The 112,708-nt window shown below is 38.3% G+C and overlaps 1 protein-coding gene across 3 annotated transcripts; it reads right to left on the bottom strand.

Moving 5' to 3' along the window:
• Positions 1-17,376: 17,376 nt before the first annotated feature.
• On the bottom strand, positions 17,377-112,046 carry NCK2 (NCK adaptor protein 2). Of its 3 annotated transcripts, XM_068925450.1 has the most exons (5): positions 111,684-112,046; positions 78,221-78,292; positions 54,115-54,356; positions 28,916-29,637; positions 17,377-18,749 (listed from the first exon to the last, which is right to left on the bottom strand). In XM_068925450.1, exons 3-5 carry the CDS (start codon positions 54,338-54,340, stop codon positions 18,555-18,557), a joined length of 1,143 nt encoding a protein of 380 aa, XP_068781551.1. In that variant the 5' UTR covers positions 54,341-54,356; positions 78,221-78,292; positions 111,684-112,046; the 3' UTR covers positions 17,377-18,554. The 3 variants fall into 3 exon arrangements, with proteins under 3 accessions (XP_068781551.1, XP_068781562.1, XP_068781571.1); XM_068925461.1 differs by lacking the exon at positions 78,221-78,292 and having other exon boundaries at positions 111,684-112,000; XM_068925470.1 differs by lacking the exons at positions 54,115-54,356; positions 78,221-78,292; positions 111,684-112,046 and adding an exon at positions 32,444-32,690.
• Positions 112,047-112,708: the final 662 nt, after the last annotated feature.

Here is a 112,708-nt window from a genome sequence, read left to right as displayed (position 1 = left end):
CTGCTAAGCATTTCTGGTTGAGTTATAACAACTTCTGCACGATGGGCTAGGTAGGAGTAGAGAGGGCTTCATGCCAAAAAGGTTTAAACCTCTTCTACATTAAAATAAAATAAAAGATTTGTGTTATTTAGTTTAGGTTATTAGCAAGACTTTGGATCACTTCCTAACTTGACCAGGCTGATTTATCCAGCCCCCTAAAGCTATGTTGGCAGTGATTATTGCAAGACCAGGGTAACACTCAGCTTCGTACACATCACGAATAATGACAGAAAACAGCCAGTGGCCTTACATGTACTGGCAGCTGCGAAACTTGCAGGGGTTCGACAGCCCGGCAGGGAAAAAGCTGGGACCTTGACACTGTTCAGACTAATAAGCACATGCTTGACTAAGATTTGAAAAGTTTTTGTGATCGCCAGCTGCATTATTTGCCTCTGTCACGTACAAATAGCAGCAGGCCCACATTTCGGGAATCTTAAAGGAGGACATTCAAAACCTTTGTAAGCCTCTCTGCCCTCACAGGCTAAGATTCAGGGTACACGATGAGTTACTCTCTTTTTTGAAATCCTGCTCTACTGGATTACTTCTGACTATATAAAACTGCAGCTTGATCTTGTGTGAAGGTCTGAGCAAGCTGTAGAAACGTATCATATAACATAATACATAATACATAAGAGGAACATAATACATTCTGTTAGTATTCCAGTAATATCTAAGCCATCCTAATTTCCTGTTGTTTCTTTCAGCATTCTTCACAACGTCAGAATGGCCGTGGCAACAAATATGTCCTTTAGCAAGTTTTAGAGGCTGCGCTTACTGCTCCTGCGCTCGCCTCACAGTGCCGCGGAGTGGCTGTGGAATGGCTCATATCAGATGCCTGCAAGAATTCATTGTTGATTACTTCAGCTTACTGAAGCTACTTGACAAACAAGAATGATAGTTTTTTTTTTTTTTTAGAAAGAATGACTTGAGTAAAAAGCGTAGTTCTGCGTAGGGAAAAGTGTGCCTCACCAAAGACGCTGCTCTTCGTCCCTTCCCGTGAAACACCATCCTGCCATAATGCTTTAAAATCCATCGCAGGCTTTAGTGGAACCACTTCCAATGACAGATACCACCCCTGCCAGTACAAAAGATTTCTGAAGCTGCAATCTAAGAAAGAATGAATGCTCACTTTTGTGCAAAAACGCCATCCCAGAAAGTTACAAAAACGTTTTGAAACAACAGCCCTTTTATTTAGCCGTAATACTGCCTTCGTGTTCAATCCAGTTAACCAAAGAAGCCAATCCTATATCGTTAAGGATGATCTCATGGAAAAGCAGCTCTTCTTGCATAGACAACTTTAAACGTAAGCCCACATAGAGTCTGACTACAAGTTATGTTTGCTCAGCACAGTTGAGTGGTTTCTGAGCTGAAGCCAGCATTCCCCAGACTCACGATAACCAAGCAGATGAAGTCATGCACTCAGATGCTCTAGGAAGAAAAATGGACGGTGTATGCGTGTGTGTGTGTGGGGGGGGGGGGGAACATGTTTAGTATTACACCACATAAAAGAGGAGGAGAAAAAATGTCTTCCCTTTTAATGATTCCATACACAAACAACACAGCTGGAGTTACCAGTGAAATAGCATTTGAAGGGATAAGCCATTCAGACACAAGGAGCACTCAGGCTCACAGGTAGTCCATCTAAACAAATGCACTAAAACAAAGCATTTAGGCCTATGTGGTCTTTTTGGAGAATGGACAAAGACCTGCGGTGGCTACAGAGGGAGCCTGAAGCAAGTAGGTTCCTGTTTTAGGGACCTCACTTAAGTATTAGTTGTAATGAAAGCAAGGCTCAGAGCCTCCCCCAGCCATTTCTCTCTCTGAGCAAATTCAGGCACACCGCGGCAGCTAGGGGATGGCCTCAGCGGGTACCGATGACCAGCAAACACATCACCGACATGGAGCAGAGGAGCCCGAAGAGCAGCGGGTGCTCCTGTGAGTTGAATGAACCGCTCCCAGAGTCCCAGGGACCACCCAGTCGAGGCCATTCGAAAGAAGGACTGACACCTTGTTACCACCACCGCCTCTTTTGAGGAGGGTACCGTCAATACCAGCAGACAACACGGAGAAATGAAAGGTGAATCACATAGATGCAAGCATTTTAATTTTGGAGCCTGTTTAGGGAACAGGCAAGGGGTAGAGGAGAGGCACAAAGGAGCTCTCAGCAGCAGTACGTCACAGGCAGCCCAAGCCTGCTAAGCAGGCTCAGATCAGATACTGATAGCTACAAAAAGAACTACAAAAGCACCCCAGTTTTCCGGTTCCCTCAGATTTTGGAATTCAATAGCTTAAAGGAAATGGATTTTCAGCCCCTTCTAAAAAATCTTGCACTAGTCACTTAAACTGAAATCATTGCATTGACCTACTCCTGAACTCCTGTACCTCCTCTTGTACTCATCTCTGCCTGCAAGCTCCCCAGGGAAGGATCTGGCCTCACAGAGTAGCACATACTTCTGGGGCTTATATTGCAAATATAATAATGGACAGCTTGCTTTCTAGATTGGGGGAGAGTTTGGTGAAAATCCTTTCCATTTGCATGTGTTTTCAATCTTTTTCTCTCCTTTTTACACATGCATTTCTTTCCAATTCAAAAATACATCATTTTCCTGCAGATAGCATAGCTGGATGGGTACTTTCTTATAAGCTTCTTTCCTTCCAAGTTTCTTATTTTCACTTTAACTCTTGCTTTGCGCTTTCTTTCATTGGGCTACGCATTACGGGTGTGGTTTGTGCTGCTGGATGAAAGTGGCAGAGACGTGAACTATGTTCTGGTTATCCTCTGCGTATTAGACACGGCCTCCTCTGGATAAACTGGAAAATTCCAGAGGGAGCATTTTTGGAAAGAAAGTCTGTACCAAGTGCCATTGCAGAATTTCTCTCTGTACAAGGCAAACATCTGCTGTGGTGCTTATACACTCGTATTTTTGCTGTTCTCAGGCATCAGAGGAAAAACTAGCATGAAACTTTAACAGCAAAAGTAGTTCACGCTTTGGCATTCCAGCCACAGATAAAACATACCTAGCATCTCTGTTGTCAAACATCCCGCTGCCTCCCGCAGCATTGATTTCATTTCATGCTGAGTCTACTGGCAAAACCCCAGCCCTAAGGACGCTAATGGGAGTTTTACCATGGGATGTAATGGGGTTGGGGTTTTGCTCAGACTCTTCAGTCATGAAATTACTTCGGCTCACCCCTGAGCTTACGGACTGCCTCCATTACACCCAGCATGGTGGGTGATCTGGCTGGGGCTGATCCAAACCCTTTTAAGTTAATGGAAAGGCTCCCACTATATTTAATGAGGACTGAGATGGAGCATTAGCGGACGAGAACATTTTATTTGATAGAGGAAGATGCTGTTCTACAGCCACCTACACTGTCTTTGTAACCCCTCATTGACTTTTGTTTGTTTGTTTTTTGTTCTTATTCCCTATTCTGATCTCAGTTGTTTCCAATAATGTTTTTCAAGAGTCGGGAAGAACAGCCTCCCATCATAATAATTCAGGTCTTTACATTTTCCTATGATAATTAGCATTTAATGTGAGCAGTAACTATGGAAGAAATCTGACTATCAATAGAAGCCTTCAGGAGAGAAAATATAAATATGTAAAAAAAAAAAAAACTAGAAAAAAAATCTGCTTACTGTAGTTGAGAGTATGGCATAGCTTCAATTACACATGCACTAGAACAACCTCTTTGCATGAAGGTAACTTCCTTGCTAGGAGATACTCGTAATCAGGTATCTGTGACAGCAGACTTGCACTTAATGGAGTAGTATTACTGCAATCCATAGATGTGATTTAATACTCTTCCCTTTCAACCTGAATGTCATTTGAGACTCATTCTTCCTCATGATTTTTCTTGTCACCTCCCTATCCATGCTGCATCAAACACACTTGGACATCTCGGCTTTTTTTTATTCTATTCCTACACTTGGTTTTCTTTCAAATACCATTCTATAGCGCATCTCCTTAAAAGGGGCTTATTGTTTTTACTGCTGCCCATGGCAGTAAAGCCATGGAGACTTTTTCATTCCAGGTAAGGCAAGACATGAGGGAAAAAAAGGTTGTGCCAGTAATTCACGCGAGGTTGATCTGATTCATCTCTCAAAGCCCACAGGACGACTCTGGAGTTCTGTGAGAGCTGGATGACACCTCAGCCCACGTGAACATCTTGCAGACCATCATGTTTGATCATTCAATTACCTGAATGAAATGGGAGCTTTTCTTAATATTTGACACCTGTTATTCTTACGGCTTTCTTTAAGCCTTGTCCTCTGTATGCTATACTTGAAAATGGACCATACCGTACCTGATGGGCTCTGTCCGCCCTGAGCACAGGGCTGAAATGATGGTCACTATCTGAAGTATCAGCCAAGGATTTCTAAATGCAAGCCACTCAAGGGAAAAGCAATTCAGCCCTGGCCTTTTTGCCTTCAAGGCTTATCTCACCCCCCAACTCTTTTTTTTTTTTTTTTTTAAATTCTGAGTGTATTTTCAGAGTAATATATTCAAATGGAAATGAATAATCACCAGCTTAACAAAAGTCAATAATCCTCCATAAGTACACTTCTGCATAAATCTATTAATTCTCATGTCAAAGTTTTCAGAGTTAAAATAAGCAGTTGATGTAGTATGTACTACCTTTTTTCTTTAATTAAACAACCTCCCACTTCTGAAGTGGGTAAAAAATTTCATCAGCCCACAGCACACACTGTCCTCACAGAAAAAGTTTCTGGATTTGTCTGACACACCCTAACACACTGAACCTCAGCTGAAGTTGCTCAGCTCACATTAAACCCCATTTGTAGCAGAGGCAGCAGGGGAATGCATTCTCTTCCATCTTTAAGATATATACCTGAAGACAGAATTGCACAGTTCAGATTTATATTGAATATCCCCTGAATCCTCCTTCACAAAATAAAACGTAGCCCAGATCAACAACAAAAATAAGCGGTTAATAACACTGTTAATCATCTGAGTGACAGCAGATCAGTGACCTAACATGAAACAAGTTTGCAGCATCAGGGCAATTTCCAACTGAATAAACATCCATTCACTATTGCTGTTTGCACAATTGGAAGGCAACTCTTGCAAGAAATTTGAGTAGCAGAGGGATACACTGGCTATACAGTGGTGAAGAAAGACAGACATTAGACACATTTATACTTCTTGAGCGCTGCGAAGAACATGGAATAAATGGGAGTTCTAACAAGCAGGTGGCAAAAAAGTATATAGTACCACTTTTCTAATTCCCTAATTCTGTTTTTCTAATCCCTTTATCTTTGCGGGTGTGGGTTTTTTTTTTATTTTTAAAGCCTACAAAGAGTCTGTACTGTGAACAGAAATGTTCTCCTTATATTTTTATTTGCTATCATTCATTTCATTCATTTTCATTAAGAGTGAATGAAAGCACGCTACTCTTGTCAAAAAGGTGAATCTTCAAATATCTGATGCAAGCAAAAGTACCTAGAGGCTTTTTATGGTGTCCATAAACCGGCCCCTAAAGTTGTCCTTTTAGTTCTATGCATGATCTAGAGATCTCATATGCTGAACACACAGATACAATAGAAAGACAACAGTAACAGTATCAGGGGAAGTACAGGTATTTGAGGGCACTTGCCCCCTGACCAGCATACATGGGGGAATCATGACCCTGCTTGAAAGCAGGGAGCTTCGAACCAGTGAGCAGGTAAGCAGGACAGCTGAGCACCAAGCAGGGTGACTTGCCCAGAACAGCTCAGGCACATAACAGCGGTGCTTCGATGACTCAGGATTTTGGACCCAGAACTGAAAACTTATGATTGCTTTGGGACTTTTAAGCTTTTAGGTCATTTTGAACAAGCTTCTCTTCCCTAAGCATGTGCAATTCAAGCCATTCCCCAAAGACCCAGAAGCTTGACATCATCCCTTTTGCTGGGATCAAGTTACAAGGAAAACTTGGGTCATCTAAGAAACATCATCTAATAACAAAGTCATCTCTGGCAGTCCCAGTGGACCTCAGTGTAGGAGGCTGTGAATCACTAAGACATGGGAAAATGGCAGAAAAAGAAAGCAGGAAAAAAAAAAAGATCAGTTTGCACAAGATAAACAGGTGTAATGTAGCTAAATCCTTCTGCAAGCAGTTGTCAGAATCCAACCCCTCTTTTCTTCAAGTAGCCAAGCTCTGATACTAAATAACCCGTAATGAATTCTAGAGTAATTACTGCAGTATTAAGAGTTTGTGAAACCAGTCAGCTCCAACCAGCAGAGAAGAAAGGAGTGTCTCTGAGCAGCAAGAACTGAGAAGCTGAAACAAAGAATGAGAACAATCCTGAAACAGCTGAACTTTCGCTAAGTTTTCTGCTATATTACTGTACCATAACAACAATGAAATCAAAGTCCATTCACATATTGATAAAGTCTTCACTGTAATGATGAAGCTAGTGACAATCTTGAAAAAAAGTCAATGCTGACAACCGAGAACATACCAAAAGGACTGCCTGCTCTGCAATCCCTGAAGACTGGTGGAAAGTATGATTCTATACGCAGAATTTATTTGTTAATGTTTGCTTATTATAGATGAACAACATGTGCAAAATCCCTACGGGATGGTAACGTAAGGTCCAAGAGCACAGACACAGTAATACTGTAGCATTCCTTGGAGAGCTGGAACTTCTTCTGAGAGATGAAATAAACCAAAGAAAACAGGCAAACAAGAAAATGAGAGCAGCTTTTTCTTCCCCAATCTGAAGTCGTGTAAGTCCAGAAGAGCTCTAATATTCTTTGAATTCTTCATAATAAGACGGTTTTTTCCATTCAGAATATAGCTACCATTTAAAACACTTCCCTCCAGGTATGACAAATAACATCGGAAAAGGGAGCTCTGGAGAAAGAAGGATGAATTTTAATAACTAGAAAATCTTGCAAAGACCATAATGATTCTATAGCAGAAAACCTAGAAAGTCAGGTTCAGTTAAAGAACAGTGCAAAATTTAATTCCAAAGCAAGCATGAAATCCTCTTTCATATGACATTTTCTTTGCAGATTTGGCACCATCTCCAATTTTTATCCTTTTTGCAAGAATGGTGAAGTGAATATGCTTCACCTCTGGTAAAGAAGAAAACACAGATACGTAATTCAGCCAGCTTCCCTGCAACAGATGTTTACATTTTTGATCCCGTTCTCTAAAATTAGACCTCTTAAAATTGTAAGGGTAAGTGCCTTAATACTTTCTGACGTCCAATAGAAGAAAGAAAGAAATGAATTGTATTAGGGTTTGATCCAAAGCCAAACCTAGTTGCTTTGATCTTTCCATTAAATTTCAACTTGTCTTGGTATAAGCCCTTAGAAAACATGCAAAGTAAATGTTGATGCTCTTTGTGGTTACTGCATGTTGTGAAGCTCTTTGCAAATTACCTTCTCTTTCTGTGTCTCAGCTCAAGTTCACTCTCCAATAAAAACTGAAGCATTATCAAACTAACAATCAAGGTGTGAGATAAAGGATATGAATCTGCATGTAGTATCTAGATATGGAAATCAGACAGGAATACAAAAGTTTGGGTAGAAGTCTAGAAGGACTTTTCAAAAATATTAAGTACATGCTATCATGTTCTAACACAAAAAAAACAATTCAAAATTATATCCAGAGGTACTTATGTGCTTACTAATGTAGTCAGTGCTGCTGTGGGTTAGCAATTTTGTGCCTATGCCTGAATAATTATGCAAGAATCTTGCTGATGTTCACAAGCTTACATATTCATAGTCAGTGCAACAAATGTGAACTATAAGCATTTATCAGAAGACAGTATTAGGACTAGCCAGTTTCCTGAACTGTGGGACAAGTAATAAGGAAGCAATGATAAACTCCTCTATGGACTCAAAAGGCCAAAGCCTAGACTTATTAGAACAATGTTCAGAAATAAAGCTGTATCTTCATTAACTGTTCTCATTTTTACAGTACCAGGTTATGTATCAACTTAGATCAGCATGAAAATCGACTGGATCAAATTTTAATCATAGGTTAACTTCAAAATACTGTTTTTCCTGATTTCTGCTGAAACAGACCCAAAATTATGAGAAAATATACTCACTCTTATTGCTGGTCAATACATGAGGAATGGGGTTACCGTTACTGGGAAGCATAATGGCCCACAACCCTGGGAAGGATTAATTTGGAGCACCACACTCAAAGTTCAGAACTCAGTTCTGTCCATCCTGTGTGGGCAGATTTAGGCCGCATCTGGAAGTGAGGAGGCCCCACGAGAACTGAGGGGCAACCAGCAAAGAGACAAAGTAGGTCAGTATCACTGATGAGAGGTGTATTTTAGTTCAGAAGTGAATGGATTAAAAAAAAAAAAAAAAACCCACACATGAAGAGGAAAACTGCAGGTAAGGAAGAGATTCACTGCTTCGGCAACAATTATGTTCTCATGCTTTAGAAACAGAAGCACCACAGTGAATTTTAATACTTTTCATGTCTTATACTGCTGTAATGTATGTATGCTCAAAAGTGCACTATTACAGTTGTATGATTAAAGAGGGCCAGAAAGGCCATCAAAACCTCTGCATTGAAGAGAGTCAACTCATAAATGACATGCTCTGTATTTTACTTCTCATCAAGTTTTATAAATCATCAGCTTCCAATTCAACACACCTGCATGGGGATGCAGAATGACAACAATACTGCTCTAACAGAGCCCCATATCATTGTTCCAGCAACACTGGCATTGGGCATCCTGTATTTTTTGGCTGCTGATGGCAGACAACATGCTCACCTGGGAAAAGGGAGTGGAAAACCAGGTTCTCTAGTTGCTATGTGTATGAACACACAAGTGCATGCATTTTTCATATTTAACAGGAAAGGCAGGAGAAATAGGAGAGAGGAACAGGAATAAGGAGAAACAGGGTCAAATTCTTTCCAAGTATCTGATTTCCAACTTGGAGTAAATTTGGACAAGTATCAGGGCTACAAAAACAGATTACAGAAGACAAAAAGGATATGCTTCCTCAAGCAATTGGACTGGTGGGAAAGGTAGAAGAGTGGTGTACTTCTAATGCAATTAAGGGTCCAACTGCAATAGTTCAAACCCTGGCTCCCACTTCAGAGAGCATCAAGTACCTCAAGGGTTAGTCACCCATATGCAGTCTAGGGAAGGTCTGCACATATGTTCAAATGTAACTGGACCTTTCCCCAGGGATCACACTGCTGTGGAACAGGTGGCGTGCGTAAGGAGTCTGGAAGGATAAGCAAGTGATTCTCGGGAAATTCGAATCTGAAGAAATCTTTTAAATGGAGAGAGAGCATGGGCGCGCACACACGCCTATTGAGAACGAAGGAGATTTCTTGGGTGTCTTCATTTCCTGTTGCAAAAGCAGAGCCTGATTGCTTATTCAAGCCCAATGTTGTTTATATCCAGTCTCTGCATCTCAAGAGAAAGAGCTAGAACTGCTTCAGAGCAAAACCGAAGTTCCTCCTGCGTGGGCCTGCGGAGTCAGTTCTCCTAACAATCGCCTTGTGCAATCGTTTTCAACTTCCCTCCTGCTCATCAGTGCCAACATATGTATCATCACATTTGTGTGGGCTAGCACACTCCTAATAGCACGATCTGTCACCGGTCCTTTTATGATACTTCATTTCAACGGCTCCTTTGTCTGCTTTCCACCGCTATTGTATGGTAAGCAGCAATTATTTTGGCTGCTCTCTTCAGTTTGAGCTGTTCCTTACTTCTGTATGTGGGCTGGGGGTTGTATTTTTTCTTTTTTAATTAAAGGGTTTTGTTTACAGTATCAGATTCCTGAATGAAGGTTTATAGCAGACCCCATAATTACAATAGTCCCAATAAACTTTACAGTCATTTACAGCAACAATACAATGTTAAAGTTACTTATATGCCAGCACAACGCCTCCAGTATGTCAGACTAACTATGCATCAATGCACTTCCAGACTTCAAGTCTCCTTGCAAAACCAGCTACTGCTGAATCACAACTTTCCTGGAGGACTCCTTTGTATTTTCTCTCTTTGTCACTGGTGAACACCATCCAGCAGGTTAAGGAGAAGAAACTTCGGCAAGCAGGAAGGGTGTGGTGGTGGTGAAATAAAGATGAAAAGCATTAGAGCAAGGGAGATAAAACAGAGTAGAGAAGGAAAGGCAAAAAGGTGGAGTAGGAGACAAAGTGCAAACTGGGCAGGAAGTCAGTACAGAAGAACAAAGCCTGGGCTAAGCAAGATTCCTGGAAACTCAACCAGCTCAAACGGAAGCAATGCCAGACCACATGGAACTGCCTTAGAAAACACAGAAAATTCACTCATCTGAGTCATCAGAAAATTAAAATCCCCGCAGTAACAGAAAAATAAGAAAAACTCAAGTTTTGATGACTGCATGTTGCACCACCCTTCAGTTCAGAATTGTATTTATTATGCACAGCTTGTTTTTAGATAGTTTTCTGAAGGTTTTTGGTTTTGTTTTTTTCAAAAAAATCTTACTAATTCCGTAGAATTAACATTCTGCTAAAGCTGAAGAAAGTAGCCTCCTCCTTCTATCAGCAGTTAAAGCAGTCCCTGACTTTGCAGCATATAACAAGCTTCTCAGTTCTTACAGTTTTAAAGTGATTCACATGTATTTAAAAAATTAACTTGTTCCCTTTTTTTATTGCTCTCAAAGAGTGCCCAGAGTTCACTCCATTAGCATGACACTCTTCAAAAGGTCTACCAAAAACTAGGAAAGCGTCTTCAGTTCCTATTCTCCCACCATGAGTTCATGCCAATCGTCAGGAATGGCACTATTTCCCATTAAGCCAGTATTCAATGAAAATTCCATCATTCCAGGCAGCCCACAATATTTCAGAAGAGCCAAGCAGGCTTTCAAGGAAGTAACAGGAATGCCAAAGGCAGCTGCATGTGTATTTTCTGGGGAAAGGAAAGAAAAACAAACAAGTTTTTAGGGACATAAGAGTCTCAAGAATATTTCAAAGATCATAATTAAAAAAAAAAAAAAGAAAAAGATATTCAGGACCAAAATTGCAAGACAATCCGACTCGCATTTACCATACAGCAAAGCGTTAACCTCTGAAGCATATTCAGACTTCTCCCTTTTGCAGAAGGGGCAACACCAAAGAGCATTAGTAGGCTGAAAACACACAAGCATTATATACTGTGTCAGAAACACCAGTTAAAAAGAAAGGATGCAGTTTCTGTTCAACTGTTCTAAATTTAATGACATAATGATTTCATAGAGACAAGCCAGAGATGTGGCACATCTGATGAAAGTTACCTATTAGCATAAGAAACAACTCTGCCTTACCAACAAAGAACAGTCAAACACCAACAATGTTGGCATGTGCTGCTGAATCAGTAACAGCAAAGGACTTGAAAAATAACTAGATTAAAAGACTTTTCTATAGCACCCATCCGTTACTGGGAACGGTCATTCAGCAACTTGCCCCTCACCTTTAACGCTTTGCTTAGCCCAAACCACTTGTACAAGGGCCTTGTCTACATTATGGAAATCTGTTCTGACATAATCACAGTTACTCTGTCCTCAGTGGAGACAAGTTACCACAGCACAAAGCCAGGCTGACTCTGGTGCAAGATCCAGTAAACATCAGAATATCCCACTTTTTACTGGCACATAAGCCTTAAAGAATTTTCAGTAGGAAAAAATGCCACGTATGCCAGCACACTTCACTTCTCTTAATGCCTCAACATCCACTTTCTCTCCTGCAATTCTTATTCCTGGAATGTTCTTCTGAATAAACAGACCGTACACAGAAAGAAAAGGGTTACATTTCATTTTTACAAATTAGCTGTGTATATTCCAATGAAAATCAACATTCTAATTCTCCAAAGAGAAACCATCAGATACTGCTTCATGATCCCTGGAGCCTCTCATACTGCCTGCCTGCTGGTGCCCTTACTCTTAACTTTCTCTTGCAGTATTATCATCATTTATGGACTTAGGATTCCAATCATACCAGCAGCCCACAACTGAAGGACTTCTTTGCATTACAAATTGTAATTGTACTGAATGCACAACTGGGTCTGTGACATAAAAATGAACCCCCTCCCTCCCCCCCACCAAAATTCATCAAGCTTCAAGCTTATATTAACTTGATAGAGTTGAACCCAGGTGAAAAGCTAAAGTCAGTGACCCATGGTACCCACTAATTAACTACCATACAGATGTATGTATCCTATCTGATGGAAATCAAAATTAAGAAAAAAAAAAAAAGTAACACATCATTCACCATCATAGTTTCAATTACAGTAACGAGACTAATTCCATTTAATATATTCTGTGTGGACCAGCTCACACCCAAAGAGATACTTCAAGAAGCTCAGAAGCAAAATTTAGCTTGAAAACTCAAGCTAGACACTGCTTTTTAAGCCTTCCCTCTTCAAAAAAAAAAAAAAAAGCTCAATTTTTCCTCTTTTGAGGATTGCCACTATTCTCCAGAGTATAATATTGAGATGTGCAATCTTACCTGTATCATATTTTTAGACCTAGAATGATTAGAGTCGTGGAACACAGCTATCAGGGTCACTATCAGGGTAAAAGAACACCTTTCAAGGAACTAGGCCTAATCCAAGAATCACACAAAGTTTAGTTTCTTCAGTAACAGATGCTTGAGAAGTAATAACAGGTTTAACACAAGACGTTAATTTGCTAACCTTTCTAACACTTCACAGACTAGTGCCATATGATGCCAAGCTGAATTCCACACTCAATTCACTTAAGGAAATATAAGAGAGCATTTCTTACCTGTAACTTTTTTCTTACTAACTGTAGACTCCCACTGTTGAAGATAATCTGTCAATTTAAAGATGATTTTTTTTGCCTCCTACTCTTAAAACACTTAATATTACCATACATGAAAGAAAATGCAAGGAAAAACTTGTCTAATCTGTGAACAGTTACATGCAACTTGTCTTAGTCAGCTTCCTTACAAGCTTGGGTAAACATTTCAAACAGCAACAGGGGAAACAAAAAAATATTCTATAACACAGAAAAACATGTACTTTAAAATATAAAAAGTAGCATAGGGTTCCAGAGGCATGCAAAAGACCAGAAAATATTACGATTTTAAACATATTATAGAGAGGTTATATTTCACATTAAGTTGATTTATGTCCAAAAGCATACTGTTGGATTTTCAGTTGAACACAGCTATAGACACGAATAGCCAATTAAACCAGAGAGAAAGACAGTTACCTATTGCTTTTGCAAGACACCATCACAAGAACATACAAATATTAGGCATTGTTCATATAGTATAGTTGGTGAATATTTTGGTTATGTTTGCAATATACTTGCTAGAATAGTATTGCACAACTGATTTACTTGTTACTTAAAAGCCTATCCCACCTAGGAGCAACATTCAAACAGAATAGCAGCATTTACCTTTCACTCTGAAATCTTTCCAAGTGGTCCACGTCATCTATAATACTAACTAGGACTGCACACTTGGCACTTTTCCTGTGCCTTTTAAAAAGGCATTCAATTTTGTAAGGACTGAGAGGAAAGGAACAGAGAAGCTTCACAGCTCCTAGCACATTTTAGGAGCTGTAAGTTATTTTAGTAAGACACCTTTCAGAAATCATCAGTAGAAACATGCTAACAAATTTCCCGTTTGAAATGAGTAATCCTGTTCCATCAGAGTAAGGAAAGAAGAACTCTTCAGATTCAGCTACTGAAGGTAACAATTTTCCTTTACCTCTAAGCTACTGAATTAGTTTAAGAGCAAGAATGAACAAAAGGCATTATAGTTATTTAGTAGCCTTTGCCAAGGCAGTGGCCAGACCTTATCCAAAATAAGTGTGATCCCTTTTCTAGTTTTTGTTGCATCATTTAGGCAAAATTCAGCTAATTTTTTAGGCAAAATTATATATTGCTGTTTTAAAAATGTTTTTTGCTTTGTTATAATAAAAGTTATCATTCTAAATCCTTCTTTGCATGGGCTGCACAAGATGTGGAAGATCTCTATATCCCCTTATTGCCCAGTTTAATGGTATTACTAAGTTTTACAATATAGGAAGGCTACAACAAAGGCTTGGAAGAACAGCAGTAAACTTTAAGGATTTCACATAAATTAATGAGCAAAAATATCTGAATAGAGAACATTAAACAGAATCTCATGAAAGTAAGAGTGTCTCTTTATAGTCCATTGACCATATTCATGCTAATAACCCAACTGCATATCTTTAATCCCTCTTCTCTCCTCTCCCGTCCCCAAAAGTAACGGTTAATCAAATCCTTTGCATTTACCATACAGTAGGATCATGCGAGTTTACCTGGCATGCTCTCAGTTCACTCCTTAGCTCAGTTCTTTAATATCTTCTGTCTCCTTATCAGGCATAATAATACATAACAAACTGAATATAATTACATTTAATCTCCTGACTGGGAAATGAACATTGAGTAAACAACCTAAAGGAATAAAGAAGGACAAAAAACAAACAAAAAATAAGGTCTGATCTATTTATGTACATAGTGCCCAACTGTTACACGTTAACACTAGGAAAAAAACCTGCTTCTCTTCAAAAAAAAAAAAAAAAAAAAAAAAAAGTTTCCTGGAACAGATCTAGAGCAATTACCGCACATGCCTTCTCAGCTCCAGGTACACAGAAATGTCAATAGGGAGGAACCTCTGCACATAGTCCAGTTCCCCACCATGATACGTGACTACCCTTGAAACTAGAGCACGTCAGTCATAGCTGCCTTACTGCGTCGTATCTTGCAAAAGCTCTTTTTGCACTCCAAATCAGCTGAAATCTGCATAGCTGCATTAACGTGTTCTGCTGTACCTCTCCGCAAGCCTTTCAGGTTCAGATTCAACCCTATATTACAGGCTCATACTTCTTCCAGTTTGGATCCAGCTGGCAACTGCCCGGCTTGGGACCCGAGGTTTGCATGCATTCATCCACAAAACTGTGTAAACCCAGAGGCTCTCCAACATTTTTGCCAACTATCCCCCTCAGCAGCTGTAGCATGGCAGTTTAGGCACTTGCTCAAAAGCAACAGCTCCTGGCTGGGTGTGGGGCTATGCACCACTTTGAGGTGGTTTGCATAGCCCCAGTAACAGACAGGCCCACTTCCCCACCTCTTTAGAAACTTTTGTTACAGACACACTTTGAAGACTAAACAGCTTATAAGCTGAGACCAAGGACTAAACTGTAGGTATTTATGAAGAATAGCAACCACAGCATCCTTTAAGCTTAACATCCTTAGGAAAGGAGTGCTACAGAACAGAAAAGCGTGACGGGTTTTGACCGTATTTTTGTTCTGTGCGTACAGTACCTACTCAATGGTAGGGCTATTTGTTGCTACCACAAATGGTCAAAATAATTGGAAGAGGGAGCTCATAAAAAAAACTCCTGGAATTAAAAGTAAACCATGGATCTCAAATTCCTACCTTTGCATGGACACTACAGTAACTGCTACTGAATCAGATCTCCCCCTCACATTCCTTCATAAACATTGTCAAGGCAAGAAAACATTATACAGCTGCACAGTGTAGTGATACTTAAAAGTAGAATTAGTGCACCTGCAGGAATCAGATATGATGAGGAAAGGCAACCTAAACGCCTTAAAGAAAAATCATCACTTCTACTCCATCAGAAATTATTTGAGCCTTTAACGAAAACTGCAGTTAGGTAGCTACAATTCCTCTAACCTTAAAACACAATAGCCCCCTCTCCTACACACCTCAATCCCAGGTTTTGACAAAGCAGCTGTAAGCAGTCAAAAAATAAGGGCACAGCTTTACCAAAAGACAGAAAAAGTAGGCATAAAACAGGAAAATAAGAATAAAATTCATATTATATTGCCCCTTTATTAAGCAGTTAGCACTGAAGATTGCTAATGCTTAGACCCAATTCAGAAAATGAGGTCAAAAAGGCAGCAAAACTTATGGATGTGCATCTTAATTAGCAAAGACTACAAATAACTGAAGAACTAATAATAAGCCTGTTGAATGGGCAGCTTATTGATTAAATATAGCACGGGCAAAAACAAGATGAAGCTTGTTTCAAAAAAATAATTTGAGCTAGTCATTCACATTGATAGGTCATAAATTATCTAACTGCTCCCAAAATAAAACACTGTAAGAATTCATACTTCAATGCACAACAGCCATTTGAAAAGCATGAGACTTTAAGAAGTGTGAGATTATAATCCTGTAAAAGTAAAAACTTGTGGAAAAAATTTTTAGTTTATTTGATTTGGTTCTAAGCAATCAACACTAGAAAGGAGTTAGGAACTAACAGCTTGTCAAAAGAATTTAGGAAAAAAAAGGGAGGAAAAGGTGACGAGACATGTGTAGACTTTTGGGATAGGAAATAGGGCAAATCTTTCAAAAAAATGAACAAAAGGGGAGGAGACTTATAGTAATCAGTTTACTGAAAAGGAAGAACGTTCCTTTATACCATTCTTCAAAATACTAAAAACAGTCAATTCATTCAAAGCTGAAAATACTTCCCATACAAGGTATAGTTGATTTAGCATCATTGCCACACTCAAGGTAAATACTTAGATTCACCTAAAGAACTGGAGGTGAGATGGGATAAAACTACATTCTCTGCAGAATTCACTTATGAAGGCTAAGAAGAAACCACTCCCATGTGGGGTTCTCCTATAAATGCCTGCTATGGGGTCCTTTAGTAGGTAGATTTCAAACAACTGGTACTTCTCATCCATTCTCTAGGGAAAGTTTCTATATTCTTAATATACTGAAATTAAAATATCACTATCTCAAAATACCAAGCTATAAGTAGGTGCAGCTTTCCTTCATTAAGGTGGACCCAGCAGAAGCTTCAGTGCCCTACTTTTGATTGTTAATTCAGACACAGAAAAATTTTCAGCGCACTGAAGTAAGTCTTCAAGAGCTGTGGAAAAATAGTAGGTTTGTAGAATTTCAAAAGCTGTACTTGCCTCTCAGGTAAGGACTGTAAGGACTGAGAAAGACTGTACCAGTACAGTCTCCTGGCTAAGGTATGATTTACACCAAAACAAATCAGCCTGTGCTGGTGTCTGCTTTGTATACACTGGGGATATGAATAAAGGCAGTTCTACTACCACTGTCTGAAATACAAAATAGGCAAGCAACATGTTTTAATAGCCAAAAGCATCAAGGTATCAGAAAACAGCTCCACCTTGCAGTTTCCATTAAAGCAAAGAATGGACTTATCATAGACACAATTCAGAGATCATTAGTCACTGCCTCATATCAAACTATACTCTGCAGTTCAAAAATTTTTCTATTTTGGCAACACAAACTGCAAGATAAACAAATTCATTATTTACTCTATTTCACCTTGCTAAAGCAACTGCAGGACTACCACCCAAGGATAAATCCAGTACTCCATCATGACATAATACCTTTTTTATTACAATATCCAAAAAACTGAGTATGCAAGATTTTGAGATCTCAAGATCCCTTCTTCAATCGCAGGAATGTGCCATCTAAAGACTGTATATTTAAACCATAAAGGAGTTTAAATGTAAAGAAAAGAGAAAAACGCATTTTCTTCATAAACATTCTGTGTGTCTCTTACTACCAATCACACCATCCTCTGTAAAACCTGAAGATTTCTCTCTGTAAAGCAAATATATATATAGTGTTGGTAGCCCATCCCACCCTATCCCAAGATCAGTTTTTATTAATCTTCTGTATTAGTGTCAACAATCAGCTACAGATACATATTACTTTGAGAATTAAATACATAATTGTTTAATTCAAACAAGCAGAAGGGCAAGAGGAAAAAGCATTATGTGGATGGCACATTTGGTTGTAGATTACCAAAACATTCAGCCTTTACAATTCAATGATTCTTTCTCTAGTAATCAACTTTCAAATAAAATTTCTCTTTGTTGCAATTACAGACCAAAATACACTAGATATTTTTTTACTACAATCTTACCATAGTAGTTTAAGAAGTACTATTACAAAATGCTTTAATTAGTGTACTCTTTACAAAGAGTCAAAGAGGCAATGTAATAGCAGAGTACAGTGTAAAGAGTGCTTCTAGGAACTAGGAATTTTTGTAATATACTACTTGGTAAGCAAAATAGCTACAGAACTCACAGCCACAACTGTATGTCTACTATATCTCACTTAATTAGCTGCAGCTTCAGTGCATTCAAACTGTGCCCGATGTCTCTTAATGAAGAGTTCTGTAAGCATGAGCAATTTGAACAGATTAACACTGTTTTGAATTGAAAACACCCCTCTTTTATCTGAACTAACTATGTAAACGTACACAGAAGAGGGGCGTTTAGAACTCAGTCATGGAAGTGAGTGCTTACAATGGCCACCTAAGTGAAATTCTCAATCTGAAGGGAGGTGATCTGAGATTAACAGAATCGAAACACAAAATAGGCAAACAAAAAAGGACAATAACAACCAACAGAGCAAACACTTTAGAAAGAGCCTATTCTTTAAGCCTGCTTCAGATAGTAGATTGCTCTGCTCTAAAAAAGTGAATTTAGGACCTAAGGCTTGGAAGTTATAAGAGGCCTAGGAGACCAAGTCCATCTTCAATGTCACTGAAGTGCTTTCACAAGATATAGCTTTTCCCCGTGTTCACTGGTGAAGATGGGAGCCTTTTTGTAGTGTTCCACCAACTCATCCATAGTATTAAAGCGACGCTGCCCAATACAATAGACACTGTCCACGAGCTGCACCTTGAAATGTTTGTTCTTCCCCGATGCCTTTAGAGATACCGAGAAGTCACTGGGCTGTTGAGAAGAATTCAAAAGGAAAAAAGGATTACATAAAAGTGAATAAAATGAAGACATAATTTTGTGGTTTCAGGAACAAACTGTGCAATATAGATGATCATAATTTATGCTAGTCTTTGTTCCACAGTTCAGTGCTTTAGCTACTTAAGAAACCCAATAGTCTATTATTCAATAAATAATTGCCATCATTATTAACATGCACAGTTAAGTCAGTTAAGTGAAAGCTCCCCAGATACACAGAGTGAAGTTGCCAATTACATGACTAAATTGCAAATAGCTTCTTAGTAACTCAATCTAGAAGCATAAGAATGTCAAGGAGAAGAGAAAAAAAACTTTCATCATTTATGGTTCCTTTGATAGAGAGAGCCCTGGAGAAAGCAATTATTCCAGTATTGCTTGGGTGAGATGAAGAAAATTCCCCACACCACGTTTTTTTAAAGCCATGACCACTAGAGGGCCTTTCTTGCTTTGTATTGCAAAAGAAAACACATTCACCTTTTATCTTCATTACCACACGCATGGGAAAATTTATCTTACTGAATACTTGTTTTACTTAAAAAGATAAAGCTATAGAATAAAAATACAATACAAATCTCACCATCAAACCATCATCCACAAAAGACAAAATTTAAACACTACTTAAGTGATTCAAAATGGAACAATTTCACCGGATAAATCTCTCAAAGACTTAGCAACTGGTTGCTTTAAAGAAGAGAAGGCTCAGTGTTATCCGAACAGCCTGCCCCAGCCCATTTGTGCAACAGCGCACGATGCAGAAGGGGAAGGAAAGAAAGGAGCACCCATTACCCCTCGCTGCCAGCTGAACTCCATCTTCACATTGACTGCCACTGGCTGCCCACAAAGACTGGAGTACAGACTTTGCAGTGAAACACAGTTAACTCCACCCGACTGGGAAACCAGAAAGCAAGAGATAGCAGCAGGCAGGCACAACCAGCCAGCAGAAAAACTGAATAATAAAAAATAAAAATGAGAAACACATCCCAGAGCTTGTAGCTAAGTTGTGGCACTTAATGGAGATAAATAGTACTGCCACAGGCTCTCTGCCCACCGAAGTCACAGCTTCAGACAAAACTCTGAAGGCAAACGCTGTTTTCAGGTATTTTGTTTCTTGGGTTGCTTGTTCCACCCCCATACCATGTTGCTGCTTCAGCTCTGTCAGCACAGCGAACCAGATCAAGGACTCATTCAGGTTAAACAAAAAACACAACAGACTATCTGGTTCACGCGTAACCCTACAAACAGTCCTGTGAGCACAGCTGTGGCACAGCAGGGGAAAGAGCAGCAGGGGGGTGGGAACCCTCGAGAGTCAGTATTGCCACTAGACTTCGTTTCACAAAGTCACACATGGACGTGTGACACGCAGAATGCCTCCACACTGTATCTCGGGGTCAGGTACACACTTGAATGTGTACTCAAGCTTAAGGACAGTATTTCTCAGGTGTCCTGGTTTTTTCCTGCAGTGATTTGGGTCTCTGCCACAGACATCCCCTATGTTCTGCCTATCCCAAAGTCCTGTACTTCAGATCTTGCCCTCACCTGTTTTGTAACTGATACCTTCTATTCTCTTCCCTTCCAACTCCCCATCCACCCTTCCAAAAAACAAACAAACCAAAAACGCTGCAGGGTCTGGCTGAGCTGGCTTTGGCCTTGTCTAGCACCCCAGTTTCATGCAGCAGCTCTTCACCTCTCACATTGCTTAAGCCAACAGCCAACTCCTACAGCCTTAATCCAGAGTCTTCCTCTCTTCTTCCTCAAGCCTCCACATTTCAAATCCACAAGCATCTCCCCCCCCCAACCTATTTTACATAACATCCACAAGAGAATTACTTCTTCAATGTAAAAGCCAACGTTAGAGTGCTTTTGCCTTGTCTACGAGTCTGGAGAAGGCTCCACAAACCTGCTTCTGCAGCTAGTGCAACCAGCTAGTGTATGTCCACGCAGGCCCGGTTCAGCTCTGCTTGTCACTGGGCAGAGAGGAGAGACAGGAAGCAGCAAAAAGAGAGCGTTCCCCAAAGCCTGGCCATCACACAGACACACACAGAGCACGCACCAGTGTGAAGGCAGCCTCAGGCGGCCTTAATCAACTGCAAGTCCATTGGCTCAAAATAAATGCAGCATTCCTCCTGTGACTGTCGAGGGGGGAGAATGAAGGAGTGGGCAGAAAGGAAGGACAAGAAACATCTAATAGAATATCCTTGGGGTTTCTAATGCTCCACCCAGGATGCATTTCATACTCCGTCATCTACCCTTGGCTCCAAGTTTGAAAACTGCTATTTTAAGCCCGCTAGTGCTGATACTAAAAACCCTACCCCAGAAACGGCCAAAATAAGCCTGCCTGGAGTTCCTGCCAAGCCTAACCTGTTTTCAATACCTACCCTATTAGTTCAAAGCTAACCCAGTGGTAACAACACTGCATCATGATCAATATGACTGTAGCATAGACAAACCCTCTGGCAGTCATAACCACGTAGGACTGGAATCTGCTCATGTTTCAAGGGACATCTTCATAGCCCTAAGGAACACTCATTAAATCATCATAAAATAAAGCGGGAACCAAAGCACAGCTCTGCACCAGTGAGAAGTTTGGCAGCCAATTCTGGGAGTCTGGAATCACCGACGAGTGATTCGGGGCACTGGCTCTGAACAGCATGCCAGTTGCTCTGCTTGAAACATGAACTACTACATAGGTCTATGGAGAGTATTTTCAAAAAGGACAACACAGAAGGGAGTACTGAAGGACTAGCTGATGGGGATTTGAACAAGATCAAGTCTTGTCAGCTAAATTCTGATGCTTCTATGGGTAATGTTTATGCCAGAATAAAAAAGAGTAATTGAAAGGCCCCATTTAAAATAGAACTTATAAATGGCAAGGTCATAATCTGAACCAAAAGCATTTTTTGTTTTAGAAATAGGAAAAGATCTTATGAAAAAGGTTTAAAAAACAGCAGAAACAAACACTTTGTGCTTAATAAGGTTTTAATGTTTTCCAATAAAGCACAGTTGTTTTCACCATGTCAAAGTAACCAGTTCTCAGAGCTCTTTGTGTTTGCTAAGCATCACTATCTTTGGATCAGAAAGGATGCATTAATGACACACAAACAGGTGCTCAAATAGACCTTAGATCTCTGATCCCGCTGTGCTTGTCCCAGACACTGGCTGTACTTAGACCTCTTTGAGGCTATGCCTCTTTGAGGCATAATATATTATATATTTTTCCTGCCATTTTAATTACAGCCTTAATGAACGACCGTTCTCTTGAACCACTGACCATTCTTCCCTGCCTCAGAGCTGTTAATTAGATCGTTGCATAAACTGAAGACATTATTATTGTTCATTTTCTCCAGCATATATGTTACAAAATTTATTCTTCTGGTGATCTAATTTAATTAAAAAGAAAAAAATGGAAAGGCTGATCTAACTCTTTTGAGAGCCATTATCCGGTGCAAAGAGATGGAAGAGCTTGAACAGCTGTTGCAAAAATTCTGAAACCCTTTATTGGCCTCAGATTAGCAGAGTCTACAGGACACAGGAACAAATAGCAAAAGCAACTGGACTTGCATTTATTTTTTATTTTGGTTCTTTCCCGCTGCAACAAACAAGTAAAATGCTTAAAGACTATTGAACAAAAATCTCTAGATAAACTACTGCTCTCCAAACATTACCGTTACCATTTTGAAGTGTGTTGGTTCAATGCAGCTTGAATTGGTTCCCCGCTGTCCTCCTTGGATTTGTTCCAAGTCTGTTTATTTTATTTATTTACTGCTTAAACTATTTTGTTTCAACTGCTTGCCAATTTTTCTCCCTTTTCCCTCTTAAATTAATTGCTACATTTGGATGTTTGCACACTAACTTTTCTAGGAATAAAAGCCTCTCGTACACCCTATAAAGGTACACTAAAAGTAAACTCTAATCCCTAGAAAGTGATTGATGATTCTGCAGCAGAATTACAGAGCATAGCTTCATGGCAGGGAGCCTATGAATATTTCTGTACCGTCATAATTGGGAAGACTTAAATCTGAAGCTAACTCAATTCCTAAAACAGAAAACTGAACATTATCTGTTACGCATTTCCAGCTCTTCAGTCCAGCTGTACTGTATCTTAAAACTGGTTCAGATTCCTCTATTTTAACTCTTGCTTATGACTAGGATGGCCATAGGCTAACGGGTGCCTACTGTATGTGGGAGACAATAGGCAGAATCATGCTCCCTTAACTTTGCTACTTTGGTCATGAACTTGATCATGTTTTCAAAAAAGATGGAAAAGATTATCATGAAGATAAGGTATAAAGCAACATAAGGGAAAACAAGGGAAACTGGAAAAAAAAGCTCCCTCTCTACAACCTCCATTTGAGAATGACACAAGACAGTTTCATAATCAATGGCAATGCTGGGAAAAAATAACCCTCTCTGACACCCTTTTACTGATCTTGTAACTCAGTTCTTTTCCTTTCAATCCAATTTCACTTCCTCCACAAAAAATTTTCTCATGCACTCATTCTTCAGCTTATCCCAGTCCCCTGGAGTTCAGATCTGCTAGCCTGCCCTGGAGACCCCCAGCTCCTACAAGCTCAGGCGGGCTCAGGAAACAACAACAAAAGGCACTCAAGTCACCCAGTCAAAAAAACAAACTGTAGTTCAAAAGACTGGAGTCAGGCTGGAAAGAACCATATGGGAGGGTTAACAATTTCTTTACCTACTCCCCCTCACACACACATATGCAATATACTCTATTCAGGTATATTAAAAGTTCTCCCTCTCTATGTAACACTCATATTTTAAAAGCAATGTTAGAAACACGAATTAGCTTCATGGATCTTCATATGCAGCTCTAGAGATTTCGACTCCTCCACTTAAAATAAACTACTAGGATATATCCTTAAACCTGTCCTTAAAGTTTCTCCTTCTCTCCACTGTAGTCAATCACGGCATGTCACAGAACATGACAAATGCTTCGCTTTTTGAAGAGTTGCCATTGCTTCTATCAGGTGCTTAGAGGTTTAAAATAGCAGAAATATGGGACACCCTAAACGCTACACAATTTTCCCCTCAAAAGCATATAAGTCCCCAAACCTCTGCCTCCTTTCCCTGCTGTCATTATTGCCAGGCAAAGAACATAGACACTAAATGGAGCCTTAATGAATTGACACAAATCCAGCCACACCTGCAATCCTCAGTATCATCTGCATACAATACACTGCCACCTTGGTCAAGGATCTGCTACTATAACTTAATAGCTGTGACACTTAGCAGAATTTAGCCCTTACCTCCTAATAAATAATTGCTCCTAGAATGCCCCCCTCACCAACTCCTCCTTCTCCCTTCCCTCTCCCTCCCCTCCCCCCAAAAAACCCTAAGCAGAAATGGTTTAGGAAAAACAGCTTCTTCCCCAATTCAAGAGAAGACATCTTAAGGCTATAAAGCACTGTTGTTTGTCTCATCGCAAGTTTCACAACCACTAGCAGTTGACTGCAAGGGGACTGCAGGGCCTGACAGAAGCTCCCTTTGAAGCCTCATGGTGCTGGCAGCAGCCAAAGCTCCTCGGGAGCTGGAGGTGTGTCACCCTCCCACATCACAAGTCACTGAGTACTGCTGCTTCCTGTTAGCTACAGCAGGGAACTAGCAAACAGACCTGTTCTCAGAGGTGAACCTGAGCAAGAACAGTCTTCCCTCCAAATTTGCTGCTGTTCCCATCACCTGGACTAGCGGAATCAAAGTCTGGGATCAGGACCTTGAAGACAATCTACCCAACACAGTCTGACAGCCTCAGCCAAGACCTGTTTGCCTTGTGTTAGGGACATAAAAAACAAACAAAAATCTCTAAAAAAAACCCTGCAGCTCACAAAGCATAAGAGATAAGAAGTGGCTATAAAGAGACTATATCGTTTAAATCCACATTATTTGCTCAGGAGTGCTATTTAAAAGAAACTAACTTGGCTTTTTTTTTTTTTTTTTTTTTAAATCAATTGAGCAGTCTGCAACAGAACGAATAAAGTTAGTACTAACTTGGGATATTCCACTTCAGTCTCCTCCTTTACATCTCCAAGAACTCAGGTGACAGTAGGGAGTTGGCAAAAACTTTACCAGTAGGTAGTAGTGCATCCTGCATAAATGATGGACTTAAATGGATCAGACAGACAAGCTTATGATTCTAGAGTGTCACAGCTCATAATTAGGATAACCAGACTTCTAGCATCATGACAGAGTTTATCTCAATGTATTCATCACAGTATGACCCCTTAGGTCTAAGTATAACTGAGGAGAGTATTTTTGGCTAAAGGAATCTAACTGTGGGGTAAGTCTTTTAAATTAAATCTTACAGAAACACTGAGAAATCTTGCACCCTAGTAAAGTTCTAAAGAATGACACTCTCATCATTAGTCAAGTGAATACAGCGTATCACAACCTCATCTCTCCAAGCAGAGCTTTTCATTGCTCAGTAAGACAGACAAGTGCAAAATTCAACGAAATCTAGGGAAAACTATTTTATACAAAAGAGTTTCAGGAACTATGGTGATGGAGGGCTACAGAAAACCCTAAAATAGGTCAAAAATCAGGCACAAGATTATCAGGATAACTCACAGTTTTATCCTTGGAGTCTTTTTGGAAAGTAACAACCCCTATATTTACAGTTTCGATAGATGGATTCATAGAACAACGTAATAGGAAGTGTTGCTCTTGTGAAGAAATGAGAAGAACTGGATGGCTTCACCCTCCTCAGCCTGGTCCCTCTAATCAAGATCTTTGGTTCTGATCCTGCAGACATTTCTGATGACTTCTAGCCTCAGTGTGCACAGTCACTGTAGTTACGCATGTGAAGTGTGACAACAGTCAAGATTTTGAGAGTTATTTCTAAAATCTTCTTTGTTTCATAATAAGCTTGAAATAAATCTTTTATTAGCCGTCTCTTTTTCCTGATGCTATCATGTATGCCCATTAGCTTATTGCATCATTACTTGAGGAACAAAAGAAGAAAAACTAGCAGTCTCAAATGTTTTTATAATGCACTTAGATAAACCATGTGATAATGTGACACAAAAAAATTAAGGCAGATAAGTTTGGGATGTAGTAAAATCTCTTTAAACCTAACAAAAATTAAAATTAAGTGATACAAATTCTTAAGTGAAACAAAGAAGGCATTTACATGCATAACTACAAAGTATTTCTCATTGCGTATAAAAAGCAAAGGCAGAATCTGCAAGACCAGATCAAGATTAAAGAAAAAAGAACAACTTCCTCAATTCAGAAGACAGTCACTCTAATTTTTTTGTCCAAGAAAAATTGCTGTAACATGGAGTGCAATAAATTTTTATGAGATTCCAATAAATGTTGTACGCTGGAAAGAACTTAAAGACAGCATTCTGAATGAACCTTTTGTGCTCTGCAAGCAACAGCTCCCCCAGCAACAACGAAGAGAGCCGATTTGAAACTGCTTTGAAAACAAGTGCATTTAGCATTATGCTGTCATATTAAATTAAAAAGTTAATGTGTTCTTTCCAGGAAATTCGTTTACTCAAGCTGCAGACTCTTTTAAGGGCAAGGAAATGAGCTGCAACACAGCGGTCATTATGGCATGGCACTCAGCAATGGCTGCATGCTTTTGTATTTTAAGTGCTACATTAATTTTCAAACTACTCTTCTGGCACTGTCCTCCAGGATAGAAGACAAGTGGTAACTACTTATCAGGATAACCCAAAACGCAACATCCAGATCTAAAAGTAAATCTCTCTCTGCTGGACAGCTGTATCAAGGGTACATCGTTTTCCATACTCTTGCCAGGGTCACAGGCAGGATGCTAGGTTTGATGGACAGCTGGACTACCGTAGAGTAATTTAACGATTAACATAATCCTCTAGTAACTTTCTGCATTTTGGAAGGCTGTGTGCCCCATTGCAGTTGTCTTTTCTATTGACGACATAAACTTAAGTCTGTCAGACTCTGTTCATAAATCACGTTTCTAAATCTCCATTTTTCTTCTTGTTCTCCTCTGGTTTATTTGCATATGTCTCCATTTTGTGGTTACAGTAACTGAGAGCAGAAATAGGAACTCACTGACACACACAAGTAAAGCTCTGAAGAAACAGTAGTTTGACAGATATCATGTCTTCTGCAGAGAAAAATCAATGGGGGAAAGATGCCTGAAATCTACTCAGACAGTATTACATAAAGAAAAAAATATTCTGGGAAATTACAGAATTGCATGTTATCAATAATATTACATGAGATGTTAAAATTTTAGGGAATAGAGAGACATCAGCCCTGACTCATTCTAACTTCAATAATAATAATATACCAACACTGTGTTTCAAAAATTAAAATGCAATATATTTATTTGGATTTGGAAAACTCTACATAATTAACAATTTTTCCTTGCCTTTGAAATATTGTTCTGTTGTCACTAGCAGCCACTGTTCATCTCTTTGCCAAGATGAAGCATGCAAGCCAGCCCCAAACTTCAGCATCGTTAAATCAAAAAAGCAAGCCTCGGCTAATTCAGAAGGTGGCTTTCTAGACTAGCAGAATCTACCTTTTAGAGTTTAGGAAGGAGCTTTATTACTAAAGAAGTTTTATTCTAAAGGGATCTGTCTCCTACCTAACCTACTACTTCTATACTACTTCACAGATTTTGACTTCATTCTGAGACTTCTCTGAGTGGCAGAAATTATGGCTTACGAAGAACAAAATCAGCGAAAGAAAATGTGAAATACACTTCCAGAAACGCATCAGGAACTAAAATAGCCTTCATTTCCAGAGTTGAGCTTAAACTGGATTCTCCACACTAAAGTAAATTCACTGCTTGCCAGCATACAGTGATACCAACACGTGCTGTTGAGTAGTTAATGAAATGATTTACACAGCATGGGAACAGTTCTTCCTCAGTCAGGAGGCGATGATGAAGACTATCACAAGTTCTAATCGAGAAACATGTGCAATCAATACAGCCTTTTGAAAATGTGTTAGAGCCAAGAAATCTTTAAAAAGAAATCATATTATGGTTCAAACTATAGGCAGTTGACACTGCTTTAACTTTTATTTGCAATCAACACTGTAAACCAGTAGAACTCCCAGATGGACATAGTGAAGTTCATATAAATATGGTATGGTGGAGATAGATGTCTGTAGCTGTATATGGTGTCTTTACATTAGTAGTACTGTACGCCCACATTAAGAGACTGACCTGATTTAACTAATTTTGAATTTTATATATGGAACAACAGAATACATATAGACATGTACTAAACAGCAAACTGTCTTGATAGAACGACAACTGAAAAAATGATTGCAAAGAAGTTCTGATCATAAATTAGGTTCAATTCATCTTCAAATATTTTTATTTTGTTGTGTTTTAAAGACATATGAGGCAATTACTAAAATCTGTCATCTCTTAAAAATCATAGTCAAGGAATAATTAAATTTAGCATAGTTCAGCTATTCATTCGCATGCCTCAACATACATGAAAAGCCTTTCAGTGTAATTTTAAATTTGAACTTTCCAAATTATAATGATCCCTAATCAGCATTACTCATATCCCTATGTTATCAAGTCTTTATTTACAAGTTATATGAGTTGCTGACATGACCTTCTTTGTAATGTATCATGATTTTAACAATTAGATACAATCACAATTTTACCTTATTACAACCTAAATAATTTAAGCAGAGCAGAAAAAGATTTAAAAAATAGTATTTCAATGAATAGTTTAAAGAACTTCTGTTATTATTCAATTGAAAGAAAAAGAAATATCTAAGATACCGTTTTACATTAGTCTTAAATTCAAAATAAGGACTAAATTTTCAATTCACAAGAACTATTTTAACTTGTAGCGCTATAAATTTGAGGAGGATTGCATATGAGGAATATACGAAAGGTCAAACTGAAGCTTAAAATATTTGATTACTTGTCTACTGACTGATTAAAAAAACGGCTAGGCAATTCAGTCCACAACTGTTAAGTTTTCACTGCAAAGGTGACTGCATTCTGTAAAAGACTAATTCTCACATGCAGTAAATGTATCAATTTGCAATGCTGAAACATTGCCTGTTTCTTTAAGGATGAAAGGCCCTGTATTACACTATCATAACAATCACACTTGCTAAACCAAAAATAACATACTATACAAACTGAAGCATTGAATACTACTTACCGAAGATTCACTATCTCTAACAAGGAAGTCTCCTTCCACTCCCCTTTCATTTAGGGCACATTCTGCTTGATGTCGGGTAACATTCCCATAATACCACTCTCTTCCAGCAAACCGTCCTGTAGAAGATGGCCCTGTGTAGCTTATCTGAGGTGGATGGGAAGTGTTAATGGTAGGACCATCACTTATGATTACTACATAGTTTTTAGGAACAAGACCAATTTGCCCTCTGGAATTTTTACATTTCCACCATTCTGGGTCATTTTCCGGCTTTTCAATGACTTCCATTGTTTCCCCTTTTTCAAAATTGAGCTCTTCTTCTGTGACGGAGCTGAATGGATACAGTGTCTGAACAACGTGAAGTACTTTGGTGCCCTGGCCATTACTCATGGAAGCGCCTTTCCTTAAACTTAGAAAGCTTGGGGAATCTGCAGTTGCTTCCTCAACTTCCTCTACCACATAGTTCGAAGGAAACCAGCCAATTTGTCCATTGTAGCTACCTCTCCACCAGCCATCGCTGCACTTCTCCATGACAATGACCCGGGATCCTTTAACCAGGGACAGTTCATCCTCTCTCTCTGCGACATAGGCAAACTTCACGTAGGCTGGAATGTTAAGATCATAAATCCGATCTGCGCTGCTACCATTGGATGGGTATTCGGCATCTGTGCTAGGAGTAGGTGAGGCGTCTCGTGCGCTCGTCTTTCTTTTTGTTTTTCCCAAGCCTGTTAAATAAAGACAGAAACATGAAATGGTCAGTCAGAACGTTTTGCTTCCTCCATATCGCAAATGTTGAATTTCGTGACATGCTCTTGTGCTGCGTTAAAAAAAATGTTAGGTGGAGATTACATCCACTACACTACAGACAGCCAGGAAATACCAATACTTTTAAGAGATTTATCTTTTAACATTTAGTACAGGGACCAGTAGGTAAGTTTTAATTTGCATTGTAATGCCTCTCTCGCTTCCCAAAAGTGCTAGAATTTTAACACTCAGTTAAAAAATAGTGGTTTCTACACGATGAAAACAACTAATCACTCCAAGAATTGCACAGCTGGGTATCATGCCCCCTAAAAATCCAGTTAACTGATATTCCATCTAATTTCAGTGATGACTTTAACTGGATTCGAGCAAAAAGCAAAAATAAGGGGGAAAAAAAAACTCTGCAAATTGTAAAGAAGTTAGCACAGCAAGGAAAGCTCAGCTTCCCTATAGATTACATTCTGCTCTCCATTTTATATCTCAGTTCCCAGGCAGCTACCACTGCAACCAGTTGCAACTGACAGGCCTCCTTCCGAAATCTGCATGTCCTTTGCACAAATTTAGTCGTGTACTGTAAAAGCATAAACTTCACAATGAGGAAGACTCTGAATGCATTCCCTATAACCTGTAAATTCTGCAGTGTTGTTACGGCCTCAGTTATAGCATGAAATACAATACACAGAAGAAACAAATACCACTAATTGTATGCAACCTTTCTTTTCAGACACGCATTTACACGGTTCCTCTAAGCGTGGAAGAAAACCCACAATTCTTTTGATGTACTTTTCAGACTTCTGCAGCAAGGAGTGCTTAAGCATATATACAAATAGACAGATAAAGTGAACAAGTAGCCTTGTCTTTTGAAATTCATTAATAAAGTTTTGAAGATATTAAAAAAAGATGAAAATTCAGTACTGCACAAATTAAACACTATCTCAAAACAAAATGCAATGGACAGAAAGCAAAAAACAACAACAACAACAAATCAGAGCTTTTGTACTTTTCTCCATGCTCTAGGATCCTTGGTAACAGGAGACAAATTAACTCGAGATAAAATGAGTAAATAATGAGTATGGCAAATAGAACTAAAAAAAAATTTTTGCTTTTGTTTCTTTAAATAGCCTCATCAAAAGGAGACAAAAGCAATTTCATTTTAACTACTTACAACCACTTAACCTGGCCACTTCACTGCTGAAATGTGTGTGCAATTTTTTACATATATACGCATGCTTATATAACGAATATATTCGGTAAAAGTATTTATTTAGTGCAGTTGAAACTATGTGCATCTTTCATAGGTTTAGTTGAATAGCATATAGGAACGGTGCATATCTGACCATAAACTGATAGCCAGAAGAGTTAAATACTTAATACAGTCTTAACACCTCAAAGACCGCAAAAAATTCCAATGATCCTAAAATGTTTTCCGACCTTCCCAAGTAGTTACCTGCTTCCTGTCGGAGCTTGCTGCCATCCAGCTAATCTAGCCCTAACCACATCATTTGAGCTGAGAACCAGTGGCTGCGCCTTCAGACGAAATGACAGAGACCAGCTTATTGTACTAGCAGAGACAATCACAGGAAAACAGTACTTTTACTCTAAGCAAGCTCCCACAGGAAGTTGTCTGGGGTCTGTTCTCTGCCAAGATTGGAATTTTTCATCAATTTAGAAAACATTTCCAAAAGACTAGCAGGGATAACAGCAGAACTAAGGAACACCAAATTAGGATAATATAAACAAAAACGATTTAAGGGTCTTTTTGTTAGAAAAGGTGGGGAATTGCTTGCTATTACTTCATGTAAAACCCGAAACAATCATATCTCAATGGACAGATTCATTCTACATAAAGCCCCACACTAATGTTAAATCTTTCGAATTAAAAGCTTAGGTTTTGACATCCTTTGTAAAGGAGATATGCAGCTCCACTTCTTGAAATTCCTGCTGTACAGCAGAAAAACTAATAAACCCAAAGAATCGGCAGATGATGATGTAGTAGCTGGCCAGAAGACAAGCAGTTAAAAAAACAGGGCACAGAGATAACTATGAAGTACAGGGATGAACTGTGAGAAGAGAATGCCATAAACAAAAGTATCTACGGAAAAGTTTGTTGACAGAACAGTTGAAACAAAAATTCTGAAAAAATGTCTAGAGTCTGATAGAGGTGACTAAACATTTAGCCCAAGTTTATCATCTAAGAACTCTTTTTTTTCTCTCCCTGGGAGACTAACAAGCTGCACCTTTTCCCACAAACTTTCCAGCACCATATCTGGCATGTTTTAAAGACTCCTTTCCATCCCCCTCGTTCAAAGTATAAACCATAACAAAGTTGGAAAAATCCAGAAACCTCACTATTCTTCTTTGCAGGTAAGGGCAAACAATTGCAGATCTTTTTCAGTCTGAGCTTAAACACTTCATGTGACCAGACTTCAAGCATGATAGCAAACTAGTGATTAGACTTTTGAAATAGCAGTGACACGCATCAGAGATTTTGTTTCTAACCAGTTTGACGAAGGTAACTAACAATTCAGAGACCCATTTGCAGCCACACACAGTGAAGGGCACAGGCATCATCCTCTAACACTCATTTTTCTGCGAGGTTACAGCATTCATAAGCAGTTCTATGACAGAACAGGAAACAAATTGTTCTGCGAGCAGAAGTAAGGAAATCTGCTCCTGTTTTGCTCCTTCTGGCTCACGTCTCCTGGAGCCGTCTTCCTCCTCTGCCTCCCCGCCACCCCCTGCAATATCCTCAGTTACAGCCCCCCTTACCGTATGACTGCATTGGGACCCTCAGGTTTCTCTCATACCTTCGGCTCCCCACTACAATCACCGAAGTGCCTTCAAAGGAGACCGAGGCTGCCCTCGCATTGCCTTCCCTCCCGCAGTTTGCCCAGCGGGCAAGCAGGCTCTGGCTCGCTGCCGCCTGTCAGCACTGTGACCCCAGACCAGGTAAGAGCTGGGGCAGGCTGCCCTGCCTTGCCCTTGAGCAGGGAGGCCAGCAATGACCCTCCTAGACACCAAGTTGGAGAAAAGTAGTTAATTTATCTCCACCAGTCCATCAAATTTAGTTAAAACTGGCCAAGTTATCAAGGGTAGACAGATGGATGGAAAACGACAGCTGACAGAGACAGCATGACTGTATAAGCCTCATTTCCGTAGGAAACTAGTCTAAAAATATAATTTAGTAGGATGGCTGGTCACGGCCAAGCAAGAATAAAGTTAGGACAACTATAATTGTTGTGTGCTTCTATGACAAAATCAGAACTCCCTAAAGGGTGAAAAATATAGAGTACAAGCTACAATAGTGACCCCTGGAAAAGTAAACATTGCAGTTACTTGCTACTAATAAAAATTACTTGCTACTAATAAAAACATTTATTATTACGTATTTGTTAGGGTATCCCTATTCTTATGTCTCAACAGAGTGAAACCCACATAAGAACTTCCTAGAAAGCAAAACATGTAAGTACTTCGGGAGTCACACTTGGAAGAGTCAAACATACTTGTAATTGCAGTCATAAATTTGGCATTTTTATTGTCCTCCTTTCATTGTGAGATCTGTTTTCATTAAAATACAACCGTATTTTCTCGTATTCCAGACACTCTCCTTGGTTAAAGCTCACCTGAGGCCATAATCCTTTGTAATGCAACTAATCGTTGTGAACAGAAACCCAAAGCAGTGGATTAGCTTTCAAGTGAAGGGAAAAAAGAGCGGGAGCAGATAAATTATGAAGCAGAAGAAAACCTATTTCACCTTATGGTGTCTTGTAAGAAATAACATTGTACATAATCTACAACTGACCCATACTAAACTAGTTAATTTTATTTCCTACAAACAAGTTGCCATGCAATCTGAGTAGGTTTAACTTATAGTTACATACATTGTCAAGATAAAAAATTTGGTTAGCATCATTTTAGGAGAATCAGACACAGAAGACATCTTTCTTTTCAAATCTATCTTTTCTCTGCAGCCAAACAAATCCTCTGGCCCTGAGTTTATTTCTAGGGAGACTGAGAAACGTGCTTCCCACACTGCTTAGTACCTTCCTCCTTTCTTCTTAATTGCAGCTTTAAAGAATAGATTGTTATTTTGAGCAGCACAACTAAGGAAGATCTGTTTCCTATAAATTTGCTTCCTGTCTTCTAGGTCCCCATTGTGAAAAAGCCCAGCTCTGCACCCTTTCATGCCCTGTTAGTTCTGGTGACTAGGCAGGGATACCCGCAGGTCCCGCAGTGCCCAGAGATCTTCCAGCTCACCTCCACCACCCTCTCCCCCCAACACTTCCCACCTTCCCTCATGTTCCTTAAGCTCCTACAGAAAATTTCTTCAGCTCCCTCCCCTACACCGACAGGCCACACAGTACAGGTGCACCGACTATCCAGCTTTCTGCTGCTCAACACAGAAGAAGGATTCCTCCTTCTGCTTTCAGTGAAGGCACTCAAAAAAGGTCACTTAACTGATTTTTATGAATAGTTCTGGCTACGGTAGAAACATTTAGTTATCCTTAAAACTTTTTCCCCCTCTGTCAAATTTGGTTAAAATTAGCCAACTAATTCAAAAGCTATTGAAGGGATGAAAAAAGACAAGCTCGAGAACACTCAGCATGCTTTCATTATGAAATATATTGCGCTATGTGCCAGAAAATCTTTTTAAAACATATGTTCTGAATAAAAGCCTTTAATGCAACACCCTTTAAGGTCCCTCAGAAAAGAAGAGCTGTTTTTTCTTTTTTTTTTTTTTCCTTGCCCATCTTTTTAGCGGGGCTGCACATGAAAAATGAATTTATGTGATCACGTTGCCTATTTGTCTTGAATTTCTGAGCCTCTTGATCAACTCTGCAAGAGCCCCTTCAACACAGAGAACTGCAGAGGGAGTTCACGTCACAGAACCCACACAGGAAATGCACCTTAAACGTTTCAGCAGGGGAGAAGTTTTTGCTGGAACGGCGACTTTCCTACACACCACCGTGTCAATCAACCACTGGACACAAAGCCACGAGGTATCAGACGGCAGTTCTGATATTCACAGACTTCTCGCTCAGTTCAAAAAACACTTGCAGAAGGCAATCTTTTTCAAAAGTATGATCTTTTACCAACACTTGGCCACGTGACATAAGGATTTAAACAGAGCAGATGTTCGTCTTAAAGCTTAGTTTTATTTTGTGTTGGACTGTCCTAACCACTAGATTTAGAACATCTCCTCCATTCATGGAGAGTACAAATAAACAAACAAACAAACCACACCTCACCATAATTCAGGTTAACTGTAAACTGCTACACAGTCTATATACGTTCACAAGCATGATGTATCTCACTACTGTACTGCACTGAAGGAAAGCTGGAGATTGTTGCATCTGTCAACAGAAAAATGTTGACAGTACCATTGTGAGGGACTATTTACACTATCAAGCCTCAAAAGGATACAAAAGAAAGCACGTATGTCCAAAAAGGCAACTTCAGAAAGTGCATGTTCACCCACTTTACTTGCAGCAGTGCTAAGGAGACAGCAACAAGAAAGAGAATGTGCATTCAAATGCATACATAACACTTGTGTACTAGTAGTAAATATATCCCTTTCTACAGATTTATATTCCGTTTTCTAATTATGGTTTATATTCCGTAGTATCTCTGCCAGACAAAAGCCCATTTACAAAGCAGATATATTTCCTTAATTTTAGTGAGGCTGACTAAGTCTTTTCATGTTCCGGCAAACTAGTATTCCTCCCTGGCACTTATGAGTTATCACATTTTGTATTTTAACTGCTTTTGCTCCTCCACTGAGGTGAAAGAACAGAATCACTGATGTGGCTGTATAATGCATATCCTCAGGCTAATCAATACATTTATTTTATTAACTCCTATTCAAGAATAACATGTATTAAACACTGAAAATTTTTGCAGTCAAATTGTCTAGCCTGCTCAAGACCGGTGCCTAAATGTTATTATATCTTTTATCTGGATGCATCTTTAAATATCTTTATAGACTTTAAACAGACTTTTACAGATCTTTAAATGGACTTAATACAGCTGCATTTTTTTTCTGAAGGAACTGTTAGTCTGATACCACAAATAGTGTCTTTTCCATGCTTCGATCTTATCAGGAGAGTCAGCCAGTCAATACCCAAAGTCAAACCTTGAAAAACATTTGGTAAGTAAAACTAGAGTCATCTAAATTCTCGTAATCTGTTATTTTTAGGTCTGACTTGTCTGATCTTAATACCAAAATCAAGGGCAAAAATATTTTCTAGGCTTACTTGTGCATCAAATAAACTTCACAGAAAAAAAAATCTAAACAAGAGTCTTTCATAAAAAGCTACAATACAGGAAAACTATCTGACAGACTAAAGATTAGGCTTTGAGAAATCATTATGACCACGCTAAACAATTTAAATTCTGAAACAGAAATTCCTCAATTCAGAAGTCACTGAAAATCCCAGAAATGATTACTTAGGGAACCTCCAACAACTTATCATAAAAATATGAGAACAGTTAAAGATGGACTATTTTCTATTTTTTGCTCCAAGTAAACCAACCTTCAAACTACAAAAAAGTTAAAAAAAAAAAAAAAACACCACCACCTGGCTCTTCTGAGCCAGGAGAAGTGGCTCAAAACAACCAAGTTCTTAGAAACTTAGAAACTACTTCCTCTGTAAAGTGACTATATTTCTCCTAGATAGCGTCCCTCTCAAATATCCCGTACTGCTTTTGGGGTAACTAATGTCACTAAGCCTACATAAACAACAATAACAATGCTGTTGAGGAATGCTGCTACCTTTCCTCTCCCCACAGCAATTAGAAAAATCAGCCTTCTATGTATATAAATATATCTATAAAAGAAAATATCTCAATATTTACGCTCCGAAGTCAGAATTGATTTTCATATCATGTGTGTATCCCTTTATGGCTGAAATTAGTCTTCCACCAGTCATGCGATTATACAGCTGTAAACCAAACTGAAGTATGAAAAGGGTCATCAAAAAGATATCCAGAATTAACAGTGCATCAAATGCTGCCAGCTATTTTCTTTCATCGCCTATTTAGAAGTACAGCAAGCTTCTTCTCAACTAAGAAATTAAATTATGCTGTACTACCTAGTCAAAACACAGAAATGACTATTAGATGTGAATTAAAAGCATTGCTTATACATACAATCAGAAACAAACGGGGATTGAAAACAGTGCGTTTCATTTGTATTTCTCTAAATTTTGTGGATGATTTTATGTTTTAAAGTTCTCCTGAAACAGAAATACCACCTTGAAAGGAAGACCAGGTTACTGAGGATCCCTGGCTCTCCAGCTCTTGGTTCCCGCTCAGCCCCGAAGTGGCCAAGGCAACTGGCCTGCCTTCTTTCGAGACTCATTTTCTACTCAGGTCAGTATCCCAAATCAACCTGTTAAGCAAAGTCCTGTCAAAAGCTCCTTATTAACTGGCATAATTTCAGTGAAGTCAGTGCAGTCCCATCAGGCAGCCTAAATTTGATTCATGAGCAAAACTACATAAATTTTCCCTGGTTCCCCAGTTACCATTATTGGTCTTGAGCTGTACCTGGTACCCTGGTTTGCACAACTGAGTGACTGGGTGATTTCAAGCGATTGCAACTGTTTCCCAGCTTCACAATTTCAACTTGATAACAAGGTCTTTCAGGAAGCTGTTTAACCAAGATTTTAGATCACAGCTATTCAATATCAAACTGATCTAATATACAAAAGGGAAAATATGAAGACAGGAGGAAAAGAACGGAGAAAATTTAAGACTTCTGCCTTAAATCTTATCCACTCAGCCACAACTCTCATGCAGCATATCAAATTAAAGATTTTAAATATGTTATGAATATAAATATATTTATATTCACAATTCACTTATTTTATATGTGTATATACACACACACACACACATTATACACACACACACACACACACACAATTTCAATATATTATGAATGACAATTTGGAAAGATTTACAGGGGGAAAAAACATAACTAAATAAAGGATATCTCTTGGCCTTAAAAATACCCCCAAAACTGAAATTTCTTTAAATAAGTCACCATTCTCCTCTAAATAATAACAAAAAACATTATTTAAGTTCCTTGTAAAATTTCTCACACAACTTTTGACACTTCTCAACTCTTGTCTTTACTTTTAGACTAAAACGCTTTAAGTAAAAAATCTGGTCATAGTAGTCACCACAAATAAATATAAATATAAATGTATGAAAATCACTTTTTAAAAATAAACTCTGTTTTTCTTCTATAAAAAACACATTAAAATTCAAATTGAAATTAGGCAGTCTAAAGTTAAAGATGTAACATCACTATAACTGTATTAAAATAACTTGCATTAAACAGAAGAAAGATTCACATAAAACACGTTTACGGCTGAAAAATTTAAGAAAATCAAATGAATGAACTAGTGGAACTCCTCATATAAATACCTAGAGTAACAGCATGTTAAAATACTGAATAACAACAGTCATCTCTTTAAGAGTAGCTTTTTTTTTCTTTTTTTTTTTTTTAAATCATTTCACTAAGGTTCAGTGACTTATATAAGAAACTTATTTCAGCTGGATGAAAAATTAGGTTTTCTTTCCCCAAAATATAAACCCAAATATTGTAGACAAGATCTAGTAGTTCTAAAATCTTCAAAGACAAGGTATCTGGGAATCCTCATTTGATTCACTGCTTTGTGTTAGATGCAGCAGAAACAAGCAAGTTTATCAAAATACATTTGTATTGAAAGCTAACAGATTCATTCAATGTTTTAGCCAGTTTTTGTATAAAGTACTTAAAACCATGATTTTTGTGCATTTTGATAAAACTGAAATTCCATTCAGCTTCACACATATGTAGTTAAAAAAATTAACGATTTGGTAAACAAAAAAAGTATAAGTTATTCAATCCCTAATTTGAATAAGTCCATATTAATATAGACAGCTAATAGTAAGTAGGCAGAACGTACAGTATATTTTTGACATATACGTGAATTGTGTTAAAAAAGGAATAACTAACTTCTTTCAGGAAAATTCTTAAGAGAAAGCACAAAATAGTTTAATTATATTAACCTCCCCAGTATAGAGGTAAATGTATAACTTCTTGACAGCTGAGATGTAGAGATCACACATTAATTTAGCTTTACATTATTTACTATTACGTAATTTTATATTAACTTGTCTTGGCTGCTTGATTAAAAAAGAATTTAGGAGAAGGTAAAGTTTCTTACATAGAGGAAGAAAATCACAAACATTTTTGCACATTGTCAGTCTGGAACCTCCCACTCCTTCCTCAACCCCAACGACCTACACGTACTACTTCCCAACGAGTGTTCAGCTGCGAAGCATCCATCTGAGAATTTCAACATTTTGGAAGCAACATCATCAGTAACACTTTTTAGAGTACTCTGCTGTAAATTTCAGAAATTTTCACCCGAACTTCTGATACAGAAATGAAGCCTTGCAGCCCTAATAATGATTTTTTGTGTATGTTCTTTAAGAAGCTCACTGTCAAGAAAAGACACACCAGAATAAATCAGAAAGCTCTTCTTTAATGTCACAGTGGAATTTTGACACTTCTACAACCAGGCTGCTTTATCACTATGTTCAGATACAGCAAAAAGTACTGCGAAAGTCTCCTACAGGTCAAACGCTATCCTGTATCGAGGCTTCTGTAAGAAATCAACCCAACAACCACATTAAAAACAACTACTGCATTACATCCGGTAATTTAAACTGTGTTAAAACATGCCCATTTGCTAAGAGGAAAAGTATATTCAAATTCCAGTATTAGATAATGAATTTCCTGTACCCAGAGCATTTTAGAGCAAGAGGTTTAACTAAAACATGCACTAATGGGAATTATACAAACACAGTTTTCCAAAGGTGTCAAACACAATCCTAAGGCTTCTGTCAATGGTCTCGCACGTATATATTCTTACCCTAATGCAAAAGGGAAGCAGATTAAAGAACGTAGAGTGCATTTAGAATGACCTTGGAGCTGTAAATCCCCTAAGAAACAGGAAAAATGCTATCACAGTTTCAAATAACAGCTATATAAAATTAATAGGGTTTTTCAAGTTACCAAGATCTGTGGTTCCAAATTCTGTCTACGAACTTAAAGTGAAGAAACCTTTCTTTCAATATATAAACTTTGCCTTCAAATAAAGAGAACACTTAAAAATATTTCCACTCACTTTGTAAACTTGCTAATGATGTTCAGCTGGATTTTATAGGATAGCCTGATAAGAATAACCAGGTCAAGTTATAGAAGTTTGATTAACAACATCCCACAGGTTTAATTCAGTATTGTAATTTTTTTTTTTTGTAACATAGAAAATAAAATTCTTCAGTAATAAACAGATTAACAACATTAAGTGTCCGGGGAGCTCTTGTTACTCCAGTTTAGGTAGTTATTAATGCCTTAACAAGTAATCAAAATCTGTATTTTCTCTTCCTTCTTCCTGCTAGTGTATGATTTTTCTGCTTTTCAGTATATGGTCCTTTTTATTTATAGCTTATGCCAATCTGTGTTAGGTTAGCTACTGTTTCTAATCAGATCCAAGACTACTTTAAATCTAAGGTACCCCTATCATTTGAGCAATAGGTTCAGGAAAAAAAGATTTGTAACGTATGTGGAGAAGGGACAGTAGCTGTATAGCATATCCCAGTGCCTTGTTTCCCTTGATGTAGAGAAGAAAAGCCAGAGAGTTTCACCTCTCCTTTGAAAACATGGTCAGAATACTGACCCCCCCCCCCAAAAAAAAAAAAGAAAAAAAAAATCAACAAAACAACCCACACAACATGCACATGAGGTGCTCCAAAGTGCCTGCCCCAGTACATGCTCTTATGCCTCAGGAATTACAGAACACCTTACCTTTCCTCTGTCTTCCCCCTGCATTTAATGGAAAAATAAATAATATTTTTTTCATATACATGTGAGACATCTAAAAAAGAGGTGCACAGGACAGGTTTGGATGCAAATCCAACTCTCTAACATGAGCCATTTGATCACTCATTACAGAATATACAAAGTAGACTACTGTGAATGGAAGATGGCGACCATTCAATTTATAAACCCTTGAAGAAAAGTGAAAAGAGTAATTCTGTTTTGGATTTGGAGAATACAATAGTAGCTTGATATTTTCACTTATTGTTTGTTCAAATATCCTCTCAAATCCCTAAGTAGAGAGGTGAAAGACTTAGTAGTTATTACCAATACAGATTAAAGTTCAGATCATCAAGCCCAAACCTAATCAAGTAAGTTATAACGCATGAATTATATAGTCCCTCAGTTCCAAGAAAAGAAGTCAATGATACAGACATTGACTACAGAAGGGGAATTTCTTAGCATCAAAAAGTACACTTAAAACAGGGAAGATAGTGAATCATGAATCTAACATGGTCAGCTTGTCTTTAAATCTCATTTGGCCTATACCAAAACATGGAGACATAACCAAAACGAAGCATGATGTAAAGTCATTAGCAATTTTACAGGAAGGTTAGAACAGCAAAGCTATTCTAATATTTTCAAGTGCTAACTACAAGAAAATTCAAGGTGTTTATTACTTTTTTTCTTAGGTAGATATCAGAGCACTTAGAAATATCTCATAGACTGTGCATTTTTATTGAAGCCCACTTTAAGGAAAGAAAAGCAAAGTAAATGCTATGCTTTTTTTTTTTTCTTTCTTCTCCTTTCCCCCTGCCACCACTAACTTCCTCTCCAAGTTGCAATGTCCCTAGCTTCATTTATCAAGGGCTGCTAGTGTTTTTTTTTTTTTTTTTTTTTAAACAACTATATATGCAGAAATAGACCTTTCCATCACTGACAGGAAGCTGATAGCAAGTGACAGGGAAAACTTTCGTTTAACAAGACTCAACTGTGGGGTTCGGCCCTCACAAGCAAAACACGAAACCTAAAAATCCTAACCCACAAACCCAAACAACTTCTTCTGTAGATTAAAATTTGATAAGAAAATTATTTATAATACAGTAATAAACTTAGTTGCTATTCTGGAGAACAGGTTCATGAATGAGTAGTAAATAATAAAAAAGTACCTTGCATGTTTCTAAAAGAGTAGACCTCATATATAACAGGAATAGCATTTTCACTGTTTCAAAATGTTTTCCTTTTTTCTTTCATTTAAACCTGCAAAAGATTGCTAAATAGGATTGATGGCAATAATTGTGTATCATTTAAACAGTCTGTAGCCAAAGTCCTAAATCAATTTTCTGGGTCAGAATACAGCTAGAAGTACTCATTGAGTAGAAAGAGCACCCCTGAATACCCAGCTAGTCCAACCGACCGCTCATTTACATTAAGAGTGGTGCCTGTCCTAATCTCTTTGCTGAGACCACAAAGCTAGTTATGAGTAAACATTCCTGCTTGCTACTGAAGAGAATATACTCAATTTTTTTGGAATAAATGCCAGTTCAGTTTGCTTGTGGGGTATGAAAACATGTCACAGAATGGCCCTGTTGTTCTGGTTTTCAGAAGAACTCAGAAAGAGAAAACAAGGGAACCTGAGTAGGCCCACGCAGAGAAAAAGGAAACAAATTAAGACTCTGAGACACCCTAGGAAACGCAGTGTTAGCCAGCTTGAGGTCCTAACAGAAAGTAATCCAGTAATATCGAAAGAATCCTTTAGGAATGCAGACTGGAGATTGCTTATCTGCAGATTTCGTATCTGGATGAGAGGAAATCCTCTCACGACAAGATGGGAGAAAGAACAGCCACTATCTATCAGCGAAGTGCCTCCTCTCCCGCCTTGGGTGACTGGTTCTGTGAGAAGTGGTGGCCCAGACTGCACTCTCCTTGTATTTCAATACACAGGCCACAGACTTTTGCCAGCAATGTTCGTTTGGTCCCTATAGAGTCATACAGTTCCACACACCAAACGGAAGGTATGCATAGTGCAAAAGCAGTTACTAGTGCAGGTTTCTTCTCTGCTACCAACTTAATATGCCAGGATGTGAATCTAAAGCAGAGGAAGAAAGCAAGCAGAACAGAGAAAAACTTCCCGAGGAACTCCTGTGACTAAGTATTTTGGTGCCTTCAATACAGGCACATAACAGTACATGCTTACGGAAAGTATCCATATCAGGCAATAGTTTGCAGTGCTGCAGCCTACACTGCAGCCCAAGTTAGGTTTCTTCTGTGGGCTATTAATACTCTCAGGGACCTGAGAGAAATCAGGGCAGAAGCAAACCCAACTCAAAATCCACTGCAAGACACCACTTGGAGAAATGTACTATTTCCGCTCTCTCAGTAGAGGAGACATAATTAGCAGATTGCTTAACGGATTTTATTCTATGAAAAATGAAACATCAAAAGAGTTGAGGGAACACACATAGTCTTCTAACACTAAAAGAGCTAACGGCTCAGTCTCTATGACTGCAATAGGGTTTTAGGAGAGCTATGGGCAACAAGATGACTTTTTAATAGGGATCTACAGAACTACTTTGGTATCTGATTTTGGGCTTACTCTAAGGCCAAACATTAATCCATGTTGAAATTTAGTTGGCTGGCAGAGGTAAAAAGATCCGCAGATGGCAACAGCTTCGGGCTGCAATGCTAAAGAAACCAGTCCATGCGACCCCAATGAGTTAAGGCAATTGCTTTATCTTTTCAAAACATGCCTAAAATAAAGGGTTGTTCTATAAGCTTTAAATGTGAGATTGTACCGCCATGCGCACACACATTCATTGCGGGGGGGGGGGGGGGGGAATGACGACAGGGAAGGAAAAGAAAGAAGTACCTACTACAAAGGTTTCTAATGCAATATAAAGGACAAATTCATTCATTCATAAACATGACTGTTCAGCCTCGCAACATTTGATTGTAGCTGTCATATAACCTGCTGAAAGGCATTGTACATCATGGTTTACATTATACATTTGTTTCAAACTCTTAAAACAGCAAATCCTTTAAGTAATCATCCCAACTAATAGTTCACCAAAAAAAGGAAAAAACCTTTCAATAGAGAGAATATAACATATGCAATTGCAAACTGGGAGGAAAAAGAGAACAAGAACAGCAAAGCTCTGTTCCAGTGATCAGCTAGCTCTGAAGTTCAAGAGTGCTGCACCAAGCAGCAAGTTCTCCTTTCAGTACTGCTTTTGGCTTTTCACCTATAATCAGATAAAAGAGTTGTCCTATATCTGGCATTGCAAGCATTAGAAGTATTGCTCTGTATCATAAATTCTTCAGAATATTTACAGATTTTTTTCTGCTTTCAAGACTTGGTAATGCAGGTAATCAAAAAAAGTTTGAGACTTTTTTGCATTAACTTGCTCTGCAATTTCAGATTTCTTCTTAAGCACGAGTTCCTTTAGAAATCATAACATTTTTGGGAAAGGCTGATTTTTGTTGCACAAAGCAGGGGCTTCAATACCTTTCATGCTACTTTTATTGGACATAGTTTATTTGTATAGAAGTTATTTAAATTTGTATAGGCATGTATTAGGTCCATAACCATAAATTTGTCCGTTTGGCTTTTATTCTCAGTATTTATTTTTATTATTTACATGCATAATATTATAACAACACTCATTCAAAATATGTAAGTTCTTCTGCCAGTATCTACACCTCAAAGTGACAGTAAGATAAGGTAGACCCTACCATGTCAACAATATTTTCCTGTACCATTTTCCACAGAGACAGCTACTGCTACTAAATATATATCTCCAGATCTTCAAATGATCATAAATTATCTGAAAATAGCTGCTAAAACAAATCTTGGTAAGATGATGAACATGAGGCAGATATATTTCCAAGAACAGTGAAACAGTTGAGTTCCTTCTTATACAAATCACCTACTGTGCCAGCGGTAACAGTACTGGTCCCACCTAACTCTGCATGTTCCAGAGAGAAATGAAAGGAACATAATCTCCCGTTGAGATGTGAGAATCTCCCAATGTGAGAATCTCCCATTTCTCCTTTCCAAGAATCTCATGACAGCAATCCAGGCAGACTGATTTATTATTACTGTGACAGTAGAAGAAACACAATTGTTCCAGTTTCCCTTTTTAAAACCACAAAAGACGTTTGCACCACACCTAAACACATCCCCCATCAGCTTCTACCATTACCACAAAGCCTTGCTCCTCAGTTTCATCATCCGTGAACAGGCAATGCCTTTGTCCTCACCCTCTGCAAATAAGTATGCTTATTTTGATCAGCACAACTAAAAAGCAGCATGAGGCATAACTGTAAAAGTGCTTTTGTTGAACAAACTTCACTATGGAATAGTCTACTTTTAACATACAGATTCTAGGAAAATTAACAATAATTTGTACTGCATATGAATACACAGCATATGGAAAAAAAATTCCACTGCCTTCTCTCCATAAATATGAGCCAACAACCAAAATTCTTGTATATTTACTGTTTACAAGTGCCAATACAGACAGATTTATCCTCATCCAGGGTTCCAAGAGACATGACAGACATTCCACTACAGTCACGCCCCCATTTTATGACACGATATGAAGCACAAAAGCAACAGAAAGTGACACAGGAGAAATACTTTTGTTGTGCCAATGCTTTATGTTGAACTCCTCCAGGCGGATTTTACTGCTAATTTCAACTAGAGATGTTTGGCTACAACAGAACATACAATTACTTCTTTTCAGCCTTCACAGATGATAAATAACTTGACAAGTAGCCACATACTGTAGACAGTTCAAGGAGTAATGCGGTTTTCCTAACATTCAAATTTATTGAATGTCTGCCTTTGAGTGGAAAGAATATCATTTATTATAGGTCTGCTTCGAAGAGTCATAGAACAACATTTGGAACTCAAAGCTCTAAAGAGATTAAAAAAACTTATGCTGTCTCATAAGGTATGTCTATTTTCACTAAAATGAGCTCTATGAGGTTTAGGGGCTCATGATATATAACAATGCATCACACAATGATGCCATATTTGCTCTCATTTCCGCCATTCTTAGATTCTATAGGAAATTTTACATGCAGAGCGTGTCCAGGAAACGCTAACACTGAAAACAGCTAATTAAGAACAACATTCTCAAACTAGTATTTGATCGTATTGGCAGGCTATCAATTTAATGTCTTCTATGATACTATAGTTAATGGAGGGAAGGCAGTCCACAGATGAATAAACAGAGATTTATCAAGTAAATAGTATGGAAGATTCGCACTACAGCCAAGACTGTGGCTGAAATACTGTGCATACTTCTGACACTTTTTTTTTTTTAAAGTGCTCGAGAACTGCGAAAAGTAAGAGCTGCAACAATTATTTAGAGTCTCATAAGTAAATCTCACTACTGAAGCACTTGGGAAGTAATCTATTTGCAGTACTAAAGAAAAGATTTAGAAGTGATCTGATGAATGCTAAAGTGTAATATTAAAAAAAGAAAATATTTTAACAGATAGCTCTTGAATCTAGCAGAAAAAGGTAAAGAGAGCCTCAGCAAATGGAAGCTAGAACAAGTCAATAAAATAGCAAACTTTTAAGGGAGGATAATTAATGACTAACTACAGATGCAGTAGACCTTTTTTGAAGCCTTTCAGTCAAGAAGGGAAAAAAATTTTAAAGATATTTTGGCTAAATCACTGTGGCTGAACTGGCTGACCAGAAAAGACAGGCAATGACCATTCAGACAGTGTTACCCCAGAAGCTGAATGCCTCCTTCTCCATCAGTAAAGATCTTGGATATGGACTTCATATCCACAACTAGCTCCAAGTATGAATGGGAATAACCAAACAGAACACAGAAAACAACTCTTGGGCATGTGCTACTTGACAACCCTTTGAATTGTTCCCAGCATCTGTCAAAATCTGGATAGGGAAAAGGAAAGAGTTTGACATACCATACTAGAACTGCCAAAGTTTGACCACTGTTTTTTTTCTTTTTTTTTGGGGGGGGGGGGGGGGCACGGAGACAATAGGAGCCACGTACAAATCAAAACAAACCAACAAAAACAAAAAGCACCACCCACACACCAGAAGGCAAAGGTTGATGACATATCTGCAGAACAAAATTTTATAACCATGCAGAACTATGACTGCAATACCTTAGAGTTTAAATATTTGTTCTAAAAGGGAAGTCAACAATGCATTAAAAAATAAAAAGTGATCTACTCTGTATTTCTGCTTGTTATTAAATGATAGATTTAAAGAAAAAAGAAAAAAAGAAAAAGTGAGAAAGAGAGGGAGAGCGTGCGTGCACCAGAGACTGCAAGAGAGCGAGCCACCCTCCTCTGGCAGCTTCCAGAAAGGCCAAAGATGTTTCAGATAAAAATAAATGCTCTCAAACGGGAAAATGAGAAGTACAAATGTGAGAAAACCTTTTCATATAAATATGTGAAAATATTATATGTATACTGCATCACTTGGGAACTGATGCATGCATCTACAAATTGACACAGGTAAACAATTCAAGGGTTCACACGTCCAGGAAATAGTCCAATACACTCAAAACACTTATCAAATAATGCACTCCACAGTGCGTCAACCCTGATGCAAGCAGTAAAGATAGACTTTTTTTGTGTTTTGTATCTCATTTGGCAATACTTACTTTCCATGTGAAAATTTGGCATACTGAGTGAATTAAATTTAATAAATTACTGAAATGTTTTACTGACTTATATAATCTTAATAAAGAAGAAAACTGAAGAGTCTCTCATCAACTTAAACACTTCTGGGAAATATTATTGAGATTGCTGTTATTTCCCATCATTACCAACACTCATCTCTAATGTATTTCTAACATTTCTAAGCATTTTGCAAACCTCTCCCATATTCTTGGTGCCTAATCTCTCTTACCTTTCAATATACAGTCTTTCTTTTGGTGGGCATATGTTAAAAGAAATACTAAAAACTAAACGAAAACGTCCTCAGGCTTTCTTCTGTGGTTCTTTACCAAAGGGAGTACCACTGGACACCTTTAAGAAATTACTGTTATGAACTACTTTTGCCTCATATTCAGTAGTGATGTTCAGATAATCATGGACTCAGATGAAGCAATGGCCCAGTGCTTCCTGATCACGCTCCTCAGTCACCTCTGGCATGCCACGGTATGAGAAGCTGCATTGTTGCAAGGATACTAATTTGCAAAGAGATGAAAAAACGCAGTTTTTTGCTTATATGAACAAATAATTTTTTTTTAACTTGTTTTTGTCTTCTTCAGCTGATGTATCTATCCAGTATAACAAAGATGACCCAGCACGCATAGGCCTCCTTTGCTGCAGGAGAGGAATCCTGTGGACAAAGAACTCTGAGGTAGCACTGGGGGTGGCACTGGCAAAAACCCATTCAAATCACATAATAATCACAATTGCTTATAACCTTCCAATGCATGGGAATAATTATTATAGGAAATTACAGTTTGGAAGATATATGTTGGAGGTCTCTTGCTTAGTAAAACTTACTTGAAATGTATAAAAAAATGCCCTCCCCCCCCCCCCGAAGAAATACTGTACAAGGAAACTATTCTAAACTTCATTTTAATGAATAAGGATGAAATTTTAATCACAGGCCTGGAAGCTGACTTTTGCCTAAAGAAGAGTAAAAATTACCAGATTTCATTCAGTGTGAGCAAATAGAACAGAGTAACTTGAAATGGCTAAATTACCATTAACTTTTTACTCTCAGTATCATGCCATTAAGGAGAAAAAAAAAAAAAAGGGAATGAAAAATTGAATCATTTTAAAAAACTTAATAGGTGGCCTATACTTTAGATTTCCATAATTAAAAAAGGACAATTGTAACTATGTGTCCGTTCTAGTTCACTGAAGAGATTTAAGAATATAGGAGTAATATATACCAAACAGAAAACCAATGAAAATAGACAACAATCAAAATAAAAATTACAAATCTGGAAGTTTCATAGAGTCACTTAAGGAAAACTAAAAATTTTGGAAAATTCCCTGATGACATGACTAAAAGAAGAAATAGCGCAACTGAATAAGCCCTTTAAAGGGAAAGAGCCGGGGGGGGGGGGGGGGGGGGAACAAACCAAACCCACAAGGTAATGGTGCAAAAAGACTGTTGTTTGGGAAGAGATGCAAGATGATACAACCATACCTCTTCAGTAATGAGCAGGAATCACTTGGGACTTGAGGTGAGCTATTTTCAGTCCACAACTAATTGATTTTAATCAGCGTATGCTAAACAAGTGTTAATCAGCCTTTTAATTTGCATCCAGTGCATATAAAAGCTGGCTCTGAATATGTTTTATTTGCTAATGTTCTTTTTCAAAAATCCTGAAATACAATGGAAATTTCAGAAGAGTAGGATAGTGCTGAAAATGGGCTGATATTTTAAAACAGCAAGCTGTGTGTTCCAGGTACATACATGCCCATTAACCTTCCATGAACCCCAAGGCAAGCACCAGTAAAGCTGACAGAATTATATTAAAGTATTAAAGGACTGAGGTTCAATTAACGACCGTCAACATAGTTTCAGGAAAATCAGTTTTGCCACTGAACAAGCATGATTTCATTCTCTGATGAGATTAAAAGTTTTCCTGACAAAGGGAACTGCACAGATATAATAGACTTCAGTAGTGGATCTGGCACTGTATACATGACATACTGGTCTACTAACCATTGCCATAAACTTCCATTACAACACCCACTAAACGGATTAAACACTGTTTAGTTGATGCATCTTCAACAGTAAACTAAGGAGACTATTAATTAAATAGTAATAGTTCTTCTGGGGTCTGCCACGATTTGAACTATGGCTGACACTTGAATTTATTGAACTTCAGGAAGTAAGTATAAATCAACTGCTAGTAAGTGCTGTGGACGACTACAAGAGTGGTAGATAGCGATGGACATTCATATAGGCAACACTACATCACTCAGGTGATACCAGTGCTTTCAAATCAAATACGTTTGAATACAAAGAAATACAATTTATTAAGGAGTGACAGAGGAAAGTAGATGTCTGTGGAGGCAAATTCTCTATAAAGAGAATTTAAGAGCTTGTTTCACTGAGCACAGCAAAACTTTCAAAATTTGTTTTACTAGGTCAAACAGTCTAGCTATTGGCAAGCCTTTGTTTTTGTTTTGTTTTTTGTTTTGTTTTTTAAAAAAAAAAAACTCTTGGTACTTGCTGAAACAAAGGGTCCTCTAAGGAAGGACACATGCTTTCTTTATTCTAAACAGGAAATTACTATACAGCAAGACAAGGCTTAAAAACTGTATTTTAGCATGGGATTCTGATTCAGGAAAGGTGAAAATAAAATTGTACAGATCTGCAGAGTACAGTACAGACTGATTAGTTTGACTACACTAAGCAGTTCACAGCAGTTAAAAACCATAAAGTAAGAATATTCTTAACCTGCTAAGACTTCTTTTTCTCTTTTTTTAAAAAAAGCTTAACTTGAGCTCATCTGTGGGCTGGGTACACTTAGGCTGTTTCTTGCTGTCACAGGATGTAAGAGTATAAAAAAGCATGAGAGTTGCTTTGAATTCTGTATCCTTAGCAGGTACACAGGGTCATTATAAAAGAAAAATCTAGTCTTTAACATATGGGCATTTCCTGCTCGACTTAAATAACATATACCTAACACAAGGATAACATTAAATAAGGTATAGAAAAGATAGTAGATTATGATAAAAGTCTTTGAGAACTTAAAAATCTGTGAATCTCTATGCAGATGGCTGAGGTTTGAAAGATGTGACAATAGTTAAGGTTCAGACATTAAACCAGAAAGGTTCTTTTCTCACCATTTCATGCACCACCACCATAGCGAAGTGAAGCACCCTGCAGCATACAGCTCTGTTGCGATCAGAGGGGTAAAGGTGAATATTATGCTAGGACATGTCTCGGTTTCTTTACTTAAATAAATACACTTTTAATTATATCCCATAGAGATATTGCATCCCTCTGAGTAAGAAGTCCAGCAAAGCGGGCAGGAGACCTGCATGGAGGAGCAAGGAACTCCTGTCAAAACTCCAACAGAAGAAGGAAGTACACAGAATGCAGAAAAGGGGACAGGCCACTTGGGAGGAATACAGGGACGTTGTCAGAGTGTGCAGGGATGCGACAAGGAAGGCTAAGGCCCAGTTGGAATTCAATCTGGCAAGGGATGTCAAGGACAACAAGAAGGGGTTCTTCAAATACATCAGTAGCAAAAGGAAGACGAGGGAAAATGTCAGCCCAGCTGCTGAATGGGGCGGGTGCCCTGGTAACAAAGGATATAGAGAAGGCAGAGTTATTGAATGCTGCCTTTGCTTCAGTCTTCACTGCTAAGGCCAGTCCACAGGAATTCCAGACCCTGGGGACAAGAGAGGAAGTCTGGAGAAAGGAAGACTCTCCCTTGGTGGAGGAGGATCAGGTTAGAGATCTTTCGTCCAAACTTGACATTCATAAATCCATGGGCCCTGACAGGATGCACCCACGAGTGCTGAGAGAGCTGGCGGATGTTATCGCTAGGCCACTCTCCATCCTCTTTGAAAGGTCCTGGAGATCAGGAGAGGTGCCTGAGGACTGGAAGAAAGCCAATGTCACGCCAGTCTTCCAAAAGGGCAAGAAGGAGGAGCCACAGAACTACAGGCCTGTCAGCCTCCCCTCCATCCCTGGAAAGGTGATGGAACAGCTCCTCCTGGAGGTCCTCACTAAACATGTGGAGGACAAGAAGGTGATCAGGAGTAGTCAGCATGGATTCACCAAAGAGAAATCATGCTCGACCAATCTGATAGCCTTCTATGACAGAATGACTGGCTGGGTAGATGAGGGGAGAGCAGTGGATGTTGTCTCGCTGGACTTCAGCAAGGCTTTGGACACTGTCTCCCATCACATCCTCACAGGTAAACTCAGGAAGCGTGGGCTAGTTGAGTGGACGGTGAGGTGGATTGAGAACTGGCTGGATGGCCGAGCTCAGAGGGTTGTGGTGAATGGCGCAGAGTCAAGTTGGAGGCCTGTGGCTAGTGGTGTCCCCCAGGGGTCAGCTCTGGGTCCAGCCTTGTTCAATATATTCATCAATGACCTGGAGGAAGGGACAGAGTGCACCCTCAGCAAGTTTGCTGAGGATACTAAACTGGGGGGAGAGGCTAACCCACCAGAAGACTGTGCTGCCATTCAGAGGGAGCTGGAGAGGCTGGAGAGGTGGGCGGAGAGGAACCTCCTGAAGTTCAACAAAGGCAAGTGCAAGGTCCTGCCCCTAGGCAGGAATAATCCCATGCAGCAGTACAGGCTGGGGGTTGACCTGCTGGAAAGTAGCTCTGCAGAGAAGGACCTGGGAGTGCTGGTGGACAACAAGTTAAACATGAGCCAGCAGTGTGCCCTTGTGGCCAAGAAGGCCAATGGTCTCCTGGGGTGCATCAGGCAGAGTGTGGCCAGCAGGTGGAGGGAGGTGATCCTGCCCCTCTCCTCAGCCCTGGTGAGGCCACATCTGGAGGACTGTGTCCACTTCTGGGCTCCCCAGTACAAGAGAGACATGGCACTCCTGGAGAGAGTCCAGCGGAGGGCTATCAAGATGATTAGAGGGCTGGAGCACCTCTCCTATGAAGAAAGACTGCAAGAGCTGGGCCTGTTCAGCCTGGAGAAGAGAAGATTGAGAGGCGATCTCATCAATGTGTCCAAGTATCTGAAGGGGGAGTGTCAAGAGGATGAGGCCAGCCTCTTCTCCGTGGTGCCCAGCAACAGGACAAGAGGCAATGGGCAGAAACTGAACCAGAGGAAGTTCCATCTGAACCTGAGAAAAAACTTCTTCACTGTGAGGGTGACTGAGCATTGGAACAGGTTGCCCAGAGAGGTAGTGGAGTCTCCTTGCCTGGAGAGATTCAAAACCCGTCTGGATGTGACCCTGGGCAATGTGCTCTAGGTGACCCTGCTTGAGCAGGGAGGTTGGACTAGATGATCTCCAGAGGTCCCTTCCAACCTAAACGATTCTGTGATTCTGTAAGATGTTTTTACATGAAGTGTAGTTTCCTTATTTTACAAGAACACTTGCTGTACTATCACAACTGAGATGCAATGAGCTCATAAGGCAACTTTCCGAGAAAATGTATGCATTTTCAACAAGTTAAATCCATATAATGGGAGGCTAAAATCACAACGGGAATTTTGGTTTGAACTAGTTAACTGAATTGGAGCTCTTTCTTCACATGCAACTTTAAAAAGACACAGTTGTGTTTTCTTGCATTTTAATGACTACATTCCAAGAGAAATGCCTATTGTTTTAAATATTACTGTTGTACATTTAGGGATAGCCTTGTTTGCCTACTACCCATTCTCTAGTCCTTCATTTCTAAGTACTTTATGGCAGCTCAGAAACAGAGAACACAGTAATGAAAAAGCGACCAAGAAACCTAACCTGTTAGGCATAACACCAGCACAGGACACCTGAAATAAATCTACATGAGCTATAACCACGTTGTTTCCAAGTAAACTTTTTTTGTTGTCTAACAAATCAACTCCTAAATTCTCATTTTTCTGTTGGAGAGTCAGTATTTGCTACAAAAAAACTGCAACAGAGTACGTTTTCCCTATGTAAGGACTGACAAACACAAGCAAAAATCAGGACACATGCCAAAAAAAAAAAAAAAAAGCCCAATGCCTCTGAAACACATCAAGTTGCACACATTTCCTATTTTAATCATTGTATCTGAAAATACCACTAGTAGCTTTTTGGCCTCTATATGCATCCTATGAGCAGTTTATCACTATGTTTAATCCGCTATCTATTTTAGCCACATGCATAGCTTTATTTTTCAGTTATTTAACCATGGCAGAGTCACCACAAATCATTGCAAAAATAAAGGAAAAAAGAATAAAAATTCATTTCACCTAACTTCTAAATATATTTCTTCAAAAAATATATCTCAATATATAAATATATATTTTTTATATATATAGGCATATAGATATATATCAAACTTTTTCAAAGGAATACTACTTTATGTGGATACACTGCTGTGAAGAATTTATATACAAATCTATAACAGACTGGTATTAAAAACTTGGAAGCAGAAAGAACATCTTGGATCACCGAAACCTAAACCCTGACATGATACGTAACCACAGCATACCACTCCATTCATAAAGTGATCAAGCTTTGCTATATCTGTGCTGTAACAATCCAATTTACAACCTTCTATTTTTGCGTGAGAGGACTTGGCACGAGAGGAGAGGGTTCAGCAGTTCATATTTCAATGAAAAAACAATCCTCCAGCCACTGTAAATACATAAGCACTAGTAAACTGGAACAAAATGAAATCTTATTCTGCTGTATGAGATGTGAGAAAAATGGTTATGAACCTCATGATTCTCTCCACCCTCCACCCCTCCCGCATCCAACATGTCACCTGAAACTAAGAATTAAAGTCCATACAAGCATTTTTTAAAAAGAAAACCAAACACAAACACACATATACACACAGGCATTCTTAAAAAAAAAAAAAAAAAAGTGTACGTGACATTCCCAATCTGAAATTCATCAATTCTACTAAACTCCTTCCAAAGTACTAAAGGACTTACCCAATGTGTCTTTTAGATTTTTAACCAGAGAACCTTTCTTCAAGCTGTTTTTTCGCTCCACATAATTTGATGGCACATATCCCGTTTTGTTGGCCGCGTTTCTTACCCTCCACCATGTCTTGGAATCATCTAATAGCCAAAGACGTTCATTTTTCTTGATGTCAAGTTCTTGGTCCTGCTGGGCAGTGTAATCCCACTTTGCAATAACAATAACTTCTTCTGTCATCTTTCATGGAGTCCTTCTGCAGCAAAATATTAAAACACGTTTATCAATAAATTACATCATGTAATTCTTACTCAAAGCTTTCTTCACACTCTCTTCTGAAATAAGCAAGGAAAGGGAAAGGAAAAAATGAGAAAGTCGTATAGAAAGAAAAAAAAAATCCCAAAAAGAACTTTTTTTTAAAAAAAGGTCATGTTGACCTTTCTTGCTTTTGCTGTCGTGAAAATATGATAATACCTTGGTAACAAATTCTAGTTATAATATGGTATTACGTTCTCTTCCTCTGAATGCATATGAAATATTATTTAGATGTATATTAGCAATGGCTAAGTCATAAAACCCATTTAGTTTTTGCATATAGCGTTACAAAACTATCCCACATCCAGCATTCATAGTTTTGATTTCAGAAAAAAAAAAATACAGTCCAAAAAATATTTTTTCCTTCCATTCTACTTTATATCAGTCCTATGCTAACCTTTATGCTAGCTTTTTATTTAAAGTGTTTCTGCCCTGAAAGAAATTCTCCTGCCTTTTTTTTTTTCTTTAAAGTAGGAAGTTAAAAATACTTCAATAAGGAATATAACTCAGCAGGGAAATCTCTGCCGTGAAAAAGAACGCATTGTCTTCGGCAAGCCTTTGTTGAAAGCGTTCTGTAAAGGCAGCACCCGACTGCCATTTTAGGAGAAGCCTTTGCTTCCCCCTTGCTCCCAGGAAGCAGCAGCTCGCGGCGGTCCTGCCCGGGCACACGGCAGCTGCTCGCTGCTTATGAGGTGGAGAAGAGCGCTGGCTGCGTCTCCCCAGGCTTCATGTCCATCTTCCTTACTCTAAGCTAATTCAAAGTTCTCTTTAGACGGAAGAAGTAGTCTTTTCTACTCACAAGACCTACCTAAAAAGCTCTTTGTCAGCTGCATAAAGGCAGCTGGGTCCTCACACAGTTTCCTGCACATCCTGATAATGGCCTGGACCAACGTAACTCCGGGACAGTAAGTGAGCGCAACAGTGTGCAAAGAAGACAGAAGAGAGTCCCATGCAAGTAACAGTGACATTCAAATGTATTGTAAGGCCAACCAAAGCACGGTCTATTTTGTCCTCTAAATTCTTAGTAACAATTTCTCTAAAGTTACTTAAATTTTTTCTAATCACTGCGTTTTCAGAGCGGGGTGGGAGAGAGGGAGATGAGAATATATTTCAAAAACTGGTATAGTACATACTTTTTTTAAAAAAAAAGTAAAACATGAACATTTCCAATAAATTGCAATTCTGTAGAAACCGCTCCTACAGTACTTCAAAATGCCAATGTCCAAGGATCTTTTTAACATGATTTGACTTTGTTGTTTAATTCTTAACAGTACAGTACCTTATGGTGAACTATCTGATACCTACTAGCTTACAAGACTGAAAGAAAATTAAAAAAAACTCCCAAACCTCATTAAGAGGTTTTCTGTTCAGCAAGTCAATTATATTCCTCATGTTCCAGAAGGATTGCTTCTGCAATTTGTATACACACATACACAGCTGCACTTTCTCCCTTTAACTATGGCATAAGTTGTGAAAATAACATATTAGACATCCCAGCGGTCTAGTGTCTTAAAGGAAAAAAAAAAAGTGTTTTTATTATTTAAAATTAACCTCTAATCAGAGAACACAATACTGGACCCCAGTATAACTTAGCAGCCGCCCTTTATCATCATTTTGGTTTCTAAGATAGCATCATTATAGAGTTTTACGGTTGCCAAGTTATTTGTCACCGAAGATCTGTTACTTCACTTAAAATAAAAAGCACTAACAACGTTATCTATCATGGACAACACAGACGTGACGTTGCCACAACAGCCAAGGTAAGACATTTTTGAAAATGTGAAACTGAAATCAAAAAGTTTAACTCCTCACTTTCAAATCAGAAAACACAGAGGAATGTAGAGTAATTACAAACAAGATGACTTTACACAGCTGACAGCCCCAAGATGAAGTCAAAACCCAGTTCTGATGTTTTGAACAATTAAGAAGAAACAGAATTCTTAAAATTGAAAGTGGCTGTGAGCTATTCAGGGAAGGGTTTAGAACTGGTGATGTTACAAGAAATAAGTCATCATGCCCTTTACCCCTCTCTCTCCCCCCACCCCCCCAAAAAAAAAAAAAACACACCACTATAACCCTGTCTGACACTGACAAAGACACAGGAGAATGCAAGCTTTGGAACAGAGCCTCTAATGAAACCGCCCTGGATTCTGATTCACATGAAACAGACACATAGTCTGCAGATCAATAAGCTGATGTAGCCGTAGGGAGACTGCAGTCAAGCCCGTTCCAGATGCCAGTGTTGTCAATATAATCTCTCTCTCCAATTTAGATCAGTTTATTTTATCTCAGCAATTGTGTAATGGTCAATTCTCACTATTCCTGGAGATATGGAGAACATTAGGAAATAGGGCGTTATCAATGCAGTTGGCTGATGTTGCAACCACGCTAGTTCCACTTCTGAAAAAGTGTTGTATTCACAATATAAACAAGTTGAAATTACATTTCTAAATTACAGTATAATAATAAAAATTACACTAGGCACGTTTGAATAATGCCTGATGGAAAACTACTAGACTCTTCCTATTCCTTTGAAACAAAAGCATTAAACTGGCCCCTGCCATAACAGTCAAAGTTTTTTCCAAGATGTCAGGCAAGGCCAGAAGCAAAGGGAGAACACACACTTTGGATTTGGTGACCTCAACCAGATAGACCTTGAAAATTCACTCAGGACAGGGAGCCTGGAGCTGGCTCCTCTCCAAGTGTAGAAATGCCACTCAATGAGAAATGATGTCACTTCGAAAGCAGACCTCTTACACTATGTAGTTTTTTCAGAAATGCAGAGAAGCCAAGTTTCTCAAGCAGCATGCTCATGCACAACCCAATTCTGTAAAGCACTGCAGGTGCTGCTTTATGTTTAATGGCAAAAGCATTCCTGAACAAGAAGGGATGGAAACCAGTCCTTTTATAAAGGGTCAAAACGCATCACACAATGGCACTTAAACATTTAAAGCTGTGCGTGCACGCGTGTGGACTTTGTTTTTCAATGTGGGGAGACTGGTATTAAAGTTCATAAAATAGCTTACAATTACATCATTAGACTGGCCCCAAAAAGGGCAATATATTTCCTGTGACATTTGCACGGCTAAGATTACTTTAGCTGTGAATAAGGGCATATTTGTTCTCCAGAAGGGGTACTGTAGAACTAATTGTATCAAAATGCTTCTACAACATACAGAAGTGAGTGCCAAACAAAAGACGAGAAGCAAATGACTAACTAGATGCAGGGAAAATGCCGGGGGGGTGGGGGGAGCACCCTTCCAAAACATTTGTATCCTATAAAAAAATTGACATGCATGCAAAATATGAAAAATCACTACTATATTGCTTTTACACTGCAGAACTAAAAATCCACTTAAGGGGAAATATTCCAGTTCAAATAGATCCAAAGTTAACGTGACTCACATCAAGAAAGTCTTTTACTGCCAAGAGCGTACAGCCTTCTGGCATGTTCGTTCTCAAAGTCCTAGGGCTGAAATAGAGATCTTTGCCTCATATCGCAGTAAGATAGTATTGACTGATATTACACTTTAAAAAGCACCAATAAAAAGCACTAAAATAGATACAATAGATGCAAACAATTGTAAGTGTATGAAATCTAACACAGCCATTTCTCACTACAAAGGGACGTTGTACTTTTCAAAAGCGTGCATGGCCTTATTTTTCAGCTTACTCTATCAAAAGTTGCTTTACTTTTATGGCAATCCAACTTCAGACTGCAGTTTTCCAAAACAAACAAAAAAACAACAAAAAGACCGACCCTAACATCCCTACATCCCAAACCCCTTTTCAGTGAGCGTTTCTTTGTTGCTAGTTTTACCAACATTGTATTTGCTAAAATTTTAGAAACAATCAGTTATAAACAGCAAGCAGTTGTACTCTTTTACTATGTGAATATTAATAGACTATAAAAATTAAAGCCAAGTGTGATTACCAGAAAAGGACTTTTGGAGATCCTATCATAACCGTTCTAGCGATACAAATCGATGCTAAATGGTAACAGAACATCTGTAGCCCAAAGACACGCGTGGATCCTACCCTTCTCTAGACAAATGCTACTAACTGGATAGAAACACATCGTTTACACTTCAGGCTTAAGCATTGCAGTTACTGAAACACAGATGTGCCTACAATAATTAGGTAAGTTTTAACTATATTTTCCAATAAAGCTGTAACAGTGCAGTAGAGCCTTGGTACCACAGTCCAAAAAAAAATCTAATTATTTTCCAGAAACTAAGACTGCTTAAGCACAACTTCTCCAGAGAACCTGTGGTCTGTTCTTCTGAATATTATAGCCAGAAGTTAAAAACTAAAAAGAAGAAAGTGAAACCAATGTGCAGCAAGTACTGTTTAGCAGGGGAAAGTCTAACGTAAGCACTGCACTGAAACGACAAGGGGGTTTAAGCTGATCTCAAAGTTCAAAAATTGCCACTATAATGGCAATTTCATTAGTGGTATCAGTAATAGCGGAAATTTTTATACGGAAATTTTAAAACCATTTTCCAGAAAACCTGAAGCAATGCTAGGAATACCCGAGTATAAGAACGTGTTTGGATTGAGCTCAGGTGTTTTCAGCCACCATATTTCTTCCACCTAGTTGATAATTTTATTAGGAGACAAGTCCTAGCTTCGCTGGCAGCTGCATCACCCCCGGAACGCACATAAAAACGTTCTAGCACAAACGTGCCCTTGGGAGAGGGAGAAAAAGCGACAATTCTACCAGCAAGGGAAGGCAACGAACAAAAACCCAGTCAGGGAGATGCAGGTTATACTGTACTCGGGACTGTACTGAAAGCCTGTGCCAACTCTAGCTAGCCCTAAGGTAGAACAAAGGCAGACATCAGTGGTGTACCTAACACTGTAGCTCCTGCAGAGACTTCATCTGAAGCAACCCCAGAACGGAAGAGGTTATATCCAATAAACTGTCAATGACTCAAGAATTTATCAAAGGTTAAAAAAAAAAAAAAAAAAAAAAGGGAACAAGATAAACAATCACCTGTGGGATTAACACATAAACAATCACCCACTTGATAGTATTTACTAAATCAATAAACTTTTTTTTCTTTTTAAGAAGCATGAAGACAGAGGGCAAGTGAGACCAGTATGAAGGATTAAAAAAAATAAAAGCATTTTAAAAATAAATTGTAGTTATAAATAGCTGAAGTAAGAAAACATCTCAGTATCTTATACAGTACTTAAAAAAAAAAAAAACACACACACACACAAACAGGTCAGCCACTTTATACTGACTACAAATATTTTTGCTCTAATTTTAAAGCATTTAAATACTTTGAGAGTATTTAGGAATAACAAGCTTAGAAGTAATTTAAACTCATTAAAAACACGCTGAAGTTACTTTTAAAGATTTACCACTAAAATATAAATGAATTGGAAAAAACAAAGCGGAACAAAAACAAGTTACCAAAAGTTTTCTGGATTTATATATGTAACTTACTTAAAATATCAAACTTTAGACTTTTATATAGGTCTTATGAGGGTACCAGGCCAGAAAACTTTACTTTTCAGATAGGAATAACGAGTTTCTTCCACAGTGATAAGTAAAAAAGGATCCCTTCCAGGGTGCCATCTGGACTCGGAAATCTTCTCCCTTCTACTGAGCCGTAAGTTACAACTCCCACTCATTTAACGCCCAGGCCCAATGGGCAGAAAACAAATATCTTCTCTTGCCCTTGGGAGAAAAGCTAAGGTTGATATGGTCAGTTCAGACCGTGAAAACAGGGACAAAGCTTGAGCTTTAAAGACGGAGCGAGGAACGAAGCACTTGCTCTTGCTGTTCACAATTTATTTTTCAAAAACGAACATGGCTGAAAAATGACTGACAGTAATAATTTAATCTCTCACCAAGGGAACAAGCAAAAATTCTATTAATAGGAAGTCATAATTCAAGTAACAAAGATACTAACAAAGACTGTTCTGCAATTGGATGTACTCCTAAGACACACTGAAAGAAAGGTACCATACTTAACCAACACGTAGGCTTTTTTATGACACCGATGTAGCTCAGACACATAATTACTATATGATATTAACTGTCTTGGAAAAATAAAAAGACGACTACTGAGATATGACAGTTTTCTCTAAGTTTTAAAGAATGAACAACCACCCCTTCCCCCAGCGCCCTCCCCAAAGTCAAAATGATTTTGCCCCCAATAGTTGTGCTGCGTGCTGCTGCAGGCCCTGCGGTCTGATGTCCGCTCTGTTCAGCTTTCATAAGCCACAACAGCTAGGTGATATTTGGTCCTTCAGGGAAATACCACTGCGGGGGGGGGGGGGGGGGGGATCACTTTCATACTAAGTAAATGTGCATATGGTGCTCAGTAATTAATAAAAGAGCTTTTATTAGATCACTTTATCTGATATGCACTCTGAGGTCTGAAGCTTTCTTATTTATGAACATGCAATCTGTGTTAAGAAGCCTGCCTACCATTTCACGAGGTCTGAAGTTTTGTCTTGTTTTGCTTGTTTAACTCAGTGTGGAAGAATAAGTTTTGACATATAGAAAGGTTTCAAAAAAGTAACTCTGCATATGAGATTAAGTAGTCTCAAAGACTACATTCAGAAGGCATTAAAAAGAAATGTGAATTGAAACGAAAATTTGTGGAAAAAATTATACCTTTTTGACATACTTCTACCTTTTTCCAATAAAACACTCAGCATTTTTGATACTTAAAGGAAGCACATTTGAAGAGAGCTTGCTTTTTGCCACAAAAGTGGGAAATACAACATCCTTAATGCAAAGGCCAAATTTAAACTTGTAAAACCCAAATCATGCAAAATACCACGTATTTTTAATGACTGGGACAAGAGAATCTCAAAATGCAGGGAGATTTAAAGACAGTAAATGAGCTGAACCAAATTACGGCAACTCTTTGCTGAAACTGGTAAAGTACTTCCTATGCTTTGTTACTTGGGCTATTTGTCAGCGCTCAGATCAATGGAGATGGATCCCATAATGGTCACCTTTTCTATCTGCTTCTGTACTTTAGGACTTTAATACTGCATGTAATATGGGTCAACACACCTCAAGGGACACATTTCACTGGAAAGAGGTCACTGCACCAAAAATTATCAGACAAATACTTTCTTTAAAAAGAGGGGGGAAAGTTTCAGCTAAATAACCACAGTGGCCAAACGTTCAAAATTGTGTAGCTGGATGATGAATTGTCAAACCGACACTTGAGCAGTAAAAATTTGCAACATGTTAGAACAGAAATCACATGAAAGACTCAAATCTGAAGCTTTGGTGGACCTCAGCTCAGAAATCTTAAGCCTCAAGCTTTAAGTTCAAGAATTGAGACCAAATATTTAACAATAGGCTCAGGACTCAAAATTTAAAACCACTGGACACATCGTATGTAGGAAAAAGGGAGTGGAAAAAAAGCTGAAACTGAACAAAAGCCACTTCAGATTTTTTAAATCAGTGACTGAGGAACAGCAGAACGCTTAAAGATCTACATACTTACTGAAAAAAATCACCATATGACTACAGATATGGATATGCTATAGAGAGGAAAAAAAATAAACAAACAAAATCAATCAAGGAACCAGGCAAGCAGTTCCTGGAACACTATCTAAATATATAATTCATGCAAAAAAAAAAAAAAAAAAGCAAAATACATGGGGGGCGGGGTTTCCCCTCCTTCCTTTTAGGAGGCTTCTTCAGGCTGTGGATAGATAAAAGAAATATATATTCAACAATTCAGGTTCTATTAGTATTAAAACTGAAACATATACCTGGACTGCCTGAAATTACTAACTGCTTTAACATAAACATGACATCTAACTTGAAGTATTTCAGTATCATGTCTCATTAAGATGTGCTGACTACAGAACTAAAACTGATAGCTGAATAAGTGCAAATGATCATTACCTAATTTAATTCAACGTGCAAACTGCATATAGACCCAATTAGTAGAAGTTGATGTTGGCAGTTAAAGGTCAATTTTCAAAATCTGAAAATAATCAGGACTGAAAACTGAGAAGAATAAATGCGAACAAAGACGTAAATAAATTTGTGACTATGAAAGAAAAATGTTTTATTGTATCTTCCAACTTCTTACAATTCTGCCGTTATGAAAGAAGTATTATACAGTTAAGAGGATATCCTGTTTAAGAAATGAGATAGAAAAAAAAAAAAAAAAGTAGAGGTCTTTGTGTCCCCCCCACCACTTTTTCTTTTTTCTCTCTTTTTTTATATATATATACACACACACACACACACATATATATATATATATAAAGAAAAATGATAGCAAGCAGCATAACTCAGGAAATGCAAACTAAAGGTATCAAAAGTAGTACAGTCCCTATAATTAAGAACTATAAAAAGTTATTAGAATGTGTCTGAATACATTAAGTATTAGTAGTAAGTACAAAACTAGACAGAACAGTTAAGTTTCCTGAACATGATGTAGCAAAGAAGTGTTTAATACGTACTTCTATGCTATGGCATTATTTCACGGTGACAACTATTTTTCTGCTCTGTCATTAACTGGGGTAGTAAAAATAGTAAAAAATTGAAACACTTAAATCTGCAAATGCATGCTTTCATGCTAAAATATCAGAAGAACTGGCCACAAAGCTTTTATAATTTTAGTATTAACTCTGAGGAAAATCTGGGGCTATGAGGAAGTTCTGGAAAATTTTAAGTGCCACTTAACTTGAAAGCATAAATTAGGTATGTTTGATAACACTGCCAGGTAGTCAGCCTAACACTAATCCTAGGAAAAATAAAAGGACAAAGGACCCCAAAAAACCCCACATAGTACAGCAACAGATTATGGAGTTGTAATTTATATTTATCAAAAGGGTTTTTACGGAAGATAGGCATGATCATACAAAGTAACTTTCTCTATATTTTTCATTTCTTTTCAGCTCCTGATTTAGGTCTCCACATAGCCTATGCTGAATGGACTAACAACTAGCTGACTGACAGATCATAGGAGTAACTTCAAAGGAAGGGTCATCAGATAACATGAACGTTTCTAACAGGTCCTGAGACATCGGTTCTCAGCTTAATAGTACTCAGCTTCCTTATGAGTCATTTGGAAGAAAAAAAAAGAAAAAGAGTAATTATCGACAAAACTTTGAGGGCGATACAACCTGGTGGAATGGTTAATAGCATGTGAGATTCTTTGCCCTGTGCACTTAAAAAAAACGGATTATGATGGTCCTCTTCCAGACTTAAAACCTGTTTGATTCTGACCACATTAAAAACAAGTGTTTTTAGATGACAGTTCTTACTGAAATACATTCATACTAAAATATAGTAATAGTGACCTATATATCTTCCAAAAAAGTGAAGGACCAGTTCTAATTGTAATCTGCCTTAATTAACTAGTAATTTAAAACTATACAACCTAAACAGTTTTATCTCGACTTTACCAAAAATCCACCCCCACACATCTCGTTTCATCAGCTCCTGTTGTTCAGTGGCACAACGCTGAGAGGTTTTGTTTTTTGTTCTTCAAACGGATGCATTTGACAACTTTTTACCAATGTTTGCTTCTCCCTGCCCTACAATATATCTGATATGCTAATCTCTAATACAATTGCAATTACAGTGCAGCACCTTGGATCTTGTGTTACAAAACATCGGCAAACAGGAAACCTCAAGACTACTTTAGTGGCAACGAATTTCTGTGTAGCTCCAACAGAGCATAAAAGTTAAGCTTGTTGTCTGTCTTAGGTGGTTTAGAAGTCTTTTAAAAAGAGATATAAAGTAAAGAAGCACACAAATTAAAAATACCCAGAAAAATATTCCTCTCACTAAGGATTCAATACAGCCGTTGACTATTCAACCAAAACAAAATTTACTTTATGTTTACATAACACATGAAAAGATGCTTGAAAAAAATTTCCCACCTAACACTTTCATGAAGCCTATGACACGAATCACTCTGTCCAGAGGAAATAAACAGGGGCTCATTCAAATGATCTTTTAACATGTAAACTCACCACTTAGGAAAAAGAATAAAGTGAACATTCCCAAAGTGAGACCCACATATATCTTGTGTGCAGTCCACAGTTTTAATGATGACTATCTTTGACAGATTTAGCTCATCACTAGGCCTTTTCCAGCTCTGTAAGTCCCATTCAAGCATGAAGGTGTTACAACAATGCTTACTAGGCAATAGAAGCAAGTAATAATTGTAGCGGGCAATGTGTTTTCCCCTTGGTAAGTACCCTATTAGCCTACGATCAAGATCAGGCAAGGAAAATGGGGGGAAAAAAATCTTGCCCCTCTTTGAATTATGCTGAACATAGTACTTTTTGGAAGCCAGCAGCATACTTGGAAATAAAACTTCCAAATTCTCAGTGCCTGTTATAAAACTGAAGCCTCTGCAGTCTAAGGATGTACTATCTTTGTTGATACCGACAGCTGTCTGTCATGGTACTTCTAAATGTTTGGCCAAGAGAGAATGAGAGGTTTGAAGAGTACATTGCAATAGAAGCAGAGCAGGACACAAGCCTAATACCACGGGTACTGTGACACCACTATACACACATAATGAATTTGCTATCAGGTACATGCCAGAATTGTGGTATTACTGGTTATCAATTATCTTTTGCCACTAAGCTGATCCACAACACGCTGCAGGGAAAGCTTAGCAGCGTGCACCTCCTAAGCACAGTGAGCACAGCGAGTGCAAACAGCGGCCACTCCACTCAGTTCAGCTCTTTCCTTTCCCGCATGCCAAAGCTACCCTAGAGTCAAGGCTGCCCCGTTATTCAGGCTAATGCAGCTTCATAATTTGAGGAGCACAGTATATAAAATGCTGAAGCTGTCAAGAAAAAGACACTATTTTCACAACAGTAAACCTCTGGAAACTATGACAAGAATAGAATTACTAATACTTATCTTAAAAAATAGTGAATTAAAATGTTATTTTAGTCTGCTACCTCTATGGTGGTAGAAGATGAAAACTCTCAAGGACATTACAAGATAGGCTGCTGCAACAGAAAACAAAGAACACAAGTGTGAGTCCTAGACTTGTAGGAATTCATGCAATAGTGAACACGATATAAAAAAAATAGGACATTGTGTTTAATGCCGTGACTTTCATATGAGCTAACCTTCCCAGTTTCAGAATTTATTTTTATTTCATTAGTAATACTGCTGTAACAAAATTTCCTGGTCTACGGTATGTCAAGACACAAATACTTAATCAATATGACACTTTACAACACATGATATTACATACTATCTTTCCTATTCATGTGAAAAGCGCTCAGCTGTTTTGGTAAGCTAAGCTTCTTAAAAGCTTTTGATGTTTTACTTAAAAAAGAAAAGGCTATTTCTATACCCTTTCTGGAATAGCATGCCTATTATAAAGTACGACTTCATTTTTAGCTTCTGAGAGATGATTTAAATTTAAAACTGTATTTCAAAATACAAAAAGTTGGTATTCTGCAGAAACAAGCTGGTATCATATTAATACACGTTAAAGTTTAGCAGTACAAGTTAGGAGCCTTATAACTTACCCATGCTTAAAAGAAAACTATTATTACAGAGTTATGTAAAAACATTCTATACAGGTCTTAGCCAAGCTGAAACAGATTATGAACACCAATGCATGCAGCGCAGTTTATAATAAAAGTCTGTCTTGAGCCTTTCATGTAAACAGAAGACTACTATTAAGAAATTGTCTAAAGACAACCTCAAAAGATTTTAAAAGAAAAGAAGAAAGGCTATTTCAGCTTTTTTTTTTTTTAGTTCTTTGTTTTAAGAAACTTGCATTTTTATTTCACTTGGAACGCAAGACAAAGATGAAAAAACAGTCCTGGCAACTTTCTAGAGATCAGACAAAAAATGCTGAGCAAGAGAGGATTTTTGTAGTTAGATGATTTTATTAAGGCTTCATCCAACCTCCTCAGTATTTTTGGAGGAAGATATTTCCCCACACACATCTTAATTAAGAACTATACAAAATTATATCCTTTCAGACCCTCTTAACATATACTTATCAGAAAAGGCAGTGAATATGAATTAAGTTCTCTCTAGTTTTGGTCTGTTGTAAAGGGGGAAAGAAACAATGCCTGAATATAAAGAAATTCCAATCACAGATATCCAAGTACATTGTAATTTCCTTTCGATGGCTTCCCCCACCCTGAAGCCCTGTGTGTCTGTGTCATCTCTCCTTCTCTCCCCTTCCCTGCAGCTCTTTCTGCAAGCTCCAGCACCTGGTGGGGCTCAGCCAGGCACCGAGAGCCAGCACCTGGTGAGCACTTGTGGGATGCTCTTGTTCTGCCCCTGTTGAGAGCCTACACAGAAACACCTACTGCGGATGACCTGATCTTTGGGGATTTTTTCTAGCAAAGGTGGCTTCTCACCTTATTTTGAATGCATTGCTATCAAGAACAAATGTTTTTCACATTCTAGATAGCAATAGTAAAATCAAGACCATGCAGAGAGAACATCTCCAGACTCTTCAGCTGCGAACAACATGTGACACAATACAATACAGTATGGAGGACATATCTCTTTTGGCTTATGTTTTTAGCTCAAGGTAAACAAAATAGAACACTAAACCCTGCCTTACATTTAGATAAATACAGCAAGACAAGCAGAAAAGACCATCAACTCACCTTTTCCTCAATTCTTTTTAAAGTAGCTTTCAGAAAACTACACAGCTAATAAATAGTTCCACTGTACTAAAAGAAACTTCTGAAGAAAAGACCTCATGTCCTCTCTAGAACAGCTGCAGTGATTAATGGCCACATCTCACTGCTGCTTTATGGGCATTTCTACCAAGTTAGAGGCATGGATTACTGTATGCTAGTGTTTCTTTGGGCTGTTTTCTCTCCAGTCCTCGCAGTGGACAACACTTAAGGCCTACCTGTACATTTAGGAAATATATGAAAACAAAAATCAAGACTGTACAGAGGGAAAAGTCCAGGAAGAACACAACACATGCCAAGTGTCTAGATAAGAGAACATTACATGCCTTTTTACACCTACCAACCTCAGTCCCTTAAGAGGAAAGGCAAAAAGACAAACACACAAAAACAGAAAAAACAGACACTCTGATGAGAAAAAGTTTAGATAATATTATCTGCATGATACACTGCAAAAACATACTCTGTGGAGGAAGAGGTCTGAGCTTACTGCTGTTCATTCACTGAACGAGTCATCTTCATCCTAGCTGTCCATAAACCTTCCTTTTCATCTTGAAATTAAAATATTCAAACATTCATACTTGATATGGTGAATCCTATGAAATCTTATAAAGGAAAAATCCCTTAATTTCTTTGAAGATTTAAGAATTCCCACATTTAAAAAAGCATTTGGATGACTTTCTTCCATTATTTCTCTCTCCCATGTCAAACATTCACCGGTCTGTATGAATTATACTTCACTAGAGGTGTTAGTACATTTATGCAGTGTATAAACAAAGAACAGTCCTCAAACACAAGTTTAACCTTGATCTTATATAGAAGGACAAAGCTCAGAATCACAGTACATTGCTATGTTTTGCTGCTAATCCCTTGAAACACTGCTACCTACTTTTCAAGGGATTTCACTTTAAACTGTCTATAAAGTGCTGAAAATAAAATTGAACTGATGACCTTCTGTTCTCCATAGAAAATTTTCTTTTTTTTTTTTAAACTAGAAAGAGGAAGATACGTTAGACTGTTCAGATCAAAAAAGCATTTATTTCCAGCAACTTAAGCTTTTTTTAAAAAAAGTCTTCTCCTAGACAACTTTAATTTTATAGTCCTACACAATTTTTCAGTCATTTCACAAAACCCTGCTCCAATTCATCTCATGACAGTAAGAAACTGAAAAATATGCATATTAAAACAATTTTTGACTTTCTAATTCACAGAAGACTAAGTATTGTATAGTACCAATCCAGACCCTATTCCTGGCTCTGTGAGCTTTCCAATTTTACTGTCATATCACCTACTGAAAAAAATTCTTATACTTCTGGATTTGTTACTGAGTCACCTGGAACAGAATTTTTATCCAGTATAGATCCACTTCTCAGCTTCAATCTGAAGGCAAAATTTCAGGGATTTATACCTGAAATCATGGTTACCCGTTAACACCCATTTCCAATATCTAGGCAGAAACCCACTTGTTGGAAGCAGCCTCTTTGAACACCATAGTTAAAAATAATTACCAGATGTAAGATATCATCATTCTTGATTCTGTGCTTAGGTGTGTAATCAAAGAGGCAGCTTGAAAGATATAGATTCCAGTAAGAAGCATCTAATACCATTACTATGGTTCTTTATCATCCAGGATTGTTTTCAGTGCAGATGAAAATTTTCAATTACATTACATTTATTCCTGTATAAATCAGTTCATCTTCCTGAGGAAAATCTTATCAGAAATTTGGACCCTGAGACAGTTACTCAGAAACCTTTAAATTTTAATCTTTTAATTTCCTGACAGGACATGTATCAAAAGAAAACACATCATTTGAATGAAGAGATATTTTTGGATTTTGTACAAGATGGAACTGAATGCAACAAGTTCACAAGTCACATGATAATCACATCAATGACTGCTGTTTTAATAGCATACAACTGGGAAAGTATGAGCCAGGCAAGAAAGCATGGTCCACGTCTCCCGCTAAAGCTATCTGCTCTCCTTCTATGTAACAAATCTTTAGAGTCAGACTGGAATTCCCTCTTCCCACTCCCAAATCACAAACACACATGAAACTCCATCCTTCCCACTCTTACAGATAGGACAGGTTGTTTTGAAACCTCCTATAGCTCATTAAAATCCTTTAAATTCAAAGACAAGACTGTACTCTTGGTCCGGAATGTTGGTAGCACTCATTTATTTTAATAATATTTCTTACATCTCTTCCTCCAGTTCATATGAGTTCCTCTTCCATGAAATAGTACTTGAGAACGCTCTGAAACATGATTACAGCAGCAAATCTCTGTTAATTCCTCAGGTAGGGCTAGGGGGAGATACAAGAAAAACCACCATGTACGGTATAAGGAATGAAAGGGACTTTATTAAAACATTTCTGCAAGACAAGCTCCACAGAATGCAAATTTCTGCAAGCACATCAATATGACGCTCTTTATTCTTAATTCTTATCTTGAGGTTCAAGTGTCAGCTGCTCTAATACTGAAACTTACACAGTTGTTCCACCACTACTACCCCAACACGGTTTTCCGCTGCACCAGGCCTACTGCTCAAAAAAGCAAGCTTCTGAAAGCAAACTTTCACCAGATAAAGATTAGCATCATCTGACTTTTTCCATATAAACTAACCAAAAAAAGTAAAAAATAGTCTCAATTTCTGCTAGCAAAATATTCGAAGAGACCAACATTTCCTGGAGATGCTGCACCCATGTCCTCCCTCATTCTTACTGTCAACTCCCACGCATGAGCAAAACTGAATCTGTCCATTGGCACCCCCCCCAGTTATTTTATCTTCTGCTAGAAATTTCTCCACAGCCCACTTTTTCAAATAAAATCTCACTGCAATAAGCAAATGAGTTCAAAACTGAGCATTTGGCTTTGGATGCTACATAACATTTCTAGATGAAAAAGAATGTAATGTACTCTTACACTGATGAGATGTTCTATCCTCACACACTTACGGACACATTTGCTTCCTTCTTCCTACCAGATAACAATAAAATGCATCAACAAATGTGAGAGAGAAATAATAGTCACCAAATAATTTCCAAACACAGAGAGACTATGGGAATTGGTATCTGTACTAGAACCAAGATTAAATAAAAGAAAAATAGGTTTAAAACCACACAGGTCTGTAATTTGGAAGTTTAGCTTCCAAGTTCTCATTCCTTCTAGGTGAACACAAACAAAAATCTGTGTTCGCGCTGACAGTTTCAGTAAGAGTGGCTATGATATCACTGTTTCATAAATAAGTTTAGTTGAGAGCCACACAAAATATTTAGTGTTTGGCAGCTTCTTATAGTACTTCAGTGCCTTGATGTATATTCAAGAGTACACCGCACAACTCTGTTATGGGTAGTCTTAAAATAGAAGGAAAGCAGCTTCTTCACTGTCTAAAATCAGACCTTACAGAGAGGATTTAGAGTAAACCAGTAGTGTTATCAATTCTGCACTAGGCCTCAGCTACTGGACTTTTTTAAGAAAATGTGTACAGGAATACTGGGAAGTGGGGAGAACTGTATAAGAGGGGCAAGTTATAATCCCATGGCTCATGAAAACCTAAAAGCAAGTATATAAAAATTTATTAATTATCGCAGGGAGGTGGTGCTAAGTGGACACATGCACCTTCCTCTCCCCCTAGACCTCGCAGGGAACCTGCAAGAGGAAGAAAACACTTTTTCCTCTCCTGGGTGGCAGAACCTGTCAATGCTTCAAGTGACTAATACCAAGCATTTTTAGTTTATTTGCTTTTGTTCTTAAGCTTCTTGTTGAAAATTAAGCCCTGAGGAAGAGGTGTCAGACTGAAGTGTTATTTGATGCCTTGCTCCTGCTTTTTCTGTGTATAATACATCTAATTCCAAAAACTCAAACCTGAAACCAAGTGTTATTTCCATAAAAATAAGTAGTACTGTTTCACTGCATCAAATGCTGCCCTCAGCTTTTGTTACAGTTATTTTTAAGGACTCTATAGAATCACTCGGGTTATTGACGAGGACGCAGAGATGCCCGGCCTCCGCTTGCCAGAACCGTTAGTCTGGCCTGTGGCCTGCTTGGCCGGCTTCCGACCATCGCTCGCCTCTGCATCTCCTAAAGCACTGCCAGGGAGCAGGCTGTAAACAACAACCTATTAATTTCTCTGTTGCCATCTATTTTTCCTGAGGAACACACAGCAGCTGTTCCTCACACAAGTGGGCATAAGCCCAGCACACACATGGGACAGCTTCATTTTGGCCACTTGATGCTGTACTACCAGTTACATGGGAGAAGGGTTAGAGGGCTTACGCCTCTCAAGACTTCCCTAAGTTTCAGTAATCTGCTCTAGTCAGAGCATATATTACAGCAGCAGCGCATCCAAAGAGCGGCTGAAGAGCAAGTCAGCGTGAAAGAATGCAAAGTTTCATTATTCCATGGACGGTAAATTCAAATTCTGAAGAATACAACCGTCAAAAACTTGCTTACAAGCTAGTTTCAAAACTAATTTTATAAACATTTATATAAAAGGTCTATAGTTCTGGTTAAAACGTTCAAGCAAAACTAAGGATGTCACACCCTTTTCGTTAGAGATAAGTGTTTCAGCTTATGAAGCACCCTGACCTTCACCATCATAAAACACTAGTCTAGCAACACAGGAACAGGCCTTTCCAGACCCTACAGAAATCCAGGGCTGGTGGAGTATGCCATTGTGTAACCTTCAGAGAGAACTAAAAAAGGAAAACTAAGAGTTACTCTGACTGTGTAATCTTGAAAGACAAATTCAGAGACCAAATATAAAGAGAAGTCTAACCCTCAGCTCAACAGCATTTTTTGACTGGTATGTGATAACTTGGGAATTAATGGTATGAGACAATCCAACTTATCAGGGAATGCGCTAAACACGCATGGACAAAGAACTTTCCATTTTGGTGCAAAAAAGGAGAACTCAAAGTCAGGCCCTTGGGAAAATCTGGATCCTCAAAACCCCCTGCTGCTTCGGGCAAAGGATCTCTCCAACATCCCCTGCTGTGGCCTATTTGCATCAGAGACAGGTGCTTAACTTGCACATAGGAATATTTATGCAAAGTTGCCAGTATTTCTCATAAAAAAAAAAAAAAAACACACACACACTACAGAAATTTTACAGGCCAGTGGAAAGAGGTGGAGCAAGGGATCACAGGGAAGAGAAGCAGAAAAGAGAAATGCAAGCAGAGGGGAAAAAAAACTGCGAGTAGCAACAGCAGTAGGAGGGTACTGACTGGAAGGACTGAGCATGTAGCTGTTGAATCAAAAAGCAAGAGAGGGATCACTTAAACGAAGGGAGGGAGAAAAGAAGAGTGCGATGGGCTGCACAGAGCCTCTATTATGGGGAACAACTGAGAGCAGAGGATATGGGAAACAGCCTCCAAACTAAGGAAAGATGAGATGAGAGCTGCAAGGAATCCCTGAAACAAAAGGGTCGGGGGGAAGCTTAAAACCAGAAGACTGCAAGGAGCCTATGATGTTTTAAAATGAGACAAACTTAAAACAAGGAAAATAAAAACATAATTTTATAATATTTCTACCTGTATGCATGGTATTCTGTGCTTTCACTGCTAGCTTAAAAAACAAGCAACAGGACAAGTTCATTTTCTCAGTCCTCTCCACTTAGTACAAGCTGAGCTTTGTTACTACAGCATAAACGGTAACTGCAAGCCAAGATTAATTAACCAATTTATTAGAAACAGAATTCCACAGCAAATATATCATACTTTAAGTATTTTCTATTCCGTGAAATCACCAATATTAGCAAAGCTACCCAGAATGCCTCTGCAGCATACAAAAATGTCACCCAGCAGGTATGAAATGAGATGAACTGCAGGTACCATCTCTTCCTGTTCATAAAAATGAAGTATTTCAGCAAGTAGAATTGCTGTTTTTTTAATATCATTATACATTAATCATTTGAATGTTATGTTATATGGTATATGTCAAGAGCACTACTGGAAATACAGGAGTTTATAGTTTTAACTGTATTTCTGTTTTACACTGGTGATTCTGACATGAACAATGAATCATTTAAAGTTCCCTCAAACCCTCCAAAGAAGGATTGTCTTCCCAGCAATTATCAAACGGAGAAACAAATCTTCAACTGATTTTAAACCAGTTTCCGTGCCGGTGATGACCTGCGCTGACGCTGGCCCAGGTTCCCGATTCTGCAAAGCATCAAGTGAAGCCTGCCGAGGGGCAGAGCTGCAGAGCATGGAGGGCACACCTCAGAAACCCAAGAGGAGGTGAGGCTCCAGGAAGAGTTTGCGAGTAGGAGATAACAACAGCTCCTTTGCGGGGCAAGACAGAGCTACATGGGCAGTGAGATTTGAGAGATGCGGTAACGCCAGCCTCGGCGGCTTTGCTAATCTGTTTCCTCCTTCAGGAGGGTTTTGGACTATTACACCACCTCTGTGCCAGAACAGCCTTATCACGCTATGCAGCACGGGCACCAGAACTGCTCACAATCCACACATCTCAAAATTGTCATGTTCACACTCCCTGATACAGACCTGTATATACAACATTTATCTCACTATCAAAATGCTTTCAGCAAGTTAATATATGCTTCCTTTAATGCAACTTAACTGCATAACCTATCTTGAAGAGTTTCTAAAGATCACCTTCTAAATTATACCAGCTGTCCCGCAAATCAAAGTCCAGCACATAGTCCAACCTTTTAACCGAAACTGATTTAATGTAGGGATATGTTTATCTAGTAACCCAGGAAATAGGGACTCAATACCCAGTTCTGCCAATGTTGTTCTATTTAACACTGGTCAAGACGCTTAGATTTGTTCACCGAGTATTTTGATAGCAATTCCTGAACACACACGGGCACAAGCTTAATCTTAGGTCTATTTCTAGCTGTGTTCATGAGCTAAGTAATACACTAGATTCATTTCAGAAAACTAAGGTTTTTTTGTCTCAGAAAAATTGACACACAGGATGAGAAAACAAAGCTCATACTGGCTATTAAACCACAAACCTACTTCCACCAGGAAAAACACAATCATCTTTTTGTTTTTACTGAACCGAATTTTCACGTACTGAGGAAAGCTTTGTAGTGTTCCCCGTGACAAGGAATCTGTGTGGATTGCAGCCATACAGCATACCACACAGGCCACTTGTGAGCCATAAAAAAAAAAAAAAATACTGTTAATTTTGACAAACCCGACTTGCATCTGAAGCTATCACAAAGGCTGGAAAAATTTACAGACAAGTTACCTATTTTGAAATTATTAGTAAATAAAAGCATGCTTGTATTGTCATGCAAACAGTTACATTGATTACAAATAGGAAAAAAACCCAACAAAGGTGTACTTAAAATTTAAAAAAGGTAGTGTCCTAAGATTGCTTAATATATCGCAGAATTGATTTTCCCACAGTGAAAATATTTGGGGGTATACTGGTGGTTTGTGGGGGGGAGGGAAAAGGGAGGAAAGTGTTCTTCTCTACTGCCCACAATTACAGTTTAGAAAGCATTATGCAACTGGCATAAGAAATAAAGGGCAGCATTCTGTAAACTTGATCATTATACTAAACTCTATAAATATTTTTAAGTCTAGCTAGAAGCTGCATTCAAAGGCTTAAAATAAATACCTCAGACACCTGGGATAATTGCCATAATTACAGGAATTTTTTTTTGCTTTGGAAAAAAACTCCGACATCTACTCGGTACACACCTTTCCTTCTCTTAATCGCTTTCATAATCAAAACCTCACATGAAACTAACTCATATGAAACGTCACCAAGAGTTAATATTTTCCTTGGGTTTAACTCCTCAAAAATCCGTAACAACTGCAAATGTGCCGATCCACAGAAATATACCAGGAAATATTCTGATATGGCATTACAGATAGTTCCACCAAGTTGAAGAAAAAAACAACAACAAATTTCAAGTGAACAAGACTGTCAATTTTTCAGAGGCTATGAGCAAAGTCCCCAGTCTGACATTATGAGGAGTGCATTTCAGTAGCAGCAGAGTTCGTGCACCTTTACAGACTAGGCCCTCCACCGAACACTGTGGCACCATAACGACCAATGTCTGACCTCAGTTTGGAAAACCTGGCGAATACTGAAAGACTGTGATAACTCCCCTTTGTACCTTTTTAACACTGATCTTGCCAATCTTCCTTCTGTTCACATATATATCACTGAATGACCTAAATCGCATGTGCCATAAAGGTGTAATAAAGGCAGACTTGTTCTCAAAACCTTATTACACTACAGATAATTTCCTAAAGTGTTTTATCTCAACATGTATCACTAAAATACAGAAAAAAAACCCTGCTCAAAGCACTTAATATTGTAATCACTTAACATACTATATTATTGTGAAAAAAATCTCATCTTGTATTAATTCAAAGACAACATAAGTGAATGAGTAACAAGTTCAAAAGCACAGAATATGACTACATGCAATATCACATTCTAAAATAGCTTAAATGCTATTAGGATAGTGTTGTGACAACTGTAATATTGCAATAACTGTGAAAACAATATTAGACTTTGTCTGCAATTTCATACTAATTTACTTGCAGAAATGAAAGATCTAAACAAAAAAAAAATTTACGGATGCATCCATATAGTTATCCTTGGGGGCAGGGGACAACAAAGAAGCCAGCTTTCACAGCTGGATACAAGATGACTTAGCAGATCTCATTAATCCATAGAACTCAAACCCTCAAAATTGTATAGGAGAACATTATTTTCTGCAGTTTGGTGAAGTTCAAAGAACATATTTTCAATACAGTTTGTGAATATTTACTCTGTGACCAAGTGCATTTCCTTTTCAAAGGGCAAAACGTTTAGCATGCCTGATCCAACAAAGCACTTCAAATATTGGCTTTAATGAAGCCACACCTGTGTGTTCATTCCCTTTTTGGAAAGGGATCAGAACGCTCCATGTTTGGCAGAATCAGATCTTCACCAAGTTGATTATATTCCATCAGAAACATGGCATACGCATGCACATAAAGAACAGAAAAGATGCTAAATATAATACAGAAATGCAATTTTATTTTGTTACTGAAATGAAATGTTGCCTAATTTTATATGTAAAATGTATTCTGGGTTCCCACACTTCTTAAAAAATGGTAATACTAATAAAAGAGATATGCAAATACAGACAAGGTTTTTCCTCTCCTCCTCTCAGTGGACTATTATGTATCTATTGCCTTTGGGGGAAGTATATCCAATCTACTGTAAACAACATTTGCCTTTTTTTTTTTTTTTTTAAGTCCTTGTTTCAGAGGGTAGAAAATTCTTCCATAAACCAAGTATCACAAATATTTCAACAAATAACAAGAGCACTCTTATCTCCAGATTTCAAATATCTATTTCCTTGACCAAAATAATGTGTTTTTTTTTAAACAAGTTCAACTATTCAGAAACACACAAGAAAAATCATATTGCTCATGTCATGATTTTATAACTTCTCACTAAATTTCCAAATTATAATTTTATTCAATTGGAATTGAATGCTCTCAGAACATGTGGTCTCTCAAAATTACTACAAAGAAAACAATCACAAGATGCCCCAAAGTAGCAAAAACTAAGTCATATGAGCTACAGGCTTGTTTCGTGGATTTTTTTTTTTTTTTTTTTTTTTAAGTGAGTTATATCACACACTTGAAATAAATACAAAATTTGGACCACAGTGAAACACAGGCTTAATTCTGAGCAGAAAAGGTAGCGACATTCTACTCTGATTAAATCCATAGCTTGATTAATCATTGGCCTTAGGATACCTCTTAAGAGCCTTTTAATTTTGTCCGCTACCTACATGACATACAAGAAGTATACAGAAATTTACAGAAGCCTTCATTACAGAAAATTATCACATACTATTTCCCACGATTAGTCTCCAAATACAAAACCAGAATGTTCAGGTTATATTCTGACCTCTTGGAAAGGCCAGGGTTATAAATGAGTCTTTAAATATAATGAACAAATATCAACTGATTTGAAAAAGCTGTGAGAAAGCCCACTGTAACATCTTCAATTTGCTATCCTAGAATTTCCTGCTCTAGTGAGCAAATCGTTCACAAAAACATATGCAGATGTTTAAAGACTGGACTGCATTAGCTATCATTTTTAATTCTAACTGGTTCACCTGCATATTATTAAATAAATTAAATCTAATTTAAGCATCTGATAACACTTCACTGAACAGGCTTTAACAGAACTTGCAGCAAAATAAAGGTACGTGAGGACTTCATACATTGCCTTCCATCTGAAAGCTCCAAACTGTCGATAATTAACCATTGTAACTTTCTTCTGAAGAGGTTACAATTATTTTTGTTTCATAAACCAAGAACTTGAGTAAAAAATAATAAATCTGCCTAGTAAAAGTCATGAATAGTACTAAGATTCCCAGTTTCCTGTTCTGTGCTGCAGTGACTAGCATGTTCAGAGCTTGTTCAGTATTCTCCCTTTTCTTTTTCAGTAGGATCATAATGAGGTTTCATCTCATTAAAAATTTCTGTTAATAAAGTGTCTGCTAAACCACAGGGATCGACTACGGTTACTGGACACGGACAACAGGGTACGTGGATTAAAAAAAAGGAGGAGATAGACTCTACCACAAAATGAATCACAAGGAAAACATCAGCTTCATTAGCCTACTTCAGGTCTTCACAGCCAGCCCAGAAAGGTACTCTAAATACAATGAATTTATACTGAATGTAATACTGAATGTACTGGAAAGAAAAAAGCCCAGGTATAGAAAACTTCTTTACTTTCAATACTTTATAAATTATTATTTAGTTTTTAGAAAGAGAATAAAAAAAAAAAAAAAAGAACAATATTGAGCCTGCTACACCACAGGCTATGACTGACTGCTATTCCTCCACACCCCTCCCTACCACTGTATCTTCTCTACAGAGCCTTTAGAGAAAAAAGTCCAAAACCAAAGCAGTAGATAACAAGAGACAGCAGCCAAAAACAGCTGTAGTAATATCCAATGCTTAATTAATAATCTGACCCTATTCATTTTTCAAAAAATCAAGAGCTAAAACTGATTTGTCTCAGATCACTGAAGGAAGAATATTTGCTATTTAATAATCTATCCAGCAGTTTAATTATTGCACCACATGAAAGCAGAAACCAAACAATACATCCAGTTAACTCCTTATCTTCAGTTACAAGAATGAGGCCTGAATCACTCACCTTTGGCACACTGTTGAAAGGATCCAGGCAGTGAAAGGCAGGACTCTCTAACCAAGTTATGTGCACAAGTATCTGAAACAAACAACACACGTTTCAGTGTTAGCGCTAAACGTAGACAATGATCTTTATCTAGGTAGTTCAGATTTCATAATGTCAAATTCTCCTAGGAGATTTTGAAGGGAAGGCAAAATTGCTTTGATTTGATCCACCTATTTAGGGTAAATAGAATCCTTCTTTATATTTAACTCTTCTGGATGAATAAGACCAAGTAGTGTGTGGTGTTTTTGTTTGTTTAGGTTTTTTTTCTTTTTTGGAAGATCTATTTAACCGTAGACCATCCAGAACATCTAGGAGAAAACCAAAAACAACACAAAACCAGTCATCACCACATAGGATGACTGGAGGAGACCACATAGGAGAAATTAGTGAGTAAACACAACTACAAATTCAAGCCAGTTTAAAAAAAAGACTACATTTGAAAAAGCACAGTTACCTAATGTTCCCTTTACCTTTACATTAGTAAGTTTAACTTATATATATGTGCCTTTAGATAGAAGAAAAATGCCATTACACCCAGAGAACGGAGGTGCGCTAGCAAGAGCACAGCCAGCACTTTGAGGGATGTGATTATTTCCACCCACGAGGCACTGGCAAGGCCACACCTGGATACTGCACCTAGTTTTGGGCCTGCTGACACAAGGGTGACAAAACAAGAGCGAGCCCATAAGGAGGCCACGAAGGTGGCCAGAGGGCTGGAGAATGCTAGGAGAAGAGAGAAGGCAGCATTCAGCGAACCCTGAGTGCCAAGAGCGTGCGCGGCAGGCGGTCACAGAGACAGGCTCTTCTCCAGGGCATATGGCAAAAAGACAGCAGGAAAAGGAGAGATTTGCACAAAGGGAAATTCCACCTGGATGTAAAGAAGGGAAGTTTCACCATGAAGGTGGTTAAGCACAGCAGCAGGCACCCAGGAAAGTTATGGACCCTTCCTCCCAGGAGATTTTCGAAATTTAACTGGATGTGGCCCTCTGCTTTGAGGTTAGTCCTGCTTTGGAGCAGCAAGCTGGGCTATGGGACCTCCAGAAGTTCCAGTTTTAACTATTAAGTATTTCTAGCCATAAAAATAATATTTTGGAAGGGACTTAAAAGTATTCAAACATTTTTGGTTTTAGTGACACTAACTCCACAGGATGTCTGATTAAATTCTGATGTCAGCATAAATTCATTAAGATCAAATTCAAACAGAAGGAAAAACATTCTTCTGAGCCTCTTTTGTGAGGTAGCCCTTTGCTCAGAAATGAAACATTCCAGCTTTTATTCAACTGAGGCCACTCATGCACAGGTATTTCTGACCAAAATCTCAGAACAATTTCAAATCAGTTGCTGCATTTACAAAAGCATCCTATGAAGCAACTCCATGAAAAAGAGCGATTCATCTAATAAACCAGCACATTATATTGAAGGAAACGCAGATTATCTACACTTCAGTAAAAGTATTATAAATACTTTACGATATTTAAAAGCAAGATTTAGACTTCCACCCTTTAACAAATGGAGTGACAGAACTACTAAAGCCACAGTTGGACAAACATTTAAGTCAGAATTGTGACAGGAGAGAGACCATCGCTGCCCCCTCAATTCCCCTGGCTGCTCACCCTTGCGCCCCTGCAGCTGCCAGGTAAATCCGACCAGCGCTAAATATGCAAGGAAAAGAACGGAGCAAGGGAAATTGGGAGGAAATAAAAAGAGTTTCCTGAGCCAGTTCACTGCATGAATGAAAACACATCTGTGACAGCAAAGAGCAGATGGGACTAGAGAATAGCCTATGCCCTCCCCTCTTTGTGTGGAAAAAGTGCTAGTTCAAATGCCCCTTACGAGGCATTTCAATACATTTGCCCTGTTACAAGGCCTAAGTTTTCAGCAGATACAGACTGTAGGCACAACTACACTTTGCTAAATCAATTCTTCCACCAGCTATAGACCATAATTATATTCTCAATGAAAATGGCTCTATATTCTACATTACAGGACAGATCAAGATCTATGGTAAATGGAAAGGATGCTTCAATAAATGAAGTAACATTAAAATCCTTAAGGAAGGCGGATCTGTTCCTCTACTGGCTAAAAGTTTTGTTCTGTAGTTCATGTTTCTCCTCTGGCAACAATACAAGGAAATTTTGAATAATATGGGGGAAAAGTCAGAAGGAAAATAAAAATCACATTTTTTGTTACAAGACGTTCTTCTCAACAGTACTATTCTTCCCATCCTACTTCACAAAATCTAAATCATCTACTGATCATTAACATCCTTCAATAAAGCATTATGCCAGCCTTCTGACTTTGTTTTGTTTTTGTTTTTTTAAAAAGAAAAACTCATCTTCACAAAGGCATATTAATGATATCTTGTGGTTGAAACTGAGCAGAAAAACAGTATCATTAATCCTCAATATCTAAAAAATAAATCTTATTAGTCAATTGGCGAGGAAGTATTGTTGGGGAGAATAAAAGTCCAAATTCCATCTAAACACATAAGATGGGAAAAGATTCTTACTTATTTCAATAAAAGAACTCTAACTTCATTTTGTACAGCAAGAAAGGTTTCATGTTCACAGCTCAACTAACATAAATTAAACAACTCAGAACATTAAAGCTGACGGTGCAGAGTCACAGGGAAAAAATGCACACAAGAAGCTCATTCCTACCAAGAGTTTGATAGAAAAACTGAAATAAAACACAAATGAACAGACACGGATGTACAAAATGCAGACTGGCTTCTGTTTCCTCTGGGCTAATTCTGTTGCTTTTCTACTTTTCTCCTGTCAGTTGGCTATGAAACAGCCAGAGGATGTTTTCTGCTACAAGTGGTATTGAGAATCCTCTCCTGCAGAACACTACTCAATTTCCATCACATCTCCCCACAGCCAAAATCCTCTCAGGCTACACTGTGACAAGGGAAGTGACTCAAACGCCACATGGAAACCTCAAAAAATTAGGTTATATGTTAAATAAGGTCACTGAAATAATATTCTATTATAGAAGTTCAAAATTTTTTTGTCACGCTACAGTAAATGCATCAGTTAAGACTTGAGATTACCTGCCACTGAGTCAAAGGTCCTGCGCTGTGGGTATTTTTTTTATTTTTATTTTAAACAATCAGAACTCTAGAAGGCTGTATGTGATAATAAAGCCAGGATGAGGCATAAAAACCCTGAGAATACAGAATAATCCCTCTAAACCTCCAAAACGTTTGAAATATATATGGTAAACATTTACTGTCCACACAAAAGATAAATCAGTGCAACACTAGAACTTATAAAAAGAAAAACAAAACAAATAATAAAAAAAAAAGTTAACTGTTTTCAAAGGCAGCCAGGCAAGGCAGCAAGCCACTGCCAAACAGAGAGCTGGACTAGAATCGTATCCAATAGCATCATCAGTGCCTAGGACCAGTACCAATGCCATTTGGTGTTAGGTGCCTTTGTAGTACCTGAATTCTAATACCAGTACATTTATTACTGCAATACTGTCAATATTAATGTATGCAATATGTCAAGGTTCCTTATAAATGAACTATGAGCGACTCTTAATATTTATTGTGAGATCCAGAACAGAGGAATAGGAGCAGACAATAAGGAATAAGAAATACATAGCATAAGAATCTGAAAAACATGATTACAAACATGCAGGGTAGAAAGACACATTCATCCACTTTCCAACTGTAATGTCAATCTTCCTCATTTGTTTTCCAGACCAAAATCTTCAGGACACAAGGACTGTTTAAGCCTCAGAATCATGAGCACTTTTTAATAGTCAAACACTTTAAAAATAAGAGTTTGAACTCTGTGCTTGAACACAAGCACTAAGGAAAAAAAAAATCAATAAACACCTTATATAATAAACATCTGATACGTAACTGTGTAGAGCTTGTTACAATAACCTTTAAAGATTACAACTTTAAAATATTAGTGCTCTTATGATTATTTTTAACATCCAAAGTTATTAACCACCTTTCTTTCCATTAACAGTTCTAGACTCTGCCTGTGGCTAAAATCCAGATTCAGTTTTATAACGAGTATTTCGATGACAATTCTCTCAGACTCTCTTCCCAATACTCGACCATCTCCGATTTAAATGCTGACGTGAAATAGCTAAAATAATCTCTTTGATACTTAATATGCTAATACACAACAATGACCTGTCATAAACCTATACCGTGCAGACTAGGGATTTTAACGCAAAGGATAAGTCATTTGGGTGACTCTGATAACTATGATAAAATCTAACAGTTGATGTATTACTGGTGACCTTCTGGAGAACAAACGAAAAGCGTCACATTAATACAAATTCTCTTGAAGAGATGATCATACTGGCAATCTGCCAGTCCATTACACCATCTAGCTCAACTTCTCCAACATTAAATATTGCCTTCCTTTATAATTGACTGAAATACACTAGAGCAATTGCAGGTAACCACTTTGTGCTATTAAAGAATTCCATTAAGACTGCTCCATTAGGCAGATACTTCAAATGAAGTTATGTCTATATATGCTACGTTCAAAATATTTTAACACCACAGACGTCTGGGCAAGCACAATCCCCTTCCATGAAGCAGCAGACAGATCATCAGCAACCACTCAAAAGAGCAAAAAACCTGAATTTGGTTAAAGGTAAAAGAAACCCACATAGTTTATTGAAGATACTAATAAATGCTTAATATATTAATTTCCTATTTATATATCCTCATAGAACTCATTTACTATTACCTCCTTTTTAAACTAAGAAAATGGTAAATAAATGCAAATATTCTTTAAATCAAGTCAACACATTTACCGAATACTAAATTTGAAAGTCAAGCATAGAACACAAACAGTGACAAAAAAAAAATTCACAGTATTTTCACAGTATATTCATTCACAGTATTTAAGGTTTCAAATAAAAAATAGAAAATTGCCGTGTTGCATTACGATCTATACAACATTTTGAAAACAGAAAATGAAAATCCAGTCATACTATATACTCTACATAGTTAAGCTTTTCCTCCCTAATACTGTGGTTCCTTAACAGCAAGGAAGCAAATGAAATGGGGGGAAGGGGAGAGAGGGACCTGAATTCACTACCTTTCATGCACAAAAGATCACTAGATACTTAAAACGCTGCAAAAATTTATGCCTGTATGCCAGCTATGAAGATGAGACCAACCCTTGAAGCAAAGGCAAAATTCTATGTTCTAAACAGGGTTTATTTAGGGTTCCAGGTTTGGAGCCATCACCAAAGGCTGTTAAGGATTAGCATCAGAAATTCTGGTCTCTTCTGAACAGAGCATGGATACAAGGACAAATATCTTCTCTGCACTTCTATCTGGAGCACAAGGGCTGTAGCGGAGCTCCTGTCCATGGTATTTGTGTCAAAGAGGAAATGCTGAGGTATTTAGGTATCACTTGTTACTTAAACAACTTTTTTTCCTCTTTTTCCCTTCTGGAAAAGTATATCTCAAAAAAAAAAATACAGTCAGAGAAAGCACACTTTCTCTTTCGAGGTCACACTTGGTCTACATGCTATGAAGGAGACTAGCTTGACCTATATTCTTACTTTACTCTGGCAGTCAAATGCCTGTTCTCTGTAGACTCTGCTATGTGCATGATATGTTTTAGGGGGAAAAAAGGAGGGAAGGGGGGAGGGTCTTTTTACATTTGCTTCCACAACCACCATCCTCTCTGTCACTAGCTTTTAATTCAATACGTGGGGATTACAGGTCTTTGAAAAATGACCACAACAGTAGTCATCTTTACTGCGGACATAGAAATTATTAACAAATGCACACCTCCACTGGAAAAAGGCATACAGAGATGCCTTTTGAAAAGCTGAAAACTACAGATTCGGAAGACTTAATGTTGCATCCTTCCCCAGTAGCTAAGCCACTGAAATAAGAAGCAGAGACTCCTTGTTACTGTTCTTGGTTTGGGACGCATATGTCCAAAATAAGCAAGTTAACCTCATATTTACATAACTAGAGATCATCTCTGGACAGAGATATAACAGAAAAGAGGCTGTAACAGGGGCTACAAAAGGACTTCACGTCATCATTATGGTAGACTCAAGTATGGCACACTTACCCTACTGACAATTCAAAGTTAATTGTAGCCCTTATTAGAGCCCCTGTTCTGCGAAATTATGCATTCTTCCTTAGTCCAAAGGAAATCTTTCCTATTTCCATATGTATACATTTAAGAAAGTAGCTGTCTAACAGCACTGTCTGAATTTGAAATAGCTGAGAGTGTACTGTCTCAATGCTACAACATACAGATAAGGTGCTGTTAAAAGGGACAGGTCAACAGTTACATTTGGAACCACCAGGCAGACTAAGGGAACTGCAGGAAACGCACAGAGCTGATCCTGACTGATGCTTATGAGAAAAACTCTGTCAGAAATTTCTTGATAACTTTCAAACAGTAAAGGAGAAAGTTGGTATGTAATTTTGATAGCGCAAGGTCTGATTTTGGCACTCCCCACCTGCTATAAAAGCAGCTGATCACTGACAGCTGCAGCAATCACTCTTGCTGAGCCTGAGCCTTTTTACTGAGGTTGTCCAATCTGCTGCATTCCCCCTTCCTGCAGGTGCAGAGCTACTGGGTATGTAACAATGCTGCAGGCATTACTGTCAAAGTTGAATGTTTTTTTCTGAAGAGTGCAGGCTCTGCCCTACTCTGCTCAGACAAATTACATCTGAAAAAGTGTGAGCAAAAACAAGCCGTTTGACTTTGAAGAGATGGCAGAAAGAACCTGGGGCCAAGGTCCCTGGACTTAAGAAATCTATAATGACCTCAACTGAGGGAGCTACAAGTTGAAGAAGTCTGCCTGAGAACTGCTACCAGCGGAAAGAGTAGTTTAGGCAATGATATATTGTTTACTCAAGCTCTGTATTTGGTTTGCAATAATGAGAATTCCAAGGCTGAAGAACTTGCACATATAGACATTAAACTGGAGCTCATTAATAAAACCAAGGGAAGAGAAAACAAGAAAACAACACAAAAACTTTTACTTTAAATTGAAATAATCTCAATTACTATCTGGTGTTAAACTCCAGTAATGCACTGATAGACGTGATCTTCCTTGTGAGGAAGAAGATATTTCTGTCCTGATGTATCTGTAAATGAAAGGCTGGGAAAAACTGACATTCCAGATTTAAAGTTTCTCTGAATCTCCTTTGACGAGCCAATTGAAGGAAAGCAAAGAACTTCAAGTGTTTCAAGTACAAAACTACTATAACGGGATTTACAATCTGCCTAAGAGCCAAGGTTATTTGGAAGATAAACCCTTGGAACTTCGAAATGACTTTGGTTCATACATGACTTTGGTAATATATACTAACCATAGTGATGTATGATGCTGTAACTGCCTTCTTTGGGTAATGCAGAAGGGTAGCCCACAAAGTCAGTATCTTGAATTTACAGGTCACAACAAAACCGCTCAGGTTCCTCAGATCCAAGAAAAGTAACTAATGCTTGAGTCACTATTTTCCAAAGAACATAGAGTCCTTAACAACACCTGCTTTTTTCTTCCAAAACTAGTTGGAAACAGTTGAACCAGTTTTTGCCTGAACTGCCCCAGAAACTTTGCTTCAGGTTGACAGCAAGAATAAAAATGTTACCATTGGGTATAGCAAGTAGCAGCCTTAGCTATAGGCATCGCTATTATTGCTGTTGCAAGATAGCCAAGTATTCCAAAATCTCTTAACACCCCCCAAAAAATTGGTAACAACTTCACTTCTGATTTTTTCAGCACTGAATTTTTTCACTTTCGCTTGTCTTGTACAAATTTAATAGTGCCTTATTCTACTTATTTTATCACACCAAATCAGTGTCAATGACAAGAGTTAGAAATATTGCAATTCCTATAACAATTCTCAAAAACAAGATTGCCTATGGCAGCTGTCAAATTAATGACATCTCCAAAGCTATCTGAATACAGTATCTGGGCGGAAATTCAATTATGTCACTTCTGTCTGAATACCCTAGAAAAGAGTCCTACCAGGGTTAGAAGTGGTAATCATTTTAAGTGCAGATTAGCTATATATGTAGCTCCAAACCTGAAGTCAGGAAAGAAAGAAAACTAAAAATCTAAACACATTATATTTATCTGGAAACAAGGGAGGGAGGGGGAAAAAAAAAAAAGCTAACTGTTACATAGCTGACAAAAGGTCAAAGTCAATTACCTTGTCCAAATTTGTCCCCTCGAGACAATAAGTTCACTTTTTGAAAATAAGGTGTGTTGACTACAATAATTAAAGTTTTCCTACTTACTTTTGCCTCCTTCATTACCAGTGTGTTTTTTTCAAACTTTTTCTCCCCCAACTAAGTACGATTCTTTAGACTACAGGTGCAAACAATGCAGTTCAATGTTCTTCAACGCTGTTATTTAAAACTATTTATAGTAATGATTTGTAATACGTCACAGATTTTGGAAAAGCTCTGCAGTAGACAGCAAAATTTTTGATAAGAGTATAAACAGTAAAAACACTAGCAGTAGAATATTAATTGTAATCAACTTCCTAGAAATACAAATTAAGTTTATCTAAAACTAACCTGAAAGAAAATTGTATTTTGTCATACTCAAATATTAAGCTGCAGTGACAGCCGTATCCAGGGTTTTAAATCGAAGGGTACAACTCCTTGCTGCTTTTGCTTCTTCTTCCTTAAATTACTTTAACCACCAATTTCCCTATTACCTTGAAAGCATCTATGTTACTGCTCAATTATGTGGCAGTTTCACCTTGCACCTCGCCACAGAATTTTGTTTATTTTAGGTCTAAAACACCCAACTATCAAGCTGGAGGAGCCACCGCCTTTTAATTCAACAAAAAAAAAAGTTAAATTGATTTCTTTTTCCCTTCTTTATAGATATCTGTATTCTTATAAGCACTTATTTTAATAAGCACAAGTTTATCTGTTGTTTAAAGGAAACTACTCAGAGATTGGCTTCTAAACTACTTTCTGGAATAAATGAGAAGGTGACAAATAACTGAAGCAATGTAACAAATTATAACAAAATTCTAACTCAAAACCTTTATATCAATTACAAATAGATAAATAAACCTTGAAATAAATAAGTGAATGATGATGAAAAATACCAGACTGCAATTTAGACAAAGTTTCTAACCCTGATCAGTCTGTATACAGGAAGAAACACTTCCAAAGGTAAAAATTAATCTCACTAATATTCCGAGTTCTTCTGCATATCAACATACCCACTTCAGGGGATAGTAAAGCATTCATTATGGATGGGCCTATATTTAGCATTGCACATTCCATGACATGCTTACTACACCAAGATTCATGTAGATAAAGGTTTTTCTTTGCTTTTTGTTTGTTTGTTTGTTTTTTAAGTATTTTCTTCCGTATCTTCATACAGGATTTTTAGAAAACTCTGAAAACATGAAGCTATTTCTGACAAAATCTGCTAAATTCTAGAGCATTCAGCTCATTCAAAAAATAATTTAGAGAAATGCATACTACACAAAGATACAATTGTGCTTTTGAACTGAACATAAACTTAATTCAGATCATGCATAAACATCAACTATGATCTTCACCTGCTCAGCACATTTAATCTCAAATCATTCTTAGACGCATGCACAGAGATCCTTTTACAAGCCGCCAATTTTGGATTTTACCAGTTTGGACCAAATTCAAACCAGTGACTTACCATATTTTCAGATATTACAGCAGAACTTAGAGTATCAGACACATTATATTATTAACAAGCTAAAATAAACTTTCTTCAAATATTTTCTTAAAATGAAACATCTAGAGATTTTTTTTTAAAAATAGCTTGCAACCTAACCATGCAACTGATGAGCTTTCAGAAATGTTTTGGCCAAGCCTAAATAACAAATTGCTTCAGGTTTTTTTGTTTTGCTTTGTTTTTTTGTTTTGTTTTTTTAAGAGGAAAAAGAATACACTGAAGGAATCAATTTGTTGCCAGTTCTTTGTTACAAGAGAGTTCATTTTTGCATTTGTGGTCTATAACACACAGAGCACCAGTATCATGAATCCTTCTTCATGTTATACATGCACTGCAAATCCAATTACTACTCTATTAGGTCTCATTTAAGTCCCATACCATATGACAAACTGAACTAAACAAACTAGCAAATTTTTTGGCCATCTTTGTAGTAAGATATAGGTGGCAACCACTGCCTAATAAGATTTCATTTATAACCTGGGTAACTCTGAACTCTCTTTATCTACCATGTGTTTCAGGAAGACTTAAGAAACAATACTTCTTTCCCCCACGCCCCTTAACAGAGCAGTTGGCTATTTCTATTTTATGCTTACCACTCTGTTTCACAGAAGTTCATCAGAGTGCTCAATTGTTTTTTGCAGTTCTAAAAACAAGCCCAAACCCTACCAAACCACAGCCTAATGAATGCAACACTTATTCCAAAGACGTCACTGTTTCTGTTTAACTTTCCTTGGTAAGGAACCACTTTGATGCAAAGTAACTTCAGGTTTGAGGGGGTGGAGGTGTAGAAACAAAATCCCACAGATCTGAAGGGTACTGACAAGGTGACTGATTTTTTTTTTTTTTTAAATTAAGGTAAGCTCTTATCTTACCTGGATGTAAAAAAAAAAAAAAAAAAAAACCAATATTAAATGTTACACAGTAGATCTGTAGAACTTTCAGAAGCTCTGAAAGTTTCACTACTTCAGTGGACTTAATTTATATGTACATTATAATCATGTATCCCTCTACTTTCATTACAGCACTTAAAATGTGTGACTGCTCTTTTTAGATGTGCACAGGTCAGTCCTTCCTTTTGGAAGCACAGCAAAAAACTCAGCATCGAGCAGTAGCAAGCAGCTGCGACATTCAAAGCTCTCTCAAAAAGGTGCACAGGAGTCTTGTTGAATAGCTGTTTCCTGAGAGCTGATTTTAATAAATCATCTTCCTTGCACAGGCTACAAAGCAAAACTTCATGCTAACATTTACACTCATGATCTGTTTTTAAAACACAACAGTCCGAAAAACAAATGCTGTCCACTTTTAAATATATTCCATAGCTCTAGACACTTTGCTTCTAGGACAGAAAGCATTAAAGTTTCAAGAACTGCCTTTCAATTCTTCAGACGTAATTTTAAAACAAATTTTAACAATGATTTTATGAAATTGTCCTTTCTATGCCTACCATCAATAGCCATTAAAACCACGAAAAATAGATAAGTTCCAGGTTGAGGGACAGTATAGTGACTTTGGGGGGAGGAGGTTAAATTCCTCTGACATTTCAAGGTGCATGCTCCAATTCTGCAATTAGAATTGAAAGATACGGGCCAGAGCTTTCCGTGTGCAAAGGGGACTATAAAGGCAGTGACACTATTGATTTCTACCTTTGCTGAAATTGTTAAAAAAAAAAATGGAATAAAAGGCACTTCTAGGAAGCTGATTACAATTAATATTCTGCTGCTAGTATTTTTGCTGTTTATACCATATCAAAAATTTTACTTTCTACTGCAGAGCTTTTCAAAAATCTGTCACATATTACAAGTCATTACTACAAAAGTACTCTTTCCATATATGTTACTGATTCATGTGGTCTTTTCTGGTATGTTTCCATGTTTATTCCGCATGCTCTTTAAAATGCCTATTTTTTCCCCTTTGTGTGCTTTTTTGCTTCCATTTAAGCCCCTCTCATTTACCTTCCTTTCCTATCTAAAGCCACAGCTGGGCTTACAAACAAACGAAGACCACCACAATAGGGAATCTCACATAAGAGCTGAAGGCCACAGACCTTGAAATAATGTTCTACTCCACCTGCAACACTGAGTAACGCTATTGGTCTTCAGGAACGCTAAGCTTCATTTATGACAACACGAAGACAACAATTTTGTGAGCCAAATGTCTTTGCCTGAAAATGAAGCTAAGGGTATTATTACCTTCTAGTTTTAAAAACCAACAACAAAGAACCAAAAACACTAAGTTTAAGGTACTTGTACATTTAAATAATTCTGAAAAATAAGGTTTCCTTTTAAAGAGGAAGAATGAGTTCCTCTCCTTTCTACAGGATGTTAGCTATATTTGCTTCCATTTTATTTTCCCCTTCAGTTTTGTAACATATGATGTACAGGATCAGTAAATACTGTTCAGTAAATACTGATACAGTAAATACTGATCCTGTAACAGACATGTACTCTCTTGGGAAGTTACACCTCTCACAAATATTTCATGTTCTTCAGAACACAAAGCCTATTGCCATGAAATCTAAGAGTAACCGTTTCAGAAAACCACTGCTGATTATTAAAGCATACACACTTTTTATTCTATAACAGCCTTCCATTTAAATCAGTTATATTGCAGGCATCTGAGGCCACAAGTGCTTTTCTTCTTGATAAACACAGAGTAAAGGTTCAAAGTTCAAAAAAAAAAATTCAACAAGAATTTGCAGTCTAACTATAGATTACAATTTCAAGAGCTTGTATTAGAGCTACTGTACTTTTAGAGCATTAGATACTTTAAGAAAACGTGCAACAGGCTTCAAATTCTCAAAACGTTTAAACACACAATATAAAAAAAAGAAGAAAAAAATTCAATCCAGGCACAAACAGACTGTATAAATAGGATTCAAAATTCCTGAACTAGTCCAACAAACAAGAAAAAACACACCACAATGCAGTAATACCAAGGACAAAAAAGCACAATGCATCATCTAAGACTGCTTCTGCCCCTTTATCAGGTACATTTTTAATTTTCATTCCTTCGTCAAAACCAATTCTAACCTTATGTTTTACCACATTATTATAGCAATTTTACATATGCAAACTATTGGGTTTTTTGACTGAAGTTATCTCCTCCTTCTTACTCATCATGTACACCAGGGATGGGTAAATAAATATTCAGCACTTTAAAATACACGAAATAGAGCAATTTGGGCCTACTTATTTCTAATACAGCTTGCATACTCTCCCACTTTGCCTCTGCATAGGGGAAAAAAAAAAAACCTCTAAAATATATATGCACCAAAATTCCCAAGCATGGATTTATATGCCTATTGCTAACCAGTAATGCAGTTTAGTGAGGATGGCAGTGCTACATTTAAAAACTGTAAAGCTAAATATTATACACGTGGCATAATTTAAGCTTCTGAAACTAAATTTTAGCTTTGCCATCTGTAAAAATTTGACAGGCTTTTAAAAGAAAAGTAAGTTTAGCACAATGACCTGACATCTCTGTTCTGTATTTTGCAAAACAATATGCTTCAAAGGAGCACAGGGAGTTGGAAGACCAAACTCGAAGCTATCACAAAGTGAAAATTTCTTCTGTTTGACTGAATCTTTAGATTCTTGATGGAAGAATGACTGCAAAGGAGGGCAGGATGGTTTCTTCATCAGTCCTTTCAAGATACCCACAGGTGAAAAATCCCCTTCCACGCCAATACTTCCCTGAGAGCTCTTGAGGTATGAAGGCTTCCTGGAAAGCTACTGAAAGAATACAGGCACCAGCAAGCAGGAAAGTCTGTAATCAGACATAAACAAAAGCTTTAAAAGTTCGAGCCATCTGTTTTTCAGCCAGATTTATTATGTCAAATTAAAGAGTGAGCAGCCAGGGTAATAAATATGTATCAGTAAATTTTTAAGGTATCTTGTATACCTATCTAAAGCCATTATAAACCCACAGAAAAACAGTATGAGACCACAGGGTACCCCCCAAAAATCTATCACAAAACTTCTGTACTTCTCAGTAGGGCAGAATTTCCCCCATAACTTCAAAGACTAACTAAGGTTAATTACCACCAAATGATATCAAAAAAATTCTTCCTTAAAAAAAAAAAAAAAATCACACAACTATGACTTCAAAGAAAACTCTTCTAGAACTAAAACTATCTGTAAATCGATGGACTGCCTGAAGGCAGCACGAGTTCTGCTTCAGGTCTGTGGAGCTTCTCCAAACAGCACCAAAGCGTGAATTAGACTGCAAGTCTACTGGGTATACATTCTGGTTGCTAGACCATGTTACCTTATCTTCATTACTGCCATTACCTGCAATATCAAGATTAAAGCTTGGATGGGCATGCAATCATATCTTAATTTTATTACACAGAGATTTGCCAAATTGCTTCTTGCTGATGTCTTCAAAATGAGTGCTTGGATAAGAGATTTAGTCTTTTAATAAGCAACTGGTAAAGATTCCATGCTTGGTGTACAATAAGGAGTGGGAGCTCTAGAGACTGGTGCGAGAATTTAAACGAGAAGGTAGAGTGCTGCAAGAACTGAAGAAGAAACAGGACAAAAACAAGTAAGAAGCAAAAAAAAAAAACCCACTGGAAAAGATGCAGAAAACAGACAGGGAAGGTGCAGTACAGACAGGGAAAGAAAATATATACAGAAGAGCTATGCAGAGTTTGATTTTCTTAACCAAGCCGATGACAAACCACCATTAACTGTAACAGAAAGTCACTCGGTGTTATCGTCACTTTGACAAAAAATAAGGTTGGCTGGTAGTAGCCTGGGTGTGTACATCGTTTTTGATTCACTATAACTTCATGTTTGGCAAATGTAAGTAAATTTATTAATAAAGAAAATCCAAACCATCTATCTACACCGACTATTACACCAAAAGAGCTCAAGTTTCAGTTAAAGCTTTGTATTTGACAACTTAAAATATAATCCTTAAAATCAGAACATAATATACTAGTGAATTCAAACCAACCTTCCAGAACAAGAAGTACTATGAAGACTGTTGTTGTTTTTGATCAATGAGACAAGATTAAAAGATTCAGCATACACAAATTCCAAAAGTGCCCGACTGTCTCTTCATTTGGTGATTTTCAAACACTTTACACTTTCCTTCAAAAGAAATTTCAAAATTTTCTTTTTAAAGGTGTGAAGAAAGAGACCTTACTAACAAATCCACAATGGATTAATATTTCTTAAAAACAAACTTTCTGTACTGATGGAAAGTTGAGGAATACCTTATTCTTATACAGACCACTAACCACACTTAAGAAGCTTAGTGTGCAAGAGGTGCTCTGCCAAAAATTCTAACATCTTTTTAACAATTTGTTTATTCCTACCGAAAAATCAAAATTGCATTCCAAATAAGCATTACAAATAAGCATTACACTGCATACATGCTTACTGATAGCTATTGCTTTTTAAATTTTGTGAAACAAAGAATAGCAATGTTTTATTACTTTTCTAACTTTCGTTACATCAGTACCTAGAATTTACAACTAAGATCAAAGTCTTCATGTGGGGTACAGATATGAACTGCAAACCTTTAAAAGAGTTTGTTTTAATAATAAAAAAAATCCTTCACTTGTAAGAAAACAGGAACATTTGAAGGATTTCACTCAAAAATAGATAGATAAATAAAAGCCCATTCAGAAATCAATGAGTGAGAAAGAAAGTAGAGTCTTCCCCTCCTATAAACAGCTCTGAATTTTCAGAAAAATGCCCCATTGCACCTCACAACAGAACAATTTTTGGTATCAGGAAGACGAATGTGTGTCGATTCACACTTCTAAACAAAACGCCGAGAGCCCAGACCACCATCCTTAACGGAGGAGAGGTGCTCTGTGTCCACGGCAAGAAAGCAGACACCTAATTCTCCTGTTCACAGTGCACGTCCCAGAAAGAGGCTCCTGGCTACACTGGAGCGAAGGGCAACTGCATCTTCCTACTTTCCGACTCTGACCAGAAGTCCCATTCTCATCAAACCAATTTATTAATTAACATAAGCTTAATGAATTGATGCTTCCCAGGAGGAAGGAAAACATTTTTCCCATCAGAACACTGTGAACCATAAGAACATCAAGACTGTTGGTAATCCCATACACATGGGAAACTATTCTTTTACATCACTAAATACCATCCCTTCAGTCACATTTGTATCGCAGCTGGAGTGTGTGAAACACACTTTCGCTCAAGGTCAGAAACGGCAATCAACTGGCACACAGCAAGCTGAACTAAGGAGATGAGCTGTCAAACTAACGTGAAGGTAAACTTATCTTAACAAAAGCCTTTGGATTTCCTACAAATCAAAGAGCGTAAAGGTCCTGTGCTGGAATGGGTTATGCACAATTACTGGTATAAAGTTACAGCACTTCTTTCTCTAAGGTTTGTGAGAAGATTTAGTACAGCAACATAGCTTCCCCAACAAGCAGCCTCTTATTGGTACAGGAAGATCAAATAATTTTAATTCTACCAGCTAAGCATGTTATGTGGCAAAAATACTAATCACTTGAATCACACGTCACAAGAAGTGAGCTTTTTTTCCCCTCTTCATTTAAAAATAAAATTTCAAAATTCATTACCTTCGATTCTGAAGAAAATTCCTAGTGTTTTTTGTGTAAATTTACACAGTTGAACTTAATAATGAACTCTTATTAGTTTGTCTTTCATAAGAAAGAGATGATTTTTCTAACAAGAAACACGGTAACATAAATCCTCAAAACATCTTTTCTTTAAATTTAAAGTAAGTTTTCCACTGAGTCTCCAGGGCCAAAAATAACCCTGGTACAAATGTCTCCAGTTATGCTTCTTCAGCTTTTACTAACCAACAAAAGCTAAAGAAATCTACTCAAGAAGTACAATCAATACAGAACTCTTTAAGGAGAAATATCATTATCTATAAAAAGAACAGTTCAAGAATACATAAGAATTAAATTCAATCATTAAAGCCTGAAAGGGAGGTTTAATCATAAACGTGGTTGAAAAATGGACAACTGAAAATGGTAACAGAGTTACCAGTAGCAAAAGGAAGCACAGGGCCCAGTTCAGTATTTATTAGCATCTCCAACAATAATCACAGGGGCGCTGATAGTCCTACTGAGATCAGTGTATATTCTGAACCATAAATTACATCTATACCTTGCTGCATTAGAACCGGAGTTCATAAATAAGCATGCAATCCCTCTAGCAAAATTTACTTCAAAGCCTTTGCTTCCCCCTGACAATCTGCCTAGAGAGCTCAGCAATAGCTAAAATTGAGAATGTGGTTTTCATTCATTTCTTCTAGGCACTCTAAAATTCACACATGCACCTCAGAGTGGCTTGAAATCTGGTGTACCATATGGCAGCGCATTTGTCATTTCCAGAAATATGTTGAATATGGGTTCCAGAGATACAAACCCCAATTAAAAGAGTCCTAAATCCAACAGATTCTATTCAAACAGCACCAACTTTATAGTTTATACTACACACAATTGGAGAGCTCAGGCTTTGATCAGGCTTCAAAGGACCCCTTCGTTTGTCCCTGAAAATAAATCCAATGCATTAGCTTGCGGAGGCTCATTTCCCTACTATTTTGCAACTATATAAAGTTATTTACACTTGACTTAAGTGAGAGTGAAGCAGAAATAATATATTTTTAAAAATACTAGAATTATATGTATACTTTGCACTTGCAGCACAAACTAAATGATTCACAAGCTGCAGAACAGTGGAGAATCAGGATCAAGAGTTTTAAGGCTATTTCAGTGTGAACTGACCGAAGAAGAAATAATTACTTCTTCCTGTTCCTGCATATGTAGTTGACTGGTACACATCATAAAGTAAACATTCAAAAAAAAAAAAATCAGAGAAGAATTAGCATACAGATTTTTTTAAATGTAAAAAAGAAATGAGGCTCTCCTGCTGGCTGAAGTAATCGCACAGTCTCCAAACTCAGCAATTTAGAGTGAGGTTTCAAAAAAATTGGCTGAGCTGAGCAAAACATTTTGCTGTTGCCAAAATGAGCAAGTCCTGTTCTGTATGCAAAAAGCAGCTAATTCATCCTTCCACTACAATTTCTATTTTACAGGGAATCTACTTTCCACTATTTGCAATTTGTGACGAAATGATCCTTTTTTTCCATGCCCCCACCCCAAAATGCAGATTAGCAAGCAGCAATCAAATTACATTCCATGACTGAAATGACTTTCTTCCTAGCTTTCTTCCTTCAAGGCTGGAATCACAGATCATGGTATGACACAGATGAAGATGAAGAGAAACACAGACTTATCAAACTTTCTGCTAGGCATACTCAGTTTTACCTTCCTCTCCTTTTTCCTTATGCTGCCTCTGGAAACTAAGTTTTCATCTCAGCCAATAATTTTCATCCTCAAAGTAAAAAGATAACAGTAATAACTGTTGGAAAAAAAAACAAACAAACAAAAACATGCTCTGGGGATGGTACTCCGTTTGGGCAAACACTCCTACCTTTACACAAAAAAAATTAAGAAAAAAATCTTACCAGAATTTTTAAAGAATTTCCTATGTGCATATTCCATAGCAAAATTTGTTTTGAAAACAGAATATCTATACAAATTTCCAAAATGCATAGGTGACTGAAAAGACAGAAAGAAACTAGAGGTGATTCCATCAAATCAGAATAAAATCAGGAACTACTGCAAGGTTTCTATGCATAAGGAAGAAAAAGAGGGAAAGATGTTACCAAAAAAAAAAAAAAAAAAAAAAAAAAGCACTTCCACCCTCATTGGGAGAAAATAAACATAGACAGTACATTGTTCCAATGCACTAATCAATCATGTTCATCCAAAACTGAGATCCATTCAGCTGTTGCAGCTGATGAGTGTTCCAGCTATCCAGAGACAAGATTACTGTGTATCCACACTTACATCTCCTAATGATGGCAGCGTATCTACTCGTTTTCTGTACTGCTGCTAGAGGCCGTGGGTTTAAGAAAGCCAGTGCTTTTTCCCCAGGCGTAACATGCACAGAGTTGCCAGCTGCTGATGTTGCCATCTAGGGAATCTATTCCTAGACGGGAAAGAAATCTGTGTGGGCTGAGATGAAGAGACAATGTAGAAACTAAAGCAAGCAAGCGAGTCTTCTGTAATAAAAGTAGGGAAGAATATTGCCATGTCTGCTAACGTGGTTGACGTGCAGAACTCCTCCCCGCCCCCAAGAAGAAGAACTGGGCTTCTTAGGTACACTGAGCTTGTGGTTGGGAAGAAAAGCTGTTTTCACATGCTACAGCAAAATTTTACTGCATCCAGTAGATAAGTAAAGAATGTTAGATTTCTTGAGGATTTTAAGATTCCTTGCAAGGAAGAACAAATACCCTAAAATACCTGCACTTTACAGAACTTTCTGTATGTTTTGTAGGTCACATGGAAACCACCTGCCAATGCTGCCAGAGCAATTCAAGAACCCAGGCCTGTGTCTGACAGGTACAGACCTGCTGCACAGAAAGGAAAATCCCACTTCAAGAACGAGAAACCTAAATGAGAGAATGACTTTAGTACGACATATGAAGGTGTTTCTAAACACCTTCATAAAAAAAGAAGAAATTTTTTAATTATTGCTACCGGAAAACTTACTGGCCATCAGTTTGCAATTTAAATCTCTCCTATTCTTACATCTGGATCTACAACACAGGGAAAAATGCTATTCTTACACCCTATCTTCTTCCCACTGCCCATGCTACGCTGACAACGATCCAGCTCTAGCTGCTCACATAAGAATGTTCAGGTAACTAGAACCAAATGTTTCAAGGACGCTGTCAACCAATCTTGCTAAGCACCTAGAAATCAGTGCTACTTATCTATACTAACACTCCATAAAATAACCACCTAAGTAACAAGTCCAAAAAAAAAAAAAGCTACAGAACAGGATTTTTAAAACTAAAGTTCTGAGAGCAGTACTAACAAACATCTAACGAACATATTAGTATAGTATCCCCATCTATATGCAGATTAGGGGGTTTCAAGCTGGAGGATTTCTTTCCTTTTAAGCAAAAGGTTAAAAAAACATGGCCAATGACAGGATACTAACGTAGCTAAGGCGAGGATAGCAACATGATTTGCACAGATCCTAACAATCTATCCTAGACAGGCAGGACTATTTAGGGTAGCAATTCTCACATTGTCAGAATTTAAAGGTTTAACAGACAGAAGAAGGATTCTCAACAATGCATACTCTTAAGCACGGTTTTCTTCCTCAAGGATGCGTTTTTATTGCTGAAGTCCCAAATGCAAGTTTAAGAAAAGTTAACTAAATATATTCATACACAGGTGGCTTGGCTATCATAACTCAGTTGATTAAATGTTTGGAAGAGTTCAACCAATGGCTTTGCACTCAAGCAGAGTAATGAACCAGAGCTGTGCAGATAATAAGAACATACTCCTCAGGCATCTATCATTAAATCAGCAATAGCCCTTTAGCTGAAGCAAGGCCACGAGATTCATGACGGAGATGAAGGGATATACTTTAAGAAGGTAAAAGTTTACTTCCTGTACTTGAGTTAGCAAACTATTACAACTTCAAGGTATATGGCAGTAAAGCTATTTTCCTTCCTTGTTCACAGATTTAGCCTTTATGCTAGTAGATGTTCTATATGTTTTTTTTAAGGTCTCACTGCATATTTTAATTTTAAAGATTATCTTGCACTCCAAGACAATTCTTACTATTTTGCCTTGACGCTTTTTTCCCTTGAATGTTTTTCAGGGAAAACTCTAAATTGAAGTTCAGCAGAAAAACGATCAGAGCACTACATTTCAATAACAGAAGCACAGAAAATGTGGCCTTCAGTGTATTACACTCATTGCTGGAAGCTATATATGAAAGTATATTACTCACCTCAGAAAACTCTCCATTGTTATAATTTGGTCATTTCACACACCAGTGATCAATCTCAGCTGAGCACATTCTCTAAGCCCACACATAACGATAAAAAATTAGACATACCAGAGAAAAATTAAAGCCCTTCCTTTATGAACAAGTCTATTCACCTTGTGATTTGTATATAAAATCACTTTTCTACTTTTTCTTGTAATGAAGCTAAACAAGCTGTAGATACATGAACTGTTGACCAGAAGGGTCAATGACTGCATTAGGTCCACTTCCCACCAAAAGCAGACAGATAAACACCAAGAATCAACTTTAATATTATTATTAATAAAAAAAATCTAAGCAGTATGCCCAAATAAACTATACACGCATTTAGTACTACTGCATGTAAATCACGTATCCCTTGCTTTACTCTCCTATGAGGCACTTTAACATAGAGTTCCTATTCTCCAACTTAAATTTATAAGGGTAGGTAATGGAAAGTAAGTTTCAGATTGGTTTTGCATCTAAAAGGCCCAGAATCAGCAATTTTCACTAAGTATGTTAAAGCACATCTGCAGGTTGAAAATCCCAGGCTACACTTGGCTACAAAAGAACAAAAGACTTTCGTAACAACAATGATCAAGAAAGAAAAGTTACTAAAAAGAGAACATCCAGCTGTTGGAAGACAGAAAAACTTAGATAAGATTTTTGTCATTCCCCTAGCTCCCAAACACACCGATACGCAAAGCTAGACCTCACAAATTTCTTGTTGTGATAACAACCCCCTCCCATGACAAAAAATAAACAAGCAGGAATAGGATGCTGCTTAGGGAGGGAGAGTATAGTGTTATTTTTATGATTATTTTAATCCAAAATCAGCTCACACTGGTAAATCCTACCCCAACGTGGATCGCAGTGATATCAGTAAATTCAGATTTAACAAATTAGGTTTCAGGCATGTATGTGGGTACGTATAAAATGGAAGTACGCTATTGAACAGAATAGTCTGTAAGGCATTATGTACTCACTTCCAGCCTAAACAGATAAAGCAAGCAGACAACCTAATTTCTATGACTAGTGGTGTGCTACTACATGCTTAGAATAGTGAGCCAACAGTTCGAGAATAAAAATATCTTCATCTAAATCCTATTCCCAGTTGTTAATCTACAGGAATGTCTCTTTCAGCATGAAGAATCCACGAGGAACAGCCTCGACAGTGACTTTACCAGTGGTCTGTTAAACAAGGAGCTTCACAGCACAGCAGCAGGGTGACATTCAACTGCCTGTCAGCCTCTGTGCTGCTTGGAAAGGACCTTACCCAGGATACATGCAACTCTACAGCATCCAAGAGCCTCAAATCACCACTACAATGGCAGCACAAGGGTCCTGGAAAAGGAGACTGAATCAGATGCTTTGGAGGAGGGGTTAAAGTAAGGGGCTGTGAAATTTAAGAAGAGGGGGACGGGGTGGGGGGAGGAGGACAAAAGACAATAGATTATCATTGCTCTCACACAACAGCTGCAGAAACGTATGGCATTCTCCACAGGACTGTCGCAAAACACAGTATTCAACTTTCTGTAAATTTACAACGTTTTAAAACAATCACACTGGAAAGGTTACGAAAACAACATAACATACATACAATTTTTCCTCAATATGAAAATGTTTCTTTTTACTTAATGGAAAGCATTTATTGACTGAAACACGTGGGAATCTACCTTCCAGCTGAGCTCAACCCAATATCCTAATGCAATGCCAAAACACATTAATGGAAGTAGGGTTTAAAACAATTATACAGAAATGCTGTATATGAGGGTCCAAAAGCGTGGCTTAAACTATCCTTATTTGACAGGCCTCATCTACTGTATTTTTGAACACACTTTTAACTTTAATGTTTGAGCTGAATCTTGCTCATTTTACTCCCAAATGAATGTCATTACTCTAGACAAGATGGTGGTTTTTTCGTTTAATGATTTTTTTAATTGCTGAAACATATTTCTACTATATGAATGGACTGCACACAATTCAAAACTATATCCACTCATGATCAAGGCTATTCCCAACCGCAACTATGTACAAAATACTGCAAAATGAAAGAAGAAGGAAAAGAGCAGCCAAGTCATAAAGCAGAGCTGATCATTGTCTGTTTAGGTTAAAAAAAAAAAAAAAAAAGATGTGTGCTAACTAAATTAAAGGTTTTCTAAAGTCAAGATCAAGTATTTACGAAATTCATAAAATGAAGTGGATGAAGTGGTACTTCCCTGAGAAAATCTAAACGTGCATCTACACAATAAGCAAAACTATGAAATTAGACTGATACCAGATGCAAGTATTCTTGCTCTCCACCCTTTTTGTTTAAGATCAACTAGATTACAATAATTAAATGATCCACTGAAATCTAGCTGTTTAAAACCGGGTATGGTTTCTTGCAAATTGCACACATCTCTTATGTTCAAAAAGCCGGTCCTAGGAAAATAGGTCAGAACCAGGACTCAAGACCTACTGCCAGTCCAGATGGTGGCAGTCAGGCAGGCAGGGCTGACTAGCTGGGTGACAGAGAAGGCAGCAGTTCTCTGCTGTCAGTCCTGCCCCTCTGCATTTTCAACAGCACGGGAAAGTACAGTGCAGACTCATCTGCAGATCAGGATAGCTCTACCTGAGGGTTGGGGCTTGAAAGGCAAAAAATGATTTCTTTCCCCATCAGTCTGGGATGAGAGCCAGGGGTGACAGCTGACTGGGGGACATGACTGAAGCTCTTTGACACTACATTTTCTTCATTTTTGAGCTGCAAACAGTTGACTAGCCCTGCCCTGAACTTCTACAAACACCTCCTATGTGACTATAGCGCAGAGAAGACCTGAGGTGACAGACATAATTACTCATCCTTAGCAGTGCCTTCATCAAATACATCCAGTGTATATATTGAAAAAACATTTTTAAACTGCCAGCTGCATCTGGAATTAGAAATGCCAAGTTGTTCAAATCAATAGCAAGAAAGGCTTTACAATTATGAGTTGAGAATTATCTTGCTGATTTATAGAAGACAGTATATCTTCTCCTACTGGCATCTCAAAAACATGTTCTTGTTTTATAGTCAGATAACAGCAGATACAGAAAATAAATGTAAAGTAAGATAACAGTGTTTAAATGTGCAAGTACGTTTCCAGCCCAGATCTGAGAAGGTATGTCTAAAACACATTTTAGCTGCATTTTTAAACTTTACTGTTAAACAAGAAATGCTCTGTGGTTATGAAAACATTACGTGAATGTTTGTAAATCACAAATTAAATATTTTTACAAAAGTTTAGTGAAAATTAGAGAAATAGTATTACCGAATTTAACCTGTAGCATTTTTATAGTCTTACGTTACATATTCATCAATGGATTAAGCGTTTTAAAACACTTAAGTACATTAGACACATGCATATTTTAAAAATGTAGCTATTTTTAATGGATGCACTTGCCACAACACAACAAATTCCTCCCAGTTTCTTCTGTTACTGAAGTGGCTTGATAATATAGCAATAGGTGCTCTAGCTGAACTATCACATTAATTATCTTTCATCTAGCACAATTCCTCCCTAACTCACCTGTCGTCAGGATTCCCTCCCATCAAACTATTTCTATCTTTGAAGAATCAAACTTCTGAAATTATACTGCCTACTGTACAAGCACATTATAGTCTACTGAATACCAAGCTGCTTCTCGTGCCGTGTATACCTCATAATTGCACATGTCATTTCTGCACAAGTATTAAAACAATGTCCATTAATCCAGATACCATAATTCAGTTATAAAAGTATCTTTTAACCATGAGCATGTAGCTTATATTATCTCAAAAGAATCCAGATGTTCAACTATTTAATCACTAGAACGATCCACACAGAAAGAAAAAAAAAAGAGAGATAAATCAGATAAAAAAATAAATCAGATAAAAAAAACAGATAAATCACAGATAACCTGAAAAGAAAATTTATCACAGGAGATTGAAACTAACTCTAGTTACACTACTAAACAGTGCATTACTGTTAAAATATGGAGGAAAGTGTTTTAAAAACTCATTATTTCAACTATCTGCATTCATGTACTTATCTTCAAACCTCGATTCCTCCAAAATAGACATTATAAACCCCCGTGTATTTAAGGGAGCTTCTTGCACTACATTTCTATTTTTAACTTTTTTCTGCTTTCATATAGCCACATTTTCTATTTTAAATTCCAGGCTTCTATTATTTTAAAATTAAACAGCAAACTAAACTATTCTTTATTTACCCAATGAATAATTTCCTTCCTTTGTCAACTTAAGCAGGCATTATATCAAGCACTGCCTGGTCCATTCTTAGTCTTTAATATCTCAGCGTTATCATCCATTAAATAGCGTTTAACTACTAGCAGTCCCACTGATTTTATGGGACTGCTTCTAGTTAGCTCAATATGCAAAGTATAGGTGCAGGGTCCGCCTGTAAAAATAAGCTGGCTATGTGACACTGCAGCCAGAAGTTCAACATGTAATTTAACATACATGTCTTGACAAGTTAAAGAATGTATAACTAAAAAAAACAGTTGATCAGTAATGTAATTTTGGTTCTTCTCTTGAAGAGACATATTTACGGGCTCAGCTTTGTGTTTTGTAAATAGAGGCATCCATTTCAATAAGGCTACCAGTACTCGTTAAGCACATGCTTACATTTTCACAGGATCACAGTAATAAAAGAAATGTTAGGATATACAACAAAGCAAGAACACTTCCAAAGCTTTAAAACCACCATGACAATTTATCTTCCTGAAATTCCAGATGGACAAAAGGAACAGCTGGACAAAATAAACATCCAGGATCTCAGGTCAGCAATAATGGAAAAGATCCTAAAGGAATACAACAACACTATTACAAAATAGTACTAATGGAAAAGACACAAAGCTTTAATAATAACATTACATAGACTTTAATAGATTTCTGTCACAGGAGGTCTGGAACGTTTCTGTTCATTATGATTCCCCATGCATCTCTTAAGAGAGCCTCAGAGCTCATAAAAATGATGTGTCATATTTTGATACCTGTGCTAAACACAAGCTTTATTATCACCCATTTTTAAACCCAATACAATCTACAGTCCTTACTGAGATATCTGATTAAATTTCTAATATTCATGAACTAGAATTTTAATATTCAGGGCTTGGAATGATTTAAGTCTTTTGATGTAACGGAACATAAGTCATTCAGTGTCAAGTGGAAGGCAGATCCTTTATTATAGCATTAATTATTTGGGATATTAGCATTAATTTCTTTCTCTATTTGAATTAAATGGAATTCAAAACAGTGTGAATTTATGAATAGTCCACAATATAATTATTTCTACATTACCCCTGCAGCACCAGCAGCAAGATGGACTACAAAACTGAAAATGTAAAGGAGGGATACTGATCATCAATTTTTATTTTTTGGAAAGACAGAAAAGGTGAAGCTCAGTATGTTTATATTCTAAACAGTTTGCAGTCTTTTTTGGTGTTAAAAAAAATCCTTAGACCTATGAATCCCTTCTACTTTTTTTTTTTGTTTGTTTTTTACATTCAACATATAACAACTAAAGGAAAGTAAATTTAAACAACATATACTGTAGCCAATTTCTTTCACAACTGTGACAAAAACATTGTTAATTAAAACCATCGAGTCGCAAAAATAGCATGGACTTTTACAAAATTTCAACACTCACTGGGAAAAACGGTACATATTAAATTATATTACCAAAGATACTCCGTCCACAGGATTCCAATAAGTTCTTCTAGAAAAGACTATTTACAGATACCAAAGTGGTACCTTTCTCAGCAGCTAAATGGTACTAATTTACTTATGCAAAAGGCATAGCTAGAAAGTCCTGCTGACAAAAAATAATGCAGAACTCAAAAAAAAAAATAAAAATCCTCATTTGCAAATACCGTTTGCGTGTCATCTGAGTCAGAGTTACTACAGAGTGCTAGATACTGAAGGACTATAAACCAACATAACTTTCCCATACAAAATACAGAGCTAATATTTACAGGTTTTTATCTGACTTTACAAGACTTCTGGGGTTTGGATAAACCAAAAACAGCTGTCCAACTGAAACTGCAACTTTACTAATAAACAACAGCCAAGGCTAAAAATAAAACAAACAAACAAACCATCTGTGCCACTGTCCCTGTTCCCAGCCCACCTCCAGGTGTCAGCTCCCTTCCCTGCTTTCTACAGCAGAACAGAAGGGTGGTCGTACTCTTACTGACTGACAGCACTGACACAAGACGAAAAATTAGTAAGTGCATGCCTGCTTCTGGCCTAAAATATACTCACCACTTTTCTCCTCCTTATTTTGTTGAGCTTGTTGCTAAAAACACTGAAAGCACTTGAAAGCACCTGAAACATATAGGTCTTTAAAGTGACTGGATGAAGTCTAAGTACATGTTTCTCTTTTGTTACACTGGAAAACAAACTTTCAATGTAAAATCACCAATTAATTTTTTAACAAATACTAAACTTTGTTTTACAAGGACACCCATTTTTCTACCTAAGCTAGAATCTACAACAAATTTTGTTAAGTCAGGTAGCAATATTCATTTGTAGCAGTCAGTAAAGAACGCAGAGTCCTTGGCAAATCATCACTCAAGATCTGTCAAATTTGATAACGCTCTTTGTATGTCTGGAGGTATACTGTCCATTCAGGGAAATGAACATGCGATTTGCCATCAGGACAGCAATGCAAATTCAGCCCGAGAAAGCATACAATCATGCATCTTTCCTTTTGCATTAAAAAGTTCAAAAACACTTTCCTGGTCACCATCCAAAACATCATTAGAATGTCAAACAAGAAGTGAATCCCTGTGGAACAGCAATAGTCTAGGCTGGCACTGGTAGCCAAATAAGATGCACAATGGATGTGAGGAAAAACAAATGGAATAGAGTGCTATTGAAAGAACAGAAGGAAAGACCTTATAACCCTGCTACACTACGCTGAGGGTGTTCTTATTGCAACAAAAACTAAGTCATTTCGATCAATACTTGGGATTCCTCTCCACTGTTATCAGTGCAAGGGCTTGCCAAACGGGAGTCTAAATTGATTGCTGTTCCTTGAAACATTTTATTAGTCTAGAATGCCCTAAAGAAATTCACAGTAATACATCAACTTAATTCTCCATATGTAAAATATGTTTCCACCGGATTTAGGGTTCCTCTTCTGTCCTAAACTGTTGTGAAGGGACTAATCAAACTGTTGAAACTGCTTCTTTTTATTATATAGTTAACTAAAACTGAATTAGTCTACAGAAAGGATTACTTTAGCCAGCTGAAATTTGACAAGAAGGACAAGTTAGAAAATCCCATATTTATACCAGCACATTTAATTTATGTTGTGTATCACTAACAAGGAACACCACTAATTTCTCAAACCTTCCCACTCTGCAATGGTCTATTCTAGTTTTCAAGAACAGGATCTAAAAGCTACATTTTATGACCCTTATTTTTTTAAATAAAAAACGACGATACAGTTAAGTTGGAAAAGAATTGGATTCATTTTTTAAACAGCTTTTTTTTTTTTTTTAAATTCTAAGCATAATATTTCTTTTAACAGTAAACTGCTGACAGAACCCAGAATCTTGCCCCAGCACCTGTTTTTGCTAACCCTTCTCCCATTTCTTTGCAGAGTTAGACTGCTGCTCTATCAAGTTGATGATCTAAGTGCAACCTGTAAGAAGAGACAGCCAACAGAAGCCTACTGTACTCAGCTAAAAGCACCTACTCACATAATAACAGGATAAAACTTAGTACGCTTGCTTCCATGAAGAGAGTTCTAAACCTGTATCCTATCACAAAATGTTGAGATTTGCCTTCTTGTCCCTGCATTTTTGTCTTCGTTAAAGGTACCCACAAATATTCTGAGCTTTTCTAGAACTCAAAAAGATTAAACAGGTAGGAAGAAAAGCTAAAATCTGCCTTTCTACCAAAGAAACAATAACCCGAAAGCCTGCTTGTGCCTTTTCTGTTATTGATCTACTTCAGCTAAACAATCCAGGACGCTGCCCAGCCCGGGCACAGCAAACACACTCTTTGCGCTTCAGCAGTTATCTAAAGTGTGAGCCTCAGAAGAAGAGACAGAATAAAACATTCTGACTCTCAAAACCTTGCAGCTTGCTGAAAAAGTGTGGTTGAGTGATCACCTAATTGTACTTTCCTTCCAACACTATCTTTAACGGTAAAGATGTTTATATTTTATTTGACTTCAAAAGTAGAAGGCTGCCTCAGAAGGTCGCTACCTGATTTCATAAACATATTACACATACCAGGTTTTCTATAATAAAGAAGTTTCAGTTATACTCTATCTGCAGAGTATCTCCATACTTCTCTCAATAACTACATATGCAGCTTTGCGTACTCTGCGGATAATTACTTGGAGGAGTTAAAATTGGCTCATTTCTGCAGCTTAGAATAAAAATGCACCTATATTGCATTGTATTTTGCATCAGCATTCTGCCATGACTATAATATACAGAAGCTGCATTTCTGAGAATACATGCGTCTATGGATACGTTCACCTCACTGTCTGCTCCACAGAATAATCAGTATCAGCTGCATGTCACGATATTAATACTTGTTAATGAGATCAGGACCAAAACGAGCACAACCAGCCTACAGAGGCCTTAAAAAGGGAAAGCCTTAAAGCCACAAAGTTTGTTTCTACCATTTCAAACATACTGGATATACTAGCATATCTGATCTTCCACTGTGACAGACATTTTTCTTAACACAAGCATTTCTAAAACTTTGCTAACACTGGCTTACTGTGAGCGTTTGTAATAATTTAAAATGTAAGGGGTTGCTATTCTCTAATCAAGATTTATTCCTCTGCACCTGAATTTATAAAATTTACAATACTCTATTAAACCTTAAAAATATACTCTGCCAAGCCACCTCACTGCATATCAAGTAATTTATGCTAGCTTTAAAATATGATCTCACTTTGTTAGCAGTCAGAAACAAACTCATTTGTTATGTCATATGTGTTTAATAGAATATAAAAATATATATTTCAACGCACTTCACATTTACTCATTTCATTAGCATTTATGAAACGATTAAGAATCCTTATGATGGAGAAAAAAGATTACTCCAAGAAGAAAAAAAAAAAAAAAACTTAACACTCGAAAGAATTGCTTCACCCACCACTAAACAGAGCAACAGTTTAATTGAGCAGAACATAGCAGACAAAGTTACGACAAGGAAAGTAATGAGTCTGATTGAATCTGCAAGAAAAATTTAAATGGAATGGAATTACCTGAAACAGAAGTTATCTTAGGATACCCAGGCCATATTCATAAATTTGCAAAGAAAAACAAGCAAAAAAGTCTTTTTTCAAAAGAAAGAAGTCACTAGAATCTCATACAGTATCTCTTTCAGAAGACTGGACAACAGTGCAGTAGCTGAATTAATTGCATAGGTCTCATTTAAATCCCTTAGGAAGGAGAAACAATGCTATTTCCCACATTACAAACACTAGCCCAATTTTCCATGAAGGTTTTCCAATCCAGGAATTAATAAGGACTTCTCAACTGTCAAAGAGAGGTCTCACTCTCTGGAAGCACATATTTTGCAACATTTCTGTATACCTAGTAAATACAATGATAACGTGTAGTGCCTTCAAGTTTATTATTTCAGTAGAAGTAAAAAGCAGCTTTCCCGCAGAGCACCTCAACTCACTCTCCACACAGCCAGACTGCCTCCTGAACATGAAAGATGACCTACTTCAGCTGAGCAACGTGTCCAGTGAAGTGTGTCCAGCATCTTCCATCACAACTCAGACTGAGCTGGCTGAAACATGGCAGCATCTTGGTTTCATACACAGTTACCTGAAAATTCCTTCAAACATCCTGATTAAATCCCCAGCAGCATCCCCGCTTTGTCATAACACAGAGGGGGAACGAAAACAAAACAGCCACAACTTTGAAACAATCAGTCCCTCAATGCAAATAGAAAATGTCTTCTAGAACATAAGCTTCAGATTAAAGATTTCTTAATTTTGATTCTGAATCCAAAGCAAGCAAAGTGATACAGCACTGTCTTCATGAGCCTTGAAGCAGCTCTTTTGCCCAACTAGGAGGGAAACCAGGGTAGTGCAGTCCGTTTTGTTGCAGCTCAAGATCATAACCAGCAAAGCAAGGTAACAGAATATCACTTTTCAACTTGCTACTGTTACAGCTGCTACTGAGGAAAGCCATGAGCACTGCAAAAGAACAGCACACCAACAGCAACAGAGGATACAAAAAAACAAGGGATGGAAAAAAAGGAGACTGCTGACCTTGTTCCTCCTCTTTAGCAGACATTAGTTGTGAGATGACACGTAAGATAGCAAATACCTTTCCTTACACTCTCACACAGCTAGCCAGGAAACTATAGAAGAAAATAGTGTGAGGAGGGAAAACGGACAGTAAGTTCCCTTTTCATTGCAGTAACAAGCCAAGGGCTGGAGTTTCAAATTAATCAGATATTCGGTAGTGCGAACACAATGCAGGCGACCATGCAGAGTTCTGCTGTTATTATTGGAAACATATAGAAAAGGAGATTTTGTATAACGTTGTATCATAACAACAACTGGAAATAGCATCTACTATAGGTAAAAAGCCAATGTAACAGCTAACATTGCAATGAGAGAACAATTACAGCCTACAGAAAATATTTTAACATAGGCCATGAAACAGATAATTACAGTCTGGACTGGTACAAGTGCCTTCTATCTCTACATTTATTCACAGTTCCCAAAAGTGACATCCTCTGTCAAAGTTTCAAGAAGACAAAGTTATAAAGACAAAACAATCTCTCCTTGGGGTAACAAAGCTTAAGATGTTATTACTTGGGTCCGACAGAAGATTTCAATTTCCAGAGTTTTAAGAACAGTATTTCTAAGAAGCAAAGTCATTTTACGTTAGAAGTTACAATCCTCAAAACAAAAACGCAGTAGCATTAACATTATCTACATGGTGCTGCCTGCTTAGGATCCCTAAAAAGCAGTGGTAGAACTAGCACTTTTGAAAAGAAGTTCTTAATAAGCTCCCACCCGGTAAGCCCTTTCAAATTCCTCCATATTAAGTCACCAGGCCAAACTCTCAGTGATATAAACCATGCGTGGTCAGGCCATGCAGATTTGTTTTTATAAGGGCATTACCATGTTTCATGAAAGAGACCTCTAATTCTCCTACATTAAGCAGTTACAAGAGTAGGCTCTCAGAAACAAGTGTTGCTTCAGAGCAAGTAAAAGAAACTGAATCCAGTCAGAGGAGCAATGCTTTAAATCTGTGCTGAGCTTTAATTAGCGTTCAAGTTTTAACCTAACAAACAAACAGGACGATTTGGAGTTAAACTACTTTTGGTTCACAGTATAGCTCTAATAAACACAGAAGGCCATATGCACTATAAAAAAAAACTAGTGGGAGATCTTAGCATACAAACTACAGTACAGAGGCACACATGATTCGGGTCACAAGTCAAACCTGAATTACAAGGCCAAATCCTCATCTGACAACTTTAACTGAGGTGGGCCACTGTACCCAACCTGCCAGCAAAGGTAGCTGTTTGTGTGGTCACACTGTCAATTAAAAACAGGGTAAAAAGATTTATAAACGCAAATATTTTTCCTCTCAATAGCCCCAGAGAGGTGGTACGTTTTGAACAAACGGTGTAATTTACCTATGTTGTGCTGCTGCAGCTTTTTGTCGTTTACCTACGTTAACATCAGTGTCGACTGATGTGGCGTATTATACCAATGTTCACTCTATCCCTCAGAAAAAAAGCGGAGGGGGAGAAAGGGAAGGCTTAGATCTATTAAAGCTGAAAGTAACCAGTGGAATGGGGGGCAGGGGGAGAAAGCAACGACAGTATAGCGGTACAGTTACCAGAATATTCCCACCCTGCAGGGGGTAAAGCTCGTTTGTTTCCAGTATTTTGTTCCGAACAGTGTCAGGCGCTGGGTTTCCCTTATTTAACTAATGGAAACGACCTACCGCTTTTAAAGCACTTATACGGCCCACTCCCCCGGACCGAGCCGCCGCCGCAGCAGCTTTTGGACACAGAGCACTTTTGTCCATGCCCTGAATACCAGGGATAATTCTCCAGAAAACTTTTTTTTTTTTTTTTAAACGCTTTTGACGGTGGTGCCGGTGCTACCCGGCTGCCCTCCTCCCAAGAGGGCTCGCGTAATGAAAAAGGAAAAAAAATAAAACAAAAGAAAATAAAAAGGAAGGAGGAAAAAAAGAAAAGGGCATTTCCCCTAGATTTACCCATGCCCAACGCGAGCTCACGGGCGAAGCCAACTTTATTTGTCGGCGGAGGTTATTCCGTGCCAATCTCTAGGCGAGTATTTTTATTTATCTCCCTAATCTTTGCCCTCGGGTAGCAGCCACCCCGGGCCGGGCCGGGCCGGGCCGGAGCGGAGCCCCGCGGGGGCGGCCCTGACACCCCCTTCCCCCCCGCAGAGGGGGGCGCCCCGGCCCTCAGCCAGGACGGCGGGTGACACAAAGCGGCGGCTGTCACACACAAACACACACAGGCCAACTCGGCGAGGATGAGGAGGAGGAGGAGGAGCCGCCTCTGCTCCTCCATTTCCCCCCCCCACACACACACAACGCCCGCGGCTGGACGTGGCACAGAAAACGCCCCCCCGCCCCCCCCCCCGCGGCAGGTAAATCCCCCCCACACACACACACACCCCGGGAGGAGGAGGGGGGGGGCCGCGAGCTCCCTCCCCCCCCGCCCCACCTCGCCCTGCCAACGGCCGCTCCCACCCCCCTCCTCCACCCCCGCCCCCCCCCCCCCCCCCGCTCCGGCCGCCCCAACGGCCCGCGGCGGCCACCACAACTTTGCGGCGGGTCCCGTCGCGCCCTGCCCTGCCCGCGGCCGCGCTTACCTCGGCCGGCGGGCGGGCAGCGGGGCGCTTAGTAATGGCAGCGGCGGGGAGGCTCCCAGCCCAGGCGGGCTCCGCTTCTTTGTCTCGGCGGCGGCGGCGATGCCTGCCTGCCTGCCTGCCCGCTCGCTCACCCCTTTCCTTCCCTCTTCCCTTCCGCGGGCGGATGCGGGCTGCGTCCTCCGAGAGGGGCCGGCTTCCCTCCCCCCCCCCTTTTCCCCTTCCTCTTCCTCCACCGCGCAGCGCCGCTCCGCGCCGGACGCGTCCAAGGCCCCGGCCCTCAGCGGCGGCTCCGCTCCTGCCTTCCCTCAGCCTGCTGCGCCCGGCGGCAGCGGCGGCGGCGGCAGCATCGGCCCCTCCCCCGCCGCCCCCCCCCCCCGACACAGCCCCCGCCCCCGCCCTGCCCTTCCTGCCGCTGCCGCTGCCGGGATGGCGCGGGAGGAGCTCCCTGAACTCTTGCCTCGCACCCCGGGAGCGCTGCCGCCGCCCGCCCCGGCCCTCCCGCGCCTCCCCGCCGCCGCCGCTGCTGCTGCGGGCCGGGGGCTTCCCGCTGGGCGGGGCCCTGCGCCCGCCGCGGAAACGGTCTCCCCTCGTATCCCCCAAACCCACCATCCCCTCCCCCATTTCCCGACACCTCAGGAAACCCGGCATCCCCAGTGAAAATCCCCCTCGGCAGGCAGCGGAAGCGCTGGGGAAAGTACCGGCGGGAGGCTTAAAGGAAACGGGGGGGGGGGGGCAGAGGGCAGCGCCGGGAAGGAGCCGCCGGGGCCGCGCTCGCCGGACCGGGGTACCGAACCGGCGACCCGCGGGGAACTTTCCGCCTTGGCATCAGGGCGCCCCCGCCGCCCATTGGCCGAGGGCCGTGACGTCACCGCGGGGCCCGCCGCGGGGCGCGGAGCGGGGCGCGGAGCGGTGCGCGGCCTCCGCCGCCGGTGTTGCCGTGCGCCTCGCGGCCCCTCTCCTGCTGCCGCTGATTTTTATTTTTATTTTTCTTAACCTCTTTCTGCCCCGCTGTAAACTTCCCAGCC

This window comes from Struthio camelus, chromosome 1 (genome assembly GCF_040807025.1).
Source record: "Struthio camelus isolate bStrCam1 chromosome 1, bStrCam1.hap1, whole genome shotgun sequence".
In the NCBI taxonomy this organism is placed as follows: Eukaryota; Metazoa; Chordata; class Aves; order Struthioniformes; family Struthionidae; genus Struthio; species Struthio camelus.
The sequence above is the reverse complement of the archived record's forward strand: the minus strand, read 5'-3'. Positions and strand labels throughout refer to the sequence as shown.

Excerpts from the sequence above, each read along its gene's own strand:
- NCK2 (XM_068925450.1), bottom strand. The coding sequence starts at position 54,340 with ATGACAGAAGAAGTTATTGTTATTGCAAAGTGGGATTACACTGCCCAG. Across the intron at positions 29,638-54,114 it reads AAATCTAAAAGACACATTGG|GCTTGGGAAAAACAAAAAGA; the intron begins GTAAGTCCTTTA and ends TTTATTTAACAG. Across the intron at positions 18,750-28,915 it reads TTAGAGATAGTGAATCTTCG|CCCAGTGACTTCTCGGTATC; the intron begins GTAAGTAGTATT and ends TCTTCTCAACAG.